This window comes from Bubalus bubalis, chromosome 5 (assembly GCF_019923935.1).
Source record: "Bubalus bubalis isolate 160015118507 breed Murrah chromosome 5, NDDB_SH_1, whole genome shotgun sequence".
In the NCBI taxonomy this organism is placed as follows: Eukaryota; Metazoa; Chordata; class Mammalia; order Artiodactyla; family Bovidae; genus Bubalus; species Bubalus bubalis.
The window spans coordinates 38806068-38949692 of NC_059161.1; the positions used below are offsets into that span (position 1 = coordinate 38806068).

The window sequence follows — 143625 nt, forward strand, 5'->3', positions numbered from 1 at the left end:
TTCAGCCACCCAGTGTGTATTTCCTGTTATAGGAAACTAAGACGCCCTTGTTATGATGGATGAAGAACTATGAACGTGCGTCTGTGTATACAGTGTTGCCCAATAACTCTGGCTCCCTTAGGTCTCCTTGATGCTGAACCTCTGCCTTTACCATCTCCTCCTCCTCTCCTCCTCTCCTGGTGTCCCTATGCCCTCCCTCTTTGGCTTCTCAGGCCAGGCCAGCCTGAGCTGGGGGTGTGACTCAGGCCAGAGCGGCTCCTGGCCCCATGCTGAGGCCCGCAACACCTCATTATCAGGCAGAATGTGATGCAATTTCACCCATGGACAGCGCTGAAAGCTGGGCCTTTGCTGGGGTAATGGATGGGCCGGAAGCCGCTGTTGGTGCCTCCCACCCCCTCCTGGGCCTGGCAAATCTCTAAAGCACCCAAGAAGCTGGCACGCACACGCCTCACAGCTGAGGCGCACAGATAAACCTCAACAGAGCGCGGGGCTGTTTGGTCCTGGGCCCAGAGCAAAGATCAGGAAATTAATGGGTCTTTCTGTGGGCAGTGCCTCTTGGCCGGCCCCCACCCCCGCCCCGGGGCCTCCCTTCTGCCTGCCCATCTCTCCCTCCCAGGGCTTTGTTTTCTTTTCCCCTTTGTTTCCTGTTTGTGATAAACAAGATTCATGCCAGCCCAGCCGGGCCCTGTCACCCTGCCCAAGGCTGGCTGTATATATCAGTGATGAGCTGCTGTGGCTGTGGCCACGGCCGGTCAGCGGCACGGCAGTGAGGACCTGATGGGAAGTGCTACAGGGGGCGAAGGCAGAGGCGATGGGGGCCATCAGGGAGGCAGCAGAGCGCCAGGTGTCTGTGCAGTGCTGCTGAACACTGGGCACCGAGGGGGACACACAGAAGTGACGGTGGCCAGGCACTCGGGGATTAACCCTCTCTGCCCTGACAGCTGTAAGCAGCTTGGTTCCTACGGCTTCTGTAACACAGTATCACCAGCTGTTGTTGTTGTTTAGTCAGTCAATCATGTCCAACTTTTTGTGACCCCGTGGACTGTAACCTGCCAGGCTCCTCTGTCCATGGGATTCTCCAGGCAAGAATACTGGAATGGGTTGCCATTTCCTTCTCCAGGTGATCTTCCTGACCCAGGGATTGAACCTGAGTTTCCCGCATTAGCAGGCAGATTCTTTCCTGCTGAGACACCACTGGGAAGCTTACAAAACCAGATGTTCTCTCACAGTTCTGGAAGCCAGAAGCCCGATATCGAGGTGTCAGCAGGGCCACCCTCTCTCTGGAGGCTCTGGGAAAAGATGCTTACTTGTCTCTTCCAGCTTCCGGGGTGGCCAGCCATCCTCAGCATCGGAGACTATATCCCTCTAGTCTCCGCTTCTGAGTGCACCTCGCCCTTCCCCTCTCAGATCTGTGTCCATACACAGCATTCTCCTCCACTTGTTTCTCTTCTCTACTTATGAAGATACCAGTCACATTAGATTAAGGGTCCACCCTACTCTAGTACACCCTCATCTGAACTAATTACATTCACAACGATCCCATATCCAAACGAGGTCACATTCACAGAGACTGGGCGTTGTGACTTCAACATAGCTTTTAGTTTTTTGGCCATGCTGTGAGGCACGTGGGATCCTAGTTCCCTGGCCAGGGATCGAACCCATGTCTCCTGCAATGGAAGCCCGGAATCCAAACCACTGAACCACCAGGGAAATCCCAGGGTTTCAGCACATCTTTTGGAAGTCATAATTCCACCCATAATAGCTCCCAGGTCTCCCCGAGGTCTGGTCCTTGCCTCCCTCTCTGTATCCATCTCTCATCACAGCCCTCATGTATCTGACATTTGCCATCCTGGTAACTCACCATTCCCTAATGGCCACTCCTCTGTATGTGTCATTCCTCTCCCTGGATGCCTGGCTCATGTCTAGCTGCCCATCTGTGCCCCCTAGGACTGGCCAATTGGTGAATGCCTCCTCATCCATCAAGATCAAGCTTAGCTGTCACCTCTCCCAGGAACCCTCCCTGACCCTGCGCCTCAGGCTCCCTCAGCTTACCACCCACAGGGTAGTCTTAACTCATCTGCCCTGCCTCCTCAGGCTCGTAGCTTACAGGCTCCGAATTGGGAGGCTCTGTGTCTCCCCTCTGTGTCCTCAGCACACGCATGCCCAGTGAATCATTGCATGAAGGATCCTACCCAACAGCACTTACTGAGCATTTATGAGGTCTTAATGCCAGACACTGTCCTGAGCCCTTTCTTTGTATTAACCCTTTTAACTCCCACAATAACCCTACGAGGTAGGTGCTATTTTTATCCCTATTATACAGATGAATAAACGGAACTCAGAGTGGTTAAGTAACTTGCCCAAGGTCTTTGTTGGTGTTCAGTTGCTAAGTTGTCTCTGACTGTTTGCAACCCCAAGAACTGCAGCATGCCAGGGTCCTCTGTCCTCCACTGTCTCTGGGAGTGTGCTCAAATTCATATCCATTGAGTCAGTGGTGCCACCTAACCATCTCATCCTCTGTCATCCCCTTCTCTTTTTGCCTTCAATCTTTCCTAGCATCAGGGGCTTTTCCAATGTGTCTCTTCTTCACATCAGGTGGAGCTTCAGCATCAGTCCTTCCCAAAGAATATTCAGGGTAATATTCAGGGTTGATTTCCTTTAGTATTAGCCCACGGTCTAATGATGGATAAACTACAGAGGTGGAGATATGACTCTGGCAGCATGAGGGAGGACTCTACCCTTCCTTGAAGGGCCACACAGATGGGGAGCAGGAGGACAGCATGTACTTCAGGGTTCAAGGAGACGTCCAGAGCATTGGTGTGTGGTGTGTCCCTGGACCGAGGAGAAGGTATTCTTGCTGGGGTCCTTCCTCTTATCCCTGAGATTGTGATTGCCCCTGTACCTCTCCACCCTGTTCTTTTCTTTAAAATTTTATTTATTTGGCTGTGTCGTGTCTCAGTGGTTGCCACATGCAGGCTTAGTTGCTCCATAGTATGTGGGATCTTAGTTCCCCGATCAGGGATTGAACCTGGGTCCCCCACACTGCAAGGTGGATTCTTAACCACTGGACCTACCTGGCTCTGGCAGAGCTCTGCCCATATCACAGCAGTGGGTCTTAACCAGCTGAGCCTCTGTGCCCTGCTTCAGCACGCCAGAGCAGCCAATCAGCGAGGCTCAGAAAGAAGCAGCTGAAAAATGCCTCAACTCACCATCAGGAAGGAGGAAAGCTTGGCTTTGGGGTCAGACTGGCTGGTGTTTCAAGCCCAATACTGCCCAATACTGCCGCATATCAGCTGTGTTACCTTGGCCCAGTCACTCGAGCTCTCTGTGTTCTTGTTTCCCAGTGAGGGAAGCTGTGACAGACAAGTAGGGAGCAGGCCCAGAAAGCCAACAGGCAGTTGATGGCAGCCATCCCTGCCTGTCCCAGTCTCTTCCTCCCAAGAGGCTCAGCACCATCCTCCATGGGTGATGGATGCAGCTTCCATTGCCTTTGCATTTAATTCACTTACTTAAATTTCAACAATTTTTTTTTTTAAGAAATGAAGCAAAACACAGATAAACAGCCATTTAGAATCATGACTCCATAATCCAGGAATTCTCCTTCCCATGCAATCTGTTCAGCAATTATTTTGTGAGGTGGGAGGGAGAGCATCATGGGAAACTGCAATATGCAAATTCTGAGCCGAAGGAGTGGGGTGGGCAGGGGAAGGAGAGGAACGCCCAATTTCTCCAGACAGGTCTTTCTTCCCAGAAACGTAGGCATGTGTCCTGGTTTGGGAATATGACAGTCTGAGTCTCTGTGAACTCCAGGAGAGAGGTGTCTGCGTGCCAAGTCAAGGGTGGGGGTGAGGGACAGCCATGTGAGGACAAAGGTTCCCGTTTACAGGTAGTAAAATGGCCAGTGGGTATTCTTGGGGCCAGCTATGCTCAGGGGCCCAGGAATTGCCTGGGTCACTCATCCAATGGCCTTGGAAAGAGCTAGGCTTGGGGTAAGGCTCTGGCTCTGTCACTTTCTGTCTCTGACAGCTTTGGCCAAATCCCTGAGCCTCTCAGGACCTGTTTCCTTGACTGTAAAATGGTAACAGCAGTACTTACCTGGTAGCTGGGTGGTGAGGACTGAGAGAGAATGAGTGGCAGTGTTCAGCATCACTTCTGGCCCCCGGGGAAGGGGCTGAACTCACAGCAGCCTGATGCCAATAACCCCAGACAGAGGAGAGACCACTGCCTTGACACACTGCTGAGAGAAAGCAGAGGAAAGAGCCAAGAGTTCTGCGCGAGAGGTCGGGAAAGGCTTCCTAGAGGAGACAGCATTCCTATAGCATTCCCCCAGGAGACGGAGTTTGAGCTGGAACTTGGATGAGGATGAGCTGGATTCCTGTAGCCGGTGGAGGCACAGGAATAAATAGCTAGTCCCAGAAGCCTCCTGCAAGGACCCTGGGAAGGTTAGATATGAGCTTCCGCACATAGGGCTTGGTGTGCATGAGCTGCTCAGTGCACATCGCCTTCACATAAGACATGGAATACAGCCATGTTCAACATACGTCGTCGTCTTTCCTCTTCTCATCCTTCTTTGCGAGCAGGGGCACATGTCCCCCTTGCTGTACTGTTACATCTCCCATGGCTGAACGCACAGTAGGTTCTCAGTAAGTGTGGACAGAATGGACCTCGCCCCTCCTCCCACCCAGCTGAGCTGAGTGCAGTGATGGGAGGCATGCAGGTGAGCAGAGAAAGCTTCTCCATGTCCTTGGAACTGGCCTTGACATGTGAGCGTGACTAGTCCTGGTGCCTATGTCCCCTGCACTCTGGCATCCATCATCTGACCACAATTACTGCCTCCCTGACTCACCCCTTAGCTCCTGGCTGGAGATGCGGGGATGCTGCTGTGGCCTCGCTCCCTGCCTCCCACTTTGCTGGGAAGGAGACAGGCCAGATAGACTGTGCCGGGCACCAGGATAGGCTGTGCCAGGGTCAGCACTGGCCTCTGAGTGACAGAGGATTGGCAGGTGGGAAGTTGGTCAATATGCAGTTAAAATGAGGTGTAAAAGATACTGTGACCAGAAGGACGCCTTGCCTCCTTACACAGGGTATCTGGGTGTCTCATTTAGTAACATTTATCCTGAGCATCTATCCTTACTGAGCTCAGGGCTGGGTGCTAAGGATCCCAGTGGTCCTTAATTTCCAGGAGTTGCGGTCCACTGAGGGAGGCAGATTATAATGAAGAGGATAACGCAGGGAGGAAGTTCTACCATCCTCAGGGAAGTTCAGGTGTCCCTACCTGGGGGTAGGGGGTTGGGGATGGAGGGTGGTTCACTAAGGAGGTGACATTTGACTTGGGCCTTGGTGGCAGCATAAGGTAAGTCCAGAGGAGGAGGCAAAGAAGTGTGTATGAGGAGAGGGGACAGGTTTTGCACAGAGGTGTGAAAGGGTGTGATGCTAGGGTGGTGTCACCTGCCTTCCAACACATGTTTGTGGCCCATGTAGAGGTACCAGCTTCCACAGCTTTCTTAGAGCTAGTGGAGGAGGAGCAGGAGGAGAGAAAAAGCACCATTTCTAAGGTCTGAGGCCCCCACTGGCCACTGACATAGAGGTGGAGGCATTCTTAGAGATCAGGGAGCATCTGGGGTCACAAAGAGAGTTTAATTTCAGTGCCAACCCAGCCACCTGGGAAGGCTGCACTCCCTGTGTGTGTGTGGGTCGAGGGGCAGGGAAAGGTAGGGGGCAGTATTGGGGAATGTGCTGGGAAAAGCTTTCTGGTCATCCAAGACTCAGTGGAAAATAGTGCTGTGATGCATTCATTAGTAATGTCTGCCAGGGGAACACTGTGTAGGGGTCAGCCCTAACCTGGTCTGGCTCCCTCAGTTTCCACATGTGGAGATGGAAGCCCAAGGACACACAGAGCCTGGGGAGATGCAAGATCTTCTCTCAGTCCAGGGCTCTCTCCATTAGACTGCTGGTCCTCAAAATTGAACATTCACAAGAATCAGGAAGAGCCTCTCAAGTCACAGATTCTAGGTCCCACTCCTAGAGTTTCTGATCCTGAAATTTACATTCTTTTTTTTAGATTTTGTTTGATGTGGGCCATTTTTTAAAAGTCTTTTTACTGAATTTGTCACAATAATTTCTTCTGTTTTGTGTTTTAGTTTTTTGGCCAGAAGGCATGTGGGATCTTAGCTCCCCAACCAGGGATTGTATTGCATGCCCTGTATTGAAAGGTGAAGATTTAACCACTGGACCACCAAGGAAGTCCCTGAAATTTACATTTCTAACAAACTCCCAGGGAATCCTTCTGTGGCTGATCTGGGGACCTCACTTGGAGGACCCCTGCTCCACAACCACCTGCTGGGTTGAAAAATGAAATAACCTCATTTCTGAAAACTGGGGAGAACCACACCCTCCTGAGCTCCTAGGGTTGTAGTGAAGAGAATATAAAGTCAAGTTTGGGAATGTCTCTGTAAAGCAAAAGCAATGGTCAACCTCGGCTGCACATTTGGACCACTTGCCAGACATTAGAAAGTCCCACTTGAAAAGAAAAAGCAATGATGCAGCATGATGGAGGTGTTAGCTAGTGCTATGGTGGCCATTGCTTTTCAATATGTAAGTGTATCAAATCAACACATTGTACACCTTAAACTTACACAATGTTAGATGTCAATTACATCTCAAAAAAGTCTTGTTGCAATTCAGTCGGGGTTGGGAAGATCCTCTGGAGGAGGGCATGGCAACCCACTCCAGTATTCTTGCCTGGAGAGTCCCATGGAAGAGCCTGGCAGGGGTAGAGCCTGCAGTCCATAGGGTTGCACAGAGTTGCACACGACTGAAGTGAGTTAGCACTCACACATGCACCCAGGCCACAGCTCAGATCAATTAAATCAGAATCCCCAGGGTAGATCCAGGCTTCGGGGTTTTCTAAACCTCACCTGGTGATTCTAACGTGTGGTCAGCCTTGAGGAAGAGTGAGGCAACTTGTTGAAAATGCACCTTCACCTTCAGTAGGTCCAGGATAGGGCTGAAAGTCTGCATTTCTAATAAATGTCCAGGAGTTGCTAATGCTGCTGGTCCATGGACCATACTTTGAGAAGCAAAGTCCAGAGGAGAGAAAGAACCTGTTACTATCATCTCTGAGGCTGGGCACATTCAGGATGTTTTAACTAGGCAGTTAATGGTTCATCCTCAGGTTTGCATCCTCCCTCTCTGTTACCAGTGTTACCAGCAGGTCATCCTGAATAAAGCACTGTTCTCATCATCTCTGCAGCCCTGCCTGTGGGCATCCAGGGACCACTTCAGTGCTCATTGCCAAGTGTAGCCCCTGCAGGCCCCAAGCTGCTTTGTCAGGCAGGAGCCAAGTACACCATCCGCCACCCCTCATTTCCTTCATCTCCATTCTGGTCTTTAGCAAATAGCGTCAGATATGATAGATTTTTGTTTGCAAAACCAGCCTCAAGGCTGGAAATTGACATCTCCGTTTCTCTGTTGTATCCTTTATATCTTACTGCCTGTTTGCCCATGATTTCCCCTTGTCAGTTGACCGCACGGTGTTTCAATCAATTCATGCATTGACTGAGAACCTACTGTGTGCAAAGAGGATGAGAGTTTGCTCTATGACGTTGAGCAAGTCTTTTACTCACTCTAACTGGGCAGCTTATGGGTCAGGACCTTTTTTTAGTCACTTAGTGTCCTCAGATCCTAGCACAGTGCCTGGCAAGTAGACTGCTCAACCAGCATTTGGTAAATGGATGCTGCTGAATGAATGAAGTCAGGACCTCTGAGAGCCTCAGTTTCTTTGCCTATAGAATGGGAGTGGTAAGGCCTGTTTCATAAGGGTGTAGTGAGGCTCATTATTAGTAGGGAGGCCTCCCACTTTGGCCACCTGATGTGAAGAGCTGACTCATTGGGAAAGAGCCTGATGCTGAGGAAAATTGAAGGCAAAAGGAGAAGGGGGTGGCAGAGGATGAGATGGTTAGATAGCACCGTCAACTCAATGGACATGAATTTGAGCATACTCTGGGAGATAGTGGAGGACAGAGGAGCCCGGCATGCTATAGTCCTTGGAGTTGCAAAGAGTTGGACATGACCTAGTGACTGACCAGCAACAAACTGACCCAAAGATACAGAAGCAAGTCACTGGAGAAGTGAAGCTAGAACCCAGGTCTTTTACACCCAGAAAACTCCATTCAGTGCAAGAGAACCATTTGCTCTCAAGGAACACTGGCCAGACTGGAAGTGAACCTGGATCCAGAAGTCATGGCTAGGAGAAGGGCCTGTGAGTTGGAGAGGAAAAGAGCCAGGGGCAGCTTCAGATCTGGCAAAGGGATGTAGCCCAGGAGCCAGGTCAGCGTTGGCATCTTTGAAAATTGTCTTAGCAGGTAGGGAAGCCAGAGTGAGGTGTGAGCCTTCCTTGCCTTTCCTGAAGTATCTGCTCAAAAAGGTTAGCCAGCAAAAGTGGGCACTGATGCCAAGCTAGAGGTTGGCACACTGGGGCCAGGTCCCTGGCACAGAGGAATCCAGTCTGGGGCAGGCTTCTCTGCTGGCCAAGTGCAGCTCTTCCAAGGGGCATCCACATCATCCACCTTTGCATCTGAGCATCCTTTGTGCTTTTCAGACCCTTGTCTGTGGCAACCTTTCCTAGCATCACTGTCCCAGGCCAGCTCAAACTCCATCTTCTGCTTGGGTGAAGGAGAGAGAGGGTGTCTTGTAGGAGCACAGCCATGAAAGGCTACAGGTTGATGTCATCGCTGAGACCAGGAAGCTGGGATTATACATCTCATTGCAACCAGCCCTCCCGGGGCCAACCTACAGTCTAGTGCCTGGTGCTGCAGGAAGTCCTGGTATAGGATAAATGTGCTAACACCAATGCAGGTGCATAAAGACACGTTAGTTCTTCCCCTTCTACACACCCATAGCTGTGGAACCCTTTCCTCATTGCTCTAAGTCGTGCTTAATGTCTAAGAACTTAAACTTCCTGAGATTCAACGAATTTATGATTCTAAGCATTCTTAGTTCTAGGTGTCCAAAATTTTATGATTAAAGGGTTCCAAGTTTACTTAAACTCTTTCAGTTCAAGTGACAGAAAATCTCTTCCACCTGATCTCATAGAGGAAAAGTCCAAAAGTAGACTAGGACTTCAGGCATAGTTTGATCTAGGAGCTCAAGTCAAATCTCTCTCTGTCCCCCAGTTCATGGTGACATTGAAACACTTTATTCTTTGAATTGACATGGTGGCATTGTGGCTGCTAGTAACACAAAGCCTATAGTTTCTTAGTTCCAAGTTCTGCAGGAAAAGCAATCTCTTCTGGGCTTCCTCTAACTTCTCATATCAGACCCAGCAATTTGACAAAAAGCCCAGGACTGAAATCTCACAAGGCTGGATTTGCCATGAGTCTATCCTTGAATAAATCCCTGTAGCCAAGAGGATGATGGAATACCCTGATTGGCTTAGGCCTGGGTCACATGTATGTTGCTCTCACCCAAATCACATGGCCTGAAGGGGAATGGTGGTTCTCTGTTGGAAACCAGTGGGCAGCTAGCAAAAGAATGGTGAACAGATACAGGAAGGCAAAAATTAAAAAAGTGTCCCCACACTGAGACTCTGAGGCTATGGAGATGAGTGATCCCATGAGAACTTGATACAAAGATTCAGGGGATCCCTAAAGCTCGCCTCTCAGATTTGGGACAATGGGTGGGACTGGAAGGTGGGGGTGAAGGTAACTCTTCAGTCTCCCAGGTTAAATGAATTCCATGTCCCTTTATTCTTCTTTACATTCAATTCGTGGAGCCTGAGTATTCGTACATCCCTTCTCCGCTGTTATTTTGAAAATAGCATGGCTATGTTTCCTATGGGGAAGGTGGGGAGTGAGCTGAAGGCTCTGTGATTAGTGGCTGTGGGGAAGGAAGCTGGGGAGCCTGTCTGGCGGCTTCGGGGGGTAGTCAGGTATTACAGTTATCCTGTAAGAGGAAAGGTAGAGTCTTAAGCACAGCATAGAGGATTGAATCAACTCAATCCTCAATCAGCATTGAGGATTGGCCTCAACTCCTCACTCTCCAGATTATTATTTCACATTTCACACCCTTGCCAGGGCTACATGAGTCTACTTCCTTACCACGTGACACTGAGCTTGGCCAGGTGACCTGCTCTGGCCAATGGGATGGCAGCAGATACAATGAGGAGAAGAGGCTTGGGGTGTGTTTATGTGGCTGTGCTTGTCCTTTTTGCACTCCTGCAGTTGCTGGAAAAGGAACTTCACTGTGGTACCTACAGCCTCCTTCATAACACATGGAGATGTGAGCTGGCTCACGACCTGAAGCAGAGCTCTCCAGCCAGTGTCTAGACTCATGAACAACATGTTAAGTGTTAATGTTAAGTGCCACTGAGATTTTTTTCAGCTGTGCTGTGTCTTCGTTGCTGTGCACGTGGGATTTCTCTAGATGCAGTGAGAAGGGGCCACTCTCTAGTTGTGGTGCACGGGCTTCTCATCAAGGCAGCTTCTCTTGTTGCAGAACATGGGATCTAGGTGCTCAAGCCTGGTAGTCATGGTGCACGGACTTAGTGCCCTACAGCAGGTGGAATCTTCCGCAACCAGGGATTGAACCTGTGTCCCCTGCATTGGCAGGTGGCTTTTAAACCACTGGACCACCAGGGAAGTCCACCACTGGGATTTTGGAGTGGTTTGTCATGCAGTATTATGGCGATAGCTGCCTAATCAAGGTGGCAAGGAGGACAAGAAAGCTCTGGGTGCAGAGAGAGTGTGTGTGCAAAGCCCAGCCCTAAACTGGGACCTTGGGGACTCCCAGGATTAGGAATTGGGAGCCCAGGATCTACAGTTTTTCTATAAAGTGTCATATGATCATGGGAAAGTCAGCCTTCAATGAGTCTTTGTTGTTGTTCAGTTGCTATGTTGTGTCCGACTCTGCAGCCCCATGGACTGCAGCACACCATGCTTTCCTGTCCTACACTATCTCCTGGAGTTTGCTCAAACTCATGTCCATTGAGTCCATGAGCCTCAATTGCCTCATCCCTAAAATGAAAAGAATGTCTGCCTCTGACTTCTGAGCTCAGTGTCCAGGTCCTGGAGCAGATGGTCCTAGAACTCTAGGCTCCACAGCTGCCCATGATCTGTCCCTCCCCGCCCCCAGCCTCTTCCTGGGAAGTGCCCACCTCCACCCCTCACAGAGTCTTCACACTACCTCGCACCCTATGCACACTCACACAACAGACTTTATATAGAAAACAAGTCAGACTGTGACAAATGCAGAAATAGATGTGTGAAATCATTCTAGGAGCAAAGAGGAGAAAGAGTTGAAGACTCTCTGTGGGAAAGGGTGGGGTGGGCTGGGGGTGGCTCCATCATGGAAGGCCTGAGTTGCGCTTCGAGGATGAGAGATATTTCAGCTGCTGCAGAAGAAGAGAAAGAGGATTTCAGGCAGATGGGAGGTTGTGAGTAAAGGCTAAGAGGCATGAAGGAGCCTGGTGTGCTTGAGAGATGACAGGTTAACTCTTCAATTAGGACCAGTTCAGGGCTGCTGGGGGTGAGGAATGGGGCTGCTGGTTGACAGGGTTGGGGAGAGGCCATTGAGGAGAAAGGCCATATGCAGGGTCAGGACTGTGTCCTGCAGGCAATGGGGTGGGGTGGGAGCATGGAAAGATTGGAGCAGCAGACCCTCTTTCAGGGAATATCAAGCATCATCAGGGCTTCCTGTGAGCTTGAGAGCTCTTCTGGCTTCCTCTAGCCCCCCATATAAGGTCCAGTAGAGGGCAAGGCTTAGATTCAGGGCTTTTGTAGGCTGACCTTGGGCTGCCCATATGCTGCTGCTGCTGCTGCTAAGTCGCTCCAGTCGTGTCCAACTCTGTGCGACCCCATAAACGGCAGCCCACTAGGCTTCCCCATCCCTGGGATTCTCCAGGCAAGAACACTGGAGTGGGTTGCTATTTCCTTCTCCAGTGCATGAAAGTAAAAAGTGAAAGTGAAGTCGCTCAGTCATGTCCAACTCTTTTACAGGAAAAACAAAGAGGAAAAGCATTTGCCAGTCAATCCACCCAAAGCCAAAGCCAAAAGAGAACAGACCACACCACCTCTGGCCCTCTTGCCTTACATGTGATGAGGTGCTACTGTCCCCAGCAGGAAGGAGAGTGTGGGCTCAGAAGTCAGTTGGGCCTTACAAACTCTGATCTCTCTGAGTCATATTTTCCTCAAAAAGGAGATAATTACTCTCCAAGGGCTATTGTGACGATTAAAGAAGATGGTGCATGTAAAACACTTGGCATGGGCTTGTCACACAGTAAGTGCTCAATCAATGTTTACTGTGGCTATTATCAAGGGAAGGAAGACGTGTAAAGGAGGGAGGGGGGATTTGGGGATGTCAGGGAAGAGATAGACAGGAAACAAGGAGGAGGAAGGGAGGCGGGGAGGGTAAGGACATGCCATCAGCCTGCATCCCCAGGCACAGCTAACCCTGCTGGCCTGGCCCCCAGCTACTCCCATGCGGCCGTTAAGACTACTCACACATTCCTTTTGCATCCTTCCTCCACATCTGTCACATGGCCCTGGATGCCAGCAAGAACAGCTGTCCCCAGACGTGCAGCTGCAAAATGAGGACCCGGTGGTGTCGTGAAGGACACAGAGGCCACGGAGGGGTGGCCCAGAGGAAGCAAATACACCACTGCAATCCCTGTGCTGGATGGGCCTCAGTCTCCCCATGGGAAATGAGAAGCTAGGAGATGATGTGGCATTTTGTATTGGGGATGCCAGTCCCATGATGTGTCTGTAGCCAGAGGCCTTGGCCCCTATATTTTGTCCTGGAAGGTACAGGTAGGACCCTGCCCTCCTGGGTCCCGGGACCTGTCCCACTATTTTTGTGGGATGGCCCTTCTAGTTGGCATGAGTGAATCTCATCAGACAAAGCAATTCTCAGACTGGAATGTGAGCTCTGTCTTAGGATCTCTCCTTGGGTAGATTGGGCTCAGGGAGAGAGGCAGTAACTTCCCTAAGGATGAACAGGGAGATGAGTGTAGTTGTTTTAGACCTAGAATGTGACTTAAGTGCCACTGTTGGGGGCTCTGAGAGTGGGCACTCAACAGGGACCAAGTTCACCAGGGAGCAGTAAACTAGATAAATGTGGCATCTTTGACATCAGGCAAATCTTGGTTCAAATCCTCTTCATCATTCTTTCTGTGACCTTAACCAAGTCTTTTATCCTCCCCAGCCCACCAGAGGTGAAGAGTCAACTCATTGGAAAAGACCTTGATGCTGGGAAAGATTGAAGGCAGGAGGAGAAGGGGGTAACAGAGGATGAGATGGTTGGATGGCATCATCAGCTCAATGGACATGAATCTGAGCAAACTCCGGAAGACAATGAAGAACAGAGGAGCTTGGAGTGCTGCAGTCCATGGGGCTGCAAAGAGTCGGACATGACTCAGTGACCAAACAACAACAAAAGATCAGAATAAGAATGTGGTAAGGAACTCAGGCTATGGAATCTAACTGCTTAGGGTTGAGTTCTCAGTACTTACCTGCTATGTGATCTAAAGGAGCTTATTCTCTGAGCCTCAATTTCCTCACCTGGAAATGAGGATAAGAGGATTCTTATCCCATGAGGATTCACCTCATGGGGTGAGTTTAAATGAAGTAATGCATGTACGAGGCCTGGCACTCAATAAATGGTTCAGTTCAGTTCAGTTCAGTCGCTCAGTCGTGTCTGACTCTTTGCAACCCCATGAATTACAGCACACCAGGCCTCCCTGTCCATCACCAACCCCGGAGTTCACTCAAACTTACGTCCATCGAGTTGGTGATGCCATCCAGCCATTCATTATTATTAGTGCTGATGTTGTTAGCAAAATCCCTTGGTGCCTAAAAGGTATTTTAACTGCCTGGGCACTAAAGATATGTCCACTAGCCTTTCCTTCCAGCTCAAGGACCCTGGCCACCAAGTTCTCTGGTACAGATTGTTCCTCGCCCTGCCCACAGTGGATGCGCTAGAATAGGAGCTGGCACTGGGGCAGCCCATCAGAACTGCACAGATTCCTAACTGGGAAAATGCCAGAAAAGCTCTTTCTTGCTGTCACTGCAGAGGCTCAGATGGAACCTAGTGGTCAGGGTTATTAAAGCTGGCCTGCTTCCTGGCGCCAGAGGGCCAGCCATCCTGGCAGGGGGAGAGGGAGCTGCTGGCCAACTTGTGCCAGGAAGCTGAGACCAGAGGAAACAAAGGAGCCAGGAAGGGTGGGAAGACAGGGTTGGCACTGCATGCTGAGTCATAAAAGAGCTCACACACAAAGAGGTGCATCAGAAGCTTGGGCAGCCCCATTGGACACTCAGAAGTCCTCACCAGGTGTAACTGAGTTGTTCTTGAGCCTCAGCATTCCTCACATTGCGCATCACACCGCCTCCAAGTGGCCAAAATGTCTCTCATCCCTTGGCGCTTGCCTCAACAGTGGCTCAGGTGTTTGGAAGAATGGCACCAGCTACTGTCCATGGTCCTGAAACACCCCTCAAAGAAAAGGACTGCACTTGGGGACTTCTACTCAGCCTCTCCCAGGAGCTCTGAATCAGGCAATGATCTTTTTTTCCTGTGTTTGTGGTTTCTTTTACTGATGAAGAACCAGCAGACTCTAGGCTGAACTATGTAACTGGTTTCATATTCTTTCGGCAGTTAAACTTGGGGATTCTATATTTCCTACCCACTCTACACTCATTCCCTCCACCCCTATTCTCCTGGAGGATCACAGTTAGAGGGGCTCTAGAGTTCATCTAGGCTCATGCCCTCACTTGGAACAAGAGGCCAGAATGAAAAGTGCAGCAAGACCACAGTATAAGTTATAGCGAATTTGGGGTCAGCCTCCAGGTCTCCTAACTCGCTGCCTACCTCGTTCCCCATTTCCCCACATTTCCACTCCACTGCCAAGGGAAAGAGGACCCACAAAAGCATGGAACCTCTTTCTAGGGCTCTTTCTATACAGAACACAATAGCGACCATGTATTTCCAGCTCACGCTGTGCTGTTAGCTGGGCTAATGTGCGCTTCTGTGTAGCAACTCCCTCCTTGGGGAGGTGTGGCTGCTGTTGCCAGTTTACAGGTAAAGAAATGAGCTCAGAGACATGAAAAGATTTTCCCAAAGCCACAGCACTAGTATGCGACTGAGCCGGGATTAAAACCAGAACTTTTGGGGGTATTTCTGACCTCTCCCTTTCAAGCCAGTTCTAACAAAAAACCTGCAGGGAATCTACTTAAAACCGTCAACCTGGAGGTTATACTTTTTCCTTCCACAAAATGAGACAGTCTCTGGCTAATGCCACACTGTACATATCTTTGGCAGGGTCCTGCTCTTCCCTGCCAGTGCTTCAGCCCTGCTTTGTGCACTGCCCCTCGGGATCTCAGCCCTCACTGACTTTCACTTCTGAAGGCCTCTACTTGGTCTTCTCCAGATGCTGAAGTCAGAGCAAAGGCCCCTAGAAACATGAATGGGGAATGAGGGGACCATCGTGTTGGGAGAGGATTATGTGGCAGTGTGAATACTGATGATGCTGTAATTGGTTCCTTCTTTCAGAGCTGGGGTGTCTGCAAGCCCAGGCGCTGGGACTAATTGTTGCAGGCAATTAATAACTTGGATTGTATTCACTCTGGCACAGGCTCCTCCTTGGAGGAGGCAGGCAAGGCTGGGAAAGGAGTGCTAAGCCTGCTGCTTGCAGGATTCTGGAGGAGGCAGGAGGGATGGGCTGCCATCTGTCTAGCCTCCCCAGGCCCTTTCTGCAGCACCCCCACCCTAGTCTGGCCCTATCACCTTTCTCTAGACCCCTTTTTTGTCTCTTGAATTATTGGCCCCTATATCCTATTCTCCCATAAACTCATACTCACCTCTTGAATAGAACTTCAGGGAGAAGGGCACTGGTGAGTGGAAAGGGTGTCTTGGAAGAAGCTCGAGACTGAACCCTGGAGGCCTGGGTCCAACCCAAGCTCTTCCACTGACTTGCTACATGACCTTGAGTCAGAAATTCATTCACTATGAACTTGGGCATGTTTCCTGAGCTCTTTTGCATCCATTTCATCACATGATGTGCAATCAACCTTGAAAGTCATGGAAACAGGGATTGATCATTCTATCTAGCATATGGCTCTCTAACTATATATAACTATATATATATGACTAATTATCAAATTGTTACCTATAAATCTGTGCTCCATCTCTGCTGAAAAGATAACTGCAGGCATATTATAGGCAGAATTCACTATTACTCCCACTTTGCAGTTGAGGAAACTAGTCTCAGAGAAGTGAAATGACCTGTCAAAGGCCATACAATTAATAAAAGACTCATAGGAAAATCAAACTCAGATTCCTAAATCTAGAACTCTTTACAGCACAGCCCAGTTCACTTACCTCTACCCAGTGGCTCCCTGGAGAAGGTGAGATTAGAGGGAAATCTCTAATTTCTTTGGATTGGGGCCAAACTTGGTGTGTTAGCAGATTGAAGAGAGAAACATGTACAAATGTAGTTACTCTATTCCTTGATGTGGGGACAAAGGAGAAACTGCTTTAATCTACCACATTTTTTAGAATAAACACCCCCATCCCTCTGAATACACTCTTCTTAGCTGCTCAGTCATCTACTGGGAGGACTTAATCTGTACGTATTCCCCCCTCGCCAGGGTCAGGGTGAAGAAGTAAGAGGTATTATGCTCATCTGTAGGTCACTCTTGCCCAACAGGTAATAAGAAGGAGAAGAAGCAGCAGGAGGTCGAGACGGAGGGGGAGGGAGGAAGAAGCAGAAGCTAATATTTAGAGCTTAGATTGTGCCATGCACTGTGCTAAGTACTATTTCTGCACTGAGATGATCTCATTTAGTAAAACTTTTTAGCCACTGCTGTGAGATAGGTACTTTTATCATCCTCATTTTATAGATGAGATGATTAAGGCTCAGCAAGGTGAAGCGACTTTCCCAAGGTCACAGAGCTGGTAAGGGATAGAACAGAAATATGGCTTTACTGAGGGTAGTAGTATCAGAGGCTGGGCTCAGAGGCCCTGCTTCAGATATGGTTGGAGAGAAAATAGAAATAAAGGGATCAGAGCTAAGGACAAAGCAGCCCTTTATGGCCCCATCTCCTAACAAAAGAAGGCTTTTCAATTAGTCGTGAAGACAGAGAATAGGGGAAGCAGCTTATCAGCACCAAGAGGCATTTAAATCAGACCTGGAAGAACTTTCAACAGCCAGGGCTGGGGGTGGGGGGCGGGGCAGAGGAACATCAACCCTCATTCTCTGCAGCCTTGAGGTTGGGTGGGTCATTTGACTACTGGAGTCATCTTTAAGTAACACCTGAGTGAAAGAGGGCTTCAGGGAGTTGCCCTGACGCTGGGCAGGGATCTTTGGGTCCAGCATTCCCAGGCTCCTATAAAGAAGCATCCTCTCCTGGAATAGAGGGAAGGGAGTCTGAGGATGCGGTGCCAGGAGGGGATTCTCATGACTTTCCACACCAGCGCCAGCTCCTGCTGCCACCACCAGTTCCACTTTATGGCAGGCATATTTCAAAGGCCTGGTTCCATTTGCATTTTTAAAACCCCGCTGATGGCCTGAGAAAATTGCATCCTTCCAGTGTTCCTGGGTACTACCCTCCCCACCTCCTCCTCCACTCCACTGAGCCTCTGCCTCTGTACCTTCTGTTTGCAGAGGATCCCCCATCAAGGGCTTAGCAAATCCAGCCCCCACTGCAGATCACCTGGAGGTCCTAGAATGCCAGGGAGGGCTCTGAGGAGGGTGTGACTGAGGTGGCCACAGCTGTGCCCACCTAGACAGCATGAAGGTAGGACCCAAATCTGCTAAAACTAGTTCCCAGGGAAGTGAGGGCTGTGTCCCCAGGCATGGGCTGAGGGTGGCACATGGGGCGCATCAATGTCACTCCCTGTGGACTGGTCCGACTGGGAGGAACAACAGTGCCACAGGCTTGGAGAACTTTGAGGAGGTTCCTGGAAGCAGCTTTCAAACCAGTGGAAAAGAGTAAGCCATTCACCCAGCAAAGAAAACCCTTTGCTCTCAGCTGGGCTTGGGAACACACTTTGTGTCTCCCCTAGTGCTCCCTTAAAAACAAATCTTTTCCTTGTTCTCCTTCCTCCCACCCTCTCCCATGGCACCGTGTTCTTTGCCTTCCCTCTGGCATGTGGCTAGAGGGGCCAGAGGTTTGCATGGCCGTGCTGAGTCTGTTCTTCTGTGCTCATGTGTCAGATTTGGCCTCTGATCTGGGGGCTGTAACACACACACACTCTCCACTTCTCGGGAGAGGTCTCCTGTCTCTCCCTGCTCACAGCTCAGGGTGGTACCCTTAAAACAGGAGCTTTCCTAAACCCTAATGTCTTCAAGGCCAGATGGGACCACTGTGAGTTCCCTGATAGCCTTGGCCAGCCTGGCAATGACTCCCACGATGATCCTGAGTACATAGGGAGTGAGTGCTGGGGTAGGGACACCGGCTTGGGCCATTCGCTTTTGCATAGATGAGCTCTCAGGGCATCCAGAATCATAAATACCAATGTGTCCAGTTGGCAGTCAGCCAGTGGGTACAGCTAGGAGGCTGCACACCAGAGAGACAGAGCAGAGGTGGCAGATGAGGAACAAACAGAAGCTCCAGTCAGCCCTGTGGCATTAGAGGTGCTCCCAGTTCGGTTTTCTTCTTTTAAAAAGAAGGGCTGTGGAATGGACGTGGGTTGAGCATCTACCTGTGGGTATGGGCTCCCTGGTGCTTCATTTTAGAATTCAACCCTGTTTCTATCTGCCCCATAAGCTAGGAACTTCCTAGAGGCAGCCTGGGTTGGGAAGATCCCCTGGAGAAGGAAATGGCAACCCAGTCCAGTATTCTTGCCTGGAGAATTCCATGGACAGAAGAGCCTGGCAGGCTATACAGTCTATGGGGTCACAAGAGTCCAACACGACTTAGCGACTAAACCACCACCACTTCCTAGAGGCAAGGGTTGCCTTTCTCCCACCTCTGCATTTCCTGTTTTGCTCTCGGCATACACTCAGAGGATGTATGATAAACACCTGGCTCACCCCTCACACAACAGAAACAATGGCTTCCCTTCTTTTGAGCTTCAATAAGTAAAACCCCTCCAGCCCACCGCTGGGGGCTGGCAGCGGGTCCTGTTTTGAGGCATCTCCCGCCTTGGTTCTCCCTGGGTGGCCCCAATGCCAATGTCCGCTGAGTATTTCTCTACTGATGGAGAGAAATGAACCAGGCAATAGGTCTGGCCCCTTCTCCTTATGGCCGGTGAACGAGGGGGTACAGGCAGATCGTGAACTAAAGCTGGAGGGAAGCCCGGTCCGGGAGCTGGCATGGCTCTGGGCTCTAGTGCTAGAGAGGTGAATGGAGGAGAGAGGAGGGGACGGTGCCAGGAGCCTGGGTTTGGCAGCTCCCTCCGGAGAGGACCTGGGGATGCCCTCGAATGTCCAGGAGGCTGGTGACCTGCCAAGACTGGGCGGACGGGGAGAAGAGTGCAGGCGGGGAGAGAGGTGGGAACCTAGGAAAAGGGGCAGCGGCCGGGTAGGGGGCCGGGTCTGGGCCCTTTGCAGAGTCGAGGGTTGACCCACAGGGGTCGCTGCGCCGCTCGCAGCCCCCTCCCGCGGGTTTTGGGAGCCCGGCTGTACCATCGCGCGGCTCTCGCAGGGGGAGCGGCGGCCACGGCGGCGCCTGGCGGCGGGCTTCGGAGACAGCAGCACGCGGCGGAGCGCAGGCCCTCGTCGGCTACTGACGCAAAGCCCGGCGGCGTGGAGGCCGGCGGCGCCAGGGTCTGGGGGGCGGCGCGGCACCAGAGACTGCCCTTCACACCCCCGCGTCCGGTGGTAGGAGCCCGGACCCAAACAAAGGCGGGCGGCGAATAAAAGGCGGCGGCAGCAAGCTGAGCTCCGGATTGCGCGCTGGGGAATGAGACACACACCCGGCAGTGCACCGTCTGTGCGCTCTGGAGCGGAGCGGGGAACCCCGGCCTCTCGCAGCTCTTCAGAGCTTCTCTCTGCGACTCCCGCGACGGGACAAGTCCGCACGGCAAGGTGGCCGCAGCCCTGGGCCCCTCCGGTGCGTCTCCCTCCCGCGCCCGCGGCTCAACCAGCTCAGCTTGGCCAGCCGAGGTGAGTGCGACGGCCGCTGGGCACCATCCGTCTCGGAGCTGGGGAGTGCATGGCTCGGAGGGGGGCGGTGTCATCCGCGCCGCCCCCACCCCGGCCTGCGCGGGTCTGTATGTGAAGTTCTCCCGCTGTCCAGCCAGCCCGGGAGGAGGGCCTCGGACCCTCCGGGAAAGCCAGTTGGTAGGGGGCAGAGCCCAGAGCTAGCCCTCGCCCCCCGCGGCCGAGCTCCAGCTCCGCACCAACTCCCCGCGGGACCCTAGCACCAGCCAGGTTAATGTCCACAAACAGCGAGGCTTCCGACCTCTAGTCCCCTGCTAGTCCCCGCGGGAGTACAACTGATTCCAAAAGTTGAGCATCAGCCTGAAGCCGCCAGGGATCAGGCTCTCACCCAGTTGGAGCTCACGAAGGGGGTTGGGAAAGGTTAATGACCTCCTCTCCAGCCACTTTCTGCCAGAGCACACTCATGCTCTCGGCGGGACATTCTCGGAGTCCTCGGGCCCAATTAACCTGGCCACAGGTCCAGTCCGGAGCGCCGGAGCTCTGGGGCACACCTGATGGGCGTTGGAAGCTGAGCGCGAGAGGGTTTGCGGGCCCTGCCGAGAGCGCTAATGAGGGTGGAGATGGGGTGGGCAGCCGGGCCGTGGTGGTGGAGCTGAGGGCCTGGGAAAGATTCTCGGCGCGAGTGGCGCCCACTCTTGTGAGCCAACCCCGCCGTGGGAGAACTTTTCCCAACTCCCCAGGAGGCCCGCAGCTGGGCTAGGAAGGCGCCTCCGAGGAGCCGTCCTTTCCTCGGCTCCTCTCTGCTGCACGGTTTGGCCCTACGTTCCTCTTGAGACTGGGCTCAGGTCCCGCCCGTAGAGGCCTGGGGTCAGTACCGCGGACAGCGCCTGGAGGCGGCCTTGGAGACTCACAACCCCGCCTCGCGCGCCCACGGACTCAGGCACACACCAACGCAGAGTCCATGCACACACGCACACCGATCTACCCGCAAACCGCACACCTACAAACAATCCCCGCACAGATTCATAGTCCACTCACGCAATGTACATCCACCCACACTCCACACAGTCTGCACACACAGGGAAGATTCACCAGCACGTGGACACACACATTTTCTCACAAGCATCAGCAAGCAGAGAAATGTCTTCACTCAGGTCCTGCTGTTTCCGGACATCTAAGCCTCGGACTCCAGATCTCATCTCTGGCTACTCACAGGGATGCCCAGTGATCGCTCCCTCCTGCAGACATAGCCCCCCACCCCTACCCCACAAATGCACACACACCCTTTGGGGGAAAGCAGCAGGTCACAAAGCAAGCCCTCCCCTCCCCCTTCTCCAATGCAGACCTGGTCAGGAACCAGGGTATCTGCTGAATGGAGGGCATAACCTGGCCCAGTGGAAGCTGCAGAGAGAAGCCCAGCCTTACAGAATCTTGGTACTGGGCTCAGAGTCCATTTTGCTCAGCTCACCACCTTCATGCCTGCTCCCCTTTCTTACTCCAGACAAAGCTCCTGCAACCAAGGTCCACACCCCGTCTCCCTGCATCATTCTTTGTTTGCACTTTCTGTCTCTTTGTTTCCCTGTTCTCTTCCCCTTCCCTATGTTTATCTCCCCCCTCCCCCCACCACTGCCCTCTTTGTCTTTCCCAATTCTTCTGTCCCAGCTGCCTTCACTCTCTCCTTAACTTTCCTGCAGCCTGGGCCTGATCCAGTCAGTCTTTGCTCCAATGCGGAACGGCTGACCCTTAGGGGGAGCTGACTCCATTCTCTAAGTGGACTCCATGCCCCCATACCTCTGACCCTCCTCCCCATGGGGAGTTCTGCTCCCTCCCCGAGGAAATCCCCAGAGCCAGACACCCCAGATCCCTCTCAGTCTTCGAGGGGCCAGGATTCTTCAGTTCTGGAATCACAGCAAGTCTCTTAAAATCCAGAAACTGAGCTGAGAGAGGAAGAATCCAAGTGAAGTGGTGGAAGGAGTAGAAGTAGGGCACCAGTCCTAAACTCAGCTTGGCCACAGGATCCCAGTGCGTCCCTGTGCAAATGCCCTTCTCTGAGCTTTAGGCTTTCCCGTCTATACAAGGATAGGGCTGGTTGAGGTGACCTTCAAGCATCCTAGTTTGGCCCTAATAATGTGGGACACTGGTGTTTCTTTGAGTCTCTTGAGTGTGAGTGGGACTGAAAATTATGATTCTAACCCCAGAGTTTATGGTACTTTTCCCCTTCTTCAGAGCACCCACCACCAGTGAAGGCATCCTGTCCCCTGAGCAACAGATGTTCAGATGACTTCCTTTGTAGGACCAGAGATGTCAAGTAATATTCATGAGGTCACAATATTCAAATGGTCACTGAAGTGCCATTTCCACTGGGCCAGGCATTGCTTCTATGTCACTTTATCCTCTGCATAAACCCCTGGTTCTGCTGGTGGAAGATTAGTGAATGAATGAATAAATGAGTAGAAAAGTCAGGACTAAAACCTGGATTGCCTGACCCTCAGGATCTTGGAATTTTGGTTTAAGCCCTTTTCCCTGATAGTTTTGGAGAAGGAAATGGTAACCCACTCCAATATTCTTGCTCGGGAAATCACATAGACAGAGGAGCCTGGTGGGGCTACAGTCCTTCAGGTCACAAAAGAGTCGGATACAACTTAGTGACTAAACGACAGCCCTCATCCCCTCTTTTCCACTGCCACTCACCTGGTCATTCAAAGGCAGATGGAATTGTCTAAGACCCTTCCTCCCTTAAGGCAGACTCTAGGCTGGTTGCAAATGACCACAGAGACGTGACTGCCTTGCTGAGAGCAGCTTTAGAGGCTGTTCCTGGTGGGTAGAGGCTTGGCCATCAGCTCCAAGTCCCAAAGACGCTACCAAGTAGGCTGTCTGTGGGCAGCTGGCCAGGATTTGCAGCCGGGAGGGAAGATAGTCATCGCTACCATTTAGCTGAGCAACCCTTTCTCACAGCCCCATGAGCTGGGGACTGCAAAAATCACCTTTACAGATGAGCAAAGCAAGATGCTAAAAGATGAGGTGGTTTCCCTAAGGGCAATCAGTAAGCCCACTCTTAGTCATAAAAATAGGCACCCCAAAATGGTGGTGGTGGCGGCAGTCATTGATACTGATGTTACTGGTATTGATAATGTTGTTAGCTCTATGATGATTGGAAACTCTGATTTGGTTATTTGGTCCCTTTTCCCCCTCTCCCCTCTTTTCTCCCACCGGAACCTCTTACACTCTTCCCCCACCCGCGTATGGAGAAGCTGAGGGCTGGGACAGTGAGGCAGGGGCGTCTGATTGCCTGTTACTCTTAGCCAAGGCAGAGGGCTCATCATTTGAAATCTTCCTCCTCTTGCCCACCCTCCCCCAACCTGAGCGTGTCTCCTGCCAGAGAAGCCTGGAGCAGTGTCAGAGTCTGTCAAAACACCCTTCCAAGCTGGGTTCTATATGCAAAGCCCAGGGAAAATAAATAAAGAGGGCAGTGTTGGCCCAAAATAGAAACACGCACCAACTCACAAATATGCATGTTTTCCAAAAGTCGCATTTCACAGCAAGACAGTGCGATGCTTGCTCCAGCTGCTCAACTAAGGCTGGAGGCAGGGATGCTGCCAGGACTGGTCCAGGAAAGGTGGCAGAGCCTCCCGCAGTGAGCTCAACTCTCTGCCTGGCCATGGGGGAGACCAGACGGCTGCTCCCGCTCCACACCAGCTGGAAGGTAGATGGGTGGGAGGACTGTGATGGGTGTGTCTGTGGTAGTCAGGACTCTGGAAATGAGCACCAAACAGGACTGATGGCCTTGCTTCCTCTGCTTTACAGTGTGTGCAGCAGGCTTGTAATAGCAGTCCCGATAATAACTGCCTTTCATTGAGTATCTACTGTGTGCCACATGCTAAGTGTTATACTCGATCTGTCTCAACTTCACAATCATCTCATGACATATGGATTGTTATCCCCATTTAATATGTGGGGAAACCGAGGTTCAGAGAAGTGAAGAGGTTTGCTTAAGGCCACACAGCTAGAAGGGGCCAACTAGGGGTCAGATTTTCATCTGCATGAACCAAGAACCCTTATTTTGTCCAGTACCCTGCATTGTTTTAGGGCTTCCCTGGTAGCTCAGCTGGTAAAGAATCCGCCTGCAATGCAGGAGACCCGGTTTGATTCCTGGGTCGAGAAGATCTGCTGGAGAAGGGATAGGCTACCCACTCCAGTATTCTTGGACTTCCCTGGTGGCTCAGCTGGTAAAGAATCCGCCTGCAGTGCAGGAGACCTGTGTTTGATCCCTGGGTTGGAAGATCCCCTGGAGAAGGGAACGACTACCCACTCCAGTATTCTGGCCTGGAAAATGCCACGGATCATATAGTCCATGGGGTTATAAAGAGTCGACATGACTGAGCAACTTTCACTTTCTTCCTACATAGTTTCTGCTATTCATTCAGTATATATTTTTTGTCAAGAAACCCATGAATGTGATGATTTTCAAAAGAGTGTAAATTCCCCTGCCAATTGGGTCAGGTGTAAGGGTGGAGTTTGGCTTTGGCCATCTTAGGCTTGGTATTCAGGGTTTCTGGACTGGGGCTGGGACTGGGTCTTAACCTTTACATCTTGGACTCTGTCCCCAACCATGAGAGCCCAGACCTGTCTGCCTGGGGGATGCGCTCAGGCAGGAGCCCCACTGTGAAGCCTGGACTATGAAAAACGATTTAACTCAAGAGATTAGGGCTGCAAGAGGTGTCTGTAGATGGGAAGTTATTTCAGAGAGGGTTAGTGAATGGCCCAGCATCACACAGCATGTTGGTGGCAGAACCTGAATCTCAGAATCCCAGGCTTGTGTGCCATGTGGCCAGGCTAGACTCCTTGAGTGTGTGGGAAGCACCCAGTGAAGGGGGTTGAACAGGTGCAGGCAGTTAACATAACATTCCCTTCCAAGCACAGAGGTGAGATGTAGCTGGTTTTCACTGCCAAGTCTTCTGCTCCACATACCCCTGATATCAGGACTAACCCTGCTGACTTGCGCAGGTGCCTGCATTCATCCACGTGAACAATGGCACGGGAAGGTACAGAATATTTGCCACAAGTCAGGCACTCTGCTGAAAGTTTTGTTGTTGTTTAGTCACTAAGTCATGTCTGATTCTTTTGCAACCCCATGGACTGTAGCCCTATAGGCTCCTCTGTCCATAGGATTTCCCAGGAAAAAATACTGGAGTGCGTTGCCATTTCCATCTCCAGGGCATCTTCCCAATCCAAGAACTGAACCTGAGGCTCCTGCATTGGCAGGTGGATTCTTTACCTCTGAACCACCAGGGAAACTTGTCATGGGCTAATTGATGTAATCCCCACAACAACCCTCGAGGTAGGTATGCTTATTCTGCTTTGCAATCGAAGGACCCAGGCTTGAGAGGTTGACTTACTTGCCCAAAGCCACACAGCTAGGAAAGAGGCAGATGGAGCCCTGCAGAGGCTGCACTAGCTGGTTTATTCTGGTGGTTAGAGGGAGAAGGTTTGAAATCAAAGCCACGGGGAAGGAGAAGCTGATGGGCAGCAGCAGGCTATTTATGTTATACCTCAGGCCTTGTCATGCTTGCTGGCATTAGTGCTGGCAGAAGCTGCTGCTGCTGCTGCTGCTAAGTCGCTTCAGTCGTGTCCGACTCTATGCGACCCCATAGACGGCAGCCCACCAGGCTCTCCCGTCCCTGGGATTCTCCAGACAAGAACACTGGAGTGGGTTGCCATTTCCTTTTCCAATGCATGAAAGTATAAGTGAAGTTGCTCAGTCGTGTCCAACTCTTAGCGACCCCATGGACGGCAGCTTACCAGGCTCCTCCGTCCATGGGATTTTCCAGGCAAGAGTAGTGGAGTGGGGTGCCATTGCCTTCTGCGGCAGAAGCTGAGCCTCTACCAAAACCTGGAAGGAAGAAGCCCAGCAGAGTGTCCTGGGACCAGCTCCTGGTATATTAGTGAAGCGGAGGGTCTGGGTATGTTTCTCCTTGAACTCAAGGGAAAGAGCCTGCTAGGCATGTGGAACCCCTGTAGACACGCTTCGTTCTGGCATCCTGCTTTCTCTCCTTGCTCCTCCCTCTGAGGGAAGTAGACTAGAACCTGGGAAATTTGGAAAGGGCCATTGGGTGGAGATTAGGGTCTTGCTGTATCAGTGAACTTGACCATTGGGAATGAGGAGGTGGTGGGGACAATGGGAAGGATTGGCTTGAATTTAGATGCCAGCAGGTATCATCCAAGTCTCTTATAGGGAGCATTCCTTGGAATTAGGAAATGATGACCTGGGAGACAATGTCCAGAGGCTTAAATCTCCTCTACCAGAAAAAGCCTTCTCCTTAATCCCCCATCCCACAAGTGTCTACCTGAGCTACCCCACTGTGTGCTAGGCATGCAGAAGTGGAAAAACTTCAGTCTCTGGCCTTGCAGAGCCCACCAGAGTCTCCCAGGCCTGCCCCAACACCCCCTGCCTCGACCAGAGGTGATGGGTAAGTGAGAGGTCACTCAGGTTCCCCAGCAGAAGTGGAAGAGGGACCCAAGTGTCCTCTGGGGCTCAGAGAACATGATCCAGGCAAGTGGTCACTTCACAGTGAGAAGGAAAGTTCCTGTGAGTGGCATCTGGGTGCCCTCCCCGGCTTGATGTCTTGGTGGGAGAGGGGGCATGGTAGCGAAAGCTCATTCCCACCCAGCCATCTGCTCGAGGCATCCAGCACACACACTGGCACCTGGATGATGCGTCCTTTGCCAAACCTTGTTAATAGAGGAGACATGACTGCCAGCTGGAAGCCACTCCTGTCATGAAGGAGAATGTGGTGATCTTGTTGTCTCGGGGGAAGGCAGCTTAAATGGGGCTCGGAGTTGGAACGGTTGTAGCAGACTGGTGTTCCTAGGCTGTTTGGGGGAGGAGTGTTTCATCCCTGTCTCCCCACGGTATCGGCCTTTGCACTGCCCTGGAGGATTTCTCCTGTTCTAGTTGGGAGAGTTCTGCAGGGTGATCACCTGGTGATAATGACGATTTTAATAATGGCTGACATATTTTGACTGTTTACTGCCTGCCAGGCTTAGGGCTTTGTAGGTATTATCTTAGTGCATCCTCACACGTGCTCTATGAGATGCAGGGCTGCTGCAGCTGCTAAGTCGCTTCAGTCGTGTCCGACTCTGTGCGACCCCATAGACTCCAGCCCACTAGGCTCCTCTGTCCCTGGGATTTTCCAGGCAAGAGTACTGGAGTGGGTTGCCATTGCCTTCTCTGGATGCAGGGCTTGGTCTCTTCCGTTGTGTCCTACTCTTTGCCACCCTATGGACTGTAACCTGCCAGGCTCCCTTGTCCATGGGATTCTCCAGACAAGAATACTGGAGAGGGTTGCTGTGCCCTCTTCCCAGGGGATCTTCCCAACCCAGAGATCAAACCCAAGTCTCTTAGGTCTCCTGCATTGGCAGGCGGGTTCTTTACCACTAGTACCACCTGGGAAGCCCTGCTCTATGAGATAGCTACCAGTATTATTCTATTTTAAGGATGAGAACTGTGAAGCACAGAGAGACTAAAGAGATTGCCAGTAAGCCTCAGAGACAGGACTCAAACCGAGGCAAGCTGGACTCAGTACCACGATCATGACCACCATAAAATGACTGAGGCTCACACTTTGGCCTTGATTTGGGTCCTTGCAGATGAATAGGACTGAAATCAAACTACCTTTTGGATCCTTCAGTAATCTGGGTAGTTTGTACCTGTGGGCTCGGGCTGAGTCCTGGTTGACAGGGTGACATGGATTGACCATTTGCTCCTTGACGGCCAACTCACTGAACGGATCACTTTTCAGAGATCCAGATGCAGGCAACATCTGGCAGACTGGCAGGGTTATTCTGGCTTTCATCCAGAAGTTTCCCCTTTTCATCCCATGTCGATACAGCTGGGACTTGCATCCCTCTGGACATAATCATATGTGCGAACTTTCTGTTTGAAATACTGTTTGCTGGTTTTTAAAACATCATCTTGTGACTTCACAAAGGCAGGATGTTTGTTTTGGTTCTTCTCTGCAATCTGGGCCTGAGAGACATTCAGCTAAGCTAGAGAGAAATCAGGCTTTGATTTCTCAGCAGCCAGAGTTGGGGGGGGGGGAACCCTTCCTTTCTCCAACCGGAGAAGCTGGGAAGAGGCTGGCTGCAGAACGGTGTTACAGGTTAGTAGCTGCTGCATGTTCCCTGCAAGGGTTCCTGACTTGGTGACCTGCTCTTCCAGAGGCTTCGAGTGGGTGATCTCAGAGTAACGGAGTTAGGAATTTGTGATGAACAGGGCTGTGTCAGCTGAGGGCACTCTTGGGCATTAATGAGTGTGAAAATAAATCTGTGGTGGGAAAGTTCCTGGAGGCTTGGGGAGGAAAGGAGTTCAAGACGTCCCAGAGTGAAGATAATGATGGTTTAACAGAAAGTCCTTAGCAAGCACCAATAAGTGAGCAAATGAGGACGACAAGTGAATGAATGAATGAATATATAAATGTGTTCATGATAAGTGGGGCTGATGGACTTTGACTTCGGCCTGGATTTGGCAGGATCTGACCCCAAGTACTGACAAGGCAAAGAATACTGTTCTTGTCCACTGGAAGACCCTTCAGCTCAGGATTAGGCAGAGGTAGTCTGTCTGAATTTTTGAACCTTGCCCTCTCACTACACACCCCACCCCCACCCTGTCCTGCAGGACCCTCTGACCCTGGGCTCCTCTAGTTCCCGGCTGTGGCAAGGCCTGGAACTCAGGAGACTGCAAAGATGATGGAGGCTGCAGCCCCAGCACCCCCAGAAGTCTGCAGCTCTATTCACCTTCCCAACTGCTCCCCCAGCCCTGAGCCACCCCCTCTTCTCTGTATCACAGTTCTGTGTCCTGGCTTTTTGAGGACTCCAAAGTAAGAGAACTAGGAAATAACTGAAATTTCATTTAGTCCAGCCCTCCCATTTTACAGAAAGGCAAACTGAGGCTCTCGAAGGAATAAAGACTAGCCCCAGGTCACAAGTGAATAGGAGACTGAGCCCTATTATTGTGGGAGGATTCGAGGAAGGTTCCTGTGAGACCTGGGATAACACTGCACCATTGAGTGGGGTTGGAGGGGGACAGAAGGGGCTGGAGATTCTAGGGCTTGGGTGGTTTTGTCAGGTTTTTCGTGGCCCCTGGTGCCAGGAGCAGCAGTTCTGAGTTCCTGGGACCTTGAGTCTCCCAAATGTTTCATGGGAGAGGCAGCAGAGTTGGGGAGAGGTGCTACTTGGGGGTCTGCTCTCCTCTTGGACCCTCTGCTCCAGCAGCTCATCTCCAGCCCTCCATTCCTGTCTCCACAGGCAGCTGCACCATCATGGCAGGTGGGCTGAGGGCCAGCATCAGACCCTCCCCTTCCACGCTGCCAGGGCCTCTGTGCTGGTCCCAGGTGTGGAGGGTACCAAGTGTACCTCCCTCTCCACTATATGCACTTGAGCTGTCAATCAGCAGGATAGCCAGGAAGCCCTTCCCCTGTGCAGGCACGAAAGGTATGTTTCCATCTGGACACCCAAGATGGACACATGGACAGAGGAGCCTGGGGCTACAGCCCTCAGGTTGCAAATAGTCAGACACATCTAAAGTGACAGCACACGCACCCAAGATGGTGAAGTTGGGAGTCAGCCCTGGGTGCTTTTTCTCTCCTCCCTTCCCTGGAGCCAGGGTTGTGCCTGTGGTCAGAATGACTGCTGGGGACAGACACTGGGGTGGAAGGTGGGGGGATATGCCCCTGCACCAGTGGAGATTGGGAAGGCTGACTCTAGAACTCTTGAGAGTTTTCCAACATGTGAGACTCAAAACCTAATATAGTGAGATTGGGACTGAGCTTATCAGAAATCAGGTTCAAATAACTCCCTTTACTTCTTTTAGCCTTAGTTTTCTTGTTTGCAAATTGGAAATAGTTCCTGAGACGAGAAAACCTGTGTGAAAATCATCTACAAGCTGTAAGTTGCTGCAGAGATGCAGCATCGTTCAATCCCTCAGGATGAGAGGATCAAGGTCAGGATCAAGGCTGGGAACGTGAGCGCCCCGGCAGTTGCCAGCATCTCCTTGATGTGCGCTTTCATCGGGTGCTGGCCTCCTGGGCTTTCCTCTAGCCCTGGCAGCAGGGGCTAGGGGTGCCCCCAGTGCTCAGAAGGGGAGGTTCCTCCTAAGGTTCCTCACTTTCTTTCTGAGCAATGAGGCTGGGGTAGAGCCCCTTCCGCGAACTCCATCCCTAGCTAGTTGTAGTGTCCCGCATTCCCTGCCATGGGCTTGAGCACTTTGTAGTGTCTGCTTTCTTTCAGGTTTCAATTTACCCTTAAGCTTTTCTTTCATGGTACGGGGCCAAGAAGAGCCTTTGCAGTGTCCCCAGACCCACAGATGAGATCTGGGTGTGTATGGTGAGGGGAAGACGGGGCAGTGGTCTCTGGAGCTTTCCCCAGAGCTAAGAACTGGCAGGTTACCACCTACTATGTCCCAGCGAAGCTGACGGCATCCAGCCAGCATATGTTATTTGGCCTTTCCTGCTTCTTGATGTTTTACCAGGACCCCACAGTGTGCCCCGACCCAGTTATACATTAACTTCTGAATAGGGATGAAGGGGACCCCCCTCTCCTTTCTCCATCTCCCCATCTTGGGCAACAGCTAAGAATCAGAGGGTTTAGAGAGCATTTCTCCCTACCCACCATCTGACAGATGGGGGACCACCCAGAGATGTTCAGTGACTTGTTCTAGGTAACACAGCAGGCTGGTGGCAGGGCGGGTCCCACTGCTGCCCCAGGACCCATCCCCTGCTGACGCCTCCTCCCTTGTCCCTGAGCTTCAGCTCGCAGGAAGCGCTGGCTGGAGCTGGAGAGGAGACACAAGGGGAATTGTTTTACATTTTTGTTAATCGGGTCTCAGAGAGAGAAAAGGGCTCTGAGCTCATCAGCCAGGAAGGAATCCAATTTGGCTTTTATGGCCATGGTTATTGGTTGTATTTTGTGGGGATCTTTTTATTTTTTATTAATCCAGCAGTCTGGGGGCTGGGGAGCCGACTGGTTGCTGGGCCCCATGGGCCCTCCTGCTTTCTTGGAGTTCCAGGCAGCAGCCAGGGGGAGAGGTGGTGGAAGAAGCAACTTGGACAGTTGGGTCCAGGCATGCAGTGGGGGGTTTTCAGGAACCTTCTGATCCTTCAGGTGAGGGGTGTCTGGGGGCCTGGCTGTATTTCACAGATTCTGTAAATATTGCTGGTTTTATTAAGCTTTTATGTCTTTTTCTCAGAGATGCAAGACTGCTTGGTGGGTCTGGGCCTTAAAGCCTGAGTTGTGCAGGCGGAACAGAGTGGGGAGGGAGGGACAAGAGTGGGTCAGTGGGTGAGATACTCTGAACAGTGGAGCTCAGTGGCTAAAAGGATGGGCTCTGACTTGGGCCAGCAGAGGCTCAGATCTCAGCCCCGCTCCTGAAAACTGCCTTATAGAGCTGAGGCTGGGTCAGATGAGGAGTCCACAAGCAAAGCACCTCTGCTAGCACACAGCAGCTCGGTGCTGTGCCAGTCCCTTGCACAGGGTCTTCTCTTTTCTTTCGCTGCCTGGCCCCACCAGGAAGAGCTGGATGGCAGACCTGAATGTCATCATTTCTTCCCTCCCAGGGCCAGAGGAAGGGGCACTTGGTTGGAGGACTGAGTCCTGGCCAGAGATCCAGGAGCTTGAGTCCATCCTCAGAGCCAGGGGCAGGCAGGACTAGCCTGAGAAGAGGCTAGTGTGAGCACCAGGAGGGGGAAGGCCAAAAGCAATGTCATCTGATGGAGGAGGCCACTGGAAACTGGGAGGGTGGCCAAGGCAGCAGGGTATTGCACAGAATAGTCCTGAACCACCTCCAAAAGAATCACATGGGAGGTGGTATAAATGCAGGTTCCTAGGTACCACCCCCTAAGCATGATTGATGGGATCTAGTGCCTGGCCCAGGAGTTTGCATTTTAACAAGCCTGCCCGGCTTCTGATCCATATTAAAGCCTGAGGCTGATGTGTGTGTGTGTGTGCGTGTTAAGACACTTTAGTCGTGTCCAGCTCTTTGCAACCCTATGGACCATAGCCCGCCAGGCTCCTCTGTCCATGGGATTCTCCAGGCAAGAATACTAGAGTGGGTTTCCATTTCCTCCTCCAGGGGATCTTCATAATCCAGGCAGGGATTGAACCCTCCTGTTTAGGCAGGCAGATTCTTGCCCACTAGCGTCACCTAGGAAGGAGAGCTGATGTAGCAAAGAATAAGCGTCAGTTCTAGCTGACTTGCCAATCTGCCTATGCACATGGGCCGGGTTTGGGGCACTTCCCATCTTTGAGGCTTTTCATGACCGTGACTCAGCAAGCAGGGTGTCACCACCCCATTTTACAGATGAAGAAACTGAGACTTGCCCAAGCCACCCAGCTAGTAGCAGAGGCAGAGTTTGAACTCAGGACTGCTGCTGCCCTTTTTCCCCAAAACCAGGCCCTGGTGCTCTTAATTCCAGACATCCCTCCTTCTGTTGGGGGACCAGTTCTGTTCCACTGAGCCCACCAGAGACAGAACATGTGGAATGGGGGAAACCTAGGCTGTTGTGACAATGTTGGTTTCTCTGGTGCCGCGATGTTTCCCTGGGTGATATGTAGATGAGATCAAAGCTTGTTTGCCTGATATATATCGAGCTGTTGGGCTTACGAGTCAGTGCCCGCAGTTTCCTCACCAGCTGTCAGCCTGGGGAGACCAGCCGTCCTTCATGTGCTCCATCTTTGCAGCCTGGTCTCTGAGAAATGAGGGGTCTGGACAGGCTCCCCCATTGAGCCCCCCTCCCAACCCTCTTCCTTCTCCCACCCCCACCTGGGCTTACAATAAATAAGCCCAGATTTTCTTTGGGGAAGAAGGGGTCACTCTAAGTTTCCTGCCCTCTTCTGGCACATTTAGCCAATGAGGATGGTGTTTCTTGGGGGGCAGGAGGTCTGATGGGGAGTAAATAGGTACACGTGTTTGCTTCAGCTGCAGCCGCAAAGCCAGACTTCCTCAGGGCTGGGGCAGGGAGGATGGGAGTAGTAGATTTAGGGTCTTCTTGGGGGAGAGGCTCAGAAAGTCACCCAGCCACACTCTTTCTTCTATGGATTTGGAGGACCTTTGCTAGCTCTGTTCCCATTTTTGTCTGAGATTCTGGGTAGGACTTGGGGCTTCTTGAGAGAAGTTTCTAGGAGGGTTGTAGGATGCAGATGCTACAGTGGGGCTCCCTGCTTCACTCACACTTACCCTCTAGGGAAATTATATTAGTGAGTGCTCTTCCAGAGAAGCAGAACCAATAGGATGTAGATTAAGTAATTAGGTAGGTAGGTAGTATTAGTTGCTTAGTCATATCCGACTCTTTGCGACCCCATGGACAACAGCCTGCCAGACTCCTCTGTCCATGGAGTTTTCCAGGCAGGAATACTAGCATGGGTTGCCATTCCCTTCTCCAGGGAATCTTCCCTACCCAGGGATTGAACCTGGGTCTCCTGCATTGCAGGCAGATTCTTTAACATCTGAGCCACCAGGGAAGCCCCGGTAGGTAGGTAGGTAGGTAGGTAGATAGATAGAGGGATAGAGAAGTTGAGACTTCAAGGTCTGCAGTTGGCAAGCTGGGACCCAGGAGAGCTGATGCTGTAGTTCCAGTCTGTGTCCAAAGGTCTGAGAGCTAGGACAGCTGGTCATGTAACCTCCCATCTGAAAGCCAACAGACTAGAGACCCAGGAGGAGCCAGTGTTTCAGTCTGAGTCTGAAGGCTGGAAAAGATCAATGTCCCAGCTCAGGCAGTCAGCAGCGAGCATTCCCTTTCACTTAGCCCTTTTGTTCCATTCAGGTCTTCAACTGATTGGATATGGCCCACCTGCATTAGGGAGGATCATCTGCTTTACACAGTCTGTACATTCAGAATCATGTTTGGTCAGATGCATGGCATCCCATGGGGTTTCCCAGGTGGTGCTAGTGGTAAAGAACCTGCCTGCCAATGCAGGAGACATAAGAGACATGGGCTTGATCGCTGGATTGGGAAGATCCCCTGGAGGAGGGCATAGCAACACACTCCAGTATTCATGCCTGGAGAATCCCATGGACAGAGCAGCCTGGCAGGCTACAGTCCATGGGGTCTCAAAGGACTTGAAGCAACACGGCTGAAGCCACTTAGCACGGACGTGCTGGCATCCCATGGCCCAGTCAAGCTGACATGCAAAATTAACTGTCACACCCATGCTTTCCTTGAAGGGAAGGCCAGGCTTCCAAGACTGCTGCAGCCTTCCTTTGCATCATGCCCTGAGCTGTCTGAAACCTACCAAAGGGTGAATTGCTGAGACCTGTGTGATTTCAGGTCTTATGGGGATGCTGCTGCTGCTGCTACTGCTGCTAAGTTGCTTCAGTCATGTCTGACTCTGTGCGACCCCATAGATGACAGCCCACCAGGATCCCCCATCCATGGGATTCTCCAGGCAAGAAGAATACTGGAGTGGGTTGCCATTTCCTTCTCCAATGCATGAAAGTGAAAAGTGAAAGTGAAGTCGCTCAGTCGTGTCCGACTCTTAGCGACCCCCTGGACTGCAGCCTGCCAGGCTCCTCCATCCATGGGATTTTCCAGGCAAGAGTTCTGGAGTGGGGTGCCATTGCCTTCTCTGGGGATGCTGCAGTCTTGCTAAAAGGCAATGGGTTTCTTCAGTGAGAACCGACACCTCAGTTCTCAAGGAACTCCAAGAATGCTTGGAATGGTAAACAGAACACAGGCTTTAGGATTGGTAGACCTGAGGTTCAATGCTAGTTCCACCCTTTATTAAGCTGTGTGACCACAAGACAGTCACTTAACCTCTATGATTGTTTATTACTCTGTAAAATGGGGAACTTATAAAGCCTCCCCTGCGGGGCTGATATATGAGAGGGTGTTTGCACATAGTAGATGCACAGATAATTATGTTAGGCTTCTCTTCCTGGGTGTCAGTTTCTGTATTGAGCTAGTTGGACTTTCAGCTTCACCCCATTTGTGTGATTCTGATGCAGTTCTGCCACCGTGTCTACAGTGTATCTGCAGCCTCCCTGCCTGAGATGGAGTATCCCGGTCTCCAAGAAGAATTTGGAATTCTGGATGGCAGGCACATAGCTGGGGCACATAGAAGGTGGCAGACTCTCAGAAGCTGGGGTATTAGGATTTAGGATAGTGGCATCAAGGAGGGACCAAGTCCTCCTCTTTCCTTTCATCTCTTTCCCACCCAGACGAGCTGAATTCACCAAAGGGGAGATCCATAACCACGGAGTGGAGAAGGGTACAATATCCCCACTTCAGCACATCAGGAGAAAATGGAGCTGTTCGACTCAAAATACCTCATTTTGAATTTCTGCCTGAATCTCTCAGCCCAAGAGTAAGAGAATCAAAGACCCCAAGATGTTTTCAAGGACCAGGGAGGCAAAACACCCTGAGACAAGAAGAAAAAGCTGATTAGCTCCTAATTGCCATTAAATTATATATACATATATGTGTTTTAAGCCGAATCTGCATGGCTAATGTGATTTTTTGATTACATTTTAATAGTCTGGCTGGGATGGGGGAATGAAGAAGGAAGGGTTCTGTCACCCTTCGCCATAAGGAGGGAAGTTGTAAACAGGGATACAGGAAGGCTCAGGGGTGGGTCCACATCCCTGGGATCCTTTCTGGAGAATAGCAGGGCCCAGTATGGGGCTGGGGGTGTCTTTGAGGAAGCGGTAGCTTCCCACCCTAAGTCCCATTCTGTCCGAATGGGGAAGTCCATCTGCCTTGTGACTTGACAAATGTCTCTTTTCTAGACCTTAAAAATAGCTTCCCTGCATTGGCTCTGTGGGTCCCCATGTCATCTTCCCCAGGCCTAGTTGTTCCCTTGGAGTGCCCAGTAATGACTTTTAAAATCTTAAAAGAAAAAGAAATATAACCTTGGATAAGACTGTTTGCTGGGCTTCATTTCTAAGCTGTGAAAGGAAGTAGTTGGACCAGTGCTCTGAACCCTTCTGAGTCTGATAAGCCAGGATCTCCTTCCTTATCATTTTAAAGACCCCACCCCTGTCCATCTCAGGGGAACAGAAGACTCCACAGTGACTCACTCGCTGGGCATTTACCACCTCCCGCTCTCCCTAGGTCCTTCTGCTTTCTAACCAGGGTCTCTCTTGCTGCAATACTCCCTGTTTCTCTTTTTGGAGGACAGAGCCCCACCTCCTCCGATGCCTATTATAGTAACTCCTCAAAGAGTTGAAGGCTGTTAGCAAAATCCCTTCTACACACATACATACATGTCCTATTTTAAACATGTTTTTAAATAACATTTATAATTCTAAAAGGCAGGCTGTACCTGATCATTGTAGAAATATTGGAAAGAGACAAGTATAAAGAAGAAAATAAAAATCACTCATAATTCTCCTAGTCAGAGATAATCACTATTAATGGCTTCTTTAAAATGCATATATATGTAGTTTTTTTTTTTTTTTTTTTCCTGTTATAAAATTGGGATTAGGCTGCAAATGTGGCCTTGGCTTGCCTCAGGCTTGGCCCTTGAAACTGGGCCAGGTGCTTTTTCTCCAAGTCCCTGCCCACCCCCCCACCCCCCCAATAGTGTCTGCTGTTCCCCTTTAGGTGGCTCTCTCATTTGCCTTTCCCAAGAGGAGGGAGACCATGTTCCATGGATGTGTCCACCTTGGTTCATGAGATCCCAGGAGTCCCAGAGTTTAATTCTGACTATCTCTGAGTGTGTGTGAGTGTGTGTGACAGACACAGATGGAAAGGGAGGGAGAAAGCACACACGCAGGTCGCTGAGCAGGAACACCCTAATGGGAGATCATACAGGCTGGATCACAGTCCCCGGTGATCACAGTCCGACTTCGGGCTCTTTGTCTGAGCCAGTGACAAATATCAAATAAGCCATCCTTATCTCCTTTCCACCGAGCAGCTGGAGCTCTTCACTAAGCTAATCAATTCCCATCATTTGAAAAAGGAAAACAAATTTGTGATTTGTTGCCCATCCTGGGAGTGGGTGCTGAGCACAGGGTTGTCAGCTGAGGCATTAGTGTCAGACCCCTGCTGCTAGCTGGGTTGGTGGAGACTCTCAGATTGTACCCATCCCCTCTTGGCCTGCAGACTCGGGCTTCTCAGAGAGTCTGGGGGTGTCACAGCTGGAGGGGCCTGGGCTTTTACCATTCCACTGCCAGATGGGGGAGACAATATCTCCCATATCCCAGATGGGGGAGACAGGGCACCAAGAGGTAGCCGGGACCAGGGCCACACGGAAAGTTGGAGGCTGAGCTGGGTCTGGAGCCATGTGTGGTATCCCACATGGCAGTTTTTCTTTTCAGGAGTAGACTGGGAAGGAGGGCATGGAAGTGGATGGGGGGAGGGGAGTGACAGTAAAAGAAGCCATCAGGTCTACTTCCTGCTCATCTGTCCCATCCTCTCCAAGATCCTTCACACCCAAGCCAGAAGAAACCACACTCTCTGGCCTATGTTTATATTATTTGGTATCTGACTGTCCTCTGTCCAAGGAGAATCCAGGCGGTATTTCTACCTAATATCTAACCCAGATGCTTCTGCTGCTTCTGGGATTCGCTTTCCTTCTTTCATTTAACAAATACCTGCGAACTACTGACACACACACTCCGGCCCCCAGGCAGGAGTATTTTAGACCATGGGAACCCAGCAGGGAACACGACAGTCAAGTCCCTGCTCCCTTGGAATTTATGTCTACTGGGCTATGGGGCTCTCACTGGGAGACCAAATGGCTGTGCTTAATTTTCTGATCACTTAAATCTAGCAAGCACAGACTGCAGGACACAAAGTCATGTGGGACAGATTTCCATTGCAATTGTTCACTTATTATTGCTATGGAACAGCTAACCCAAAGCCTAGTGATGTATGGCAGCTGATATACTATGTTCATGGATACTGTGGGCCAGAATAGAGCACAGGAGAGGGTGGCTTAGCTCAACTCCACAGTTCCCGAGTCTCAACTGGGACAACTAGAAGGTTGGGTATTACTTGGTGGCTAGGGGCCCAGAATCACTGGAGACATTTTCACTCATATCTGGTAGTTGATGATGGCTGTCAAGTAGGTTGTCAGCAGGAGCTCCTACGTGTAGTCTCTGCATGGGCTAGTTTGGGCTTCCTTACAGCATGGTGGCTAGGTTCCAGGGATGAATGTCCCAAGAAAGCCAGGTGGAAGCTGCATCTCCATTTTAACCTAGCCTCAGAAGTCACAGAGCATCTAGATTCAAGGGAAGGAATGAAGATATAACTTCTTGGTGGGAGAAGTCTTAACAGTCACATCATGAGAACATGTGAGATGGGAGACATTGTCGTGGCCATCTTTGGCAAATACAGTGGGCCACATGGATGTTTTAGGAGTTCACAGCCTTTTGTGAGGAAGCAGAGTGTAAAAGAACAGTGGCTATCATTTCTCAAGCACTTATACCTTCTAGGCACTATGGTCAGCCTGCTGTTTATATCATCAAGCAACCTCTGTGGTGAGTACTGTTAGCCTTGTCTTGCAGATGGAAAAACTGAAGCTCAGAAATATACTGCCTGCCTTAAGTCATACAGCTGGGATTTGCATCCAAGTCTGTCTGCCTCCCAAATCATGACCTTTACCACTGCTACAGTGCCTCTCCCTCCCTGTCCTTGAGTAAATTTTTATCCCAGAAGTGTGGTGAGAAGCTTGGATACATATCTTGGAAGGGGTGGGGGTGGCTAGTGTTCAGATCTGGGAAGTCTTCTTGGCAGAGGTGACACTTGAACAAGGTCTTGAAAGATGTTTTAAACTTGGACTTCTGGGGCAGAAAGTAGCATTCCTGGTGAAGTAACAATGGGCTAGCAGGATCATTCAGGGAGTGCTGACATGACCCAGAATCCTGGTCTTAGACCTACTTACATGCCAACACATTGAAAACTGTACCCTGGGTAAGGGGCTGGGGGCCAGTGGATGGATTTAGTCCCCAGAAAAAATGCAAGCATCCAGTGTCCCTCTCCACTATACTACTATCAACTTCCTCCTTCAGCAGTTAGGGATGGAGTGGAGGCTCCCACACACAATCCCCACCTCCATGTGCAGATTTGGGTTTGCCCTTTGGAGATGGGGTGAGCCTGAGCTGCCTCTGGTTTACTCCCACGAGTTTCTGCTGATGCAAACTGAGCCTCAGAGCAGGTACCATCCCCTCAGGAGGCTAGGTTTAGGGCGTCAGAAATGAGAAATTTAATTATTGCATCCGTAGGAATATCTAATATTTCTGGAGCAGTTCCTGCCCCTTCCAGTCTCTCTCCCTGTCAAGTCTTCCTCTCTCATCCACACTTGGCACCCTCTCCCTCACTCTTCTGTTTTTCTCTTCCTTTATTTCCCTATTTGCATCTATCTCCAACCCCTGCCCCCTAACTCCACTCTCCTGTCTCCTGTTTTCAATTTTCTCTGTCTCTCATCTCTCCCATGTCCTGTCTGTCTTTCTCTCTCTGTTTCCCTCCTTCCCCTCACCCTCTCTTCTTCACTTTCTTTGGGATGATGGCAGCCTGTTCTCTTCCCGGACAGACCGTCTAATTGAAATGGAGCATTCTAGAGAATGTTAATAGGAAAAGCAGCATTAATTAGCCAATGCTGGCATAATTAGCTTCCTCCTCTCACTGCCTGGCGTCTAACTAGATAATGAGTCTCTTTCCGTCCAAACAGAGGGCAGGCAGGACAAGGGGGCAGGCCATGCCTGAGGATACCGGGGGGCCTCCTGCCTTTGGGCCACCCTGCTGGAGTCCTCAGACTGCCCTCTCCTGCCAGGCCCTCCTGCTGCTTGTGCCCACATCTTGGGGAGACAGATGCTCGGCCTCTGTCTGTGCCCAAAGTTTTGACGTCCCTGGAGTTGCATATTAAGTGGTCTGAGCCTGACAAACAGTGGCTGCAGCTGCAGCATCCCAAAGAGGGGGTGGGGAGTATTGAGAGTTCTTGAGGACTATGACAGGCATCTAGTGCTGTCAGAGCCACGTGGGCAATGGCTGAGCACATTACAGTCCCCAGAGAGGAGCAAAGAAATGTATTCATGTGATATATAATAACAAACAAACCACACAGACTGCAGGGTGCTTCCTCCCTCGACCTTCCCCACAATCGTGTGAGGCAGAAACGGCCACCTGTGCTTAATAGACAAAGACTCTGAGGCTCACTCCCTTGCCAGTGTTCACACTACCAGGACCCAAACAAGGGTCCAGTTCCAGAGAGCGTGTTCTTTCCCTTCTACCCTGATACTTTTGGACGACTTTGTAGTTGCTCGTTAAATAAAAGTGATTGCGACAAAGTCACACCTCACATTGGCTTTGAGTTCTAAAATCAGAGAATGCAGCAAAAATTGGGAAATCATGCATAATCAAAATTCCCTTCGAATATCCCTTCCTTGTGGAGGAATATCTCTTCTGTTTGCAACTGGGCACTGATTCTCCTTTTTCAGTGGCCTTGAAAGCCCTATCTAGTTGGGAGCTGTGATGGGCAAATAATAGGATTTTTTCTTTCTGTTTTGTACACATGTGGTTAAATTCAGTTAAGTGCAGCTAAGTGCCTGTTTGATGCGATTCCATTGTAGTACCTGTCTTGGTTATGAGTGGGCAAGGTTAACACTCGGGGTGGGCGACTGCAGCTATGGGAGCACCATCCTCTCCTTCTCTGTAGCCTGCTCACCCTCTCCCTCTCCTGTAGGCTATGGACTCAGAGGATGACCCCTTGCTGCAAGATGTGTGGCTAGAGGAGGAGCAGGAAGAGGAGGAGGAAACAATGGGTGAGGCCTTTAGGAGGGGCCAGAAGAAGCTGGGGCCCCACGCTGGAGCAGGGAGGCAGTGTTGCTGGCGGCGCTGGACCTTGCCGTCCCGGCCCCCAGCCTCGGGCTTCTGGAGTACCCTGGGCTGGGCCTTCACCAATCCGTGCTGTGCAGGGCTGGTGCTCTTTCTGGGCTGCAGCATCCCCATGGCCTTGTCAGCCTTCATGTTCCTCTACTACCCGCCACTGGACATTGACATCTCCTATAATGCCTTTGAGATCCGCAACCATGAGGCCTCCCAGCGTTTTGACGCCCTCGCGCTGGCGCTCAAATCCCAGTTTGGGTCCTGGGGGCGCAACCGGCGCGACCTGGCCGACTTCACTTCTGAGACACTTCAGCGCCTCATCACAGAGCAGTTGCAGCAGCTACATCTAGGGAACCGCTCGCGGCCGGCCACCCGCGGCCCACACACGGTGGTCGCTGTAGCTACGCAGAACGGCTTGTTGTGGGACACCGCCACCGCCCAGAAGCCAACAGCCAATCGAAGCGGGCGTCTACGGCGAGAGGCTCCACCCCTGGAGAGGCCGGCAGCCAACCAGAGTGAAGCCCAGATAAACCTGGGGCCAGACAAGAGTGGGCGGCATCCACCCAGTGCCCCGCCCCCCACAGCAGCCACGGCCAATCAGAGCCGTGCCCGCCGTGGCACCTCGCGCTGGGACTACTCACACTCCTATGTGAGCACCAACACCCAGACGCATGCGCACTGGCGCATCGAGCTCATCTTCCTGGCACGTGGCGACGCCGAGCGCAACATTTTCACGAGTGAGCGGCTGGTCACAATCCACGAAATTGAGCGCAAGATCATGGATCACCCGGGCTTCCGGGAGTTCTGCTGGAAGCCCCATGAAGTGCTCAAGGACCTGCCGCTGGGCTCCTACTCTTACTGCTCCCCGCCCAGCTCGCTCATGACCTACTTCTTCCCCACTGAGAGGGGTGGCAAGATTTACTATGATGGCATGGGCCAGGACCTGGCCGACATCCGGGGTGAGCAGCCCTAGGTGTGCTGGGGTGGGGCCTATAGGGACCTGGTCTGAAGGGCCCTGGAGGCGGGGCTTGTGAGGGGTGGAGACAGAATAGGTGGGGCTTGGGGTGAAGGGGCATGGTTAATGAGGTGGGGGCAGGGCTTGGAGGTTAAAGAAGGCTTGACTCTGCAGTACTCTCCAGGTTGGTAAGAGGATGAAGTTGGAATTGGCTGTGAAGTGGAGTCAGGCTGGAGCTGAGTGCTGGGCAGGCCTACAGGCCACTTATTGAAGAAGGGCAGGGAGAGGGTTGGGTGTGAGATGGGATCTGCGGGAGGCAAGGAAGGAGGTGCATACCTAGATTGATGGAGATTGGGAGTTACGCTGTGCCCAGAGTTAGATAAAGCTTGGGCTGGGGCTTGGGCATGACGTTGGTTAGAGGGGAGCTGGCATGTGGTTACAGAGCTCTGGGCATTTGGAGAGAGGCTGAGGTTGCAGGAAGATCAAGGTGGATTCGTTTGAGGTACATTAGGGATGAGAGTTGAGAAAGGATGGGGAGGGGACAGAGGCTGGCTGTGGGGGCAGAGCTTCGGTATGTCTTTTAAGGGGGACATGGCAGGGTTCTAAGTAGATGAAGGTGGGACTGGGATGGGAAGGAGTTACAGGACTACAGAGACTGAGCTTTGGTATTAGGTGAAGTGCAAGCTGAAATGAAGGTGTAAACTTAGTGGGAGCCGCCTGAGCAGATCTTGGGGGGCTGCTCTTTTGGGGCAGCAGTGATTTCTCTAAACATCCCTCTGTCCTGTTAGAGACAGTTGGAGGCAGCCCAAGCTGGGACAGTTTTCCATTTCCTTAAAAAGGGGGTGAGATGTTGAGGAGGGCAGGATGACCCTGATGGAAGGTTTGTGGGAGCGGACTTACTGAGCTCCTTGGACCTCTTGACCCCTGCCCCTGCAGGCTCCCTAGAGCTGGCCATGACTCACCCAGAGTTCTACTGGTACGTGGACGAGGGCCTCTCCGCAGAAAACCTCAAGAGCTCCCTCCTACGCAGCGAGATCCTCTTTGGAGCACCCCTGCCCAACTACTACTCTGTGGACGATCGCTGGGAGGAGCAGCGGGCTAAGTTTCAGAGCTTTGTGGTCACCTATGTGGCCATGCTGGCCAAGCAGTCCACTAGGTAGGCAGTCCAGCTGCATCTGATGTGTGCCTGTCCTTATTTGAACCAGGAAAGGGCTGTATTAAGGTAGGGAATTGGTTTCCAGGTGGTTCTTTCTCATACATCCCAGATCCCCTTCTGCAACCTTTTCCCTGGAAGTCTTTCTTTTCAAATCAGAGGCAGAGCCAGATACATCCTCATCATCACTCTGACAGATGAAAGGACGCTTTTCCTGATCAGTGCTAATGGTTAGTGAACATGACAGCTTTGGAGAACTTCTGCCCTGGAGGTCTTGGGTATTGATTTTCTCCTGCATTGGTGCTAGAAGGCTTTCTGGAAAGAGTATTAACCAGGGAGTAAGGAGTTCCTCTCTGCCTTTACTATCCAGGAGATAGTAGGCAAGTCACTTCACTTCTCTGGGCCTCTGTTACTGCTAAAATTGGAATGATGAGTCCTGCTACCCTTCTGCGGTCATTAGAAGGAGATGAGTTAAGAGATGTGACAGAGATTTTGGGCAGTAGGTGCTCTGATTGTCCTCCAGTCCTTGGGATGTGTGTCTGAGAGACAATTGGGCCCCTCCCCACCAGGTAAAATCATTTGATAGTTCATCTGTCAGTCCTGCGGGGCAATAACTCCAATGCCTTTCAGTCTCTTGCCCTGACAAGTCAACCCCTGGCACAAGAGGAATCATTCTGTCTGAAAGACCCTCGTTCCTTTATTGAACAGCTACTGTAATAATCAAAGCTAACATTTATTGTGCTTGCCCTGTGCCACATACTGTCCTAAGCCATTTATACACACCATCTAACTTAATTCTTACACCATCCTGATGAGAGAAGAGCTGTTATGATTTTCTCCATCCTACAGATGAGGAAACTGAGGCACAGTACAATTAAGTAAACTGTCAAAAGTTTTGAGGCTCATAAGTGGTGGAATGGGATTAAAATCCAGGGTTTCTGATGCAGTGCCCTAGCGCTGTGTGTTTTTACAGCAGTTGCTGTACTGAGTCTTCTTGCAGCTGTGCTTCATTGCCAGGCAAACCCCTGTTCATCTACTAAGATCCAACCTGGCTATTTTTTACTTGAGATTGCATTAAATTATCACCATACCCATTTCCACAGACTCTGCTTCTCCATAAGACAGGCACAGGCTTTGTAGTAAGATATATCTGGGGTCAGATCCCAGTTACTCCACCTAGGTGGGGGTTTCAATGAGCTATTTCACCTCTCTGAGCCTCAATTTCGTCATAGTGCTTGTCACTCTGTATTTTACTTTTTTAATTCCTTGTCATTCAAAGTGCAAGTCGAATCAGCATTAACATCACCTGGAGACTTGTTAAAAATGTAGAATATCAAGGCTTTTCCCAGACCTATAGAGTTTGCAGGTGACTTATTTGGATATATAAGTCTGAAAAAGTTCTGGTTTAATTATTTCTCAGTAGAGTGTGAGTTTGTTGAGGACTGGGATTGTTACTGCTTCCTTTTCTGTAGGCGTAGCCCCTAGCACAGTACCTCTTTGTCTGAGGAATGAATGGGTGGCTGGATGGATGGAGGTACCTTAGGGAAAGGTCCTTGGCTGGGTTGGGAATCTGGGAAGGGCTGGCTGTAGAAGGAGCTTCAAGATTTTAGATACCAACAGTTAACTTCTGCTTAATACATTCAGCTGCTGAGACAAAACCCCTGTCCTGGGTTAAAAAAAACAATTCTCTTTCCCTTACCATCCCCCTAGAGCTTCATAGGAATGGTGATAACCAGGGCCTCTGTAGTCTTGGTGTTAATGCCTTCTTTTAGGTCACTAAAGTCTTTTTTTTTTAATCAGTCTATTACTTGTTACCTGAGAAATGACAACATACATCTTGACTTATTACAAAGAATACTACAAATTATCACTTTTACTGCTTCCTTGATAATATCAGAATCTTAGAACTCATTCATTGCATTTATACCCCTTCAGTCTTTTGCCTTATTGTTACATGGATTTTAATTCTATATACATTTTAAACCTCATAAGACATTACATTTTTATTTTACTCAGTCAGAATCCATATTTACTCACATATTTATGTTTTCTGTTGCTCTTCATTACTTTCTACAATTTCATGTTTCCCTCTGGGATCATTTTTCTTGTATCTGAAGAATTCTCTTTAGTATTTTTTTTTAGTGCAGGTTTGCTAGTGATAAATTCTTTGTTTGTCTAGAAGGCATCTTTATTTTACTTTCATTTTTGAAATATATTTCTTCTGGTATAGAATTTACAGTTATTTTCTTTAATACTTTAAAAGATATCAGTCCATTGTGTTTTGACTTTCATCATTTTGGAGGGGGGGAGTCAGCTGTAAATCTTTTTGTTGCCCCTTTGAACAATTGTCTCTTTTTTCCCCTGGCTACTTTTAAGATTTCTCTTTGTTTTTGGTTTCAACAATCTTACTATTGTATTTTGATACGGTTTTCTTTGTATTTGTTCTGCTTGAGGTGCACAGACCTTGAATCTGCTGGTATATAACTCATCATTTTTAGGAATTTCTGGGCTATTATGACTTCAAATATTGCTTCTACCCCATTCTCTGTCCTACCTCCTTTAAGGATTCTAACTACATAAATGTTAGATATTTTCAAAGTCTCATGTGTTTTCTTTTATTTATGACTATGATAATAAAATATGGGAGCTGGAAAGATAAGCTGAAGAGTCTGGGTAATCAGCATGCTGCTCTCTTCATTTTAAAAATTTAATTAAAAAATTTTAATATAATTTTAAAAGTTACACTCCATGTACAGTTATTGCAAAATATTGGCTATATTACCCATGCTGTACAATACATTCCTATAGCTTATCTTATATGAGTCCCATATGTTCTCAGGTTTTTCTTTGCTTTGCATGTTTTGGTTTAGATATTCCAATTCACTGATCCTGTCTTCCGTTGTATCTAATTTGATGTTTAATGTCTCTTGAGATTTCAAAGTTAATGTTTTTCTGTTGAGGATTTCCAGTAATTCTTTATTATAGATCTAAATCCTTGGTGAAATTTTTCACCATTTAATTTATTTGGTGCATATTCTCCTCTGTGTTCTTAAGCATATTAAGTTAGATTATTATAGATGAAAGTAAAAGTAGCTCAGTCACGTCCAACTCTTTGCAACCCCATGGACTATACAGTCCATAGAATTCTCCAGGCCAGAATACTGGTGTATTCCCTTCTCTGGGGGATCTTCCCAACCCAGGGATTGAACCCAGGTCTCCCACATTGCAGGCGAATTCTTTACCAGCTTAGGTTATTATGGATATCTTTTGTTTTTTTCCCTGTGGTCTGTTCTTTCACTTGGTTTTTGGTCAGTGGTCTTGCCTGTGGGTATGCCTGGTAATTTTTACTGAGTAATGAATATTGTATGTAAAAACATAGAGGTCCAGATGATGTTATTTCTTCCAGAGAAAGTTTATCTTTCCCTCCACTAGGCAGATGGTGTTGTGGCTGATCACCTTAAACAAACAGCAGTTACACAGAGTTGAGGCTGGTTTGTAGTCCTGAAAAGTCACAGCCTACCTCTAGCTTGCCCTTGGTTCTCTAGGATTTTCAACTGAGAGCCTAGTATATTCTGCAGAGCCCATTTCCCCTGACATGTTCCAAACCCTAAGCTTTGTCTCTCAAAAGAGCTAAAAATATCTCTTCTCTGGTTTTTCTGAGGCTTTCTGCTTAAGTTTGTAGCCTCATACTCCAGACTGCCCCAGTATTTGGCAGAAGTGCTGCAGAAGAAACTGGTTTTATGCTTTGCTGGTCTGCAAGTCTCTACCCACAGCTCTGCTAGTTTTTCTGACTCCCTCCCTGCTTAGATTTTCAGCCTCCTGCCTGTGTTAAGAATCAGCAGATACCTCCAGGGTAAACACAGCTGTAGAAGGGAAGCTTATCTTTTGTAGGTTCTTCCCTTTCTAGAGTCTCAACTCTCTAGTTTCATTGCTTCAGGAAATCTCTAATGTCATCAAATAGATGATTTCTCAGTTTTATTTGATTTCTTAGTAGTTCTAAGCAGGAATATTGGTCTTGCATGAGCTATTCCTTTCTACTCAAGAGTAGAAGTTTGGGCCTATGTCTTTTTATAGCTGGAAACTAAAAGAGGACCTAGAACCTAGAAAGTGTTCTATAAATGCTATACAAATGAATGAATGAATGAACAGTTGACCAAACTTTCAGTTTTCTATTCTAATGAAAGCTCAATTAACCCTTTGTTGAATTTAATTCAAAAAAGTAGTCAATCCAAAGATCTTTTCTACATTTTTTTAAGTGTCCTGTTTGACTTTTTAAAACAGCTTTGAGTTGATATTCACTAGCTGCATATATTTAAAGTTTACAATTTGATTAGTTTCGACCCATGTATACACTATGAAACCTTTATCACAATCAAGTTAATGAATGGATCCATCACCCTCAGAAGTTTACTCATGTTCCTTTGACAGTCACTCCATCCTGCCTCACCTTCCTTCCCATTCCACCCCAGGACCACTTTCTCTTTTCTATCACTATATATTGGTTTTCATTTTCTGATTTTGTATATATGGCATCATATAGAATGCACAGTTTTGACTGATCTCATTCACTCAGCCTAATTGTTTTGAACTGTATCCATGTTGTTGCATGTATTGACAGTTTATTCTTTTTAAGTGCTAAGTAGTATCACTGCGTGGAGATGCCACCTTTTGTTCATCCACTCACTTGTTTATGGATATTTGGGTTATTTCCAGGTTTGGCTATTGTAAATAGAGATGCTACAAAGCCTTTGTGTGAACAAATGCCTTCATTTGTCTCAGATAAATATCTGGGAGTGGTATGACTAGATCATATGATAGGTGTATATTTAACTTTTTTAAAAAAACCATGAATGTATTTTTTTTAAGATTTTTTAATATGGATCATTTGTTTAAAATCTTTTTTGAATTTGTTACAATACTCGTTCTGTTTTATGCTTTGGTTTTTTGGCCACATGGTCTGTGAGATTTGAGCTCCCCCACCAGGGCTTGAACCTACACCCACTGCACTGGAAGGCAAAGTCTTAACCACTGAACTTCAGGGAAGTCCCCATGTGAGTTTAACTTTTTAAGAAACTGTCAGATTGTTTTCCAAATTAATTGTACCATTTTACATTCTCACCCAGTGTATAAGAATTCCAGTTCCTCCACAAACTCTCTAACACTTGATATGATCAGTTTGAAAGTGAAAATATTAGTCACTCAGTCCTGTCCAACTCTTTGTGACCCCATGGACCATAGCCCACCAGACTCCTCTCCAAGGGGTTCTTCCTGACCCAGGGATTGAACCTGGGTCTCCTGCACTACAGGCATATTCTTTACCATCTGAGCCACCAGGGAAGTCCATGGTCAGTTTAAAAAGTCTAAATTAGCCATTCTGTGTAGTGATATCTCATTGTGATTTTAACTTGGATTCCCATACTTCCTAGTGATGTTCACATGCTTATTTGACATCCATTTGTCTTTGTTGGTGAACAATTTAGATCTTTTGACTATTTTCATACTGGCTTTACATTTAGTTCTGTGATATTCCATTTTTAGTTCATCTTTGTATATGGTGTAAGACATACACTACATATACTTTATATATAGCATAAGGTACTGATATTTATTATTTTGTATGGATAGCCAGTTGTTCCAGCATCATTTGTTTAAAAGATCATTCTTTCTTCACTGAATTGACTTAGAATCTTGGACAAAAGTCTTTTGTCTATATATATGTGGGTCTATTTCTGGACTCTGTTCTATTCCATCAACCAATTTTTTAAATTTTATTTACACATTGGTATTACACTGTCTTGATTATGGTAGCTTTATGCCATGTCTTGTCCAAGTGTTGGTCTTCCAACTTTTTGTTCTTTTTCAAAGTTATTTTAGTTATTCTGGGGCCTTTACATTGCCCTATGAATTTTATTTTATGTTATTTATTTATTATTTCTTAATGGTTGGTTCTCTTTTTTGGGGGGGCCATGCCATGTGGCATGCAGGAGCTTAACTCCTTGACCAGGTTGGAACCCATGCCCCCTGCAATGGAAGTACAGAAAACTAACCACTGGACTTCCAGGGAATCCCCATCCAATGAATTTCAGAAGCAGCTTATCCATTTCTCCAAATAAAAGTCCACTGGGATCCTGATTATGTTTATGTCAAATACTTGGATCAATTTGAGGAGAAATGACATCTTAACAGTATTGAGTCTTATGACCAATTAACCTGGTGAATCTGATATCTTTTGTCAGATTTGTCCCTGTTTCACATTCTTATTCTATTGTAAATGATATTTTTTAAAATTTCCTTGTTAGTTGAAAGTATATCAGTTGTTAGTTGCTTGTATTGGGTTGACCAAAAAGTCTTTTTGGGTTTTTCCATACCATGTATGGATGTGAGGGTTGGACCATAAAGAAAGCTGAGTGCTGAAGAATTTATGCTTTTGAATTGTGATGCTAGAGAAGACTCTTGAGAGTCCCTTGGACTGCAAGGAGATCAAATCAATAAATCCTAAAAAAAAAACAAAAAAACCCTGTATATTCATTGGAAGGACTGATGCTGAAACTGAAGCTCCAATATTTTGGCCACCTGATGCAAAGAACCGACTCATTGGAAAAGACCCTGATATTGAAAGGATTGAGGGCAGAAAGAGAAGAGGGCGGCAGAGGATAAGATGGTTAGATAGCATCACCAACTCAATGGACATAAATTTGAATAAACTCTAGGAGTTAGCGAAGGACAGGGAAGCCTGGTGTGCTGCAGTCCATGGGTTCACAAAGAGTCAAACAAGACTTTGTGACTGAACAACAACAATACCATGGAAAGCCCAGATGAACGTTTTGGCCAACTCAACATATAGAAATATAATTGACTTTGGGTCCTGCGACCTTGATAAGCTCCCTTATAAGTTCTAGAAATTTTTTCATAGGTTCTATTTAATTTTCTACATAATCAATCATGTCTTTTGCTAATAAAGACAGTTTTACTTCTTCCTTTCCAATTTGGATTTCTTTTACTTCTTTCTCTTGCCTGAATGCACTGGCTAGAACCTCCAATACAATGTTGAATGAAAGTGATGAGAATGGACAACCTTTCATTATCCCTGACTGAAGTCTGTAGGTGTGTTTGTAGATGTCTCTTATCAGGTTACAGAGAAGGCAATGGCACCCAATTCCAGTATTCTTGCCTGGAAAATCCCATGGATGGAGGAGCCTGGTAGGCTGCAGTCCATGGGGTCGCTGAGAGTCGGACACGACTGAGCGACTTCACTTATACTTTCATGCATTGGAAAAGGAAATGGCAGCCCACTCCAGTGTTGTTGCCTGGAGAATCCCAGGGACGGGGGAACCTAGTGGGCTGACGTCTATGGGGTCGCACAGAGTCGAACACGACTGAAGTGACTTATCAGGTTAAGGAAGCTCCCTTCTATTCCTAATTTGCTGATAAGTTATTTTTGTAAATCAGTAATGAATATTGGATTTTTCTCAAATATTTTTCTGCATCTAGAGAGAGAACGTACATTTTTCATTTTTAGTTTAATATGATGAATTATCTTAATTGAGTTTTAAAGTTTAAACCATCCTTGCATTCTTGGGGCAGATCCCCCTTGGGATTATCCTTTTTTTTATAGTGTTAGATTCTATTTGTATTCTTTGTTCATTGGCATGTTAATGATGGATACTGGGCTGTAGTTTTCTTGTAGTATCTTTGTTTGATTTTGATATCAAAATGTCTTCCAGAATGAGGTGGGAAATATTCTCTTCAGTTTTCTGGAAGGTTTGTATGGAACTGGTATTATTCTTCCTTAAATGTTTGGTAGAATTTATCAGTGAAACTGTCTGAATTTGGAGTTTTCTTTAGGGGAACGTTTTAACTATAAATTCAATTTTTTTTATTAAAAAAATGTTTGGGGCCATGCCATGTAGCATGCAGGGTATTAGTTCCCAACCAGGGATCAAATCTGTGCCCCCTGCAATGAAAGTACAGAATCTTAACCACTGGATTGCCAGGAAAGTCCCTACAAACTCAATTTTTAAATATACATATAGAGCTTCCCTAGTGGCTCAGATGGTAAAGAATCTGCCCATAATGTGGGAGACCTGGATTTGATCCTGGGGTCAGGAAGATCCCCTGGAGAAAGGAATGGCTACCCACTCCAGTATTCTTGCCTGGAGAATTCCATGGACAGAGAGGCCTGGCGGGTTGCAGTCCATGGGGTTGCAAAGAGTCAGACACAACTGAGCAACTAACACTTTTGTAGGGCTATTAAAGTTATTTCTATATTCTTACACAAGCTTTGGTAGTATATTTCATGAAATTTGTCCATTTCATTTAAATGGTAAAAATTTGTTGGTGCAAGGTCAGTTCAGTCATTCAGTCGTGTCCGACTCTTTGCGACCCCATAAATCGCAGAACGCCAGACCTCCCTGTCCCTCACCATCTCCCGGAGTTCACTCAATCTCACGTCCATCAAGTCGGTGATGCCATCCAGCCATCTCATCCTCTGTTGTCCCCTTTTCCTCCTGCCCCCAATCCCTCCCAGCATCAGAGTCTTTTCCAATGAGTCAACTCTTCCCATGAGGTGGCCAAAGTACTGGAGTTTCAGCTTTAGCATCATTCCTTCCAAAGAACACCCAGGGCTGATCTCCTTCAGAATGGACTGGTTGGATCTCCTTGCAGTCCAAGGGACTCTCAAGAGTCTTCTCCAGCACCACAGTTCAAAAGCATCAATTCTTCAGCACTCGGCTTTCTTCACAGTCCAATGCTCGCATCCATGCATGACCACTGGAAAAACCATAGCCTTGACTAGTTGGACCTTTGTTGGTGCAAGGTAATTCATAATAAATATTCCCTTATGAGTGGTATCACCTCCTTCATGTGTGTCTTATCTCCTTTTTTCATGATCAGTCTGGCTAGAAATTTATCAATCTTATTGGTCCTCTCAAAGAGCTAGATTTTGGTTTCTTTGATGTTTATTGTCTTTCTGTTTATATACTTATACTCTGATCTACATTATTTCCCTTCTTCCACTTACATTATGTATAATTTTCTCTTGTTTTGCTTTCTTGTAGCAGAAGCTGAGGTCATTGATTCAAAAACTGTATTCTTTTCTAATACAGGTGTTTATTGCTATAAAATTCCCCTTAAGCATCATTTTAGCACATCTCACACATTTTGACATGTGCTTTCATTTTCACACAGTTCAAATACTCTCAATTTTCCCTTTTGATCTCTTCTTTGATCCCTATATTATTTAAAAGTTTGTTAGTCTCCAAATGTTTAGGAATTTCCCAGATAGTGTTTTGTCACTAATTTTTAATTTAATTCCATTGTGATCACAGAACATACTTTTTATGACTTAAGTTATTCTAAATTTTCTGAGTCTTATTTTATGGTTTAGAGTGTGGTTTGTCCTGATGAATTTTCCCTATGCACTTAAATGTATTCTGCTGTTATTGGGTGGAGTGTTCTATAAATGTCAATTAAGTCAGGTTGGTTGATTGTGTTGTTAAAGTCTTCTGTATCCATACTGATCTTCTGTCTAATTGTTCTAGCAGTTATTGAGAAAGGGATTTTGAAATGGCCAACTATGATTGCAGGTTTGTCTATTTCTTTCTTCATTTCTGTCAGTTTTTGCTTCATGTATTTTAAAACTCTGTTATTAGGTCCAAAGCAATCAGTATTGTTGCATTCTTTTAACGAACTGAGCCCTTTATAATTTTTAAATGACTTTCTTTATTTATAGTAATATTCTTTGCTCTGAAATTTATTTCATTTATTATTAATTTAACCACTCCAACTTTCTTTTGATTCATGTCAGCATGGTACTTTTTTCTGTACTTTTATTTTTAACCTATTGGTGTCAACATTGAATGTGAGTTTCTTGTAGGCAGCTGGGTCTTGATTTTTTAATCTAATCTGACTGCCTCTGCCTTTTATTTGGGATATTTAGACCTTTTGCAAGAGGCAGTGATTAAGACCATCCCCAAGAAAAAGAAATGCAAAAAGGCAAAATGGTTGTCTGAGGAGGCCTTACAAATAGCTGAGAAAAGAAGAGAAGCTAAAGGCAAAGGAGAAATGGAAAGATATACCCATTTGAATGCAGAGTTCCAAAGAATAGTAAGGAAAGATAAGAAAGCCTTCCTCAGTGATCAATGCAGAGAAATAGAGGAAAATAATAGAATGGGAACGACTAGAGATTTCTTCAAGAAAATTGCTTTATCCAGTGGTCACGTATGGATGTGAGAGTTGGACTATGAAGAAAGCTTAGCCCCAAAGAATTGATGCTTTTGAACTGTGGTGTTAGATAAGACTCTTGAGAGTCCCTTGGACTGCAAGGAGATCCAACCAGTCCACCCTAAAGGAAATCATTTCTGAATATTCATTGGAAGGACTGATGCTGAAGCTGAAACTCGAATACTTTGGCCACCTGATGCGAAGAACCGACTCATTGGAAAAGACCTTGATGCTGGGAAAGATTGAAGGCACGAGGAGAAGGGGATGACAGAGGATGAGATGGTTAGATGGCATCACCAACTCTGTGGACATGAATTTGAGTAAGCTCTGGGATGGACAGGGAAGCCTGGCGTACTGCAGTCCATGGAGTCTCAAAGAGTCGGACATGACTGAGGGGCTGAACTAAACTGAGACCTTTTACAGTTAGTATGTTGTTAACATGGTTAGACTTAAGACAATTTTATTTTATTCTCTTTGCCCCATATATTCTTAGTTCCTTTTTCCTCTCTTCTGCCTTCTTTTGGACTGAGAATTTTTTATTATTCCATTTTATTTCCTTTGTTTTTTTTTAGCTATAAATATTTAATTTAGGAAATGGCAACCCACTCCAGTATTCTTGCCTGGAGAATCCCATGGACAGAGGAGCTTGGTGGGCTACAGTCCACAGGTCGCAAAGAGTCGGACACAACTGAGCGACTTCACTCACTTTCAGGGTTCATAGTATACATCCTTAAGTTATCAGTGTACCTTCAAATGATGTTAAACCACTTCATGTATCAGTTCAGTTTAGTTCAGTCAGTCAGTTGTGTCCGACTCTTTGTGACCCTATGAATTGCAGCATGCCAGGCCTCCCTGTCCATCACCAACTCCTGGAATTTACTCAAACTCATGTCCATCGAGTCAGTGATACTATCCAGCCATCTCATCCTCTGTCATCCCCTTCTCCTCCTGCCCCCAATCCCTCCCAGCATCAGGGTCTTTTCCAATGAGTCAGCTCTTCGCATGAGGTGGCCAAAGTATTGGAGTTTCAGCTTTAGCATCAGTCCTTCCAATGAACACCCAGGACTAATTTCCTTTAGGATGGACTTGTTGGATCTCCTTGCAGTCCAACTTCATGTATAGTGTATAGTGTATACTATATATGAATAGTATACCACCATTTCCTTTCTCCTGACCTTTATACTATTGTCATATTTTATTTTCATATATGTTATAAACCCCACACTACATTACTGTTATTTCTGTTTAAATGGTCAGCCATCATTTTAAAAGATTTATATAATAAGACATTTTTATACACTTATTCATGTTGTTACCATCTCTAGTCCTTTTTATTCCTTTGTGTAGATGTGTACTTCGATTTGTAATAATTTGCCTTCTCCCTGAAGAATTTCCTTTAACATCTCTTGTAATGAAGGTGTACTGAAGATGAATTCATTTGGGTTTTGTATACTGAAAAAAAAATCTTTATTTTACCTTTATTTTTGAAATATATATTTCAAATGATAGAATTCTGGGCTGACTTTTTTCCTCAGTAGGTAAAGGATCTTGCTCCACTGTCTTCTCACTTGCATTGTTTCTGAAGAGAAATCTCCTGTCATTCTTACTTTCGTTTCTCTTTTTCCCCTCAGGCTGCTTTCAAGATTTTATCTTGGTCACTTATTTTGAGCAATTTGATTATGATGTGCATTGTTGTTTTAGTCACGATTTTTGGTGCTTGGGGGTCTGCTGCTCAAGCTTTTTGAATCAAGGGGTTTATCATTTTCATCAAGTTTGGGAAACTTTCAGGCTCTTTTAAAATGTCTGTTAACCCATATATTGCTTGCTCATTCACTCATTTGTGTCTCTTTGCGACCCCATGGGCTGTAGCCAGCCAGGCTTCTCTGTCCATGGAATTTTCCAGGCAAGAATACTGGCGTGGGTTGCCATTTTGTACTCCAGGGAATCTTCCTGACCCAGTGATTGAACCCATGTCTCTTGTGTCTCCTGCATTGGCAGGTGGGCTCTTTACCATTGCACCATATATTAGGATGCACCAAAGCCTGGAAGCTTTCTCAAGCCAGTATGTCAGAGTGGCCATAAAGCCCATTTTATTTCTTATCTCTTAGAGATCACCATTCTTTGTTGTCATGTCCAGAATCTTGTTTCATGTATTTTCTTTATCTCTCTCTTTTTTTAATTGTTAGTTTCACAGGAGAGGAAATGTAGATTTCATCTTGTTAGTCCTCTTGACCAGGAACAGATCTCACCCCTCTTGGTATTTTAAAAATCAACTTCACCAACTTGATTAAGTTTTTCTAATAGCTTCTGTTAAATGGGCACTGAATACCACTGTAAGACTTGAGTATCTGGAAGCTGATTTGAATTTAGAATTTTGCTGCAAACAATTGAGAATTGAGGATAATGAGAATGACATAGAATTCAGCTATAATTGACTATTATCTGTGTGGAGCAGCAATCTCAACCTCACTGATAATTCAGTCCCACCCTAGACATGCTGGTTTCACTTGTCTAGAGTATGACCTGGACATCAGGATTCTTGAAAGCCCCCATGTGACCATAATGTACAACCAAGGTAAAGAGCCACTGAGGAGGTGTATGGTTCGTGGTCCTCCTCCATCTCTGATCCACTCTGTCTTTCCTCCCTCTGTGTCCTCCCTTCCCAGCAAAGTCCAGGTCCTGTATGGGGGCACAGACCTCTTTGATTATGAGGTTCGCAGAACCTTCAACAACGACATGCTCCTGGCCTTCATCAGCAGCAGCTGTATTGCTGCCCTCGTCTACATTCTCACCTCCTGCTCAGGTATGGTTTCTCCAGCAGCACCGCATGGAGCCAGCCCCTTCGTTCCTCCCAGTGTGCTTCTCTCTGGACAAAGCCTTCCTGCTTGGGAATGCCACAAATGGGCTTGAATCCACTGTATCAGAGCTGGTGGTGGGACAGCTGCTCAGACATCACCTTCTAACCCTGGGCAGGGTGACTGAGGTGTAGAGGCAGACTGGGCCATGCCCCAGGGCCTGCTCCCCAAGGACCTCCTACAGTTTAACCTTTTGTTCTTTGACGGTCTTTTTCTTGTTGATAAGTTTTGTAGAGTCTGGAGTATTGGACACTTTATGGATTACTCCTTAGCCTGTTTATTATTATAATTTAGTATTTATTTATTTGGCTGTAACGGGTCTTGTGAACCGTGGGATCCTCATTGTGTCATGCGGGATCTTTTGCTGCAGTATAAATTGTTGGTTGCAGCTCATGGGTTTCTCTATAGTTGTGGCTCACAGGCTCTCTAGTTGATGGTGCGTGAGCTCCAGAGCGCATGGGCTCAGTAGTTGCCACACACCCACTTAGTTGCCCTGTGGCATGTGGGATCTTAGTTCCCCAACCAGGGATCAAACCTGCATCCCCTCCACTGGAAGGTAGCTTCCCAAGCACTGGACCACTGCCAGGGAAGTCCCATCCTTAGCTTGTTTTAAAGTCCCAGCTGCCATTAGACTCCCAGTTCACTTTTCCACTGTCCTCTCCCCGTGCACCCTAGCTGCTTCTTTCTGCGTATACAGGAGGTGCTCTTCATTGGCCAAGTGAATGAGAGATTGGTCATACCTTCAAAAATGGAAAAGACATTCACTCATCCATGTAACAAATATTAACTGGGCACCAACTATGTGCCAGATGCTCTCAGGTGCCAGAGTTCTAGTAGTGAACATCACTGATGTACTTCTTGCCTCCTGCTGCTGCTGCTAAGTTGCTTCAGTCGTGTCCGACTCTGTGCGACCCCATAGACGGCAGCCCACCAGGCTCCCTCGTCCCTGGGATTCTCCAGGCAAGAACGCTGGAGTGGGTTGCTATTTCCTTCTCCAATGTATGAAAGTGAAAGTGAAGTCGCTCAGTCGTGTCCGACCCTCAGCGACCTCATGGACTGCAGCCCACCAGGCTCCTCCGTCCATGGGATTTTCCAGGCAAGAGTGCTGGAGTGGGGTGCCATTGCCTTCTTGCCTCCATGGAACCTCTAATTTACTGGGTGACAGATGTTAAAAATATAATGATTCCCTATTAGCATATGTAAGCTCTGCAAAGATGAGGGCCCATGAACAACCTGACTTACTCATCAAGGGCTTCATCTGCTACTCAGGCCTCCTGCCCAGCACCTTCTCTGGGCATAGAGAACTATACTGGGCTCGGATGGGGTGGTGAAGGTGCCCCTGGGGATGGGGGTGTACGAGGCAGGACCAAGCTGGGGCCAGAGACACTGAAAGGCTGTGTTCTCTTGGGTCCCCCCACTCCATTCCCTGTGCTTCTTGCCCTGCCCAGTGTTCCTGTCCTTCTTTGGGATTGCCAGCATCGGCCTCAGTTGCCTGGTGGCGCTCTTCCTGTACCACGTGGTCTTCGGTATCCAGTACTTGGGCATCCTCAATGGGGTGGCTGCCTTTGTGATAGTGGGCATCGGTGAGTTGATTCTGTTGCCATGGTAATGGGCCTCCCACTTGGAAATTTGACCCCCAAAGGGCCTTTTACAGGATGCAAAGTCTGGCTTCCATGGGGGCTCTAAAAAGTCCTCTCTCAGACCTCAGAGCCTTGGACTTGGGGTGGAGGGTGGGTAGAGTATGAGTGGTGAGTGATTCTGGGCATATGGTGGGTGGAACCCCCCAGAGGTGGAAGGAGCGGGTGGATATGCTGGGTAAAGAAAGGTTAAGCATGGTGGGAAAGGTGAGGGGTGGTGAAGATTTGGAGGAAAGGATCTAGTTCTGGTGAGGGAGGGGGCCATGCAGCATGAGAGTGGGTCTTGGGTTCATGGCCCAGGTTGGATCTGACCTGGAGACAGCAGAGTAACCCAGCTGGCCCGGCCCCCTCCCATAGGTGTGGACGACGTCTTTGTGTTCATCAACACCTACCGCCAGGCCACCCACCTGGAAGACCCTCAACTGCGGATGATTCACACCATCCAGACGGCAGGCAAGGCCACCTTCTTCACCTCGCTGACCACGGCTGCCGCCTATGCGGCTAACGTCTTCTCCCAGGTGGGAGCCAGCCCTCCAGCCTGGCCTGACGTCCCCTGCCCCCCACCCCTGCCCATGCATACCTGGACCCTGGTCTCCGCTCTTCCCACCCACCCCTTCTCTTGGGGCCACGCAGCTTCTGCCTCAAGGTACTTGCCACATCCCTAGAGTCCATGTTTTGTTACTAATCACCATCACCAGAACTTAACAAATGGGAGAATTCTAGTAATACAAATTGTGTTTCTTATTGATGCTCATTACTGATAATCCACTCTCAGCCCTGAAGGGCATTTAGCAGTTGTTTCCAAAGGTCCCCCAGCTGCTACATGGTAAGCCTGCCCATGCTCCCGACCCCAGTGCAGGGCCCTCTCCACCCACCAGCTGCATACGGCATTGTTATCCCTCACATGCTCTTCCCTCTCGCTGGCCCCACACTCCTTCCTGTCTGAGCTGGGCTTGAGAGAAGGATCCTAGGCCAGGTCCTGGGTGCCAGCAGAGCCTGAAAGGCAGTGAACCTGTCTGAGTCTGAGAGGTCTTATGACCTGGACTGAGGATCCTGTCTAGAAACCACTAGGTGCTCTGGGATTCTCCAGACTTTGCTAGAGAACCACGCCCAGAAATCAAGCTGAGCTGGATTTCCATCCCTCCTCTGCCATTTTCTGGCTGTGTGACCTTAGGCAGCTTGTTTAACTTCTGTGAGCCTCACTCCCCTCACATGTGGATCATCAGAGAATGGAATGAGCTGCTTGTGAAAGTGTTCCACAGACTGTGAAGGAAGGCCTGTGTGCTTGTTGGCTGCAGCTTCCTTCTGACGGCCACACCCTGCGCGGGTGCCCGTGACACTCCTGGGGCACACCGTGTGGCGGCTCTCTGTTCCCCTCTGCTAGCGTGTGCCCTGCTCTGACAGTGTGTGTTTTCCTCTGTCCTTCCTGTAATGCGTTACGGTGCACTTGCTCTATGCCGGGCACTGTTCCGGGCAGAGGGCTGCAGTGTCGACCAGAGGCTGGACTCTTCCTCTCTGCCACACCTTCTGGCTCCAGCCCAGCCCTCTGACATCCTCCTAGGCCAGTGCCTTCATTCCCTCAGCCTCGGCCTTCGCATCCTGCCTCAGTCTGGGGGTGGTCAGGGCCCAGTGCTGCAGAGTCCCTGGGCTCCTTGGGCTCCAGGCCTGATCCCCGCCCATCGCCCCCACCTTTCCATCCCCAGATCCCAGCTGTCCACGACTTCGGCCTGTTCATGTCTCTGATCGTGTCCTGCTGCTGGCTGGCAGTGCTCTTCACCATGCCTGCAGCCCTGGGCATCTGGAGCCTTTACATGGCACCCCTGGAGAGTGCCTGCCAGGCCAGGTGAGCCGGGCGGGTGAGGGAGGCACAGGGGCTGTGTCCAGCTCTCACGGAGTAGCCATGACAGACCCTTGGGGGACCATTCAGCACACTATCCTCTCTCCCAAAAGCCTCGTGATTCACTACTGAGCACCTTCTGTGTGCCCCATCCTATGCTAGCACTTCTGTGTACTCCTGTCTAATAGTTACATTTGATCACCTACTGTGTACCAGAAAGTGGGCAGAGTGCTTTTGTACAAGATCTTACTGCCATCCCCAGGGACCCTAGGAGCTGGGTCCTCTTATTTCACCCATTTTGTAAAATGTCTGTAGACAAGGAGGCAAAGGCTTGGAGAGGCTGGGCAGCTTTCTCAAAGTTATCCATTTAATAGGCAGCAGAGCAGAAATTTAGATCCCTGTAATCTGACTCTGGATCCCATGCTCTTAGCCACCATGTTAAATGTCCTCTGGGTTCTCATCTTGAGAGAGGAACTGTATTTAGACCCAGTGAGCCAGGTGCAAAGTTGATTGGATCAGTACAGAGCTGCTGCAGCTGAAGGTAGAGGGCTTGGGGTCTTGTGGGCCAAGCCAGCAGGGTTAAGGCAAGGGGCACATTGGTCAAATGGAATCCAGCCTGAGTGGCTGTCTGGGTTGGGAGTACTAGGGAATGATAGAGGGTCTGGCCTTGGTGCAGGGCATGCAAATGCAGGACTGTCAGGGGTCCATGACAGTGTCCACTTGACCATGGTGAGACGAGGGGCAGGAAGGAGATGAGAGGCCAGCAGGGAACTCAGATTAAGGTCTGGGAAGGACTCCTTAGCTCTCCCACGCATACCTTTGCTTCAGGGTCTCCATGTATGGTGGTTCAGGTTGGGCACTGCACAACAGCCCTCTAGCTGAGGCACAGTCATCTGCACTGTGGCCATTCAGGTTTGACTGTTTCTATGACAGTTTTGTGACATAGAAGCAAAGTGACTTGGGTAAAAGCCTCCTTTTCCCTAATTTCTACAGAGACACCAACTAAGCCCACCCTGTCCCTTCCCCCAGTCTGGGGTAGGGGATGCAGCCTCAGCCTCCTTGCCTGGAAACTGTGGGCCTTTGGACATGTAACTTAACCTTTCTGCACCTCAGTTTCCTGTTCTGTAAAATGGATACTACAACCCTGTGGGGATTCATAAGAGAATCCACGAGGAGCTCTAGCTCAGCCTCTGGCACTGAGCACTCCTGGCACATTCACCGTGTGCACTGTTCTTGCCCCCAGTCTCCAGGGTGAGCCTTGGTCCCCCACATTCACTCCAGCTAAGGCCTCAGCTGCACACTCAGCCCAGCCCTGCTTCCCCGTCCCCCTGGGCACTCGACAGCACAGGCGTGATCCCTCTGCTGCAGTCACCTCGATGCTTGGGCAGCTGCGTGCCATCATCTGCTGTCCCTAGGGATGGCTACTGTCACCATTTGTCTCCCCAGAGGAACTGTGGTACCCGAGGGCCCTGGGGGAGATGACACTGGTGAGAATTCAGGCACAGCTCCTGGAAGCCTGGGAGGCATGTCCTGTGGGTTGTCAGCAACAGCGTGATGCCTGGTTCACATGTAGCCTGGACTCCCAGGACCCACCCTTCCCCCACTCTCTCTCCACAGCTGCAACCAGAAGTGCGGCCGCAGGAGTTCCCCACACTTCCCTGGGGACGTGTTCATGGCTCCTGAGCGGGCTGGGGGTGCCCCTGCACAGGGCCCCATGCCCTACCTGGACGATGACATCCCCCTGCTGAGTGTGGAGGAGGAGCCAGGTGAGAGGGGGTACGGGCCTGCCGCTGAATCTGCGGGACCCAGGCACCGCCTCTACCAAGGGAAGTACCTTGACGAGCTGGTGTGAGGACCATCTGGTCCTGGGGTGGGGGTGGGACGAGACACCTGGGAGGATCCCCATCAAGCATCTGAGCTTCCCTGGAGGGGGCGTGGACCAGGGGGACTTTGACCCACATCTGGGCCAGCCCTCTGACGGGCCGCTGCTCTGCCCTGCAGTGTCACTGGAGCTGGGAGATGTGTCCCTGGTGTCTGTGCCCCCCGAGGGCTTGCAGCCGGCCCCCAATGCGGGCAGCCGGGGGCAGCTCATTGCCCAGCTGCAGGAGCTGCTGCACCACTGGGTCCTGTGGTCGGCCGTCAAGAGCCGTTGGGTGATTGTGGGTAAGTGGGCTCTCCACTCTCCTTCCCCCATCTCGCAGTGTCTCCCAGCACCTGAGATGTGGAGAACAGATTCCCCCCGGCCATTTTCTCAAAGAACACGCAGGTCTTGGGAGCCCGCCCCTTGTCCCACAGATGAGCTAGAGGTCAGAGACCCGGGCTCAGGTCGCTCACTCTCTCAGAGCCTCACCCCCTCCCTGCAGAGAATAAAGCCAGTCTCACGACAGCTGTCACTTATTGAACACCTCCTACGTCCTGGTCATCATGCTGGACAGCAGAGCAGAGTGCCCAGTGCTTGGGCTCTGGCATTGGACCAGCTTGGCTAATTGGGATCCTGACTCTGCCACGTTCTAGCAGTGCCACCTGGACTGGGGCAGTTAGTCTGTGCCTCAGTTTCCTATCTTATGACTGAGGAGAAGAAGAGTATCTAGTAAGGCTGTTGTAAGGAAACGACAGTATGTGTAAAGGATTTAGCCCAGTGTGAGGCATGTAGTAGTGCTCCATGAAAGTTAAGTGCTATTATTATTATTGTTGTAAAGATTTAGGTCTGTGTAAGACCAAATGGGTGTGCCGGCTCTTTATAGACTGTTCAGGGCTCTAAGATGATGGCTGCTTCTTGTCCAGGAATGTGAGCTGGAACTTGAAGTCCGACCCCTGGTGACATGCATGACAACCGGCCCCTACCTTCAAGGGAGTGATCCCCGGCAGCCTCACCCACAGGCTGGCATGCTGGGCCTCTGCCCACTCCCTTGGGATACCTGCCCTCCTCCCCACAGCAGGAGCAGCTCTTTCCCAGGGCTCTGGAGGCCCCAGCTGTGCATGTGTCCCCCCGCCACCCCTGCCTAGCGCAGTGTCCTTTCCTCGCAGGGCTCTTTGTCTCCATCCTCGTCCTGTCTCTGGTGTTTGCCAGCCGGCTCCGCCCCGCCAGCCGGGCCCCGCTGCTCTTCCGGCCCGATACCAACATCCAGGTGCTGCTGGACCTCAAGTACAACCTGAGCGCCGAGGGCATCTCCTGCATCACCTGTTCAGGTGAGGTTTCCTGCCGGGGTGTCCTCTTTGGAGTCCAGATCCCCAAGACTAGAGATGCCAGGCTCCCCATCACCATCTGAACTTAGGAAATCAACTCCACCTCTAAAAAGTGTTAGTCACTCAGTCACGTCCGACTCTTTGCACCCCCATGGACTGTAGCCCCTCCAGTCTCCTCTGTCCATGGGATTCTCCAGGCAAGAATACTGGAGTGGGTAGCCATTCCCTTCTCCAGGGGATCTTCCCGACACAAGTCTTCCACACTCTAGGCAGATTCTTTATCATCTGAGCCACCAGGGAGTCTCAGTGTTTCCACATTTCATTAAATGAATACTTCCTGGGTCCCAGCTGTGCTGGTGCTGAGGAGGCCGCCGTGGGCAGGACAGGCTTCCCAAGCACAGGAATTCACTCCACTGCTGTGGAGGCCATGTAATAGTAGATCTGAGCTGTGGTGGACGAAAAGCAGGGTGCCTGGGGAGCTCAGCATCATGGAGATCTTCCTGGAGGAGGGACTATTGAAGCCAAGACTCGTGGAATGGGAAGGACTTAGCCTGGCTGGGAGGGGAGAGGAGGGAAGTGGTCTAGGCAGAGGGGAGCATCAGAGGTGGGAAAGACTAGGACCAGGTTTGAGGGAGGTAGCTGCATGAGCCAAAGCTAGCCAGATGGGCCTGGTGGGCTACAGTGTGATGTCGGGATTACATTGTCATTGTCATTGTCACTGGAAGTTAGTGGAGGGCTTTACGCAGAGAGGGACCAGGTGCTGTCTAGTTGGAGGGCTGCGTAGAGCATGGCTGGGAGTCCATGTAGGAGGCTGGTGTAGTCATCTTGACAAGAGACTGTAGGGGCTGGAGCCAGCGTGGTTGATGGTGCAGTGAAGTCAAGAGGCTTTTAGGAGATGACATCCACAGGACTTGGTGATGGAGCATGTGCCAGGGATGAGCAAAGAGGTGAGATAAAGATGTCTGCTTGTCTTAGAGTTAGTCTGATGAGGTCCAGGGTGGGGCGAGGGAAGTCGACTCAAGGTCATACCGCTTTGCCGGGTGGTTAGAAACCAAATGAGAAGACGCTTGGGTGAGTGCTCCCAGCTCCTAGGGGAAGACCCGCTGACTGCTGTAATTGCCTTCATGTAATTAGGGCGGTGTTCAGATTAACCTGGCCTTCCCCTTGGCGATTGCATGAACCGAATGCATGATAATCGGCAGCGGCTTAGGGAGGTGCCTGAGGATCCCCTCTTGAATTGGAGCCGACCTGGCCGCATCCCCTCCGCCACTCCCGCCTGCCTGGGCATTGAATTCCATTCCATTCTCACTGCCCCTGCAAGGCCTTCCGCCATCCCTTGGGGCCTAGAGGCCGAAAGCCACATCTGCTCCCATTTCACAGATGGACAGACCCTGGGATGATCCCAAAGTTCCTGGAAACATCTGGAGAAGGGCCAAGACCCCAGCCAGAGTTCAGCCCCTGGCCTCTTGTATCTCAGCCTCTGAGCTGCCTCTTAAAGGGGCCCTTCATGTTGTAGCAAAAAGAGCTTCGGCTGTAGGGGCAGACAGGACCTGTCCTGCTGGCCTCCGCCTCTCACTTCCCCTACAGGTCATGTAACCTCCTCGAACCTCTGCTTGCTTCTCTGTCAAATGGGGTTAATAATAACCACCTCCTAGAATTACTGTGAGGATCGCATTTTTGAAAGTGTAAAATGTAGCTCATTAAAAAAACAAAACCAACAAAAAATTCATCTACAATGCTTGGGGCAAAACAGGCAGTCTCCCCTCATCTCTGCCGTTTCTAATTATTCCTATTTATGGAGCATTCAGCATGAGCCAGACACGTTGCTAAGCCCATGAGATGCAGCGTCCCCTTTGGTCCCTCAACCACCCTCCAGAGGTAACCCTTGGGAGTGTCATCCCATTTGACAGAGGGGGAAAGTGAGGCAAGATGAGGGTGAGTAGGGAAAGCTTCTGAGTGTCTTTCTCTGGGTAAGGCTGGTGGGTACCTTTCTTTTGCCTTAAGATTCTTATGCATTTGGCATTTCTTCAGTTCTCCCCACGTTTGTTTTAGAAAAAACCTTTTCCCCAGACACCCTGACACTACCCCCTTTTCTAAAGGCTCCAGGGCCTGTGTCCCTGGGATTGTCACTGTCCCAACCTCAGCCGAGCCCAGCCAGGGAGGCCCTCCTGTCCCTGACACAACGCGGGGGGTAGGTCTGTTCCAGGAGAAGCCCCACAGCCTGCAGAACAATATCCGGACGTCCCTGGAGAAGAAGAAGCGGGGTTCTGGGGTGTCCTGGGCCAGCCGGCCTGAGGCCACGCTGCAGGGTCAGTGGGGAATGTGGACTGTCTGGGTGGGGGTGTCGGGATGTCCTGGTACAAGGGTGCGGGGGTCTTGCGGGGAGAGCAGATAAAATCCCTTCTTTGATTCTCCTTCAAGAACAACAGGGTTGGGTTGGGGGTTGGGGGTGGGGGTAGGGGAGTGAACTTGAGGCCCTCGCCCAGCATCCTACCAGCTCTCCTCGGCCAGAACAAGGCGATCCCCTCCTGCCACACCCCAGCCTGGCCTGTGCTGCCCCATGAACCTGCCTTGTGTGCCGGACCATCCTGATTTGGGGGAGGGGGCCTCCTGAACACTGGAGCCTAGCTTATCCCTTCTGGTGTTCCCGTCAGAGGGGGTATGCTGGGATACATGTGGGAATTAACCCCCTGCAGTTAACCCCCAGAATTAACCCCTAGGGCAGTTCCATATGTCCTTGTCACCCCACAACCATCATCACCCCCTGTGCCCACCATCGTCATCACCAATGTGGCCCCACCTTTCACATTGTGCTCCCGTCATTGGCATCACTGCCACTTCCCTAGTCCATACTGGCACATCTTTACCATGGCTTCCACCCGCCCTGTCACTTCCTCCACGCCTGCCACCTCCCCATCCAGTGTCCACCACCACCTCCCCTCCATCTATGCCACCTCCCATCCAGTGTCCACCACCACCTCCCCTCCATCTATGCCACCTCCCCATCCAGTGTCCACCACCACCTCCCCTCCATCTATGCCACTGTGCCGTCCCTGTATTCACCACCACCACCTGCCCCCCCACCACTGCGGTGGGCTCGGTCCAGTATACAGGAACAGAGCCAACACTTGGAGATGAGCCCGAGATCAGGCTCAGCTCCTCAGCCAGCGGAGCAGAGGCTGGGCTGCTGCAGGGTCAGGGGATGCCAGCTGAGGTGATCGTCCCCCCTCCTCCATCCCTCGTTTGTCCCTAGACTCCCCAGGCACCGTGTACGTCTCCAAGGTGAAGAACAACGGCCGCCCGACTGTCTACAGGTTCTCCCTCAATGCCAGCCTGCCTGCCCCTTGGCAGACCGTGTCCCTTGGGGACGGGGAGGTGCCCTCCTTCCAGGTGAGCCTGGGCTCTCATGCAGTGAGCTGCCACCACCAGGGAAGGGGCCCTCAGTGCTGCATTGGTGGGCACTGGCCACGTCTGGGTAGGGGCAGGGTCTGCGAGGATGGACCTGCTCCAGGCAAATGAGGACCCTCTCCTGCCATCAGCCAGGCCCACAGCAGGGACCTGCAGAGTGGTGAAAGCAGGGCTGCTGAGTCAGCCAGGCCTGGGTTCGAGTTCTGGCTGTGCCATTTATAACCTGTGTGTCTTTGGGAAGATGACTTCATCTCTCTGAGCCTCAGCTTCCTCATCTGTGTAATGGGGGTATGAAAGGTACCACCCAGGGTTGCTGGAGGTACTTGAGGCAAGGCCTGTGAGTTCTGTAACACCTGGAATGTAGTAAGCGCTCGGTAAACGGGAGCCATGAGTTAGACCGTCGTTTTCAGCCTCTGTTCTAACACCCCCAGAAAAGGGTCTCCCAGGGCCAACCCAGGCCTCTGATTTTTTCCTCTCAAACATCATTGGTGTTTCTTTAACATGTTACACCTCCAGGGTGACAGTTACCCATGTCAACTCATGTCAACTCATCTGATCAGGGTTTGTATTTCCATTTGAAAGACGGAATGTGTGAGGTATTCCCTGGCTCTGACCTTTACACTAATGTTTACAAGGTGATTCCCACTGCCTGGAGAGCCTGCCTTCCAGCTTAAAGCACGGCTGGCTCCACGTTCAGGTTTCTTAGCATAATGTTACCTCCTCCTTGGACCATGTCCTGGAAATAATCCTCAGTTCACCCTCCTCTTCTACTGCCCCATTCCTCCTGGGTCTTATCATCTTAATGTTTAAGTCTAAGCCCTTAAAAGAATCTGAAGCCATCGTCACTGGCGGCTCTAGGAGGGCAGGGACCAAGCCCATCTGGCTCAGTGTTGTATTCACAGCCCAGCTCAGGGCTGGCTTGGAGTAAATCCTCAGTTGAAGGAAGGACTGAGGCTCAGAGAGAGAGAGGGAAGGGTTTGCCTCACCTTTAAACTCGAACCCAAGCCTCCTGGGTTCTGCCCAGAGCTCTTCCCCCGACTCTGAGGGCTGGAACAGGGGCAGGGGGTGGGGAGGTCTCCCAGGAGGGAGGGGACCCAGCCTGAGGCCCGGCCCAGGCAGAGGCAGCCTCCCGGAGTCACCTGTCTTGTCTCTGTCAATCCACTGCTTAGGTGTATAGAGCGCCTTTTGGTAACTTCACCAAGAAGCTGACCGCTTGTATGTCTACAGTAGGGCTGCTCCAGGCGGCGAGCCCCTCCCGCAAGTGGATGGTGACGACCTTGGCCTGCGACACCAAGCGGGGCTGGAAGCTTGACTTCAGCTTCTACGTGGCCGCCAAGGAGCAGCAGCACACCCGGTAACAGCCCTGCCGACAGGCCGGTTCCCACTCATCTGCCCCTCCCAGCAGAGATGTCCGCAGGCCGCTGTCCAGGGACTTCCCTGTTGGTCTGGTGGTTAAGACTTCGCCTTCCAGTGCAGGGAAACCAAGTTCAATCCCTAGTCAGTGAAGCTACAATCCTACATGCCTCAGGGGCATAAAACCAAAACCAAAAACAGAAGCAATATTGTAACAAAGTCAATAAAGACTTTGAAAAGTGGTCCACATTAAAAAAAAAATTCTTTTTTTTTTTTTTAAAAGAAACCCCTACCTATTTCCACATGTGTGCTTAGACAGTCTTCCCCCCAGAGCTGGGGATGGGGGAACACCAAGATGCCAGGCCCACAGTTCTCTCCCCTATCTGCCCCTTACCCTCTGAGTGGCTCTGTGAGAGATGCTGTCTGCCTGCCCCTTGGCACACCAGGCAGTTCCCAGCTCAGAGCTCCTGCATTTGCTGTTCCCTGGACCTATGGTGCTCTTCCCCAGCTCCTCCAGAACCACAGGACCACAAGGGACGTCCATGATTGACTCCTCAAGATTTAGGTCCTTACCCAGATACTCTCCACCCACGGCTGTCTCTGACCAGACCTCCCTCCCGCGGCTGAAACAGCCACACCCCATCTCTCCCCATACATCACCCAGCTGCTCTCTTTCTGGTTCCCATCACCTCCTGGAATCATACTGACAGCTGGTTCATTACCTGTCTTTGCTCAGGAGAATGTAGGCCTCCTGCCGTATCCCCTCACCTGGTCCAGGGCCTGGCACGCAGCAGGTGCTCAGGAAACGCTTGCTGGGTAAATGAGTGAAGGAAAGAATGAATACACGCTGCCTGCCTCTCCAAGGCTCTATCCACACTCTCAGTGCATACAGTTAATTCAGAAGTTATTTATTTAGTGTTGCCCCTCCCTAAAGAATATACCTGCAATGCAGGAGACCCAGGTTTGATCCCTGGGTCAGGAAGATCCTCTGGAGGAGGGCAAGCAACCCACTCCAGTATTCTTACCTGGGGAATCCCATGGACAGAGGAGCCTGGCGGGTTATAGTCCATGGAGTGGCAAAGAGTCAGACACGACTGAGCAGCTAACACCCCCGAGACTGTAAGGTGACAGGAGAGAGCCCGTGTCTGTTGTCCTTATCTACTGTATACACATGCCCTGCCTAGCGCCTGGCATGAAGTCACTGTCCCCAAATACTTAATGAGCAACTGTGTGCTGTGCCTTGAGGGGTCTCCGAGCCAGCTGGGGGCATCTTTTCCCAGGTTCCTCCCCCTGTTCTGACCACTGAGGCTGTGTTCGCTGAGGGCCTTACTCTCTCATCCATTCATTCATTTAATAAACCTTGAGCACTGACAGTGGGCCGGCATGTGGCTAGTGCTGGGGATGGTAAACAAGACAGATGTGACTCCTGCCCTCGGGCTGACTAGCAGGAGACAGCAGCTAGCAAGTCAAGCGCAATGTCATTACAAATTACAATACGTGCTCTGGAAGGAAAAGCCCGCTGCCGTCGCAGTCCAGATAACGGCAGTGCAGGGCCTGCGCTTCTGCCACCAGGGACCATGGTCTGTTTGGCAGGGCCTGGCCTTGGGGCAGCGAGCACCCACAAGAGGCTGGACTCAGCTTGGGGCCGGGGGGTGACCAAGATGGGCTCACTGGGCCATTCCAGCTTGGCCCACCTGGCTCGGGAGGTGGGGGTCCTTCTGCCTGCCCTCTAGGGCTAGGCTCCCTCTGCAGATACACAATAGCCACTGGGGTCATGCTGCCTGGATGAGCTTAGAGCATTCTATAAAGCACTTGGAACTACATCAAGAAAGTGTGTTAGTCGCTCAGTCGTGTCTGACTCTTTGTGACCCCATGGACTGTAGCCAGCCAGGTTCCCCTGTCCATGGAATTCTCCAGGCAAGAATACTGGAATGAGTTGCCATTCCCTTCTCCAGGGGATCTTTCCAACCCAGAGATCAAACCCGGGTCCCCTGCATTACATGCAGATTCTTTACCATTGAGCCACCAGGGAATCCCAGAGCTACATCAAGTCCAGTGGTAAATAAGCTGACCGTGGAATCCTTTCTTCAAACAGAATCTTGAGCTCTGTAACTGTTCAGTTTAAGGTGGGGCTGGGGGCTTCTGAGCAATGACCCCAAGGCTGGACCTGAGGTCATTCAGAATTCTTGCACCCCTGGAGGGCTTCCCAGGTGGCGTTAGTGGTAAAGAACCTGCCTGCCAATGCAGGAGACGTCAGAGATGCTGGTTTGATCCCTGGGTTGTTCTTCCGGCCTCTGCACGCCTTTGCCTCTCCTCCCCAGCCCCTCCTAGCCCTCCTGGCCCTCCCATCCTCAGTCCCGGCCTCCTTTGCCTCCACAGGAAGCTGTATTTTGCCCAGTCCCACAAGCCCCCTTTCCACGGGCGTGTGTGTGTGGCACCTCCCGGCTGCTTGCTCAGCTCCAGCCCCGATGGGCCGACCAAAGGGTTCTTCTACGTGCCCAGCGAGAAAGGTATGTGCAGGGAGGCTGCTGTGGGGCCTCGGGAGGCTGGGCCTGGCCTTTCTGTATAGCTGTGCCTCCCTCTGCAGCACCCAAGGCCCGCCTCTCCGCCACCTTCGGCTTCAACCCCTGCATAAACACGGGCTGCGGGAAGCCAGCAGTGCGGCCGCTGGTGGACACGGGGGCCATGGTCTTTGTGGTCTTTGGCATCATTGGCATCAACCGCACACGGCAGGTGGACAACCACGTCATCGGAGACCCGGTGCGTGCGCTCACGCTGGACAGCTGCCAGAGGGCCCCGCCACAGCAGGCTGATGAACAGCTACCAGCGCAGGGACCACCAGCCCAGCTCCCCACCCCCACCCTTAGCTCCTTGACCACTCACCCCGCCCAGACAGGACCTCCCGGGACCCCTGGGGCATCATTTCTCTTGAGGATGGAGCAGGGTCGAGCTTTTAGAATAACCCAGGAATCTGGGACCGAGCCAGCTGCCCTGCATCACTAGGGGTGGAACAGAGGGGAGGGCAACAGGTGGGTAAACCCTCCCTGTCCTCCTGCAGGGGCCCTTCCCCCACCCCATGCCCTTAGCCCTTGTTATGTGCCTCAGCCAGGGTGCCCTCGCCTGGGGTAGTCTTCCTCTTTGTACATGTTTGTGCTGGTGCTGGGCTCTTGGGCACTGGAGGAAAAAGGATCTGACAGAGAGAGGTGCGACTTGGTCTATGCCTGGCACGTGATGGGGGCTGAGACGTGGTGGAAAGGACTGTGGATGTAGGTCTCATTGGTCGTAACCTCTGCCTCGGGAATTCAGCCAGCCGGGTATACAGGGCATCAGACACTAAGTAATTTGAGAGCCAGGTGGAGTCAGAGGAGTTGTGTCCAGTCTGGACCATGAGTCCGCAGGGGTTCAGAGGAGGGACAGGGAGGTGGGGAGAAGAGGAAGCAGGTGATGGAGGGCAGGGGTGGGAGTCAGCTATGCGGAGGGAGAGGGGAAAGCAAGGGGCCCAGGTGAGCATGCTGTGAGTAAAATTAAGGGAGACTGAGGGGGTCCATGGGGGTGGGCAGTGATGGGAGCAGAGGAGCTGCTGGGGCTGGGGCAGAGCGGACTCAGGCAGGACCGTGGGCAGCCAGGCAGAGGGTTTGAGTGCTGGCCAGGATGGTTGCAGGAGCTGCCAGAGGCTCCTCCCCAGGGTGGGGCCAGGACTGAGTCCCTGACTCACTGAGCAGCTGCACTGGCTTGTGTCTCCTTGGGAAAGGGCAGCGTCATCTATGACAGCAGCTTTGACCTCTTCAAAGAAATTGGGCACCTGTGTCGCCTCTGCAAGGCCATAGCGGGGAACTCGGAGTTGGTGAAGCCGGGCGGGGCCCAGTGCCTGCCCTCAGGTGGGTGTGAGGTCCAAGGTGGGGACAGCCCCCAGGACACACATGCCTGGAGTTGGGGTGTCTGTGGACTCTTGTCTGTGTGTGCGTGTGTATCCACGCGGGGGTGGGAGCTATGTGAACCTTCCAGATAAGAGTAGTCTCATCCCTGAGGATGAATTGACAGAGAGTCCACAGGCCTGGGGAGGTGTGCGGTGTGCAGGGCACACCTGTGGGAGGAGCTTTCCCAAAATTGGGGGTGAGGTCTGGGGCCAACCCCTCAGTAGTAACCTGGGTCAGACTAGGGTTCTTCCTGAAAAGGCATGCATGTGCTGCATGCTAAGTCGCTTCAGTCATTTCTGACTCTTTGCAACCCATGGACTGTAGCTCACCAGACTCCTCTGTCTATGGGATTTCCCAGTCAAGAATACTGGAGTGGGTTGCCATTTCCTCCTCCAGGGGATCTTCCCAACCCAGGGATTGAACCCTCGTTTCTTATGTCTCCTGCACTGGCAGGTGGGTTCTGAGAAGGCACAGGATTTCAGTTTCTGCCCCAATGGCAAACGGGTATTGTAGGTTTCCCAGTGACATTGCTAGTAGTTTCAGACGTTTTTTAAACTAGGTTGGGGGGAAAGCGTGTGCCCCTGGTGTGTACACACTCAGATGGGTAGGTGCACATGGGTGGGTGGGATGGGGAAGAGATGCTCCCATCCCAGGTCCCCACCCCAACCCCCTCTCCGCCATCCCTGCAGGCTACAGCATCTCCTCCTTCCTGCACATGCTGCACCCTGAGTGCAAGGAGCTGCCCGAACCCCACCTGCTCCCGGGGCAGCTGTCACATGGGGCCGTGGGCGTCAAAGACGGCCGTGTGCAGTGGATCTCCATGGCCTTCGAGTCGGTGAGCCCTGGGTGGACCAACCGGGCACGGGGCAGCCAACCTAACAGTGCAGTGTCACCGCTGATCTCCAGCCCCCGTCCCAGAGCAGAGCAGAGAGGGTTCTCCTTAGAGGGGAGACTGAGGCCAAGAGGGATGAAATTGCTTGCCCAAGGTCACGGGATTCATGAGTGCCAGCATCAAGTGCAAAACCAGGCTGTCTGACCACCAGGCTGGGCCTGTCTGCCACACAGAGCGCCAGGCAGCTCTTACCTCCCTTCTTCCCCAGAGGCTCAGGGTTCACATCGTTCCGTGGGGGTAGGTGACAGTTCAAGATGTTCCCCTCTGCCACTGGGAGGGGCCAGGTTCTGGGCCACAGAGCCCCTGTGCTGGCTCCCCCCAGGAGAGATGGAAGCCAGGGGACCAGCCATCCCCACATCCCACTGCTTCCTCTCTCTCATCCCTGATGCTCCCTGGGCTCCACCAAGGAAGCACCCATATACACACACCCATGTATACCCACCTGTACACACACATGCACATCCCAACCTGGGCATCAGGCCTGGCCCTGGCACCTGGCATGCTATGAGTCTTGCCCCATGCTGAGCCCAAGGTCCAGCCCTGGCTCTGATCTTGCTGTGCTCTGTGTCCTTGAGCGGGACAGTCATCCCCTCCAGCCTTCTGCTCCTCCTCTAAAGATTAAGGCTTCAGTTCCCTGCCCACCCGCTGACAGTCATCAGGAAGCTAGGGTCTATCACATACGTGAAGGCATCAGGGAACGAGAAGAATATGACAAGGTGACAAGCCGGCAATTTTTGTTCTCTGGCCCCTGCCCTGCTTTCCGTCCCACCACCTGTTCCCCTCAGTGCATGTACAGCCTCACCTCCAGCCACAGGAAGGAAGACCCAGAGCGGGCCCCAGGCTAATGCAGAAGCCACTCAAAGCCCCAAGTAGTTTTTTTAAATTGCAGTAAAATATACATCATAAAATTGGCCCTCTTAACCATTTGTAAGTGTATGCTGCTGCTGCCGCTGCTGCTGCTACTAAGTCACTTCAGTCGTGTCTGACTCTGTGCGACCCCATAGATGGCAGCCCACCAGGCTCCCCCATCCCTGGGATTCTCCAGGCAAGAACACTGGAGTGGGTTGCCATTTCCTTCTCCAATGTAAGTGTATAGTTCAGTAATATTAAGCATATGCACAGTGATGCAAATGTCACCAACGTCCATCTCTAAAATCTTTCATCTTGCAAAAGTGAAACTGTTTCCGATAAATGTAGACTCCCCAGGGCCCCCCTGCAGCCACCACTCTGTTTCTTTCCCCATGGATTTGACCACTCTCATCCCTCACACAGCACTGGCTTTTTATGATTGGTTCATTCCACTTAGCATAATACTCTTCAGGTTCATCTGTGCTGTAGCCTGTGTCCAAATTTCCTTCCTTTTTAAAGCTGAAGCCGCAGACAGTTTGAAGAATCCCTGCTTAGGTCCCTCCACATGACAGGACATCACTTCCCACCCCACCAGCACTCAGACACACACCTGCACACAGACTCATTGTGAATCGGTTTGTGCTCAGGGAGGGCAGAACTGGATCAATGAAGTAATATACATGAAAGTTCCAGAGCTGGGCACCGTGAACCAGACAGGCCACCTGCCCTCCCAGACTCAACAGTCCAGCCAGGAGAAGGTGGGGGCAGCTTGCCAGACAGTGATGAGAACAATGATGGGAAAGCATCAAGGGCTTAAAGAGCCCAGAGGATGCCTGTCTTGGGGCATCAAGGAAGGCTTCCTGGAGGAGACAGAACCCTACTTGAAGGACGGGCAGAAGCCGGCTCTGCGGGCAGAGGAAACAGCATGGGCCAACTATGGGACTCAGAGCCAGGGGCTCTGGGAGTTGGAGGTGGTCCTGTTGGAATGGGGCAGGGACTTTGGTTGCTTTGGAACGTGCTGCCGCTGCTGTGAGAGTCACACGTGCACCTGGAGGCTGGTGGGAGGTGGTCTCGGATGGGCTCACCCTTCACCCCCCATGCAGCACACTCCATTTGCAAGTGTCCAGGGACCAGCTGCATTTGTTATAGAGCTGACTGGCCATCGCCAGGGCAGCATAATAGGCCTAAGCCGCCCACCCGTCTCACTGGCTCATGTCCCCTCAGACCACGTACAAGGGCAAGTCCTCCTTCCAGACCTACTCGGACTACCTCCGCTGGGAGAACTTCCTGCAGCAGCAGCTGAAGACGCTCCCCGAGGGCTCAGCCCTGCACCACGGCTTCCAGACCTGCGAGCACTGGAAGCAGATCTTCATGGAGATCATAGGTGAGCGGCAGCCCCTCCCCCAGGGCCCCGGCACAGCGGGCGGTGGCAGGTGACCCAGACCAGGGAGGCTACGGCCTGGCCTGTCTGAGCCATGCTTGGCTTCTCAATTCTGGCCAAGAGCCCTGGAGGAACTGGAATGACACAGTGGCCGCCAGCACCGATCGGAGACCAGAGTTTGGGTCCCCTCCTGCTTGGGGGCATCTGGCCACATCCTCTGATCCTGAGTTTGCCCACTTAAAAAGAAATGGTAATGATGGTAATGGCCATCATAGCCAGCGGTCATTACCATTACCAGTGACTGCTGTAAGCAGCCATCTGTCATTAGGAGGCCTTCTCGATGCCAAGCCCTGGCTGAGGCCTGGCCCATGTTATCTCTTTAAACTCCAAATGAGGCCTAGGGAGTAGGTACTGTTATTATCCCCTTTTACAAACGAAGAAATGGGGATTCAGAGAGGGCATGTGGCTGAAAGTCACCAGAGGGACACAGCTGGATGTGGCGGTGCCGATCTGTATGACCCCAGTACCTCTGAACCACGAGGGTGAGGGGGTTGTGGGTGCCCTGTGCTGCAGCCCAGCTGAGGGCCCTTGCTTCTCCCTTGCAGGGGTGCAGAGCGCCCTGTATGGCCTGGCCCTGTCCCTGCTCATCTGTGTGGCCGCCGTGGCCGTGTTCACTACCCACGTGCTGCTCCTGCTGCCTGTGCTCCTTAGCATCTTGGGTAAGTGGGCCGGGGGCCAGGAGCGGGCAGGGATCTCACTGGCGGTCTCAAGTTTTTCTCCACCCTTAACTGTCTCATCTCTTCAGTGAAGGTTTCCCGACACACATACACCCCCCCACCCCAGGCCAAAAGAGCCTCTGTGACAATTGTTTGTAGGGCCGCACCCTCCCCAAGAGGAGCCAGGTGGCACCAGGTGGCAGGTCTCAGCCCAGGGATGTGTTGCTGCCCCCTCTGTCACCTCTTTCAGGCCCCCTCAGCCCTCTCAGGCCCTGTCCCTCCTCATCTCGCCAGTCACCAGAGTTGAGGGATCTACCGTAGACTTCATCGCCTTCCCCAGAGACCCTCTGAATTTGCCCAGCCCCCTTCCAGGGCTGTATGGGTGGGGCCAGGTCCAAGCTACTTCCCCGCCCCCTGCAGGCATCGTGTGCCTCGTGGTGACCATCATGTACTGGAGCGGCTGGGAGATGGGCGCTGTGGAGGCGATCTCCCTGTCCATTCTTGTCGGCTCCTCCGTGGATTACTGCGTCCATCTGGTTGAGGGCTACCTGTTGGCTGGAGAGAATCTGCCCCCACACCAGGCTGAGGTGAGCCCCACACCTTCCCCACCCATCCCTAAGATATCTTCTCCCTCCCCAGTGCCACTGATGAAGACCCCCAAGGGTCGCTGGACACCATGGTGTCCGATTCCCATCCAGCATGTGTTGCAGGAGCCTCCGTTTCCAGGGCCATTCTCCACACAAGGGGACTCGAGTTCTCAGGCAGCTGCACCCAGCATGATTGTGGGCCGTGGATGGGTCCACTCCCCCAGCTCTGTCTCCCTAAGTGAGCATGAGGGGTTGGACCAGGCGCCGTCCAAGGGCCCTTCCTGTTTCTCGAGTCCCTGATTCCCAGTCTCATTCTCAAGCCCAGGAAGCAGGTCTGAGCCCTTCTAGTTGTGACCCTGAGGCCACCCCACCCTCACTGGACCTTGTGGCTTAGGGAAGACATACCCACGTACTCAGTGCCAAAACCAGCTCTGGGTCTCATAAAAGTTTTTGGTTTTCCCCAGTTTGGAATTGTTTTGGTGTGAAACATTCATAAATACATAAATTAAATCAGTTATACATTTAGCTGCTCTGGGTCAAAAGAAGGAATCAGTTCCAATCAGGGCTCCCATGTTCGAGGACCGACCGTGCAGATCATCAGTGTTCTGGTTGTCATAGCTATGTTTAACCAGCCCCCACTCTGTGCCCAGCGCTGGGCACTGCTGCAGGGGAGCGGGTTTTATGTCCCCGCAGAGCCTTCGGAGCAGATGCTGTTATTACCCTCCTCTCACCCTCTCCCCACCCAACACACACATATTTATGAAGGTGGAATCAGAGCCCTGCAGGGTCAAGGCTAGCCTTGGACAGCATGTGTGTGTTTCCCAGGGCCCAACCTGCCATCCCAAGCCCCAGGCAGGGAGTGATCCCTTCTGGGGCCCCAGCGTTCTTTCACTTACCCCCAGGACGCCCACTCGCAGCGCCAGTGGCGGACGCTGGAGGCGGTGCGGCATGTGGGCGTGGCCATCGTCTCCAGCGCCCTCACCACCGTCATCGCCACGGTGCCCCTCTTCTTCTGCATCATCGCCCCGTTTGCCAAGTTCGGCAAGATCGTCGCCCTCAACACAGGCGTCTCCATCCTCTACACGCTCACGGTCAGCACAGCCCTGCTCGGCATCATGGCGCCCGGCTCCTTCACGCGGACCAGGACTTCCTTCCTCAAAGCCCTGGGCGCTGTGCTCCTGGCGGGGGCCCTGGGGCTGGGCGCCTGCCTTCTGCTCCTCCGGAGTGGCTATAAGATCCCCCTGCCCAATGGGACCTCCCTATAGCCCTGGCACTACATCTGGACTTGCACACCTTTGGTCCAGTAGGTGGGGGATGAGATGCTTGTTCTCTGCGCCCGGAGGCACATTGTTCGCAGCTCGGCTACAACTCCTTATGTTCCCAGACGTCTGGGCCAGACGTCACCCACCTGTGTGACCCACACTGCCTTCATCACAGTGCCAGCCCCTGCTGGGTGGTGAAGCTGGCTGCCACTCCCCACTGCTGGACACTGGCAGCTGCCCTGCCTCTCCCTGTTGGGGGAAGAGACCAGCCCTCCTCCTGAACCTGGTTCCCAGGGGAGTCAGGTGATTTTTGCAGGGGGCTTCCCTCTGCAGAATTTCCACATTGCCTCAGTGCTCACAAGAACTTTCTGACGTGGTTGTTACAGGGCCCCCATTCTATGGATGTGAAAACCAAGGCATCAGAAGGCGAAGTAACTGACCCGTAGCTGGGTCAGTGGCACAGCCAGAGTGGCCTCCCTCGGGAACTCTGCAGGAAGAGCACAGAGGGTTCAAGGGCAGGGCCTCACAACCCCTGCCCCCCCCTCCCCATCAGTTTTACGGCGGCCAGTGGTGGGTGGTCCTGTGGCCTCCCTAGGCCTTTAGGTCCTGGCCTGGGAGGACAGAAGGACCAGCCTGGGTTACTGCATGTCCCAACCCCGGCCCCAGACTCAAGGGGCTCTGCTCTCTGGAAAGCCATGGGGCCCCAGCACAGCCTTCCTCACAGGTTTGAGTCCCCCACCTCCCCCACCTGACTCTGTGGGTGGAATTTAGGGGAGGGGGCAGCCCGTGGGATGGGGAGCTGGCCGTGCCTGCCTCCTGCTCACAGCAGATGGTTGTTATTAAAGTGAAATGAAACTGCAGACGCCGCCATTAACACGAGCATTTTAAGCATTGCTGGCTCCATTGTATTCTTCAAATTGCGATAACTAAGTGTTTGCATGGTGCCGTTGGGAACCTGGCTCGAGGCAGGCGCTGGGCCTGGAAGGAGATGGAGGTGGAGTGGAAGGGGCAGGAGCCTCTGGGGAAGGGTCACAGAGTACTCTGGGAGCCCAGAATCAGGCTGGGGAACTCTGGGGCAGGGCACCATAGGAGTGGAGCCCATTTGGCTCCCTACCAGGACACTTATTAGCCCCTTCAATGTTCCCAGTACCGTGCTGTGACCTTCTTCCTTGGGACAGACATTGGCCCAGGGCATTAGGAAGCTGGACACAGACTGAGCTGGGACTGACCCCTTAGGGTGGGTGGATGGTCTCCAGGTGAGCTCGCCTGGTCATCTGTAAATATAAACAGGGAGGCTGGGCATGCAGGACAGACCTGCAACAACCTGTCACCACCAGTGCGTGCCTGGCTCCCAACAGAGGCTCAGTATTTGCTGAGGGAGCATCAGATCTTGGTTCTCACTCTCCGTGGTGAAGACAGACACCAAACACTGGGTTAATGGTATAAGCTGACACATAGCTCTTAGCATACCAGTTGCTCTTCTTAGAGTTTGTCTTAGTAACAAAGTGCTTCAGACCGGGTGGCTTATAAAGACAGAGGTTTATTTTCTCACAGTTTCAGAGGCTGGAAATCTGATAGAAGGTGTAGGCAGAGAGGGTCGTTCTGGAGGTTGAGGGGGACTCTGCTCCATCCGCCTCTCCTGGGTTCTTTCTACTGGTGGCTGGCCATCCTTGGCATTCATTGGCTTGTAGAGGCATCACTCCAGTCTCTGTCTCCATCTTCACTTGCCCGTCTTCTCTCTGTGAAGGTCACATTGCCTTCAGTTGTATCAGATCCTAATGACCTCATCTTAATTTGGTCACCTGCAAAGATCCTATTTCCAAATAAGCTCACATCTGGGACTTCTCTGGTGGTCTAGTGGCTAAGACTGCGCTCCCAAGGCAGGGGTTCAATCCCTGGTCGTGGAACTAGACCCCACATGCTGCAACTAAGGAGTTCACACACCACAACTAAAGAACCTGCATGGTGCATCGAAGATTGAAAATCCCATGTGCCACAACTAAGACATGGCACAGCCAAAATAAAATATTTAAAAAACAAAACAAAAGCTCACATTCATGGGGACCAGGGTTAGCCTCAACATATCTTTTGGGAGGAACACAATTCAACTCATAACAAGGCTCAACATGCATCAGCTCAGTTGTTAACCTTAGGGAGGGGTGCTTGGACCCATTTTACACCTGGGGAATCCAAGGCTCGAGAGATTGCCTTGCCTGAGTCAGGTAGCTGCTGGTGGGAGGGCCAGAGTTTGACCCCAACCAGCCTGTCCCTGGTGGCTCAATGGTAAAGAATTTGCATGTAATGCAGGAGACCCGGGGTTCAATCTCTGGGTTGGAAAGATCCCCTGGAGAAGGGAATGGCAACTCATTCCAGTATTCTTGCCTGGAGAATCCCACAGACAGAGAAGCCTGGCGGGCTAGAGTCCATGGAGTCGCAAAGAGTCGGACATGACTGAGTAACACACACACACAGCCTGTCCCAGAGTGTGTGCTCATCCCTGAGGGTGTGCAGCCTCTCGGGGAATTGTAACAAAGGGTGATGATGGCACAGGGGCACTCTTATCAAGTGGCTTCTTCTTAGAGAATCTGGATGGAAACCCTTCAATTTGTACAATACTTCACCCCTAAGAATTTCCCCATCAGCCTGTCTGAAACCTGAGCCATCAGAGGCCTGGCAGAGAGCACTGTGGCTGAAGGAGCTGGTCAAGGATCTAGACAGGTCAGCCGGGGCTCCAGCAGCACTTGTAGGGGTGAGGTAGAGGGCAGAAGGCCACATCTGCAGAGTTGGACATCTTCCAACAACAGGAAGGAAGGAAAAGGCAAACTTAAAGGAAAAGACCAGGTGGGAGGGGGTGGGGCAGGGAGGGAGCTGGCAAGTTGACAAGACGTCCCAGAAGGTGCTCAGGAAAAGACTGCCATCTCCAAGTCCTTGTCCTGAGACCTTCCCAATAATCTAGTATTAACTTGGAGGTATGGTCATTTGCATATCATTTGGATGCAGTCCAGGTCATGCCCATTTGCCAGGAAACCCTCACTAAGCCCATTTCCTTGCTTTTAAGAAACAGCTCCTCTTCCTTCCCCTTGGTCTTCATCTTTACAGGGTACTCTGGGGGTGTCAGGCAGGCAGGACAAGGGTGAAGGAGGCCAGGCCCTGACGTCGCTGTCACCTCCCTCCAACAGGTGACTAGGGCTCCTCTACATCAATACAACTCTCTAATGACCCTCACAGTGCTCCTTGGAGTGAGTTCCCATTTTACAGATGAACACTGTGAGCCCCAGAGGAGGCAGTGACAGTGCATGGCCAGGCTGCCTGGGTCCCTGCCCGTCTCTGCTTCCCTGCTGGGTCCACTCTCTGTGGATGGTATTCTTTATCTCCTCATCATATGTCCTGGTTCCTCAGGCCCAGCATGGCAACTGCCCTGTCCAGCTCTGGGCCAGTACTTCTCTCTCTCCTTGGGGCAGGGCTGGGGGAAGGATATGTGCTCAGTCATTCAGTCGTGTCCGTCTCTTTGCGACCCCATGGACTGCAGCCCACCAGGCTCTTCTGTCCATGGAACTCTCCAGGCAAGAATACTGGAGTGGGTTGCCATTTCCTCCTCCAGAGGATCTTCCTGACCCAGGGATCAATCCAGCGTCTCCTGCATTGGCAGGCAGATTCTTTACCATCAGTCACCTGGGAAACACACAAGGGGAAGGATGCTGGTGACTATGTGTGAGCTCGGGGGAAACTTGGCTACACCCTTTGCTGCCTGCTGCTGCTGCTGCTAAGTCGCTTCAGTCGTGTCCGACTCTGTGCGACCCCATAGATGGCAGCCCACTAGACTCCTCTGTCCCTGGAATTCTCCAGGCAAGAGTACTGGAGTGGGTTGCCATTGCCTTCTCCCCTTCACTGCCTACTTGGCTACAAATAATTCCCTCTTCATCTTGTTTGCAAATATTGGCTCCACAGGGTCCCAGAGGCAGTAACTCCCGTGAAAAGGACCTTGACCTTCCTTCACCGGCTAACGCACAGCTCACGGTCTTAATGAGCTTTTGCTGAGCGCTAATGAGATGCCCTTCATTAGATCGGGCACAGCAGTTAGTCTGGGATCTGCCAGGATGTGCAGGCATTCAGTGGGCTGGGGAGGGGCAGAGGGCCTGAGGGGATCCCGTGGAGAGGGACCCCTGTCACTTACAAAGGTTCCCTGAGCCCCTGCTTCTCTCTCCTTCCCTTGGAAGCCAGGAAATCGATGGGAGCCAGTGCTTTAAAGTGCTGGCCACGTCCCAGGCCCTATCCGTTCACTCTCGGGAGTTCTTGCAGCATTCCTCAGAAGGGAATGTCTTTGTCCCATTTCACTGCGAAAAAAGAACCAAACCCCAGGGACTTCCCTGGTGGTCCAGTGGCTAAGACTCTGTGTTCCCAATGCAGGGGGCCTGGGTTCACTCTCTGGTTGGAGAGCTATATCCCACATGCCACAACTAAAGATCCCATGTGTGCATGTGTGCTAAGTTTCTTCAGTCATGCCTGACTCTTTGCAACCCCATGGACTATAACCCACCAGGCTCTTCTCTCCATGGGATTCTCCAGGCAAGAATACTGGAGCGGGTTGCCATGCCCTCCTCTAGGGATTTTCCCAGCCCAGGGATCAAACTCCTGCATTGGGAGGTGGGTTCTTTACCTCTAGCACCAATCAGGAAGCCCTAAAATATCCTTATACTGCAACTAATTATCCTATGTAGCCCCCCCAAAAAAAATTAACCCCAGAGACATGAAGTAACTAGCCTGAGGTCACACAGCTTGTGAGTTATAGAGCTGGAATTCCCGCCTAGGGCGAACAGCTCCTGAGTACATGCCCTCTCCCTAATACAGCCTCACCTACAAACAGATTTGATTCGCAGAAGCAGCCAGCCCCAGGCCAGCTGGGCAGCCAGGGTCCTCCCTCCTTCACGTTTGTCTACCTGCTTGCTTCTCTGAGAGGAAAGAGCACCAGCCTGAGAGTTCAGCGTTCGAGTCTGGGCTCCAGCCAAGGTGACCTGGAGCAAGTCACTGCACAGTTTCAATCCTCTGGAAAGTGGGGAGGGGACAGCATGACATCCACGGCTCTGCCTCCTTCCACTTCTATGCTGCCGGATTTGAGTCTCCTTAAGTCAATCTGCCCCAGGGCCCATCCTCCGCCCATCTTCTCCGCTGAGCCTCTCCTGTCTCCTCATTGTTCACATCCAATGAGCAGGAGGCTGCGCATTGGAGCTGTTGTCTGTTCAACAATGATTAACTGAACACCTACTGTGTGTCACGCACTGTTCCAGACCTTGGTGATCCAAGGAAACACAAAAACAAACCCAGATCTGACTCCATGGACCTTACAGTTGAGGTAGGGAAAATCTCTTTAGTAAAAGAACCCTCAGATACATAACCACAAACCCGAGGGCTGTGAGGGAGAGCAGTGAAGGGTAAGGGCCTCAAGCCTTGTGACAGGGACCCCTGGGGATGTGGCTTCTGCATGGAGGTTTAAAGGATAAGGACCATTTCCCCTGCTCTGAAGGGGTTGGTCCCTCCAAGCACAGGCCTCCTTGAGCCACAGAACAGCCTCCTGCAGACTGATGCTAAGACCTAAAAGGACGGATTCATTGTATCTTAAGGGTCAAGGCTGGAGCTTCTGCAGACAGGGAAAGTGGTGACAGGCTGGGTCAAGAGAGCATCTGGCTATTCTAGGAGCTCAGTCACACACCCACATCCCACCCAGTGACCTGAGAGGGAGGCGTGGAGTGGCCCTCTACACACGATTCTCAGACCAACCTCAGTCACGGGAGGAGGGGAGGAGGGGAGGGGAGGGAGGAAGGAGGGAGGAGGGGGAGAGGAGGGAGGGAAGGAGGAGGGGGGGAGGGAGGGAGGGGAGGAGGGGGAGAAGAGGGAGGAAGTGAAGGAAGGGAAGGAGGGGGAGGGGAGGGGAGGGAAGGAGGAGGAGAGGGAGGGAGGAAGGGAGGACGGGACGGGGGAGGAGAGGGGAGGGGAGGGAGGAGGAGGGGGGTACCCAGGCAGAACTGAGTCTCCTTTTCCTGCTGGGGCCTCCAGAGGACTTCAGAGTGGCATTCCTGCCCACTCCAGCTGGCAAAATACTATTGCCTTTGGCATTCAAGGCTCGGAGGAGCCCTGTGAAAAGCAATCCACTCCAAATAGACTTAAAATATGAGCCCAGAAGCCAGAGGCTGTGACTCTACAGACCACCATGCCTGGGGGGCTCAGGCTGGTGTAGGGCCTGAGGTTTTTGCCCAGCCCTGCCCTCCAAGACTGCATGGATTTGCCTGAGACTGTTCAGTCGTGTCAACTCTTTGTGACCCCATGGACTATAGCCCACCAGGCTGCTCTGTCTATGGAATTTTCCAGGCAAGAGTACTGGAGTAGGTTGCCAGGGTGGAGTGTAAACTGGCTGTACCATCGTGGAAGGGAATTTAGCAGTAACTATCAAATCACAACGGCACGACCTTTTTTTTTTTTTTTTTAATTTGACTGCACTAGGTCTTAGTTGTGGCCTGTGAACCCTTAACTGCAGCATATGGGATCAAGCTCCCTGACCAGCGATCAAACCCAGGTCCCCTGCCTTGGGATCGAGGAGTCTTAGCCACTGGACCACCAGGGGAGTCCCAGCATGATCCTTTTGATTCAGCAATCCCACTCCTGAGAATTTATCCTGCAGAGAAACTTACACTGGGCCAGTTTTTCACTGAAGCCTTGTCCAGTATATCCAAGGACTGGGAGCTCCTCAGTGTCCCTCAGCTCAGTGGCCAATGAAATAAGTTACAATCAGTCCTTTCAGACAATAGGATATTCTGTGACTGTAAACAAAGAATGAGGAAGATTTGTAAGTGCCAGTATGAGAAAAACCACGAAGGTCTATTAAATGAGAAGAAAGTTGCAAAAAATGTGAGTAAAACACCTTGAAAAATGGGTGGGAGAGAGAAAGAATGCTCATTTTGCTTGTACATATATAAAGAAACTAGAGGAAACACACAAAAAAATCTAAGGCAGTGGTTACTTGTGGGAACTGGGATGTGGGGACTAGGCAGACGGCAGACAGACACAGGAGGAAGACTTTATTACAAATCTTTTCACACTCTTGGATTTTTTGACTACAGGAATATATTAACTGGATTTTTTTTTTTTTTTTTTAAGCAAAGGAGAGACATGGTCTTCATTTGCTTCTTAGAAAACTCATTCTTACTGCGGGGCAGAGGATGCACTCAGGAGGGTGGAGAGCAGTGGGGAAAGAAGAAAGGAGTGCCCCTCCCAGAGAAGACATCAATAAACTTCACCTGAAGTTCTCTGAACCCAGACACTGCCAGGATCCGGGAGAGGGGGTAACAGCAGGCTCCCTGCTACCTTCTCTGAGTAGAGATGTGGGCCATCAGCTCCTCTGGTGACGTTCCAGAGCCCCTGGAGTGCTCAGGAATGTGGCATTGTTTGACGCTGCTCCCGCACCTCCTTGTAGTTGAGCCAGAAAAGGGAATGACTGGAAGGGAGCGGTGCAGGGTAATAGAAAGAGCGCAGAGTTGGGCTCTGTGACCCCCCTGGTGTGGCGTTCTAGAAATTGGGATTAGTATCCTCATTCTGCCTCCATTAACTATGTGAATTAGAGCAAGTCCCTTCCTCTATTTTAGCCTGTTTGCTCACCCATTAAATAGACAAATAATATCTACCATGCATGATTGTTGTGTTTAAATGAGGTAATACATGCAAGGGTTTGTGCATAGCGATAGCTGCTAAACCACCTTCATTTTCATTGTCATTAGAACAGAGTTCTCCCAACTCAGGATAGCATTTATGTGCTTGGAGTATCAAAGCCCTTCAATAAATATGAACTATTCCCTCTCCAATTCGTTTCTCTCAGACTATGGGTGGAATACGCCTTCTTGTCCCATTGATGTTGGGTCTGGCCATGTGACTTGCATTATCCACTGGGATGTCGGCAAGAGTCAAGCAGGCAAAAGCTTGAAGCATGCCCGTCCAAGGGGACTTGCCCTCTGCGCTTCTGCCTTTCCATGGGATGAGCATGCCCAGTAGGTTGAGAGACACATGGAGCAGACTTGACCCAACGGTAGCTTGGAGCCAAGCCCACATGACCCTGGCATGGCTCACCCACCTCTCAGCTGACATCAGTTAATGATTGTTTTAAGCCACAGAGATTGGGGAAATTTGTTACACAACATTATTGCAGCAACAGCTGGTGGAAGCATTGTTCATTGCATTCATAATAAAGTTGATTCTTTCTACAGATTCACAGTACTTTTGGACCTCACTGATACTTTCCCTGTTTCCATTGCATGCCACTGCCTCCTCTTTGCATTTCGGGCTTTAACCAAACCAATCTTTCAGTTCCTGATGGTCCAGGCTTTGCACATGCTGTTCTCTCTGCCTGGATGCTCCTCCTCTCCTTCCAGCATCTTCATGAACGTGTTAGTCGCTCTGTTGTGTCTGACTCTTTGCGACCCCATGGACTATAGCCTACCAGGCTTCTCCATTCATAGGATTTTCCATGCAAGAATACTGGAGTGGGTTGCCATTTCCTTCTCCACAGAATCTTCCCAACCCAGGGATTGAACCCAGGTCTCCTTCATTGCAGGGAGACTCTTTACTGTCTGAGCTACCAGGGAAGTCAAGCACCTTCCTAGTTCCTCCTAATCCTTCAGGCCTCAACTTTCTCCTAGAAGCCTTGATTAGTGCCTCGAGTCTGGGCCAGCTGTCCTGGGATGTGACCTCACAGCACTTTGTATTTCTTGTGCCCTGGCTGTTTCCTGACCTTCTACTTGCCTCTCTCCTCATTTGGACACACTCCCTGAAGGCAAAGCCTGGTATCCCCAGTTCCTGATATACAGTGTTTTCATTGTAAATGTTTATTGACTGAGTGAATTTCCTACCCTTTCAAGCCTCAATCTGCCCACCTGTTAAAGGGGAATAATCACATCAGAACTGGGGCAGAGGGAGTTCCTTGGCTAAGACTTCACCTTTCAATGCAGGGAGTACAGGCTCAGTCCCTGATTGAGGAGCAAAGATCCCACATGTCTTGTGGCCAAAAAGCCAAAACATAAAACCGCAGCAATATTGTAACATATTCAGTAGTTCAGTTCAGTCGCTCAGTCGTGTCCGACTCTTTGCAACCCCGTGAACCACAGCACACCAGGACTCCCTGTCCATCACCAACTCCCAGAGTTCACCCAAACTCATGTCCATCGAGTCGATGATGCCATCCAACCATCTCATCCTCTGTCATCCCCTTCTCCTCCTGCCTCAATCTTTCCCAGCATCAGGGTCTTTTCCAATGAGTCAGCTCTTTGCATGAAGTGGCCAAAGTATTGGAGTTTCAGCTTCAACATCAGTCCTTCCAGTGAACACCCAGGACTGATCTCCTTTAGGATGGACTGGTTGGATGTCCTTGCTGTCCAAGGGACTCTCAAGAGTCTTCTCCAACACCACAGTTCAAAAGCATCAATTCTTGAGTGCTCAGCTTTCTTTATAGTCCAACTCTCACATCCATACATGACCACTGGAAAAACCATAGCCTTGACTAGACGGACCTTTGCTGGCAAAGTTATATCTCTGCTTTTTAATATGCTGTCTAGGTTGGTCATAACTTTTCTTCCAAGGAGTAAGCATCTTTTAATTTCATGGCTGCAGTCAGCATCTGCAGTGATTTTGGAGCCCAGAAAAATAAAGTCTGACACTGTTTCCACTGTTTCCCCATCTATTTGCCATGAAGTGATGGGACCAGATACCATGATCTTAGTTTTCTGAATGTTGAGCTTTAAGCCAACTTTTTCACTCCCCTCTTGCATTTTCATCAAGAGGCTCTTTAGTTCTTCTTCACTTTCTGCCATAAGGGTGGTGTCATCTGCATATCTGAGGTTATTGATATTTCTCCCGGCAATCTTGATAAAGATTTTAAAAAAAGGAACTGGGGCAGAGTGATCCCTGTATCTTGTTTTGCTATAGGAGGAGAGGTTAGCAGGTACCTTATACTCTCCAGCAACTTGCATCCGTTCCTTGCTTTCAGACTCCTTCCCTGCCTCTTCTCAAAGGGACTCGAGGTGAAAGACACAGATTGTCAGTGGAAGATCAATGAAGCCTTTGTTCTGCACATCTATCTACCTAACAGAGATGCTGCTTGTGCTCACTTGGCTTGATTGGGGAGAGAAGAAGGGCTTCTCACTGGGTCGTCCCCACTCACTCCACTCTGCCAGCTGGAGCATCTTCAGGACTGACCTGCCTTGTCCTGTGAGAACAGGCAGAAACAGGGCAGGAGAGAGAAGGATGGAGGGGAGGAAGCTGAGACATAACTGGGTCTCCTCCAATGCCTTCTCCCCACCCATAAGCTCATTTCAACCCACCTTGGAAGGAAGGTGTGTCCCCAGTTCTCAGAAGAGAAAGTGACTCTCCCACCTTCCTGTGGGCAGTGGGAGTCTAACCCAGGTCAGTTTCTACTACACGCGGCTGCCCCCACAGAGAGCAATGACCTGGAGTACCTTGGTGTTGCAGGTGGTGTCAATGAGGGCAGAGAGCACCAATGACTTTATTACATTAAAGAGAGACTCCCTAAACAGTGTACAACCCTATGAAATTCACAAAAGGCTGCCACATTCAGAATCTCATGGGTTCCTCACAACTTTGCAAGGCAGGCTTCTTACCACCCCGTTTTACAGAGGAGAAAATTGAGGCTCAGCAGAGTGAAGTGACTTCTCCTAGGCTCTCAAAGCAAATGGTGAAGCTGGTGTAACATTCCTCTCACCTTGTCTCCTGAGTCACTGAATTCCAGAGGTCCCACCTAGTGGCTTCCCAGGTGGTGCAGTGGTAAAGAATCTGCCTGCCAATGCAGGAGATGCAGGAGACTTGGGTTTGATCACTGGATTGGGAAGGTCCCCTGGAGAAGGAAATGGCAACCCACTCTAGTATTCTTGCCTGGAAAATCCCACGAACAGTGGAACCTGGAGGGCTACAGTCCATGGGGTCGCAAAGAATCAGATACAACTGAGCATGCATGCACTCACGCACCCAGTAGGGCCCTAGTCCCAGGGCGACTCGGAGGAATCTGACACCATGGGACACATCCTTTCCATGTGGTGTGGCAATATAACCATGAGGCTGCCTGGGCACCACCTATCCCTGTGCAACCTTGTGCAAGCCACACGTTCTCTCTGAGCTTCAGTATACTAGTTATTTATTGCCACCTAATAAACCACTTCAAAATCCAGTGACTTAAAACAATAGCCATTTGTTTAGCGCATGATTCTGTGAGGTAATTAAATTAATCTGGGCTCATATGGGGAGTTCTTCTGATCCTAGAGGCCTCCCACATGTGTGTAGTCAGCTGTAGGTTAGCTGAGTGGTTTTGCTTTAGGGGTTGGCTGGTGTCAGGCTAGGGGAGCGAGGGTCACAGGCCACATGTAACTCACCAGGCTTGTTCACAAGGCAGTGTCAGCTTCCTGGGGAATGAGTGACTGTGCACAAGACCTCCTGTTACGACTTGCACTTCATTCAACCCTCCTGTTATGGGTTGAATCCCAGAAGACAGGATTAACAAGCTTTATTTCAGAAAAAGAGAGAAAGCAAGAGGGGAAGGGAGAAGGAAGGAAACACACTTTTGCCAACCCCAAAATGCAAAATCTAGTGTGACATTCAACTAAATGAACAATTTATAGATAATTCACAATGCTCATACCATTAAGCAAATGCACTTTAAATTGATTTCAAATTAGTAAGCTAATGATTTCCCCAGGTCCAGTCTCTGCCAGCCCCCAGTGCAGTGTTTTTAATAAGAGGTAGGTGTGCAGTAACAGCCTCTTTATTCCATAATTGAAGCCATAATTGAACTTGAGGTCATATTCAAGGGCCCTATTGATCTACATAGGGAAGGAAAGTGCTGACAGCGACCATCTTTGGGCCAGAGGGGTGGGGTGGGCCACGGCAGAATCCCGCAGCTGTAGTAGACTTGGAGAACACTTCCTGTGTGACCTGCAGAGAGACTTGATGGCTGATGGGGATGTTAAGTAAACTTGAGACAGGCAGAGCTCTCAATCCCAGTCCTGTAGGGGTTCCCTAAAGTCACGTCAAGGATCCACGTGCAACTTCAAGGCTCCAGGGTAAATACTGCACCCTCTTTTGTCCCGCCATGCCTATCTGACCCCCAACTCTCCAGGCCAAGGGCATTCAAGCCTAGGTACAACCACAAATGTGTTCTACTCTGCCTTTTCATCCTAAGGGTCAAGTCCTTGAACCCTTGGTCCAACTAAGAAAGGCAAGGTGGGGCCTCTCTGGTGGCTCAGTGGGAAGAATCTGCCTGCCAATGCAGGAGAAACAAGTTTGATCCCTGATCCTGGAAGCAGCTAAGCCTGAGTGCCACAACTACTGAGCCTGTGCTCTTCAGCCTGGGAACCGCATTTACTGAAGCCTGCACTATCTAGAGCCTGTGCTCTGCAACAAAAGAAGCCACTGCAATGAGAAGACCATGCATCGCAACTAGAGAGTAGCTCCTGCTTGCCACAACTAGAGACAAGCCCGCCCAGCAACGAAGACCTAGCACAGCCAAACATACGTAAATAAAAACAAACATTCAAATACAAAAGAGAAAAGGAAGGGTGGAAGGTCTTTGGTTCTTGTTGGCATAATCCCAACTGCCCTCATTTCATGAGGCACAAACCATTATCCATCTCTACTGCTGTCTCTGAAGAGATATGAGAAGCTTTGACTCATCTCAAAAGGACATTAGAGCCTCATTTTATTCTTCACCAGCCATTTTGGCTGTTCTAAATCCAGAGATCTTTTCTCCAGAGAATATGCCAGACAAGCGGAGGTTGGAGGAGAAGGGGAGAGAGAGAGAGAACATTCACAAGGCTGAGTGGATTGTGGACACTTGGTCTCCTAATGAATGGATCAATGTTTAGGACAATCCATAAAGTGCTCCCTCTGTGCTCTTGAAATTGTCGAGCTGTCTATAATACAGTTCAAATTTGAACCCTAAATTATTTAAACACCGTGTATTAGCAGTAGATATAAGGCTCCAAAATCTCATAAAAACTCATAAAATTGGTAAAGGCAAGAGGGGAGCAGAACAAAGGAGAAGGAGCTTACTCTTTTCCCTGCTCCCTGACCCTCTCCCATTCTTGCAGCACAAAGCTCCTTACAGATTTTTCAACTAGCCTTTGCATGTGTAGCACCTCCAGGATTTCTCCACTGGCACTGGGGGTCAATTCCATGCTCCCTACTCTCCTTGGCCAGATTCTTCTCTCAGACAGGTTGTGGCCTGGGGTGTGGAGGAAGAAGGGAAAATTATTCATCTTAAACTTTGCATTGCCTCATTCAGATTCCATTACAGCAATCAGTCATGGTGATAACCAAAAAGAAGAAAGGTGTGAGGGAAGAATGTCTCTAGTTTCTAGAAAGAGATTAGTAGAGAATAGTCATCTAATCAATATTGATCAATAAAGTGTCCCAGAAAAATCTAAAGCCACATTATTTAAACAAACCTTCCCTAGAACATCTCTGTCAATCAGAGAATGCAGAAAAGGCAAAATCAGGAAGGAGGGATTAATGTCTTTTTTTTTTTTTAATAACTGTAAAGTAAAACAACCACTATGGCCAGCAATTCCAATCCTGAGTACATACCCAACCTAAATGAGTGCTTTGTCCTCAAGGGACATGTGCAAGAATATTCATGGCTTTATTCACAACAGCCTCAAACTGGAAACAACCCAAATGTTCATCAGCAGTAGAATGGATCAATCAGCACTGCTTTATTCACACAAAACAATACTATACAGCACTAAAGAAGAATGAACTACTAACAAGCAACAGCATGGATGAATCCTAAGACACCATGCTGAATGAAAGAAGCCAGACACAGTAGAATGCCTACTGAATGATCCCATTTCTATAAAGTTCAAGAACAAGAAAAACTGGTCTATACCAACAGGTGTCAGAAAAGTGGTTATCCTTAGTGAGAGTTAACACAGGGAGAAGGTGCTGGAAATGTCATTTATTTTCATCTGGATGGTGATTACATGCACATATACAACATATTTTAAGTTGTATATTCCAGATTTGTGTACATTACATGTTACACCTCAAAAGTTTTAATTTATTTTAACAGTAATTCTTAACTGTTAGTTTTTATAATTTTATTTATTTCCTTATTTAATTTTGGCTGTGCTGGGTCTTTGTTGCTGGAGGGCTTTTCTCTAGTTGTGGCGAGTGGGGGCTACTCTCTAGTTTCAGTGTGGGCTTCTCATTGTGGTGGCTTCTCTTGTGAATTGTGGACTCCAGGGCACATGGGCTCAGTAGTTGTGACTCTCTGGTTCTAGAGCACAGGCTCAATAGTTGAGGTGCATAGCCTTAGTTGCTCTGCAGCATGTGGGATCTTCCCAGATCAGGGATCCAACCTGTGTCTCCTACATTGGCAGGCAGACCCCTTACTACTGAGCCACCAGGGAAGCCCCACCTCAGGATTTTTAACAAATATTTTTAAATCATCACACCATCAGTCAAAAATTTAAATTATCATGTGTCCTTCACTTCTACAGGGTCACAACATTCACAGAGTTTGTGCTTTACTCTCTATCTTGAGGGAAATGGTAACATACTTGCCCATAGCACAAATGAGGATGCAGGGACATTGAATGCACCATTACAGACCATGCAGTCCAATGCTGGGTGGATAGGTGTCATGGTGAGTGCAGACAGTGATCTGTGATCTGTGTCACATCTGTACTTTCTCATGGCATTATTGATGTGGTTCACAGTTGAGGCTGTATACACCCCTTCCAGTTGCAAAAGGGTTCACCATCCCATTGCCCTGCCACTCTTCCTGGAGCAGAGTAGGATGGCTGTTACGGCAGCTCCAGGATGAACTTTTGAGAGATGCCAAATGAAAATTAAATTAGAGCCCAGCCTTGTGGTTTCCAGCAGCTATCATTGCAGTGTGACCCATCTGTGTCAGGGCATGGTGACCACAAGCTGCCAGGCAGCTCCCAGAGGCTGTTGCAACACCTTGGATAGAGGTGCCCCTGCATGAAGCGCAGGCTCCCGGCTGAGTCTATTGTTTCAGCACCAGGGACAGCGGCTCGTGTATTAACTAGTTCTGGAAATAGACTGGGAGGGCAAAACGTATTTGCAGAAAGCACTCTTCCCACGGTTTGCTATTTACACACAACGCTATTGCTTCCAGCTTTGTATAACAAATTAAATTCTGTCAGCATTAAAAATGTGTGTGTGATGAGAAGATTTGTTTGGAAAACATGCAACATTTACCTCCCTTCCACCCCTACCTCCTTCCTCCAATCCAGGTGTTCCCCAAGGGAACTGCACTTCAGGGAATGCCCAGGTAAGTGGAGTTTCTCATATTCAGAATTGTCAGTGGAGTACCTGGGTAGAACAGCGCCCCTGGGACTCAACTTACTTTCCTTCTGAAACCTAGATGCAAGAATACCATTCACTCTGAGAGTGAAAAGGGGGGTTATTTAGAAATCTTTTCTTTAAAATATGGGTGCCATGAATTCATTCATTCATTCAACTAATATTTCTGGAAAGCCTACTGTGTGCCAGGCTTCATGCTAAACACTGGAAATGCAATAATGAACCAAATTAAGTCCCTGCTCTTGTGGAGTCTACATTCTCATAAGAGGTAAAGACCATAAACATCTGTAACTAGGATAATTTCACTGGTAGCTCAGCTGGTAAAGAACCTGCCTGCAGTGCAGGAGACCCCGGTTCAATTCCTGGGTCAGGAAGATTCCCTTGGAGAAGGGATAGGCTAACCACTTCAGTATTCTTGGGCTTCCCTGGTGGTTCAGATGGTAAAGAATCCACCTGGCATGCAGGAGACCTGGGTTTGATCCCTGGGTTGGGAAGATTCCCTGGAGGAGGGTATGGCAACCCCCTCAAGTATGGGCTTCCCTGGGCGCTCAGTTGGTAAAGAATCTGCCTGCAGTGCAGGAGACCCGGGTTCAATCCCTGGGTCAGGAAGATCCCCTAGAGAAGGAAACGGAAAACCATTTCAGTATATTCTTGCTTAGAAAATCCCATGGACAGAGGAGCCTGGAGGGCTACAGTCCATGAGATTGCAAGAGTCGGACATGACTTAGTGACTAAACCACTAAACCAGGATAATTTCAGTTCATTGCAAGTTCCAATGAAAAAAAAAAAACAAAGTAATGGACTGAACAGTGACTGAGAACTACTCTAGCTAGGATGGTCAGGAAAGGCCACTCTGAAGAGACAATGTTTGAGTTGAGACCTGAACAATGAGAAGGAGCCAGACTTGTGAAGACCTAACAGAAAGGCATTCCAGCAAAGTGGTACAGCATCTTCAAAGGTGTTGAGGTAGAAACAAATGTGGCATGTCCAAAGGATGGGAAGGAGGCTCGTGTGGCTGGGGTACAGTGCATGAGGATGAAGACACGGAGGAAATGAGCTTGGAAAGGTAGGAGGGGACCATGTCCCACGGAGCTTGTAGATCATATAAGGAGTCTGGATCTCAAGCATAGAAGTGATATGGTCTGATTCATGTTTAAAACCATCTGCATTTTTTTATCTGCTATGTGGAGGATGGGCTAGTGAATGGGAGGAGAAGCTGGAAGACCATGTGAAGCTGTTGCAATGGTCCACTGAGAGACGATGGTGATGGAAACCCCTCCTTACTTCTCTACACGTGTAATTTGATCTCCAAAATTAAGGATGGCCTAGGCCTCTGAGTTATCCATGCTTCCTCGTCCAGTCCCTCCTCTAACCAATGCCATACATTTGTGAGATATTATGAGAAAACACTGTTCATGGGGCTCATGAACAGGACATGGGGTTCATGAACATGTCAGGGAAGCCTGGCATGCTGCATTTCATGGGGTCAAAAAGAGTTGGAAATGATTTAGCGACTAAACAATGAGAGAACACACACAAAGTCACATATTATATTCTATTTACTGTTGAAAGGGGCTTCTTAGGTAGCAAAGAACCTGCTTACCAATGCAAGAGATTTAAGAGACGCAGGTTCGATCCTTGGGTCAGGAAGATCCCTTAGAGGAGGGCATAGCAACCCACTCCAGTATTCATGCCTGGAGAATCCCATGGACAGAGGAACCTGGTAGGCTATAGTCCATAGGGTTGCAAAGAGATAGACACAACTGAAGTGACTTAGCATGCACACACACTGTTGAAAGAGTGAATGAAATGATACTTCAGAGCTACTTGGCTCATCTAGAAATGAAATCTGTTGCCTTTTTTGTGCCAACTCTTCCCAAACTCTCAGTTCATGGGCTGCCACTTGGGGAGGAAGGGTATACCGAGCACTTAATCCACTCCTCATGGCTCATCATCTGAGAAACAGACCTCACCTGATGGGATGTTCATGGGAGAGACTATATAGTATCAATTTAGTGGTGAACAAAACCATTAACGCATATGATATTTAAAGCATTACTACAACAGGGATACTCCTTCCCAGACTAGCTAGAAGGCCCAAAGAGACCACAAATGCATAATGAGCAAGACCAACTAGGCTCATCAGCCATAAGTACCTTGAGAATTTGCATCCATACAATCACCAGGAAGGGAGCAAACTGAACAGTGAGAAGAAAAACAAAGATCAGTTTGCTTAGCATCAGAGCCCATGGTGCTTGGTCTCATATCATTTACTAACTCATTTGAGGATATGAGGCAAATCCCTTTATTTTCCCAGGCCTCATTTTTCTCAGCTGTAAAATGAGGGGGTTTGTTTAAACTCCATGATCCTCTAGCTCCAGCAGTCTGTAAATCTGTCAACAATACCTAGGACCTGAATTTCCCATTTTCTAGATCTCCTTTGGTCCTCCCAAACCTCCCCCTACCACCCCCCAAAAAAGTAGAGAAAATATGTATCATCGTGCCCACTTTTCAGTATGGGAAAATTAAGACCATGAGACCACCAGGACTAGTCACAAATTTACAAATTGAGTTAGAGGGGGTCAGGTTCCTTTACAACTCATTCAGGGAAATCCTAACTTCCCGAGGGACCTGCCAGAAGCTCACTCCGCAAGGGCTTATTCCCCTCACCCTATTCAAGCCCTGGCTCTCCTGCAACTCCTCCGGTCATCCTCAGGAGGTGTGCTAGGACCAAGGTGCCTGTGCTCCACACAGCCTCTCCATATGTATTCTTATTTCGATTTCAGGGCCACTGGCAAATCCCATCATGGCCAAGCCCTTCCACTGGGCTCATAATTGGAATCTGCCAGCTCATTAGCATGGGGAAGGGGGGGAAGACACATTGGGCTTTATCCACCACTCCTGATTTAGTAGGTGTTCCCTTTTGCAGCTCTTGGGCCTGGAGGAATCTCTGTGCGCCTGTGTTTGTTATGAAAATTACCACTCACCCATACATATAAATCTGCAAGAGAGCCTCTTGTCATCTCTAATAGTTCCACAGGCTGCACTGAGCGAAGCCTGGACAGAGCTGAGGCTGTTTTGGAGACACCGAGACCTCCATTCTTATACTAACATCAGAGGAATCTTGACCACCCAAAGAGCTCAAGTCACAGCTTTCAGTCTTCAAGAGTTTGCAAGTGTGCCCAGCACTGTGCTTGGGGTTCCCTATGCACCATCTCATTTAATCCTCACAATAGCCCATGGTTTCCATATTTTAGTTGAGAAAACTGAGGTTAGGAGAAATTTAAGGGACTTGTTTAAAATCATAAGAATGAAAAGCAGCTTCCCTTAATTAGCCCAATTCTAGGACATTTCCATGATTATTGGGTTCTTTGGGGAATAATATCATGGTGGGAGGAGAGGAAGGAATGGGAGTGATAGACTTCATGGAGGGTAGAGACCCCCACAAAGCAGCCCTGGAAAATGTTCTGCCTTCCTGGCAGATGTTCCCTGGAAACTGTTCTGCCTTCCACTGGAGGAATTTTCTCCCCCCATAGAATGAGACTGGGGGCTCAAAATCTCAGCCTTCTCGCTTATACCTTTGGGATATAGTCATTCCTCTCCCCCGGGCTCTGTTGTTAAGAATGCTTTTCTTTGTGTCAGAAACATGAAATCCTGGACAAGATCTGGTTGGGGGCATGACTCTACCCATAGCAAAAGCAATATTGTTAGAACTCTGTCTCTCTCCAACTCTAAGCTCTGCGTGAGTCTGCTTGGAATCATTCTGCAAGTAGGCTTGCCACAGCTGGCAGCAAACAAGGTTAGCCTGGACCCAGAATCTCATCCTTCCAGAAAATTTCTGTCCCAAATGCATAGATCAACACCTAGAAGAACTCTAATAGCCCTGCTTGGGTCATATATCTACCCTTGAACATTTCACTGTTGCCAGAGGGATGGAGTATCTCATTAACCAGCATAGATGGGGTGACCACTCCTGGGGAAAAAACAGGGGCACCATAATCAACAAGCACACCGAGACTGAGTGTGTGTGTATTATGTTTTTCCCTACATGGCCTTTGCAATAACTCCTGTCTTGCACACTCTTTTAGAATGTGATATTGACACTCCTCCTACCTATGGTTGAGTTTATGTCCCTTCCCCTTGAATCTGGGCAGACTCTGTGTCTGCCTTGACCAATAGAATATGGCAAAAATGACACTGTCCTCATTTCCAAGTTCAGCCCTTAGAAACTTTCACCTCTTGCCTCTTGAGACACTCACCTGTGAAGACCTGGACCTCCATTTAAGAAGTTCAAGGCTGTCATTGTGAGGAAACCCAGGCCACCTGGAGAGGCCATGGGCAGGTTTTCTGACTGCCCCAGCAGTGGTCTTAGTGGACAACCAACATCAACCATAGACATGTGAGTGATGATACCTCAAGAGGATTCTTGTCCCTGGATTGAGCCCTCCTAGGTGAGGCCCCCAGAGAAGGCAATGGCACCCCACTCCAGTACTCTTGCTTGGAAAATCCCATGGACGGAGGAGCCTAGTGACCATGGGGTCACTAAGAGTTGGACACGATTGAGCGACTTCACTTTCATGCATTGGAGAAGGAAATGGCAACCCACTCCAGTGTTCTTGCCTGGAGAATCCCAGGGACAGGGGAGCCTGGTGGGCTGCCTTCTATGGGGTCGCACAGAGTCGGACATGACTGAAGCGACTTAGCAGCAGCAGCAGGTGAGGCCCCAGATGTCATGCAAACAAACAAGCCACCCTATTGTGCCCTCCCCCAAATTCCTCACCAAAGAGTCTGTACTCTATGAGCATAATAAAATGGTTGTCTTAAGTCACTGAGCCTGGGGGTAATGGGTTCTGGAGCAAAAGATAATTAGGACACATACTTGTGTGTATGTGTGTAGGCATATGTGTATGTGTGAGAGTAGTATGTTGGGGAGGTTGTTTCTCATAGGAATTAGAATAAGGGGGATAGGCAAGCATGTTAGACAAACAAGCAGTCTATCTAACACCTTCAGGACTGCCCGTGGTACCCACCATTTTTAATATGCCAACTTTTATTAGTGGGAGGAACAATTGTGTGACATACTTGATGCACAAGTTGGTGTGTTCCAGGTATTGAGCCTCACATTGTGAAGTTAGCTTGGCAGAGTGTTAAAGCACTGAACTTGGCTCTTGTCTTCTTTCTATCCAGTGAACTGCTGCTCATCTAAGTGAAGTGTCCCCAGGCAGGGTCTCCATGCTGCCCAAGTCCAGGCTTTGCCACTTATCTCATCTTCCTTGTAAATTGTGTCCTTGCATTGCAACACCTCAGCAGCATTGACCTTGAGGTCCTTGTACCTTTCACCCACCAGACCCAGGCCAGTCGTTCTTACAGACTCTCCAGCCCCTCCCCGGGCTCCTCTCACACCCCTGTCCCCCCTGTAGCCTTTTGGATCCTCATTCAGGAGCCCACTCTAAACTCTGCTCCTCTTCTTTCTCTTCTATCCTTATTCCTTTCAAGCTCTGCGAAGCTATGCTGCCTCTGAGGTTTTTCTTTCCTCTTTTCTGAACACCTAGCTTCTCCAGAAGGCCCCAGTTTCTTCCTCCTCTACTTCCCAGAGTCATCAATCCACTGCCTACCCCAGGCAGCACAGCATTGAGACTAAGAGTGTAAGCTCTAGGTCAACCTGTGGCTCAGGCTCTGGGCTCTACCACCTGCCAGCTGTGCACCTTTTGACTCACTAGTCACTCTTACCATGTCTGCTGTCACATCTATGAAAGAGAGATGACAATAGCCCTTATCTTCTGGTTGCTCTGAGAATTAACAAGATAACCCAGGTGAAGGGTACTGCACTTCACTTGGCTCCTCTTTACTGAAATGAGACAAGAGCTCTAAAACTCCTCCTTTAAATATGAATTCCAACAGTTCCAGGTTCTGTCATTCACATGAGAGAAGAGGCAGAGCTTACCACCCTTCTCTGGTTTCACAAAGACACTCACAAATGGAAAAATCCATTTAAACATTATTCAGTTCTGTTCAGTTCAGTCGCTCAGTCATGTCCGACTCTTTGCGACCCCATGAATTGCAGCATGCCAGGCCTCCCCGTCCATCACCAACTCCTGGAGTTCACTCATACTCACATCCATCGAGTTGGTGATGCCATCCAGCCATCTCATCCTCTGTCATCCCCTTCTCCTCCCACCCCCAATCCCTCTCAACATCAGAGTCCTCTCCAATGAGTCAACTCTTCGCATGAGGTGGCTCAAGTATTGGAGTTTCAGCTTTAGCATCAGTCCTTCCAAAGAACACCCAGGACTGATCTCCTTTAGGATAGACTGGTTGGATCTCCTTGCAGTCCAAGGGACTCTCAAGAGTCTTCTCCAACACCACAGTTCAAAAGCATCAATTCTTCGGCACTCAGCTTTCTTCACAGTTCAACTCTCACATCCGTACATGACTACTGGAAAAACCATAGCCTTGACTAGATGGACCTTTGTTAGCAAAGTAATGTCTTTGCTTTTTAATATGCTATCTAGGTTGGTCATAACTTTCCTTCCAAGGAGTAAGAGTCTTTTAATTTCATGACTGCAATCAGCATCTGCAGTGATTTTGGAGCCCAGAAAAGCAAAGTCTGACACTGTTTCCACTATTTCCCCATCTATTTCCCATGAAGTGGTAGGACCGGATGCCATGATCTTAGTTTTCTGAATGTTGAGCTTTAAGCCAACTTTTTCACTCTCCTCTTTACCTGGGTAATAAATTCATTAAGTAGAACAATCAGAATTTTGGGGGGTTTAAGAGTAAAAACTGTTTTTAAAACTGTTCAAAAACCACAGCACTATTCACAGTAGTCAAGACATGGAAACAATCTAAATGTGCATGAACAGATGGCTGCATAAAGAAGATCTGGTACGTAAGTACAATGGAATACTGCTTGAGTGCATGCTCAGGTGCTCAGGTGTGTCCAACTCTTTGCACCCCATGGACTATAGCCCACCAGGCTTCTCTGTCTGTGGGATTCTCCAGGTAGGAATAATGAAGTGAGTTGCCATTTCCTACTCCAGGGGATCTTCCCAACCCGGGGATCAAACCAGTGTCTCTTGCATTTTCTGCATTGGCAGGCAGATTCTTTACCACTTGTGCTACCTGGGAAGCCCACAAAGGAATACTACTCAGCCATAAAAAAATATGAAATAATGCCATTTGCAGTAACATGGATGCAACTAGCGGTTATCATACTGAGCGAAGAAAGTCAGAAAGAGAAAGACAAATACAGTATGATAACTTATATGTGGAATCTAAAATGTGACACAGACTTCCCTGGTGGTGCAGTGGATAAGCATCCATCTGCCAATGCAGGGCATATAGGTTTGATCCCTGGCCTGGGAAGATTCCACCTGCCTCGGAGCAACTAAGCCCATGTATCACAACTACTGAAGCTCTCACAGCCTAGAGCTGCACACTGCAACTCCTGAGCCTTCTTGCTACAACTACTCAAGGCCAAATGCCCAGAGTCTGTCCTCCACAACAACAGAAGCCACCACAATGAAGAGTAGCCCTTGCTCACTGCAACTAGAGAAAGCCTGCTCGCATCAACAAAGACCCAGTGCAGCCCAAAATAAATAGATATAAAATATGACATAAAGGAATCTATCTACAAAACAGAAACAGCCTGATGGACATAGAGAACAGACTTGCAGTTGCTAAGGGGGACAGGGTTAGGGGATGGGAGGGGTGAGAGACTGAGGTTGGCAGATGTAAATTGTTATATACAGAATAGATAAACAACAAAGTCCTACTGTTTAGCACAAGGTACTATATTCAGTATCCTATAATAAACCATAATGGAAAATAACATTAAAAAAATAATGTGGAAATATGGATAACCGAATCACTTTGCTGTACAGCAGAAATTAACACAACATTATAAATCAACTATACTTAAGTAAATAGAGTAAAAACTGTTTACCATGGAGTATTGCAACCATCTCTGAAGTCAAGGTGCCATATAAAACTCTTTTGTTAGGAATAACATTTACAAGAATGGGCTTTTGATGTAGAATAGAATCTGCTTTCCTATAGCTGCAGGGAAAATGGAAAGGGATTTTTTTTTTTTAACATCTTATCTTGCTGAGATTTCTTTCACCAGAAGTTATAGAACACACAGTTTCAAGAACCAGTATTGGAATTCTATTAGTCTACACGGAGGGGGGATTAAAAAGCAAGCTTGAGGAGGTCAAAACTTTCAATATGAAAGAGAAGATGATAGACTGGTGTTATTAAATGAAATGTGGGGTACTTGGTAATTTTTATTCATACATAGTACATAATAACCTTCTACACGTTAGGTATTAAGTTTTCTTTGTCCTTATGACATGTGAAAGTGAAAGTTTCTCAGTCCTGTCTGACTCTTTGCAACCCTATGGATTATATAGTCCATGGAATTCTCCAGGCCAGAATATTGGAGTGGGTAGCCGTTCCCTTCTCCAGGGGATCTTTCCAACCCAGGGATCAAACCCAGGTCTCCTGCATTGCAGGTGGATTCTTTACTAGCTGAGCCACAAGGGAAGCCCAAGAATACTGGAGTGGGTAGCCTATGCCTTCTCCAGGGGATCTTCCCAACCCAAGAATCAAACCGGGGTCTCCTGCATTGCAGGTGGATTCTTTACCAGCTGAGCTACCTAGGAAGCCTCAAGCTATCATCCAAATGGTTAGAGTTACCATGATGAAGACACACAGTCCAGCAACCAAAAATTATTTTAAGTTATTTAAAATTCTATCACATGTCTCAGGCCTTTTGCAGGGGACATGTATCAGAAAATGTTTCCTGTTTCCTATTCGCTCCCACATACACCCCTATGTCCTTAGCGCCTTTTATTTGCCTGGTGCCTCCTTCCTCTCAAATCACCCCAGTCCTGCCTCCAACTCCAGATCTGCATATTTTCTGGCTGCTCCTCCCATTCTCCATGATTCTATATTCCCAAAAGCCAAGAATCCAGTCTGATAACACTAGGGCTCTCCCTGCAGTTGGGGCAGGGACTGACTGGGGTAGAAGATGCCAGTAGACAACACCAGAACCCTCTTTAGCAAGCAGGGCAGGGAGAGGCTAAGGACACTCCCAGGTGAACTCTTTTTTGTGCTATCACATGCCTGTTAGTGTGATAAAGCCACTTAGTAGCTAGTATCTCTCTTCTTTCTAGCCACATCAGCATGACTGACTTGACGTTTATTATACATCACCCCAACTCCAATCCTCCAGGGACTGTGGCAAATCACAGAGCTGGAAGGTGGTGAGTGGGAGAGAAAAGGTTTTACTTCTCCTCAGCCCAGGCTGTTGGCAACACAACAGCTTTTCATCTCAACCTAACAGCTGGGACACTGGCCCTACCACCAACTCCCAGTGCAAATTGGAATGAGTCACTGGTGTCTTATTAGCCAGCCTTGCCTGACCCAGATACAGGTGAGGCTGAAACAAGGTAGCACTTTGGAAATCTCCCTTCCCCTTTTCCCACCTAGACATCTCTTCCCCACTTACACACCATAGCATCCATCACGCCCACCACAAAAAGAAGAATGACTTCTTCTTTTTAAAACTTTTTATTTTGTATTGGGGTATAGCCAGTTAACAATGTTATGATACTTCCAAGAGAACAGCTAAGGGACTCAGCCATACATATACATGTATCCATTCTCCCTCAGGATGAGATGGTTGGATGGCATCACCAACTCAATGGACATGAGTTTGAGCAAGCTCCAGGAGTTGGTGATGGACCGGGAATCCTGGAGTGCTATAGTTCATGGGGTCACAAAGAGTGGGACATGACTGAGCAACTGAACTGAACTGAATTCTCCCCCAAACTCCCCTCCCATCCAGACTGCCACATATCACTGAGCAGAGTTCCCTGTGCTATACAGTAAGTCCTTGTTGGTCATTCATTTTAAATATAGCAGTGTGTACATGTCCATCCCAAACTCCCTAACTATCCCTTTCCAAATACTTCTTTGCTTTAATAATTACCTCTGAAATATCCCCTGTGAGGAGAGAGCCTTCTGCACTGAGATGTTGGCTTCTTGACTACAGAAAGTTTGTCTGACATATTAGGTACTCAGTTGCTGAATGAATTAATTAGCACCCACTAAGACAAAAGCATAGATTTAGATTACATTATGGTTACTGACTCATTGGAAAAGACTCTGATGCTGGGAGGGATTGGGGGCAGGAGGAAAAGGGGACGACAGAGGATGAGATGGCTGGATGGCATCACCGACTCCATGGATGTGAGTTTGAGTGAACTCCTGGAGATGGTGATGGACAGGGAGGCCTGGCGTGCTGCGATTCATGGGGTCGCAAAGAGTCGGATATGACTGAGCGACTGAACTGAACTGAACTGATTGTTACCAGTGAGGAAGGGATAGTTAGGGAGTTTGCAATGGACATGTACACACTGCTATATTTAAAGTGGATAACCAACAAGGACCTACTGTATAGCACAGGGAACTCTGCTCAAGGTTATGTGGCAGCCTGGATGGGACAGGAGTTTGAGGGATAATGGATATGTGTATATGGATGGCTGAGTAGTCCCTTTGCTGTCCACCTGAAACTATCACAACATTGTTAATGAGCTATTGTGGTGGTGGTTTAATTGTTAAGTCAAGGCTGATTCTTTTGTGGATTCAGACTGCAGCCCACCAAACTCATCTGTCCATGAGATTTTCCAGGGAAGAATATTGGAGTGGGTAGCCATTTTCTTCTCCAGGGGATCTTTCCAACCCAGGGGTCAAACCCACATTTCTTGTATTGGAGGCTAATTCTTTACCACTGAGCCACCAGGAAGCCCTGTTAATTGGCTATACTTCTATATAAAATTTAAAAAAATTTTAAGTTAGATCATGTAACTTGCTTGGATGGCAAGGTGATCAAACCAGTCAATCCTAAAGGAAATCAACCCTGAATATTCATTGGAGGAACTGATGCTAATCTGAAGCTCCATTACTTTGGCCACCTGATGTAGAGTCGACTCCTTGAATAGACCCTGATTCCAGGAAAGACTAAGGGCAAAAGGAGAAGGGGGCAAAAGAGAATGAGATGATTGGATGGCATCATCGACTCAATGGACATGAGCTTGGGCAAACTCCTGGAGATGGTGAAGGACAGGAACTCCTGGCGTGCTGCAGTCCATGCAGAGTCAGACAAGATTTAGCGACTGAACAGCAACAACAACTTGCTGACAGCTGATAGCAAGTTTTTGAAGAAATTGGATACAATGGTTATTCATTCATCCACTTGACAAATCCTGGTTGAGCTTTTGTGTGAGGCACTGGGCTGGGTGCCAGGATACAGGTGAACAGGGCAGTAACTGTCTCTGGTAGTCTCTGGTCTGACATCAGACACCCTGCCCCATGTCTGAGCAGAACATACTCACCCGGTGGGCCTCTTCTCCAATGAACCAACTCTCTCCAGGCCCCCCATCCTACCCTTCCCGCCTTCCCCGACAGAAACTCACAAAAAGAGAGACCAGAGGTGACAAAACGAGTGTCACTGAAAATAGCCATTATCAGATTAGACAAACCCCAGGGCCTCCAGCCAGCACCGCCCACAGCACCAGCTACTAATTTACTAGGATGAAAAGGCTCATTCATATTTCATTTCAGGCCCTCAGCCGCCTCAGCTGTCATTTCTTTCTTCCCTGGGCCCATTTCGCACCTCTCTGCTTAGAGAATGCCCTGGACCAAAAGTGGCACAGGGATCCTGAGCTGACAGCCTCTTTGCCCAAAGCCTTCCCCAACTCCACCATCATACATGCCCCCATTCTGCGATGGGCTCTGGCTCTCCTCTGAGCCCAGCCCTCACCTTCCGTCTCTTCCCACGGACCAGAAGAACTATCCACCCCCTCACCAGGAAGGGCACCCGCCTCCCAGGCCCCCACTCTGGTGTCCCCAACTCCCCCAAGGTCCTGTGCCTGCCACAAACCTGACAGCATCAGCAGATTACTGCAGGGATGGGGGACCCGATTCGAGTCCCTGCAGGCGAATCTAAGACAAGATTGGGGATTTTCAAGCATAAAAAGGGCCTCCGAGATAAGGAAACTGCTATTCATTTTTTCCCTTCAACAGTGATCGGCATTTGCCTTTTTTCTGCTTCTTTGCAGAACAAAGTAGAAACTAAGGCAGTCAGAGGGCTTGGCAGGACCCAACAGGCTACTGAAACTGCAAGATTTTATTAGCTTGCTCTGGACAGGCAGGAGGATGAGGGAGTCGACTAAACAGTACAGGGGGTGGGGAGTAGCAGGCAGGTGTACCCCCATCTCTGTCCTGAAATAGCCCAACTAGTGCTGCAGAAGCAGCAAATGGGAGTGGAGGTCGTGAGCCTCTGGGGACCCAGGGAATGAGGGAGCCGTGTTCCAGTTCAGCTCCGCTCTAGTGACCTTGGACTTAGCTCACTGAGTTGTAAAGAGAAGGAATTGGATCAGATCAGTGATTTTCAAGACAGACCGTGTAGAACATATGTCTCCCAGAGTGATGTCAGGGCAGAAGGAGACGAGGAGAGAATTGGTGAACAGAGTTTGGGGGTGGCCCCAGCCTAACCCAGAGATTCCCAAGACAACCTGATAATCTAGTCAAGGGGCCCCAGCCTACCCCCAGCCTACCCTCTGAGTCCCAGTCTTTAGGGTGGGGCCTGGGAATCTGCATTTTCCAAAAGCTGTCCTGGTGAGTCATGAACCAGGTTTGAAGACAGCTGAGCCGGGGGGTGGGGTGCGGTGTGGGGGTACTCTCTGAGGCTTCCAAAGCAATGAGGAAAGGAGCGTGAGGGCCAAGGCAGTCTGGGGCGCACTTCCACTGTCCCCCATGGGAGAGCACATGCAGGGACATGGGCTCACGGGCTTGAGACTAGCTGGTGTGGGACAGGCATTATCTGCCTCCCCGAAGGCTTCTTCGCTCAGACACCACGCTTGCGAGCTCCTTCGAGGGGTCTCCTGGAGCACTGAAGTGTCTGTTTACAGTTCATTAGCTACTTGACAGAGAGGCTCCAGGAGCGAGAGACATAAGAGGAAGTGTCAGGGCCCAGCCTGCCGCAGATGCGTCAGAAATGAAGAGAAGCTGCTGGGAGGTGAGGAGGTCTGACGGTCGTGACAGCGGTTCCAGCGGCGCCGGGGCTCCCAGGCAGCCCGGGAACCCCGTTCAGCCTGTCTTTCGCAGGCACTACCCCTCAGCCCACCCAGCTGGCCTGAGACCTTGTGTCTGGCCTCCCCAGAGCCCCTTGCTGCCCAGTCTGCTGGCTCCCATGGCTACTCATGTCCCAGAAACAACCAAGGTGTCCAGAAAGCGGGGATTGGCTAGGAGAATGATTTCATGGCCCCTCTATGGGATATTATCTCGCCACTAAAAATTCTATTTACAAGGAACTAGTTGGACACGACTGAGCGACTTCAATCATTACATGGAGAAGGCAATGGGGCCCCACTCCAGTACTCTTGCCTGGAAAATCCCATGGACGGAGGAGCCTGGTAGGCTGCAGTCCATGGGGTCGCTAAGAGTCAGACACGATTGAGCGACTTCACTTTCACTTTTCACTTTCATGCATTGGAGGAGGAAATGGCAACCCACTCCAGTGTTCTTGCCTGGAGAATCCCAGGGACGGGGGAGCCTGGTGGGCTGCCGTCTATGGGGTCGCACAGAGTCAGACACAACTGAAGTGACTTAGCAGCAGCAGCAGTCATTACATGGGAAAATACTTATAGGCTGTAAGAGTAAAGGGGAAGCAAAATGCAAAATAGTATAGACAGTATCAACGCTGTGAAATGGAAAGTACACACAGGGAAAAAAAAATACTGAGAGGAAATACTTCAAAAAAAAAAGTTGATGGTGGTGATGGCTGAGTGCTCTCCTTCTTTTCTACATTTCTCCAATTTTCCACACTGAGCATGATTTCTTTTGTAATGGTGACATCAAACTATTTTTAAGCAAGACGTGCATGTGTGTGTGCTAAGTCCCTTCAGCCGTGTCTGACTCTTTGCGACCCCGTGGACTGTAGCCTGCCAAGCTCTCTGTCCATGGGATTCTCCAGGCAAGAATACTGGAGTAAGCTGCCATGCCCTCCTCCAGGGGATCTCCTCAACCCAGGGACTGAACCTGAGTCTGATGTCTCCTGCCTTTGTAGGCAGATTCTATACCACTGGTGCCACCTGGGAAGCCCTTAAGCAAGAAAACTTGAAGTTAATTCACCTTCTCAGCTTGTTCCAGGGCAAGGACAGGCCTGGCATGGGTACATAGGATTCAGAGAGTCTCAGCTCTTCCTGCCCCAAGCCCAGCCTTTTTGAAGCCCAAACCCATATTTTCCAGGCTTTCCAGATGGCATAGTGGTAAAGTATCTGTCTGCCAATACAGGAGATGCAGGTTTGATCCCTGGGTCAGGAAGATCCCCTGGAGGAGGAAATAGCAACCCACTCCAGTAGTCTTGCCTGGGAAATCCCTTGGACAGAGGAATCTGGCAGGCTGTAATCCAAAGGGTTGCAAAGAGTCGGACATGACTGAGAGACTAAGGATGCACGCACATATGTTTCCTACCCTGAACTTGGGGCCTGAGCTCATCACTCACCCTTGGAGCCCATTACTGACCCAGGAGCCCAAGGCAGAAACCTGCGTTTCCACACTCACCCTCCAGTCACATTTTGAGATCAAGGGGGGTTTCCTGGGCCACCACTCTCAGCCCATCACCTCACACCTGAGGACAGCCCCGTATCCCCTGCACTCACCAGAGGGGGGAACCTGTGTAGGATAATTGAAGGTGGCAGAGCATCCTTCCTGCTTTGGCCCCTAAGGCCCAGGGATAGAGACACGAGAGACGGAACTCAGATCAGAGTTTGGGGGAACAGAAGTAAGTGTGGTGGGGTTGTGGTTTTCAGCAAGCCCTTAGCGACAGTAATAGCAAGAAACATTACTGAGCCCTTCCATGGGCTGTAGTGGGGTTGAACAGTGGCTCTTCCCACCCCAAAGATGTGTCCACCTGGAACCTACGAATATGAACTTGCTTGGGAAAAGGCTCCTGACAGAATTAAACTAAGAAGCTTGAGATGAGGTGGTCCTGGATTGACTGGGCAGCCACACGCATCCTCATAAGAGACAGACAAGATACATAGGCACTTGGAGGAGAAGGTGATGTGAAGATGGGGGCAGAGATCCAGGCCATGTGTCCACAAGCCCCAAGATAACTGGCAGCCACCAGCAGCTAGGACAGAAGCAGGGAACAGATTCTCCCTCCAAGCCTCCAGAAGTAATCAACCCTGCTGACACCTTGATTCTGAAATCCTGGCATTCAGAACCCAAGGCAATACATATCCGCTGTTTAAGCCACCCAGTTAGTGATCATTTCTTTTTGGCAGGTTTAGGAAACGAATACATGGCCAAGCCCTTTATACCATCATTTGTCTGATGAGATAGGCTCTTTTATCATCTGCATCTAACAAACGGGGAAAATGAGGTTCAGAGTGGTTAAGTAACTTTTCTAAGGTCACACAGCAGTGAGCACTTGGTTGGGACAGGGGCCTGGGTCTGTCGTCCTTCTGAGTCCCTAACAGTGCTGAGAGCTGTGCTAAGGGGCTTTGGACCTGTGATTCCCAGCTCTGGACTCAGGCCTTAGCTATATCACTTCCAGGCTGTGTGACCCCACACAAGTTACTTAATGTCTCTGATCCGCAGTTTCCTCACTTTCAAACTGGAGGGCCTATCAGAAGCTATCCTCAGGGCTGTCATAATGATATGAAAACTAGTATGTGGGTCCAGTGATTAAGACCCCACACTTTCAATGCAGGGAGTGCTGGTTCAATCCCTGGTTGGGGAACTTAGATCCATATGCCTTGTGGCACAGTCAAAAAAAGGAAGAAAGAAAAAGAAAAGTAGTATGAAGTTTTGTGGCAGGTAACCTCCCTTGGGGACACCCTTGGTACCCTGCCCACTCCCAAGAAACCTCCCCTCACCTCCGCCCCGTGGCCAGTGGGAGCCCAGCCTTCCCCTGCTAGTGCACTCCAGACGTTCCCAGCTTCCAACCAGCCTGGGGGCTCCGCTCTAACAGCAAAAGCAAATTATGCTCTTAAATTAGGGTTCAGCTAATTGTGAGTTTACGGGCCAGTAGTAGACATGCCTTTAAACTCCTGTCTGTAAACACACAGCGGCCCTACTGAGCAAGTGCCTAGCTGTATAAAAACTCTTTTAGGCAGAAATATATGGGCTGTGGTAGCTGACTCTCCAGGACAGAATGTCATTCGTTTTGTTTTTCTCTCCTCCCTGTGCTAAATGTCGACGAGTGCAGCTAAGCCGCAGCATAGCAGCTCCTCTCACTCTGCCCATAAATCCTTGTCTTGCGAGTGCAACTGAGCACGCCCACCTGACGGCAGCACAGAGGCTACTGGGTGGGGGCTGCCCCTTGCCCAGACTCCACTTCCAGAAAACAGAAGTCTCTGCCCTCCTAACTTGGTGGGGGAGGGGTCCCCTGGAGGCCAGGGCTGGCGGGCAGTCTGGGAAAACATACTCTGGCCTGGGACGCAAGACCCAGATGATTTTTAGTACAAACCCCATGCCCCATCCTCACCAGGGAAAATTAGAACTGAGCTGAATTGTTCAACAGAAGTGCATACATTTTTTTTTAATGTGGACCATTTTTTCAAGATTTTATTGAATTTGTTTCAATATTGCTTCTGTTTAATGTTTTAGTTGTTTGGCCTTGAGGGCTGTGGGGCCTTAGTTCCGCAGCCAGGGATCAAACTCTCACTCCCTGAGTTAGAAGGCGAAGTCTTAACCACTAGACCACCAGGGAAGTCCTAGCACATACACTTTTGAAGACAAACTGCATGGGAGTTGGGGGTGGGGATGGTTGAGGGCAGGTCCCTGGGGGAGGGGACTGAGGGGAGTGACCTGGAGGCTGGGGGGCGAGTCTCCTGCTTTGCTCCCCCACCTCCTACCTTCTTCAGGAGCTAGTGAGCAGAAAGTCTCCCGAAGCTGGACAGGACCTTCTTTGAGGGAGCGATGAGGGAAGGCTGCTGCCCCACCAATCTGTGGGAAGAAGAGCTCTGGCTTTGCAGTCAAGCTGTCTGGGTTCATATCCACAGTTGGAGAGTGCCAACTACGTGCCAGGCACCTCGCTGGCCTTACTGATTCCATCCTCACTCTGTGGTAGGTGTGACGGATATCCTCCCATTTCACAGATGAGGAAACTGAGGCACAAAGACATAATGAAATCTGCTCAAGGTCAGCTGATAGATGAGGGAGATAGCATTTACATCTGAGTGCCATCTCCTTGTTCTTAAGCACCATAACATTTCCTCTATTAGACCTGAAGATGGCAAGTCAATGGTCCTGACCACTCATGCATCAAATCCAACCTGATGCCTGGTCTTATAAAGTTTTATGGGAACACGGTTGCACCCATCTGTTTGCACATCATCCATGACTGTCTTCAAGCTGGTAGGATAGAGTTGAGCAGTTGCCCGCAAAGCTGAAACTATTTACTATCTGGTTTTTCACAGAAAAGCTTTGCTAAGGCTGCTCCTAAGACAATTTTCTCATCTGAGCAATGGCAAGAGCACAAGGCTCCTCAGGATGTTGTGTGGATGAAATTAAATCACCTTCACTCACATCAGAGAATGCCCCGAACATAGCCAGGCTCAAGAGTGCTCACTTCCTTTCTTCTCCCAGCTCTCTCCATCTTCACCCCACATACGCATCCTTGGCTTTCACCGTCCCCCACCAATCTAGGCACCAGGGCTCCCCCCACTGCCCCCGGGGCCTGGATACCAGCCAGAGAAGGCTGGGCTGACCTAGTGACTCCAGATGATGACGGACTCCAGACCAAGGCTTCTCCTGTCCCTCCTCTTGCTCACACTACACCAGCAAGCCAATTAACCCACACCCTAGCCTCAGCTCAGTGGAAAATACTTCACTTTAAGAATTGAAAGCTATTTTTAAAAAGAAATGTTGTTATTCTATTGAAACTAAATCCCCAAATGACTTGTCTCCAACTGTGCAGCCACACACCGTGGAGGAAAGTTACTAAACAGTCTCTCATTTGCACAGGATCTAGCCCTGACCCACTTCTGGGTCTTGCTGTTCTAAGGAGCCTGTTTATGGTTTTATCTGTTTATCAGGAACCCCAAATTTCCCTCTGTGTTACAAAGGTTGGACTCTCTTCAGCTCCAAGCAGACACTTGGTTTGTTATTTAAATTATGCGGCTTCCATATTTGAACACTTGAATTCCATTTTATTTACAAATATTTAACAAGCATATAGAGCACTGAGGTTGCCAGGTACAGTTGTGTGCGCCATGTGCTGCACAGGTCTATAAGGTTCACACTTTGTGTTCTCAGATTTGTTTGTGAATTAGGATGACTGTCTTCTCAGTTGGAAGTAGCATATCTTGAGGAAGAGGCTCCCTTTTTGAATTTGCTCAAAGGGTCCTGACTTGGGAATCTTCTAGGTGACAGTGGGGGTGGAGAGGAAGGGAGAATGTTCTGGACCGAACACATCATGTGAAAAGGCCAGGAGGTGGTACAGAGCAGGACCGCCCTCTAAGGCAGTGTCCTAGCTGACTCCCTTCCTCAGCACAGCTAGGTTCTACCTCCTTGAAGGAGTGTTTTGTATGCTCTCCTGAACATCCATCCCGGAGGGAAGGAGCTGTGTGTCCTGCCTTGGCGAGAGGACTAGGGAGAACATTTCAGCTTATTCTTTGGTAATGACCTGCGTGGTAGAACAGGGCCAGTTGCTAAGTACGCTTGATGCTTCAGGCTCAGTCACAGGCGCCCATGACCCAGAACACAGTGTCTGGAAGAATGGCTGGGGCAAGCAGCTCCACAGGCAGCTCAGCCACACAGCCAGACATGGACTGAACCACACCCAGCCCAAGATCCTGGTCTCAGCAGGCTGTGCCCGCACCCCTCTCCCTCCACCTGTAGGCCCTGGGCCAGGGGCTCCAGGGTTCAGCCCCACCTTGTCCCAGACCTCTGCCCAGCTAAGCAGAAGACCAGTCCAGTTCTTAAGAGCAGTGGCTGCCTGTATTTGCTTCATCTCTGCCATCTCTGAGCTGTGTGACACTGGGTAAGTTAATAAACCTCTCTGAGCCTCTGTTTTCTTGTCTATTAAATGGCATAATAAGAGTACCTGCCTCACAGGGCTGTTCATCCATGTAGCAATTATTAATAGAGTTCAAGGGAACGGGAACCTGCCTTCACTGAATTCAGGTGTCTTGTGAAAATTCAGTAAGAAAACCCATATTCTGAGTGCAACACACAGCCTGGTTCACAGCCTTGTGATCTGCTTGACTGTTTCCTCTTTTATCACATTACTGCGCTCAAGACAAGGAGAGCAGCAAATCTGGGTTCAGTAACTGTGAACAGAAAGAAAGTTCCAGCAAATCATGGCTGCGAAGCACAGGGCTCAGCTGTCCTGTCCTGGAATTCTGAGGGTCTGCAGGGAGAGCCGAGCCACGTGAGGGCCTCAGTTCCTGTGGCAGTGGAGACAATTCACTCTCTGCTTCAGCATCAGGGTGACAGGATAATATATTGGGATGCTGAGCTGTGTGTGTGACACACACACACACACATGTGGCTTGATTTTTCCTTGCCTGGGGTAGGCAGTGGGTGCACAGAGGAGAATGCAGAAGCCCTCATACTCTGGGGGAGTCTCAGTCCTTTGAAGAGATAATGCCCCTGAGGAAATGGGAGCTGGGGCTTTTGAGGACAAAAAGAGAGAGGAGAGAGTGAGACAGCCCAGAGGGGAAAGGTGTGGAGGTCCTAGGGAACCACTATCTCCTGCACGCTGAGCCCATGGACCCCATAAAGCCCCACCCTGGAGCCAGAGGTGCAGTCCGGGACCCAAGTAAACACATGACCCAGGCTGGCCAATGGGTTCATTCCATCCCCTTGGCCACCATGGTTCATGGATTTAAGTAGCAGCTACAAGACCTAGGCCTTGGAGGATGTGAGGCTGAAGCTGCCTTGCCACCATGAAGCGAAGCCCATCTGAAGCTAACACAGTGGAAGTTGCCAGCGAATGACAGAGAACTGGGTGTCTAGGCACCGGAAGCCAGATGAAGGCTTAGACTTCTCCGCTAATGGAGGCAATCCATTTTCTTTTTGGTTAGATCAGATTGGGCTGGACTTACCCTGATTGGCAGCAGCCTCCCAGAGCCTGGTGTTGGTAAGGATACTGTGGTGTGTTTGGGGCCAGTGGAGGGTCTGACAAGAGCAGTTTTCTGGGTCTACCGTACATGTCTAAAGGAAGAGATGGGAGCACGAATGTCACACATGGGCCACCCCTGGCCTGGAGGCACCAGCAGAAGCAATCAGCCTGTGGGTAAGGACACTGATGAAACTTGAGGTTGAGAGATCGCCAGTGATGAGGCTCAAGGCAGTGGGTGTCAGGGTCTAAACTGCAAGCTCCAGAAGCAGACTCTCTGTAGCTTCAGATCCCAGTTCTGCCTTTAATCAGCTGTGGAACCCTGGGCAATTCACTGCATCACCCTGTGCCTTGGTTTACCTGTCTGTAGAATGGGAATAAAGAAAAACATCTACCTTATTAGAGTTTTGGAGAGGAACTCATAGTGCATTCTCATTCTTGTTGTTCAGTTGCTATGTCATATCTGACTCTTTTCCACCCCATGAACTGCAGCACACCAGGCTCATCTTCTTCCACTGTCTCCCAGAGTTTGCTCAGATTTGTGTCCATTGAGTCGGTGATGCTATCTAACCATCTCATCCTCTACCACCCCCTTCCCTTTTGCCTTCAATCTTTCCCAGCATCAGGGTCTTTTCCAATGAATTGGCTCTTCACATCAGGTGGCCAAAGTATTGAAGCTTTAGCATCAGTCCTTCCAATGAATATTCAGAGTTGATTTCCTTTAGAATCAACTGGTTTGATCTTCTTGCAGTCCAAGGGACTCTCAAGAGTCTTCTCCAACACCATAGTTCAAAAGCATCAATTATCTGGTGCTCAGCCTTCTTTTTGGTCCAACTCTCACATCCGTACACGACTACTGGAAAACCATAGGTTTGATTATATGGACTTTTGTTGGCAAAGTGTGTTCTCAGTAAGCATTGAATTCATTAAGCATTAGATTCATATAGTTAGTTGAATTTATTAGGACAAAAACTCTTGCTTTCTCTCCCATACAAATGTAGATACACACACACACACACACACACACACACACACACCTTTTCCTGGCCTCCTCTTTAGACACAGAGGAGAATTGCTGGAGTGGGGGTTGCGGACATGTCTTGGGAAGATGTGGCCTCGCCACCAAGCTTCTCAGAACCACCAACCGTGATTGTAGGTCTCTCCGTGAGCTCCTGAGAGTGCAGGCAGCCTCAGCAGAAGTTACATTTGCTCCAGAGCTGAAGCCAGTGCCACATAGAACCAAAAAGATTCTTTAAAAAGAGCCCTCCTGCAATGCTGGTGAATGGAGTAGCTTTGGTTCCCGTGGAGACAAAGGGAAATTACAAGCTCTAAAAGATTAGGTGGCTGTAGGTTGGCAGGAGCCATGAGAAAAGAGCTTTGTTCTGGAAGACCTGGGGCTAAGCATCCACCCCCTGCACACTCAGGGGGTCTGGCCGAGGCAGGGAGCGCCAGCCTTGCGCTCTCAGCCTTGTCACCTCCAATTTAGGGCTTTTCGAGTCAAGGGACCAGGGGTCTCTAAACCCATCACCTGAGATGCTCTGGAAGTTCTTTGGGGCACGTCTCACAATTTAAAAAACAAATCAATTGTTCTATTAGTGTAGGGCAATGCAGTTTAAATTTTTCTCTATTTCCAACATTTTGTTTAGTTCTTTTGTGTTACCTTGAAAATAATCATGGCTAATCCTTATGTAGTTCTTACCATGGGCCAGACACTTTACAAATATTAATCCTTGAAATGCTCCTGACAGATCTCCAAGGGACCAGAACAGGTAAGGGATCTGAGGCTCAGAGAGGTTGAATCACTTGCCCAGGGTCACACAGCTAGGAAGTAACAGAGATTGCTTATAGTAACAGAGATTGCTGACCTCTCCTCACACTGCCTTGCATAAATGTGACCACCTGTCTTTGGGCTTTATAGATGATTGATTGATGATGAAGTGGGTGATGGAGAGGGAAGCCTGGTGTGCTGCAGTCCATGGGGTAGCGAAGAGTCAAACATGACTGAGCGACTAAACTGAACTGAACTGAAGTGATTGATCACTGCTTTCAGCCACCGTCCCACTCGCCCCATCTGAAGACACAGGGAGAACACGGCCATCTCAAGCCAAAGGGAGAGATTTCAGAAGGAACCCGCCCTGCTGCCACCTTGACCTTGGACTTCCAGACTCCAAACTGTGAGAGAATAAATAGCTGTTATTTAAGCCACTCAGCCCATGGTCCTTTTTTATGGCAGCCTCAGGACACAAATGCAGTGCTCACACCACAACCCCAAAGGACAACCTTCCTTACTTACATCCTCACCCATGGGATCAAGGTCAAAAATAGCACAGGCACAAATCCCCTTATTTTTCCTGCTTCATCCTCTCTACAACCCTCCCCTTGGAAAGGAAGTCCTCTTCTTCCACCCCAAAAAGTGTGTTGTTTTTGCAAAAAGTCTTCCCCAAACAAGGCATGTAATAGGTCAACAGACTGTATCTAAACACTTTTTTTGTAGAAGAAAGTCAACTTTGCAGGCCCAGTCCTGTCTGGACCTTTCTCTCCTTGGTTCTTCTAACCTCCATGCAGTTCACCCTGGGCCCCGAATTTCCCTGACCCCAGAGTGAGTCCAGCACCCCTAGCCCTGGAGTCTCTGCTGGAATCTGGGGGCTCTGAGATGGGGAGGAGTCTCAGGAATCAGAGCCTATCCAGGGTGAGCTCAGTATGAAATGGTGGCTGGCTGAGATTCATTTTTTTTCCTTTGATAAATCTGTTATTGAAGTTTAAAGTACATATTGCCAGTAAAATACATACACTGGCTGTCTGGTGGTTAAGACTTCACCTTCCAGTGTAGGGGATGTGGGGTAGATCCCTGATCAGGGAGCTAAGATTTCACAGGCCACCCCAGCCAAAAACCATAACATAAAGCAGAAGCAGTATTGTAACAAATTCAATACAGAATTTAAAAATGGTCCACAAAAAAAATCTTTAAAAAAAATAAAATAAAATACACATGGAAAGGTGTTTAGTTCAGTTCAGTTGCTCAGTTATGTCTCATTTTTTGCGACCCCATGGACTGCAGCACGCCAGGCTTCCCTATCCATCACCAACTCCCACAGCTTCCTCAAATTCATGTCCATCAAGTCAATGATGCCATCCAACTATCTCATCCTCTGTCCTAAGTGTTCAGCTCAACAAATTTTCTTAGTAACAGACCCAGAGAGACAGTACCCCAATCTAGCTACAGAAGACAATCAGCACCCCAGACAGAGGTCCTCTTTCTGCCCCTTTCTTATCACAGCCCCCAAAGGGAAACCTGGCAGCACCACCCTTAGACCCAGGAAGTGTCCTGTGGAAGACCCCACCCTTTGGAGAACTATCCTTGAAATTCCTTAGTCCCCCGCCCATGGTGGCTGGGATGGCCAGGGCAGGCAGCGCTTCCTGACCAAGACCCATACGCACCTGGGTCGCTGTTTCTCCTTGGACGTTCTCCGGCCTCGTGTGGGCTTCCCAGGTGGTGCAGTGGTAATGCAGGGAACGCTGGACACACAGGTTTGATCCCTGGGTCGGGAAGATCCCCTGGAGGAGGGAAATGGCAACCCACTCCAGTATTTTTGCCTAAAAAATCTCATGGACAGAGGAGCCTGGTGGGCTACAGTACCTGGGATCGCAAAGAATCAGACGCCACTGAAGCGACTTAGCATGTACACAAATGGGGCCCCCTGCGCTGCACATGGGGTTAATGGATACCCAAGCAGCCTTGGAACTCACACCTATGGGTTGCCCTGGGGCTCCATGGCGAGGCCCTGGTTCTAGGAGGGTGGCCTGGCATGCAATCCACTCCTGCTGGTCAGAGGATATTTCTTTGTGAGACCGTACAAGACTGGGCCACTGGAATGATGGTGATATGCTGATTTAGAGTGACTCTTCACCCTGACACAGATCTAGCTCAAGGCTCTGGGCTACCATTGGTCTACTGCCCACCTTTGGGTTTGAGCTGTGCGTTAGCTTTTGCCCATCTGTCCCCTGGCTGCAGTGTTTCCTCCGGTTTGTAGCACCAAGGGTGGCAGGGCTGGTGGCAAGCATCCTTGACCCTATATTGCCCCATTCCCTGGCACCCAGGTTGGTCACCCTCCTCCTCCATAGGATACCACGTGTCAGGCAGTCCTCTGGGCATTGCCGTGTCCATCTCCTCCAAGAGCTTCTGAGACCACTGCTCCACAAGGTCAGTGGGCCCTTCTTGCTGGTGTCCTCTCCTTGTCTATCAACATGGTGACATTATGCTCTACTGGTCTGCGGCCATGCTGGACAAAGGATGAATACTCCTTGCATGAAGGGGACCTCCTTTTTTGCTTGGTCCCAGGGCCCCTGCCTGTCTCCTTATTTGGTGGTGGTGTAGATGGCAGGGGTACCATCAACAATAAAAGAGATTGCATTTCAGGAATGTAATGATTATGACCCCGAAATTCAAGAGAAGACATGTTTGAAAGATGTGCTGTACATTTGGTATCAAAGCCCAAACAATAGACCTAGCATTGCCCCTCAAGGCCTTCTCACTTACTCGCTGAGTAAGACTTGCATTTGTGGTCATCAACACCAAAGTTCAGGAATGACATCTGAGAGAGTCATCAGAAGTCGGGATTCACAGGCAGCTCGACAGACGACACAGCATCACGAGTGATGCTATAAGCAGAGCCGTGTAAATGGCACCAGGGTACTGCGGGGATGGGAAGATCTATACTGTTTCAATAATAACAGCTTCCAGAGAGCCATAGCGCTGTGATTACATTTTCCTCCTGGTGGAGAAATGAAATTAGCCAGGAATGGCACACTGGATGGTAAAGAATGTGAAGAGAGGGTTTCTGGATCTAAACGGAAGAGATGGTGCCTGGGCACTATGAAGAAACTTTACCAGAAAGTAAAGAAACTGGAGTCTTCCCTGGTGGTCCAATGGCTAAGATTCCATGCTATCAATGCAGGGAGTCCAGGTTCAATCCCTGGTCAGAGAACTAGACCCCTCATGCTGCAACTAAAGATCCTGCATGCTGCAAGGAAGACCAAAGATTCTGCATGCCAAAACTAAGGCCTAGTGCCACCAAAGAAATAAGTAAATAAAATATTTTTTAAAAAATAGAGAAACTGACCATATAATAAATAAGTATATAAGTAATTCTTTTCTCTCTGTCATTCTATATCTTCATCAATAAATCACCATGCCTTGTGAGAGAACATGGGTTTTGTAATATATTTTCATTAAATTGTTTATATAAACAAAAGTCCTGCAAGAATTATTTCCCCAGTATCTTGCACACCATAGTGGTAGCCTGACACCTCAAAGTAGAATTGCTGAGTCACATAGGTTCAGTGTCAGGAGATTTTGCCAATTTTCCCAAATAGTTCTACCAATCTACACCTATATCAGCAATGTAATAGAGTTCCTATTGCTCTGTATCCTTGTCCACACTTGGCATTGTTTTTTTTTTTTTGTTTTTCTTGTTAGTCATTGTGGTTGGGGTATAGTAGGATCTTATTATGGTTTTAATTGCATTTCCTTGGTAATTCATGAAGTGGAGCACCTTGTCATATTTTCATTAGCCATTAGCCTCTTTCTTCATAATGATTTGTAGGTGTTCTTCATATATCTCTGGTGGCTCTGATGGTAAAGATTTGCCTACAATGCAGGACACTCAGGTTCAATCCCTGGGTCAGGAAGATCCCCTGGAGAAAGGAATGGCTACACACTCCAATATTATTGCCTAAAAAAAAATCCCATGGGCAGAGGAACCTGATGGGCTACAGTCCATGGGGCTGCAAAGAGTCAGACACAACTGAGCTACTAATACTTTTCAAAAGTTTTCATGTAGTGTGGCTGTGAGTTCTTGATCAGATATATGTATTACAGATATCATCTCCCATCCTGTGGCCTGTACACCCCTGCCTCAGAACTCTTGACCTTTCAGGGGTCCTGGGGCTCACATTTACTTGTGCTGTTTGGACCTTCTTAGGAATGGGAGATCTCGCTCCTTCCCAGGGACTCCTGGGACTGAAGGTGGAGGAGAGAGTGCTGTCAGTGGGAGGAGTGCTTGGGAAACATTGACTGCTAATGACGTTGGAGGCCGCCCATATGAGTTTCGGATCACAGCCCCAGCAGCCCTGGGTGGAGTCAAGGCTCCTCCAGCTGTCAACCGGGTGACCCTGGGTAGATATCTCCATTTCAGCTACTGGTCCTTTCAGCATCAGAGTCTTGTATTGGGCTCATTAGAACGCAGCGGGCTGCGCCCCACCCCAGTTGAGAATTTGCATTTCTAACAAGCGATGTTGGTCAGGAGACCCCACCTTCAGTGCCATTGTGTTAAGCCTGTACACCCCTGCCTCAGATTCAGGAGGGAAATAGAAGCCAAGTCACTGACGCATCTGCTTGCCTCCTGATCTGACCCTCTGAGAGGTGCATGTAGGTGCTTCTCCAGCAGGGCCCAGCTCTAGGATGCTAGACGTACATGTAAGGGCTGCTTCCACAGACCCCACTGAGACCTCACAGTAAGCCAGTGGGTCCTGCAGTCAGCCAGATCCCAGCATCTCACTCTCTCTCGGATGACCTGGGACAGTAGCTTTATTATTATAACCTCCTATCTGTAAACATAGCCATAGTGTCAGGACCTGTTGGGAGGCATGAGTGAGGTGATATATACACAGTGCTCGACACAACACCTGCCGCTGAGGAAGCCCTCCATACAAGCCCTCCATACGTGGTGGTCACCACCACCACCACCACCATGCGTTCATACTCAGTCACTTCAGTCATATCCGACTCTTTGCAGCCCTATGGACTCTAGCCTGCCAGCCTCCTCTGTCCATGGGATTTTCCAGGCAAGAATACTGGAGTGGGTTGCATGCCTTCCTCCAGGGGATCTTCCTGACCCAGGGATTGAACCTGTGTCTCATGTCTCCTGCATTGGCAGGCGGGTCCTTTACCATTAGCACCACCTGGGACCCATCATCATAATCATTCCTGTGTTCTGGCTCTAAAGAACAGTGAAAGTGAAAGTCGCTCAGTTGTGTCCAATTCTTTGCAACCCCATGGACTATACAGTCCATATAATTCTCCAGGCCAGAATACTGGAGTCAGTAGCCTTTTCCTTCTCCAGGGGATCTTCCCAACCCAGGGATCAAACCTAGATCTCCCGCATTGCAAGTGGATTCTTTACCAGCTGTGCCACCAGGGAAGCCCAAGAATACTGGAGTGGGTAGCCTATCCCTTCTCCAGCAGATCTTCCCAACCCAGGAATCCAACTGGGGTGTCCTGCATTGCAGGCAGATTCTTTACCAACTGAGAAAAAGCAAAATAATGGAATGATCAGGTGGTGCTTTTTCTCTAGACAATAGTAACCTCTGGTAGAATAGAGGAGAATCCAGTATTCAAGCTGCTCCAGCGCCCCCTCTGCCCCGTCCAATGTGTGCGCACACACAGAAAGACACGAACACACAAATACACACTCCCACATATACACAGATCAAGGCGCACTCACCAACACACTTGGTGCCTCACGGTAAATCTGAGACCCTTTGTGGTTGAGCCAATAACAGTCTGACTACCTTCTCAGCTCAGTTCAGTTCAGTTGCTCAGTCATGTCCGACTCTTTGCAACCCCATGAATGACAGCACGCCAGGCCTCCCTGTCCATCACCAACTCCCAGGAGTTCACTCAGACTCACGTCCATCGAGTCAGTGATGCCATCCAGCCATCTCATCCTCTGTCATCCCCTTCTCCTCCTGCCCCCAATCCCTCCCAGCATCAGAGTCTTTTCCAATGAGTCAACTCTTCGCATGAGGTGGCCAAAGTCCTGGAGTTTCAGCTTTAGCATTATTCCTTCCAAAGAAATCCCAGGGCTGATCTCCTTCAGAATGGACTGGTTGGATCTCCTTGCAGTCCAAGGGACTCTCAAGAGTCTTCTCCAACACCACAGTTCAAAAGCATCAATTCTTCGGCGCTCAGCTTTCTTCACAGTCCAACTCTCACATCCATACATGACCACATGGAAAACCATAGCCTTGACTAGACGAACTTTTGTTGGCAAAGTAGTATCTCTGCTTTTGAATATGCTATCTAGGTTGGTCATAACTTTCCTTCCAAGGAGTAAGCATCTTTTAATTTCATGGCTGCAGTCACCATCTGCAGTGATTCTGGAGCCCAAAAAAATAAAGTCTGACACTGTTTCCACTGTTTCCCCATCTATTTCCCATGAAGTGATGGGACCAGATGCCATGATCTTTGTTTTCTGAATGTTGAGCTTTAAGCCAATTTTTTCACTCTCCACTTTCACACTCATCAAGAGGCTTTTGAGTTCCTCTTGACTTTCTGCCATAAGGGTGGTGTCATCTAAGGTTATTGATATTTCTCCCAGCAATCTTGATTCCAGCTTGTGTTTCTTCAAGCCCAGCATTTCTCATGATGTACTCTGCATATAAGTTAAATAAGCAGGATGACAATATACAGCCTTGATGTACTCCTTTTCCTATTTGGAACCAGTCTGTTGTTCCATGTCCAGTTCTAACTGTTGCTTCCTGACCTGCATACAGATTTCTCAAGAGCCAGGTCAGGTGGTCTGGTATTCCCATCTCTTGCAGAATTTTCCACAGTTTATTGTGATCCACACAGTCAAAGGCTTTGGCATAGTCAATAAAGCAGAAATAGATGTTTTTCTGGAACTCTCTTGCTTTTTCCATGATCCAGTGGATGTTGGCAATTTGATCTCTGGTTCCTCTGCCTTTTCTAAAACCAGCTTGAACATCAGGAAGTTCACAGTTCACGTATTGCTGAAGCCTGGCTTGGAGAATTTTGAGCATTACTTTACTAGCGTGTGAGATGAGTGCAATTGTGCGGTAGTTTGAGCATTCTTTGGCATTGCCTTTCTTTGGGATTGGAATGAAAACTGACCTTTTCCAGTCCTGTGGCCACTGCTGAGTTTCCCAAATTTGCTGGCATATTGAGTGCAGCACTTTCACAGCATCATCTTTCAGGATTTGAAATAGCTCAACTGGAATTCCATCACCTCCACTAGCTTTGTTCATAGTGATGCTTTCTAAGGCCCACTTGACTTCACATTCCAGGATGTCTGACTCTAGGTGAGTGATCACACCATCGTGATTATCTGGGTCGTGAAGATCTTTTTTGTACAGTTGTTCTGTGTATTCTTGCCATCTCTTCTTAATATCTTCTGCTTCTGTTAGGTCCATACCATTTCTGTCCTTTATCGAGCCCATCTTTGCATGAAATGTTCCCTTGGTATCTCTAATTTTCTTGAAGAGATCTCTAGTCTTTCCCATTCTGTTGTTTTCCTCTATTTCTTTGCATTGATTGACTACCTTCTCAGCACGGGACAAATGCAGCATGCTATTGCATCAGCATGCCTGCAGGGGGAGCCCTACATGACACAACCAGCCGACGGCAGTGATGGTAACCAGACACGCTCGCGCGCGCGCGCGCACACACACACACACACACACACACACATTCCTCAAGACTCCAGCCTCCCCGTTCTGTTCCTCTTCGTCCTGCCCCCACACTCCCCATCCACCCTCATTCCATCTGAGATACGGGAACGTGTAGAAAGAGGGCTGAGGACAGCAGAAAGGACAGGAACGAGAGACAAGGTTTCCGCTGGGTGCCGGGTGTTCTTCATCCTTGTCTTACTTAGGTGATGCCAGAGGCAGGGAGAGAAAGCAGGGAAGAGGGCAATTTCTGGAGCTAGACTGCCTGCGTTTGCGCAGAGCCTCTAACACTTACTTGCTGTGTGACCTTGGGCAAGCTCCTTAACCTCTCTGGGCCTCCCTTTTCTCATCTGTACAGTAAGGATGGTAATTATACTTCCTACAAGGTTGTTATGAAGAGTAATCAAGTTTCAGTACCCAAAGCCTGTCTGGCACACAGTAGGCCCATGACAAATGTTAGCTAATGTTATTATTCCCATGACAACCCAGGTGGAAGAGACTGGTGCCCTTTTTATCTGGTGAGGAGCTATGCTCAGAGAGTTAAAACACACAGGAAAGTAATGGGATGGGGGTTCAGAGCCAGGCTGTCTCATCACCCACCAAAAGCTTTTCCTTCTTCACCTGAGCGGCCTCCTCTCCTTCCCAAATCTGCGAGTCCCACGCACGGCCCATCTCCATCCACACCAACTTCATCCTTCCAGATTTGTTGTCGTTGTTCAGTCTCTAAGTCGTGTCCGGCTCTTTGTGACCCTGTGGACTGCAGCATGCCAGGCTTCCCAGTCCTCCACTGTCTCCTGGAGTTTGCGCAAGTCCACGTCCGTTGAATCAGTGATGCTATCTAACCGTTTCATCCTTCCAGATGCTCAGGCTAAAAACCTTAGTGTCATCCCTGATCTTTCTCTCTCAGCTATCACCTCAGCCAACCCACCAGCAAGACCAGTCAGCACCACCCTCAAAATGTATCCAGAATCCGATGCTCCCTTCCCACCTCCCACACTGGCCCAAGCCTGGAGTGTGGCTGGGTTTCCCCACTGCTCTCCAGCGTCCATCCTTCCAGCCGCAGCAGACTCCTCTACAGAAACAACAGGCTGTTTAACAAGGATTCTGTTAAATCTAAGTCAGATCATGCTCCTGCTCTGTTTAAAACCTCCCAGTGGCTCCCATCTCACTCAGGTCAAGGTCAAAGCCCTTGGGATGGCCCTAAATTCCTGCATGCTCTGACACCCAGCCACTCTCACCTGACCTCCTTCCCACCTTCACAACTCCTGCTCCAGCCATGTTGGATTCCTGATGTTCCTCAAACACACTGCCTGATCCATCTCTTCTACCTGGAATGCTCTCACCCTACAGACCCACATGGCTCACACCTACCCCTGCTTCAAGTTCTTGCCCCACAGGCTACCTCCTCAATGGGCTTTCATTTACCACTGTACTTAAAATTGCAACACTCCCAACAAGCCCCATCTCTTGCTTTACTTTGTCACCACTTCATAAAGCACTGTTATTTCCCATTTATTTATCTTGTTCTATTTTCTTTTTCTGCCCTGGAATCTAAGCTCCACAAAGGCAGGAATACTTCCTTGCTCTATTGCCAGTGCCTTAAACTGGGCCTGCAACATAGCAAGTGCTCGGTGGATGTTTGTTGAATGAGTGAATGACCCAGCAGAGCTTGGAGAGAGAAGCCATGCTCAGCTTGCTCCCTGGAGGTTGTCATGAATGTGCCCACACTAGTCTGCTCAGGGCAGGAGTTCAGTGAGCAGGCATGGGATCTGGGTCCCCCTGCCTTTCAGTGTCCAGCTAGTGGTAATGGTTTAGTTAAGTCGTGTCTGACACTTTGACTCCATGGACTGTAGATCGCCAGGCTCCTCTGTCTTTGGGGTTTCCCTGGCAAGAATACTGGAGAGAGCTGCCATTTCCTTCTTCAGGGGATCTCCCTGGCCCAAGGATCGAACCCAGGTCTCTGTCATTGCAGGTGGCTGGTTAGCAGTTTAAGAACATCTCTTCGGAACCATTTTCATTTAGATTTTCTTGAAGCACCTGTCAGCTAGGGGAGACCTCAGTCCCCAAACGCAGCCATGTTCAGGGGGTGAGGAGTCGTTCCGTACCACTGCTGGGGCCAGCAAAAGGTCATTCATGTCCAGGACAAGCCACCGGAGGAGAAAGGATGGCAGAGATACAACCCGGAGAGAGAACAAAGAAGAGAAGATAAATGCCTTTGTTACTTACTTTTCCTTGCACCTACACAATAGCAAGAATAATGGAAATAGAAATAGAAGGTGAAAAAAAAATCACCCAGAGTCTTGACATCCTGCACAAATCATGGTGTGATTTATTTGTCATATATTTATTTGCGATGAGAGGCCCTGGGCAAAGGCTGCAGGCAGTGGTTCCAGGGACACAGAGCAGGGGACTGGGTTCCAGGGCTGCCCGCTGAGTTCCCAGCCTCACGGTCAAGGTGCCAGATGAACCAGAGCAGAGGCAGGGCGGGCTTCCATTTCCCCTCTGGATAATGCGACAGAATGACTGGCATCTGAAAAACACAGGCAGTGCACTCAGGAAGAGGCAGGTGCTGGAGTCGGGGGGAGAAGGAGGCAGGCTCTGGCACCAGACAGAGTCAATTTCAATTCCACCTCTTCCTGGCTGGGTGAACTAGGGCAAGCTACTTAACTTCTCTGAGTCTCAGCTTCAACTTTTTGCAAGATGGATCTACTCTTACCCTACAAGGTTATTATGGAGATTATCTAATAGAAGATCTACATATTTATATTTAGATATTTATATATAATGGGCTTCCCAGGTGGCTCAGTGGTAAAGAACCCGCCTGCAGTGCAGGAGATGATGGGGACACATGTTCGATCCCTGGGTCAGGAAGATCCCCTAGAGGAGGAAATGGCAGCCCACTCCAGTATTCTTGCCTGGGAAATCCTATGGACAGAGGAGCCTGGTGGGCTTCAGTCCATGAGGTCACAAAGAGTCAGACATGACTGAGCCTGCATGCTATGCTATGTAGATATAGTAATATATCTAAATATATATTTATGTTATATACATATAGTTTAGCACACATGTATATATCATTTTACATATGCAGTAAACCCTCTGTCAATGATAGCTGCTATTACTATTATTACTACTACCGTTCGTACTCACTTGTGTCTGACTCTGCGACCCCATGGATTGTAGCCCACCAGGCTCCTCTGTTCATGGGATTCTCCAGGCAAGGATACTGGAGTGGGTTGCCATTTCCTCCTCCAGGGAATCTTCCTGACCCAGGGATCAAACCCTCTTCTCTTAGGTCTCCTGCATTAGCAGGTGGATTCTTGACTACTAGCACCACCTGGGAAGCCTACTTCTATTATTATTCTATTAAAGGGATTCCCTGGTGGCTCAGAAGGTAAAGAATTTGCTGCAGTGCAGGAGACCCAAGTTCAATCCCTGGGTTGGGAAGATCCCCTGGAGAAGGGAATGGCAACCCACTCCAGTATTCTTACCTAAAAAAATCCCATAGACAGAGGAGACTGGTGGGCTACAGTCCATAGGGCTGCAAAGAGTCAGACACGACTAATACTTTTCAAAGAGAATAACAGAATAAAGAGAAAGAAATCAGAATGAAAACGCTTTTCTTCCCATGTGCTTAACCGAGGTTTTGAACCCTGTAGACAGAGGAGGGAACTTCTTTAGAACAGATTATTCAAAGCACAAGAAAATGGTTGTTTTCCAGAGGGGGAAAAAGGCATTTAGCATATCACACAGACACACATATTTTCTTTAATCAAAATCAGGCTAATGTGATCACCGAGCCTCTGAGCAGGGCTCCTGTTCATTTTCCCTCTGCAGGGCTTCATAGGCAGAACTCTCTCCTCAGACTCTAAAATCCCACCAAGTGGGGAACCGACAGCTCAGAAAATTGCAAGAACCCTGTGACTGAAGGAAATATGCAGCTTGGGAGGTAAATGAGCTGCTGAATTCTATCTGCCCCCTATTTCCTCACCAGTGCCACCCTGGAAGGAGTGGCTGGCTTGAGGGAGCATGGCCATGTGATAGGGGACAAGAGGTGCCGCCTGGACCACACAGGCTCTGTGGTCCAGAGCCCAGCCTCCTTGCCTCCTGGGCATGAGTGGCCCTGAGCCCATCCTTTGAGATCTGCAAGGCTCAGCTTCCCCATCTCTAAATGGGGCTTATTAGAGTCTCTACTACCTGGGCTGCTGGCAGGCCCTAAATGAGACAGTGTTTGCCAATCAAATAGCATGATAAGATGCTCTCAGAGTGGATGCTGTGGGGCCCTTTGGCACTCACCCCTCCTACAACAGCCAATGGTCCCTACAGATCCTTTCCCTAAGTCTTCACTCACTGCAGCATCTCTCACAGGGATGATGGACAGGAGTTGGTAGATAAATATCCATTTTCTTTGCCTCTCACCTAAGGCACCTTTGAGGTCTGCTCTTCTAAGACTTCCAGAGACCCTCCAGGGAATGAGCCCCATTGCCCACAGTGGTCACCTGCTCGTTAACACACTTGGTATTGCCTTCCTTCCCCTACTCCTCCAACCTCACTTCTCCCAGACAGTGTTTCCTGGGATCACCTCCCAAATAAACTACTGCACTCATGTCTCTGTCCCTGGACTTGCCTCTAGGATAACTCAACTTAAGACAGTGCTCAATAGATGCCAGCGATTAAAGCAGTGAGAAGTGGCAGTATCTGGAGTCTGAGATCCCAGCAGAACATCTAGTTAACAACCAGTCTAATGCTCAAGAGGGAGGCTAGAGAAGACTGTTGGGCATCGGCCACAGAGACAAGAGAAGGCTCTTTGGTTGCTGTTTGTTTTTATTTTCTGAAGATTTATAGAAAGATATAAGTTGGCCAGACCCTGATCATCAAGTATGGAAACAGAACCGATATTAGAGTCAACCAAAACCCATCCCAGAAAGTACTGTATCTCAGGAGTCCTTTATAATGAGATCTGTAGTCAACCTTCCCTCCGTCTCTCAGGGTATGTAGTTACTGAGAATTACCACAGAGTTTTGTTTCCAGTCTGTCTTGTGCTCCTGGAAAGCTGCAGAAAGGCACTTTAAAGCTGATTCTTTAAGATGTGACTCTCTGTTTTTGTCCTTGCTGGTGAACTCTTGACTGTACTGAGTGTGACAGTCTCCCCTTAAGGTCATGAAGATTTCAACACATACTGAGGATGGCACCTGCATTTCCGGTTTCAAGTCTTAACTAGGAGTATTGTTTCTCTTTCGTTTATCTATCACATATTTATTTGGGGCCAAGGAGGGGAGAGACCCATTCTAGGGGCTTTTGGTGTGGGTGTCAGCCAAAAGGAAATTGTAGAGACTGCTTTCATTCAAATTTACAAGGGAATGTTGGGGAAGAAAAGAAAAGTGGTTGGACAGACAGCTGGAAGCGCAGACATTTCAGGGCAAGTGGGGAAGAGGGAATCTGTGCCAAGATTAAGAAGGGGCCAACTGAGAAATGGAAGGGATACAGACAGGATCACCTGTAAAGTCAGGAAAAAGAACGTCAAAAATTTGGGGGTGGGGCAGGTAGATTTTTCACTATTAAATTAAAAGAGTTTAATGATAATACACTGTATGGTCAAAGATTAGGGGAAACAAGTGCTATCTATCCCAACTCATGGGTGTGATTTGATAAAATTTTTCAGGAGGGCAATTTAGTAATGCTCACCCAGTCTTTAAAACACATACACCCTTTTGGAGCAATTTTGCTCTCAGTCATTTATTGTTAGATTTCGCTTCTGAAATGCTCTTTGTAATTCTGTTCCTAACAGGGGAAAATTAGGCTGAATCTATATGTGTTCTAAAAAATTCCAACAATAGGCATTTAGTTCCATAAATTATGGTTTTATCCAGACTGCAGAATACCAAGAAACTATTCACACTGACAGTGTGAATGTTTATTGACATGAGAATGGACTCGACAACACCGCCAATGAGAAAATAAATCACAGAGCCACGTGTTAAGTGTGATCGCCATTCTTTATTCTGGTTGTTAATAGATATTGATTAAAAGTCTATAAGAACAGCACCACAGTATCAATAGAGGTTCCTCTTGGTGATGAGTAGTGAGGGGTAGTGAGGCGGTCCATGGTGGGGGATCAGCTTCCACCTGGCCCTAAATGCCACCTGCGACTGATGCCCACCCAGGCGGTGCCAGCATCCCGTAACCTCTTCTTTTTATTTATTTATTTACTTATGGCTGTGCTGGGTCTTCATTGCTGTTCAGGCATTTCTCTAGCTGCAGCAAGTGAGGACTACTTTCCAATTGTGGTGCGGGGTCTTCTCTTTGTGGCGGCTTCTCTTGTTGCAGAGCAGTACACGGGCTTCAGAAGTCGCAGAACACGGACTCAGTAGTTGCGGCTCCTGGACTCTAGAGCACAGGCTCAGTACTGGTGGTGCATGAACTTAGTTACTCCACAGCATACAGGATCTTCCTGGACCAAGGATCAAACCTGTGTCTCCTCACTGGCAGGCAGATTCTTTACCACTGAGCCACCAAGGAAGCCCCTGTAAGCCCTTCTAATGTACTTTTCCTATTGCAGAAGTTGGAGTGTCTCCCCCCAGATCTCACTATATTTCCCAGACCCCCTCAAAGCTTAGAAACTTCAGTGACCTTGCCAGTTTAAAAATACTCCTATGGACTGAATTGTGTCTCCCAAAATTGATATGTTGAAGCTTAACCACCCCCTCAACCAAAAGTGATGGCATTTGGAGATGTGGCCTTTGGAAGGTGATTAGGCTTAGATGAAGTCATGAGAGTGGGACCCATATGATGGGATCAGTGCTCTTATTAGAAGAGACACCAAATACTTCTCTGCCATGTAAGAATACAGCGAGTGAGAAGGCAGCCATCTGCAAGCCAGGAGGAGAGCCCTCACCAAGAACCACATCAGCCAGCACCTTGATCTTAGACTTCTCAGCCTCCATAACTGAGATAAGTGAGAGATAAATGCCTGTTATTCAAGCTACCCAGTCTATGGTATTTTTCTATAGCAGCCAGAATGCATACATCTGTGTTTTATGTAGCAAGCCAGATTTCTGAAATCTGATTCTTTTTCACTTCTTAAAGATTAACTTCTAAACACTGACCTTCATGGGGCTTGACTGCTTTGGCTGTTTCTGTCTGGTGGCTATGGCCTCATTCCCGGGCAGTTCCAGTGGCCTGGACTCCAGTGACCTGAAAGGGCTCAGGAACCCAGTATTGTTGATGTGGATGGTAGCAAGTATATCCTGATTCAGCAGCTGGGTTGGGGCAGTGGCGATGCTGGTCTTCGCAGGGGTTTGAATTTGGAACAGCAACCCCTCAATTCTACAAGAGGCTTCCTGACCATAGAAGTGACAATCCCTGGGGGTTCCCAAGTGGCACAGTGATAAAGAATCCGCCTGCCAGTGCAGGAGAAGTGACAGCCTCCTTGTTGGTGGCCCAGTTCTGCTGCTTGACTGCAGGAATCAATCCTGAAAGGTCAAACTGGAGTCTGGGCCTCCAGCCCCTAACGATTCTATAGACCACTGAAGATCCGGTGAAACATCCCTTCTCTGCTCTGAAACTAGCCTGAGTGTCCTCATCTCATTACTCCTAACAAAGGGGAGTTGGGGCTGGGTTCTTTCTTCCCCTCTGCCCTATTTTACGGCCTGAGCTCAAAACCCAACTTCCCTTGGAAACCTCCCTTTGATTCTCAAAAAGTCTCAACAGCGACTACTCCATCCTTTGTGCTCCTGGCATAATCTATCCTAATGTAAGGTGATTTTTCTGCCTGACCAGGATGGGACGTCTACCAGGGCCTCAGGGGACAGAAAGTCACAAAGATCTTATTTCAAAGATCTAGGTCACCATATCTGAATTTTTCTGATATGCAGACGTTATCATGTACTAGTAATATCATAAAAGAAGCTTCAGAAATAAAGCTATAACATGGTGAAGGTGAAACCAGAGGCAGCATGGAAAGCTATGCTGAAACCAAGAACAAACTAGAGCAACTGACTCCCCAAAAAGAAGTGTTTGGGTTTTACCATTGGGTCCTTGATGAGTCTCCTGGATAAGTATCATCTGATACCATAGTCCCTCACCACACAAGGTTACCGAGTACTTGAAACAATTATTCCAAACTGAGATGTGCTCTAAGGATAAAGCAAAGCATAAGCGAAGAACCGACTCATTGGAAAAGACCCTGATGCTAGGAAAGATTGAAGGAAGACGGAGAAGGGGATGGCAGAGGATGAGATGGTTGGATGGCATCACTGACTCGATGGACATGAGTTTGAGCAAGCTCTGCAAGTTGGTGATGGACAGGGAGGCCTGATGTGCTGTGGTCCATGGGGTCACAAAGAGTCGGACACAACTGAGCGACTAAACTAACTGAACTAAGAACAAAATACACACCAGACTCCTAAGAGTCTGCCAAAAAATAAAAAATAAAAAAGAATGTGAAATATTGCATTAGTGGTTTTTCTATTGATTACAGGCCAAATGATAGTAGCTTGGATTTTTTTGTTGTTGCTGTTGTTCAGTCATTAATTTGTGTCCTATTCTTTGCGACCCTATGGACTGCAACACGTCAGGCTCCTCTGTCCTCCACTATCTCTCGGAGTTTGCTGAAATTCATGTCCGTTGGGTCAGTGATACTATCTAACCATCTCATCGTCTGCCACCCCCTTCTCCTTTTGCCTTCAATCTTTCCTAGCATCAGCCATCTTAGATATAGTGTGTTAAACTAAATATATTATTAAAGCTCATATTACTTGTCCTTCTTACTTTTTGAATGTGGCTGATAGAAAAATTTTAAATTCTGAGTGTGCCTGACATTCTATTTCTAACAGACGATGGTGCTGCCCTAGAGCACCTCAGGGAACAGGGAGGGACAGGAGCCTGAGCTTGAGGGTCGGGAAGTGAGTACACTAAAGGGAGATGAAGAGAGGTGGGGAGAGAAGGTAGATTTTTCAGAAAATTCACAGTAAACTACAAAGGAACCACGGAAAAATGGCTTGATGGGAAGAGAGAGTCCAGGGAATGTATTTTAGGATGAGGAATCTGCGGATGCTGGCTGAAAATTAGGGTCCAAGAGTGGGAAGGAAAATCTGCCAGAGAGAGGAAAATTTATTGAGCAGTCTCAGAGTGGGAATGGAGGATGGGGACAGACACTGAACTCCTAGGGAGGAGGAGTGTTTATGGGGATTAATCCCTTAACTGAAAAGGCAGGCTGAAACCGTACAGTGTGAAACAAGATGTGTGTGTAATATACACACACACCAAAGACAGAATAATCACCAAAGATGTGCATGCTGCTTTCTAGGAAGTCGGACTGCCGTTTCCTCTCAAGTGGATTTTTCTGTGTCTTCCCAGTCTCTTTCATTGTCCAGGCATTGATTGTGTAATTACAGAATCCAAGAGGCTTAGGAAGCTTCTGGGTTGCAGAAGGACACACAGAAAGCAGTTGTTTTGAGTCCCCTGAGACTCACCCCAGGCTTAGGAATCAGAATCTTGGGGTGGGGGCTCCCCAGTGATTTTAAAGGCAGCCCTGCTCAGAACCTCCCTGACTCTGCTGCACAACCCATAAAGCTGCCTGGAGGCACAACGAAGCTTTGTAATACAGATGTGGGCTTTGGTTCCTGGCCCGGGTGCCATCCATCTCTCAGATCGATGGCCCCTCCAGGGTTGCTGGCTCAGCAACCAGTTCTCAGGCAGCAGCAAAGAAGCCTGGGAAGGCTTCTGGGGTTCGAAGCTGAGTCTGGGGAGCCTCCCAAGCAGGCCTGAAACTGAGGGGACAGTGTCAGTCACCAGTCTGACAGATGCCCCAGAAGGACAGTTGCTTAAATTCCTTCAGCCCTCTCACCTTTAATCCCCTGGTTGGCCAGAGCTGATTGGAGTCATCCCATTCCATGTTGAGTTCAGGATAAAATGAGCTCACAAGTAACTTAGGGAGCACTAACTATGGGCCCGGAGCTGGGGCGGCATTGGGCATACCCCATCCCACTGACTTTTTTTTTTAATAATTTTATTTATTTATTTATTTTCGGCTGTGCTGGGTCTTCATTGCCGTGCGAGCTTTTCTCTCGTTGTGGAGAGAGAGGTGCTACACTTTGTTGCAGTGCTCCAGCTTGTCTTGTTGCAGAGCACAGGCTCTAGAGTGCTCAGGGATCAGTAGCTGCAGCATTTTAGAGCACAGGCTCAATAGTTGCGACTCTGTGGCATGTGGGATCTTCCTGGGCCAGGAATTGAACCTGTGTCTCTTGCATTGGCAGGTGGATTCTTTACCACTGAGTTACCAGAGAAGTCCCCCACTGACTTTTCATAACAACCCCACTGATGTTGATACCTTTTACTTCCCATTTTACAGATGAGGAAACAGACTCAGAGAAGCTAAGCCACTTGCCCAAGGGCACAAAGACCCAAGGCTGATCACTTAGTGCCAAAGTCAGAACCCAAGCCAATCTCAGAATGGGCTCTGTGTTCACCTCAGAGCCCATCCTGAGATTTCTCATTTACCTGCTTTTGCCCTTGACCTGCATATTTGAGTCTTAGGGAAGAAGGGTTTAGACTTTAGGAATGAGCAGAATTTTGCATCTCTCTCTCCATTACCCAGCAGAAAGATGGAGAGTGCCTGGGGCTGGCCTCCTGCAGAGAGAAGTTCAGGGGGGCCCTTTTAGGGAAGGGATCCCTGCGAGGGGGCCAGAAGTAACTGTATTCAATATGGCATCGCTTTTGACTTGTGGAAACTTGCCAAATGATTACAAACTAAATCTCCAAATGACAAAATAATGAGCAACTCATTTGAAATGCAAAATATTGGTAAATAGGTAAATCTCTGGTGAGAAGACAGAATAAATGGCACTTGAATGACATTTTGTGATTAAATTAAATGGCAACAGACTTGTGAATAATGTACCTAGAGATGTCTGGGGAGGGCAGTTTTTTCCCCTGAAGCTCAGGACGTCGAGCCCCAGCTGTTTCCAGTTCCAGTCTAGGAGCTCAGCTGTCAGTCATGGGCTCTGGGATTTGAGGTGGGCAACTGGCTGGTCTACTCCACCAGGGACCTGCAGAGAGAGCAGGGCCTGCCTTGTCCTTCCAGGAACCAACCCTACGTCTGACAGTGCCAGAGGAACTTTCACAGTGTTTAGTCCACCTCTGCACCTAGGGAAGCTGAGAGCCAGAAGAGGCAAGACACTCATCCAAGGGTGACCAGCAGAGCCAGGACTAGGACCCAGGTCTTCTGACCTGAAGCCCAGAGACCTGCCTTCTGCTCCACATCTCTCTTTAGCCCAGTAGTGACTAGTCTCCAGAGACGATCCCCCAAATAAACTGTACCTCCCAATGAGGGGTCCCCACCCCTTGAATCTGGGCTGGCCTGTGACTTGCTGTTGACCAATAGAACATGATGGAAGTAACGCTGTATGACCTCCAAGGCTAGGTAACAAGAAACCTTGTAACCTCTACCCAGGCTTATAGGATGCTTGCTCTAGGGAAAGCCAGACACCCTGTAAGAAATCCAACTATGCTCCAGGCTGTGAGGATACCCCAGCTAGCCACGAGAAGAGTGTGCACAAAGAGAGGGACACGGCCAGGCAGCCCCTCAACTGAGACACCAGAGATGCGCATGAAGAAGTCATCTTAGACAACCAGCCTTGTCGGACTTTCAGATGACTCCACCCAATCCGCCATCTGGGCTGTGACCCCTCGAGAGATCCCAGTGGAAATTCACCCAGCTCAGATATGCAGATGACACCACCCTTATGGCAGAAAGTGAAGAGGAACTCAAAAGCCTCTTGATGAAAGTGAAAGAGGAGAGTGAAAAAGTTGGCTTAAAGCTCAATATTCAGAAAACGAAGATCATGGCATCTGGTCCCATTACTTCATGGGAAATAGATGGGGAAACAGTGGAAACAGTGTCAGACTTTATTTTTTTGGGCTTCAAAGTCACCGCAGATGGTGATTGCAGCCATGAAATTAAAAGATGCTTACTCCTTGAAAGGAAAGTTATGACCAACCTAGATAGCATATTAAAAAGCAGAGACATTACTTTGCCAACAAAAGTCTGTCTAGTCAAGGCTATGGTTTTTCCAGTGGTCATGCATGGATGTGAGAGTTGGACTGTGAAGAAAGCTGAGCATCAAAGAATTTATGCTTTTGAACTGTGGTGTTGGAGAAGACTCTTGAGAGTCCCTTGGACTGCAAGGAGATCCAACCAGTCCATCCTAAAGGAAATAAGTCCTGGGTGTTCATTGGAAGGACTGATGTTGAAGCTGAAACTCCAATACTTTGGCCACCTCATGCGAAGAGTTGACTCATTGGGAAAGACTCTGATGCTGGGAGGGATTGGGGGCAGGAGGAGAAGGGGACGACAGAGGATGAGATGGCTGGATGGCATCACTGACTTGATGGACATGAGTTTGAATGAACTCCTGGAGTTGGTGATAGACAGGGAGGCCTGGCATGCTGTGATTCATGGGGTTGCAAAGAGTTGACACGACTGAGCGACTGAACTGAACTGAACTGAGTCTCATCAACCCACAGAAATGTAAACATAAGTAATAAATTACTGGGGGACTTCCCTGGTGGTCCAGTGGTTGAGAATCCATCTGCCAATGCAGGGGATATGAGTTCAATCCCTGGTCCAGGAACTAAGATTCCACATGCAGAGGGCAACTAAGCTCATGTATCATAATTACTGAGCCTGCTCGTGGCAACTACTGAAGTCCATGCACCCTACAGCCTGTGCAGACAAGAGAAGCCACCACAGTGAGAAGCCCGTGCCCTGCAACTAGATAAGGTAGAACACAGCAATGAAGACCCAGTGCAGCCAAAAGTTTAAAAATAAATTAAAAATAAAGTAATAAATTATTGGGACTTCTGTGAGGTCCAGTGGTTAAAATTCCATGCTCCCAATGCAAGGATACAGAGGGCTCGGGTTCAATCCCTGCTTAGGGAACTGGGGCCACAACTGAGAGTTCACATGCCATAACTAAAGATTCTGTATGCCACTATGAAGACGGAAGATCCCACACACTGCAACTAAGACCTGGCACAGCCAAATAAATAAATACATGAAAATAACTTTTTTTTTTAAAAAGGCATCTCTTTAAAAAAAAAAAAATACTGAGTCATAGCACTGGCTAGGTGGCAATAGTTTGCAGGGCTGAGACCAGGTTCTCCAGAAAGCTGCATATGCTCTGAGTCAGCGTCCAATTCATGGTGCCATTTCTCCAATAGCCAAGATTCATGACCCAGGAATCAAGGGCCAGAAATGAGAGTGGTACCACCCACTATGACCCCTTAATGATCTGATAGCAAAATGCTTGCTTCCTCTCCCCATGACTTCATGCTCTGCTGGTCCAGAGGTCTTACTTACGAATGGACAGATGGTTCCACTAGGAGACACATGATGGTTCCACTGAACAAGAAGTTGACTGCCACCTGGTCACTTCGGAGTCCTCATGCCTCTCAATCAACAGGCAAATAAGAGAGTTACAGTGTTAGCTAAAGTAATTGATCCTGATTACCAAGAGGAAATTGGACTGCCGCACCACAGTGGAAGTAAGAAAGAGTATTGCTGTTTTTCAGTTGCTAAGTCGTGCCCAACTCCTTCCAACCTCATGGACTGTAGCCTGCCAGGCTCATCTGTCCATGGGATTTCCCAGGCAAGAATACTGAAGTAGGTTGCTATTTCCTTCTTCAAGGGATCTTCTTGACCCAGGGATGGAACTTGCATCTCCTGCATCAGAAGGTGGATTCTTTACCACTGAGCCACCAGGGAAGCCCAAGGAAGAGCATGCCAACTGAAAATTGTCACTTGCCATCTGCGACTACAAGGATTAAGTCACTAGCTGCTGCAGCCACTGACCTTCAACATACCCTGAACTCTTTTTAGGAATGAGCACTCTGTGCTCTGGAGAAAACTGGCAGAACAGGCCTTTGGATAGTCAGGTATTTTTAGCAGAAGATTTTATGACTCCAATTCTTGCATCTCCTCATACCTAGAAAAGCACTAAAATCATTAATGATTACATTTGCTCCTCGTGACTAGCAACAAGCCTCTGCCAAAAGGTGAGCTTGACTGCACCTACTTCCCTTCACTAAAATCACACATAACACTGACCATACCCCACCTCTTTGGAACAGTTTCACAGAGCTATCTGAAATTCTCTCTCCCTGGCAATAGTCCTGATTTTGCCCCAAATAAAACTTAACTCACAACTCATGATGTACATTTTTATTTTCAGTTGGCAAGTATGTCTGGAATACAAACGATCCTTAGGATATCTTTTAGGATTACCATGCCCTTTGATTAAGGTCACTGAAAAACTACCACGACTCAGTCCAGGCAGAACTACCTACATTGAGGTGCTTCCTGAAGGTGAAGGGAATACAAATATAGAGTCAAGAAAGGTAGTTATAAATACCAACTATGACCATGTGACCAGTTTAAAAAAATCAAGGACTTTAAGTGTCATGAGCATTTCCACCTTATTTGTTATATTTGTGTATATATGTGCATATATTAAGCAAATATCTTTCTTTCCTTTCTTATTCCTTTATCATGTAACATAAAATGCACTGACTTTATGTCAGTACTTAGATATTGTTAATTTTACATCAGAGTATTTAAGTTATAGGATATCAGAAAAAAGAGTAAATATCACTCAAGAAACTTACCTCTTCTTCTGGGCAAGAGATCAGTGCATTTTCAGTTGTATGAAGCATAGTTCTATCAAGTTAGGTGGACTTATGACCTTGCTATTGTCTTTATTTAGAAATTAGGTACGGTTTAAGGGGATGTGTATGGGTGCCAAGTTGATAAGAGTTGGACTTCTGACAGTTAATTTTACCTATTAACTAGGTTGGACTAAGGGTTGACCAGATAGTAAAACATTATTGCTATCTCACATGTCTGTGAGGACATCTCCAGAAGAGATAAGCATTTGAATTGGAAGACTAAGTAAAGAACGATCACCCTTCACCAACATAGGTGGGCATGATTCAGTCCATCTAGGGCCTGAATAGAATGAAGAGGCAGAGGAAATGCAAACTTCTCTCTTTGCTTGAGTTGGGACACCCATCTTCTCCTGCCCTAGACATCAGTGCTCCTGGCTGTGGGGCCTTCAGACACAGACCAAGACTCACACCATGGGTCCCCTAATTCTCAGGTTTGGGAACTCAGACTTACACCATCAACATCCCTGATTCTCAGGCTTTCAGTCCCCTCTGAATTATACCACCAGCTTTCCTGGTTCTCCAGCTTACAGATGGCAGATGGTGGAACTTCTCAACCTCTGTTATTGTGTGAGCCAATTCCTATAAAAAAAATCTCTCTATCTCTTTTATATATACATATATCCCATTGATTCTGTTTCCCTGGAGAATGCTGACTAATCCAGCTACTAAGTTTGGGGCCAGTTTTTTTTATACAGCAATTTATAATCAGCATATAAGTGACCTTCACAAAGAGAAAGAGTTGTCAGACAGCTCTAGCAGTGGGAGATCAGGGTGTCCAGGCCCCTCCTTCTGAGTTTAACATGGGTTAAATCTGAACCCTAGATCTCCCATGAGGCCCACTGTTTCCCAGGTCCAAGGAAACCTGTCAGAGGTCCTAGAGACACTGACCCTTTGGTTTATTTATTCAACAAATATGAATGAAGTTCCACTGTGTGAGCAGTAAAGGTACAGTTGGGAGGAAAACAGACACTGATTTCGCTCTCCTGGGGCTTACAGCTCAGCAGGAAAGATAGACACCAGCCAGGTAGCCCTAGGGGTCCAGTTCGAGAGACAAGAGGCGGCCCTTCCGCCCTCCTGAATCCCCATCCAGTACCCACTGCCGCAAAGGAGATGACACATGACAAACCACCTGGGGACGCTCCCAGTGTGCCTTACCTATGGGCTGGTGTGAGAAGATTAAATAAGAAAAATGTTCATGAATTACTCCTTGCAAGTGGGTGGGGCCTAATGCTCAGTAAATGGCAGCTGTTGCTTTTATTTTCATTACTACCGTGGTCATTAACGAAAGTCATACAGAGTGAAATAAGTCAGAAAGAGGAAAACGAATATCTCTAATGCATGTGTGTGGAATAAATTAGTTCATATGTGTGGAATCTAGAAAAATGGTACAGATGAACCTATTTGCAGGGCAGGATAGAGATGGAGATGTAGTGAACGGGCTTATGAACAGAGTGGGGGAGGGGAGGGTGGGACAAATTGAGAGATTAGGATTGACACATACATACTACCATGTGTAAAACAGATAGCTAGTGGGAAGCTGCTGTTTAGCACAGGGAACTCAGTTCCATGCTCTGTGGTGACCTAGACAGGTGGGATGGGGGTGGGGGGGTGGGAGGGAGGTCCACGAGGGAGGGGATATATGTATACATATAGCTCATTCACTTTGTTGTACACCAGAAACTAACACAACATTGTAAAGCAATTACACTCTCATAAATGTTTAAAAAGTAGATGTGCTTTACAAGAGTCTTCTATTTTTCCCAAATTAATGGAGCACCTGTGGAGTATCTGTCTACCGCCTACTTTGTCACCTGTTTGCAGTAGGATCCTCTCCAAGCCCCTGAAGCTTAACATCCCCAGACCTTCCTCCTCTCAGTCTTTTTCCCAACGCTGCTCATCCTGACTTCTCAGCTCTGCCAGTGGCTCCAGTATCCATGACCTGGGGACACTTGAGCCGGTTCTCTTGTAAACGGGGTGGGAGGGAGCTCAGTGGGGAGTAAAGAGAGTAGGCTTCTCCAAGCCCAGGAGGATAGTGCTCCAAGATAGTTTTGATTTCCTATTACAGAATTCTTTTCAATAAAGTTCAGTTCAGTTCAGCCGCTCAGTCGTGTCCGACTCTTTACAACCCCATGAATCGCAGCACGCCAGGCCTCCCTGTCCATCACCAACTCTTGGAGTTCACTCAAACTCATGTCCATCGAGTTGGTGATGCCATCCAGCCATCTCATCCTCTGTCGTCCCCTTCTCCTCCTGCCCCCAATCCCTCCCAGCATCAGAGTCTTTTCTAATGAGTCAACTCTTTGCATGAGGTGGCCAAAGTACTGGAGTTTCAGCTTTAGCATCATTCCTTCCAAAGAAATCCCAGGGCTGATCTCCTTCAGAATGGACTGGTTGGATCTCCTTACTGTTCAAGGGACTCTCAAGAGTCTTCTCCAACACCACAGTTCAAAAGCATCAATTCTTCGGCGCTCAGCCTTCTTCACAGTCCAATTCTCACATCCATACATGACCACAGGAAAAACCATAGCCTTGACTAGACGGACCTTTGTTGGCAAAGTAATGTCTCTGCTTTAAGGCAACTGTGTAAATGCACACATGAATTGCCCTGGAGAAGGAAATGGCAAACCATGCCAATATAGTTGCCTGGAAAATCCCATAGATAGAGTACCCTGGTGGGCTACAGTCCATGGGGTCACCAAAGAGTCAACATAACTTAGCAACTAAACTACAACACATACATTGATGCAATTTTTAGACTTAAAATTTTTCCCCATAAATCACTATCAAATATCATTGCAGCTCTCTGGAGACAGTTGGTGTTTGAATCCTGGTTCTGCCAGGATTCACTAGCTTTGTGCCATTCAATCTCTCTGTGCCTCAGTTTTCCCATCTGTAAAATGGGAATTATAGCAGTGCCAAACACACAGGATTGAAGCAAATTAAATGAATCAGCAGTACGGACAAAGCCCTTAGAACAATCAGGTTAGCAACTATTTGATGAATGTTAGCTACTGTTTCCATTTCCTCCCCAGGAAATGGCTTTGGTGCAGGTATTACCAGGACAGGCTGGTTGAGGCTGAGGCTGGTGGTAGAATCTGTTTCTCCCTTTCTACCACTGGAAAACCAGGTCCTGGTTCTTCTCTGACACACTCCGGGGTCTTGGGCACCTCTGATGGGCTGTGGATGTCCCCGCCCACATCCCAGGGGTTTTGGGCAAGATGGGTGTGAGAAAGTTCTGAGAATGACAAATCACAGAGTAAGCACAGCAGTGGAGTAAGCTCCCTGGCCTCCAGGTCTCCTGGCCTCCTGAATTGAGGCTGAGCAACTGAAGCCTCTAAAGAGATGAGAGAGAGGGACAGGTGGCAGCAGACACAGGGAAGGTGCAAACAAAGGGCCCCCAGAACATCTGAAATCCCACGACCTTTCCTTACCACCTGTCCCCACCCCGCATCCCTGCATGCAGGTTAGGCCTTGCGAGGTCTGGGCCTCTAGGGCCGAGTTGTGCAGGACAGGGAGGCCCGTCCTACTGAGGAAACACTGCCTCCCTGCAGTTCCAGGGGTTTCCAGAAAACCACTGGGAGGGTTAGAGGGGCCAGCGGGAGGAGTGCCAAGTTCACAGTCCTACCCCAGAGCCCAGGCTTCCTCCCTGTCAGCAGCATGCCCAGTTCAAGGGAAAACTAGCGTCACAAGCCCCTGTCAGGTGCAGCCACATCCAGAGATGGGCAAGAAGACCCCTCCTGGGTGACAGAGCTGGGAGCTTGGGCACGGGACAGTGAGCCAGGAAGTCATCCAAAACAGGGTTCAAGTCCCTCCTCTGCCTCTCACTCAGTGTGTGACCTTGAGCAAATCAGTCTCTCCAAGCCTCACTTTCCATTTCTGTAAAATGGGTATAAATAACCATCAATCACGAGACTGTGTAAGAAGGGTGTCCACAAGTGATGAGCACTTTATAATTATTACTGCTGGTGTTGTTGTTGTTGGCCTAGTGAGTCTGAAAGGGAGGTGGGCTTGTCCCTCATTGTGAATTTCTCTCTCCCAACCCAGGGACACCAGTGACTTGTGTGAAGGCAGAGGATGTCTGCCTCAGAGATGGAAAGGGCAGGGTGGAGAGGAGGTTAGCCAAGGGTCAGAGGCTCCTGGAGACGTGTGGCCAGTGCGAAACAAGGACATAGATTGAATAGTATCTCCAAGAGTCTGTTGCCAAGAGACAAAAGGATGTTTTCTTCTGGGAAGCTGAAATGCCCTTGTCTCCCATCCCCTTCCCTCAGATGCTACACACATTGATTCCTATCATGGTCCCTTCTGTCCAGAGGTCTGAGCAGAGTTCTCCAAACAAACCTAGCTGTGGGGAAAGGCTGGGGGCACAGGGCTGACAGCAGAGAGCCAAACCTGGGCTTCACTGCTGAGATGGCAAACTGACCTTGACTTCCATTTTCCCAGGACACCCGGAGGTGTCTGGGGAAGGAAAGCCTGAGTGGGGAGTTTGGGGCCTCTGACTGTAGGTCCATCTCCACCCCATGTAGGTGACATTGTTACAATGGGGGTGCTACTCTTAGAGGCCCCACACCTCTAAGTGGGACTGCTATGAGGCTAAAATAACATGAAAGCTTTCCAGCACGGAGGCTGTGTTCCAGCACCCTTTGGCAATGGCATCGAGGTGCCTTCTGTGATTATAGGTAATAGCTCTATGAAGGCATTAAGTTATTACACAGTGTTGTCATTAAGCTACTTTGTGTCACTGAATTTAACTCCCACCCTCTCCCCCAGTGACAGGAAGAGATTCCAGAGCCAACAGTTGGGGGCTGAGAGTCCTGCCCAGGGGATTCTGGGAGCTTGGCGGCTGAGAGTCCCACCCAGGGAATGCTGGGAACTTCCTTTTCTTTTCTCCTAAAAGAGGCTCTTGATCTCTGTACTCACTGGCTCCTTCTTGAGCTTAGAAATAACGGGAAAGGAAAGAAATATTTCAGCTAACAAATTGTCGAGCCTCTGTCTCTAGTCACTAGTCGAGGGAATTTATCTCACATAAATATGAAAGAGAAGAAGGCTCTCACTGAAATGCAAATCAAAACTACAATGAGGTATCACCTCACACCAGTCAGAATGGCCATCATTAAAAGGTCTACAAATAATAACTGCTAGAGACGGTGTGGAGAAAAGGAAACCCTCCTACCTTACTAGTGGGAATGTAAATTAGTGCAGCCACTATGGAGAACAGTTTGGAAGTTCCTTAAAAGCTAAAAATAGAGCTACCATATGACCCAGCAATCCCACTACTGGGCATATAGCCTGAGAAAACCATAATTCAAAAGGACACATGTACCCCAACGCTCATTGCAGCACTATTTACAACAGCCAGGACATGGAAACAAGCTAAATGTCCAGCAGATGAATGGCATAAACAATCTGATTTACAAAGCAGAAATAGAAACACAGATGAAGAGAACCAATGTATGGATACCAAGGGGGAAGGGGGAGGTGGGATGAATTGGGAGATTAGGGCTGATATATATACTGTCAATACTATGCTTAAATAGATAACCAGCGAGAACCCACTGTATAGGTGGCCTAAACAGGAAGGAAAACCAAAAAAAGAGGGATATATGTAAACATATAGCTGATTCACTTTCCTATACAGCAGAAACTAGCCTAGGCTTCCCTGATGGATCAGTGGTAAGGAATCCACCTGCAAAGCAGGAGAATGCCTGCAATGCAGGAGATATGAGTTCAATCCCTGGTTTGGGAAGATCCCTTGGAGAAGGAAATGGCAACCCACTCCAGTATTCTTGCCTGGGAAGTCCCAAAGACAGAGGAGCCTGAGTGGGCTACAGTCTAAGGGATCACAAAGAGTCAGACATGACTGAGCGACTACCACCAGAAACTAACACAGCATTGTAAAACAACTATACTCCAATAAATAAATTATAAAATAATTTAAAAACATTTAAAAAGAAAACTCTGACCTACACTCATTAGCCCTCAAGTGTGTCTGCCCTGAGATGCCATTAGCCTCTAGCACAGGGACATCTGTGTTTCAACCTCAGGGCCTTTGCATATGCTCTTCCTGCTTCCTGCAAGTTCTTCCTCCAAGATATTCACACAGCTTACCCCTGTTCACTCAGGTTTCTATTCACAGGTTCTCTCCTTGATGTTCTCATAAAGAACATTTCCCAGTGCCCTTTATCTCATCTTACTTAGTATTTCTTCCTGGCTCTTCTCACTGTTTCTTATTATACCATTGGTGAGCAGTATACCATGATACCATATATATTCATTGGTCTGGTTTTGGCCCATCTCACCCACTGAAGTCTAAGTTCCCAGATGGCAGGAATAGCATCTCACACACGACTCTGCTTCCAGCACTGAGAACAGAGCCAAGCTCAGATTAAGTGCTAAGCAAATATTTAATAATGAATATCTGAAATAGATATTTATGCTTTCATTCTCTCCTCAGTAACATACTGAGTGACATCTGCCCCAAAGTTCTGAAACTTTAACAATAATGAGACCCAGGTCTGCCCCCAGGGAGTTCACATTCCAATAGGAAGCAGAGACATTGGTGGCAAAGGGTGAGCGCAAAGCCAGGAGGCTGGACTCACATTTATCAACTAACATTCATCTCTCCAGCCCTGACATCTCTCTTGAGCTCCAGACTCAGACATCAGCTGTCTTCTTGAAATTTCCACAAGGATGGGAATTCAAAGCAGAAATTTAAATTTCCCTCCCCACCTGCTCCTCCCTGTTTGTTCCCCATCTCGGCTGCTCAGAACAAAAATCCAGGCATCATCTTGCCTTGTTCTCTCTGTC

At 49.2% G+C, this 143625-nt stretch overlaps 1 protein-coding gene across 1 annotated transcript; it reads left to right on the forward strand.

Annotated features, from left to right (window-relative positions):
* Positions 1 to 19966: 19966 nt before the first annotated feature.
* On the forward strand, positions 19967 to 78008 carry DISP3 (dispatched RND transporter family member 3). Its single transcript, XM_006076735.4, has 21 exons — positions 19967 to 20095; positions 40766 to 41867; positions 42800 to 43019; positions 55904 to 56040; positions 57541 to 57675; positions 58087 to 58247; positions 59433 to 59572; positions 61184 to 61332; positions 61568 to 61729; positions 62594 to 62755; positions 64948 to 65061; positions 66006 to 66142; positions 67330 to 67514; positions 69893 to 70023; positions 70101 to 70273; positions 71265 to 71391; positions 72120 to 72265; positions 74396 to 74555; positions 75158 to 75271; positions 75689 to 75855; positions 76758 to 78008. The coding sequence occupies exons 2-21, from the start codon at positions 40769 to 40771 to the stop codon at positions 77118 to 77120; spliced, it is 4182 nt and encodes a 1393-aa protein (XP_006076797.3). The 5' UTR covers positions 19967 to 20095; positions 40766 to 40768; the 3' UTR covers positions 77121 to 78008.
* Positions 78009 to 143625: the final 65617 nt, after the last annotated feature.

Bases quoted from the DNA above. Each gene is read 5' to 3' on its own strand.
- DISP3 (XM_006076735.4), top strand. From the start codon at position 40,769: ATGGACTCAGAGGATGACCCCTTGCTGCAAGATGTGTGGCTAGAGGAG. The intron at 70,024-70,100 runs GTATGTGCAGGG...CTCCCTCTGCAG, and splicing joins CTACGTGCCCAGCGAGAAAG to CACCCAAGGCCCGCCTCTCC. The intron at 75,272-75,688 runs GTAAGTGGGCCG...CGCCCCCTGCAG, and splicing joins TGTGCTCCTTAGCATCTTGG to GCATCGTGTGCCTCGTGGTG.